Below are 106300 nucleotides of genomic sequence, written 5' to 3'. Positions count from 1 at the left end.
GTTGCAGTATCTCTACATTCATGTGATTAAAAATCAGGCCCTTGGCAACTGTCACGTATTTAGGGCGATTTTCTTAATAACGTTGCTGATGTCGTTTGCTTGGGTATCACCTGGAGGTCTCCCATCCAACCTAGCACTGATCAGACCTAATCCGGTTTAGCTTCTCATCCCAACCTGGGTTAGGCAAACGCTGCCATCTGTGCGGGGCTCCTTCTGGACTGGAGGCGTTTGCTATTTTGTTTTTATCCTGTTTAGGAATTGGAGCATCACCCTGTGGGTTTTGGGCAGGAGATCAGCCAGTTGAATGAACCCATCCATTTTTTTTCATTTTATTTTACAAAATAAACCAGCTCAATGGCTAAGTTCAGCCCTAAATTGAAATTTAAAAAATGAACAATTTCTGTCCCGGTCAGCTTAGACTTAACAGCTTTCAGACCCCGTTTATTCACTGCCTAATGGGAAAGCACACTATTTTTTCCATAGTGTGACCCAAGGCAGAGTAAAAAAATCTAACAATTCATCATCAATCATCATCATCATCCTGCAAACAGCTGTTTCACTAGCTGCGAAGTCCTCCTGGCTGCCCTCTAGCGGTCGCACCGCCCCGAATAGGCAAGTTCAGCACCAGGCTCCTACTGAGTCTGCGCCCGCGGCTCGCGCATGGTCAGAAGAGACGGCCCCTGGAGATCCCGGAACCAAATTTCCCGGCCGTGGTGGCGCCAGGGAATGTTTTGAAATTCACACGGTGCGTGGGAGGAGGGGGGAGGCAGGGGAGCCCCGGCCGTGGGGAAGACTGACGCGGTGCACCTGTGTGGGAGGGGGCGGGGGGGGGCTTCCTGCCGGAGACCCCGCCATAAACGGCTTGACCGGGGGATCCAGAACAGCGAAGGTGAGGAGAGAAGTTTAAGCGCGGATGGGAGACCACCAGGAAAGCCCTGGGCGGAAGGGGGGGTGGGGAGATGGGAACTCATCCTGGGTAGGGCAGTTGCGCCCCAGAGTCCGAGAAAGGGGAAGGAGGAAGGAAGGAAGGAAGGAAGGAAGGAAGGAAGGAAGGAAGGAAGGAAGGAGAAAAAGGGAAGAAGGAGAAGACGAAAGAAGGAGGAGAGAGGGAAGGAAGGAATGAGAAAGAGCGAGGAAGGAGGGAGAGGAAGGAGAAGATAAAAGGAGGAGGGAGGGAAGGAAGGGAAAATAGGAAGAAAGGAGAAAAAGGGAGGAAGGAGAAGATGAAAGGAGGAGGGAAGGGAAGGAAGGAAAGGGAAAGAGGAAGGAAGGAGGATGAAAGGAAGAGGGAGGGGAAGGAGGGAAGGAGAAAGGAAGGAGAAGAGGAAAGAGGGAAGAGGAAAGGAAAGAAGGGAAAAAAGGAAGGAAGGGGAAGGAGGGAGAAGATGAAAGGAAGGAAGGAGAAGATGAAAGGAGGAGGGAGGGGAAGGAAGGGGAAAGAGGAAGGAAGGAGAAGTTGAAAGAGGGAGGAGGAAAGGAAGGAAAGGGAAAGAGGAAGGAAGGAGCATAGGAAAATAGTGGAATGGAAGAAAGAAACGATAAAAGAAGAAAACAAAAGAAAGGAAAAGGAAAAAAAGAAAAGCATGAAAAATGAAAGGAGGAAGAATGGGAGGAAGAAAAAAGAATGAAAGAAAGGGTGGAAAGGAAGAAAAGGAAGGGAGGAAAATGGGAAAAGGAGGGAAAATGGAAGGAAGGGAGGAAAAGAAAGAAGCATGGGTGTCCTCCCCTTTCCAATTTCTCAGTCACCACTTGAATAGTTTGCTCTTTGTTTGTAAGTTGTTTCTCCCCTCCAACTTCTTCATTTCTACTTTGGGGCTCTTGATGTTCTCTGAACTTGGTTGTATCCACTTCACTCACTCTGCCCCGAAGATGCTCCTTAGCCTGGTAGTGAAACCTTTGCAGGAAAACAACCAGATTTGAAAAAATCCAAGAATCCAAAAATTCAACCTGCATATATTCCCTACTCTTGGACTTAACGCTTTCCTAGCTCCCTGTTCTGGCTTTTTCATCTTGCAGATTATTGCTTTGGCTAATATAAAATACACATATTGTACATTTGGGGTTTTGCTGGTAGCAATACTCTCAGGATACACAATGTGTTAAACCTTAAATTAAACTAAACTGGCTTATTTGTGATTCACTTCATTTTTTGAATCCAGCCAATTGTCTCAGCATGTTGTATGAATAAGTCTTCTGATGAGGACAAAAGACGGCCTATTAGCTTTAGTGTGTAATTTAGCAAATGTATTTTGTTAAATAGAAAAGAATGAATGAGCTGGAAGGGACCTTGGAGGTCTTCTAGTCCAGCCCCCTGCTCAGGCAGGAGAACCTATACTATTTTTGTCGAGGGAGTGGGAGGTGAGGGTTATGTGATTGTTTTATGGTTATGTGTTATAGTTACTTGGTTTTAGTGCTGCTGTGAGCTTGTATTAGAATAAATAAGGTTGGAAGGGACCTTGGAGGTCATCTAGTCCAACCCCTGCTTTAGCAGGAGACTTTATACCATTTCAAGACAAGTGGCTGTCCAGTCTCTTCTTAAAAACTTCCAGTGATGGGGCACCCACAATTTCTGGAGGCAAGCAGTTCCACTAGTTAATTGTTCTCACTCTTAGGAAGTTTCTTCTTAATTCCAGGTTGCTTCTCTCCTTGATTAGTTTCCATCCATTGTTTCTTGTCCTCCGATGCTTTGGAGAATAGCTTGCCCCCCCCTTTCTTTGTGGCAGCCCCTCAAATACTGGAATACTACTATCATGTCACCCTTAATTCTTCTTTTCTCTAGACTGGCCAAACCCAAATCCTGCAGTTATTCTTCATATGGTTTAGTCTCCAGGCCTCTGATCATCTTAGTTGCTCATTTCTGATGCATTTGTAGTTTTGTAAAGATTAATAGAATTGGAGTCTGCCTCCCCTTCAGAACTAGAATCTAAATTAGGATTCAGGAAGGGAAGTTCCTGAGAGACTAAGAGAAAATGATTGAAAGGAGGAAAGAAGGAAAAAGATTTACTAGTAGAATAGAATGAAATATGGTAAATATTGCCAATGGTATATAGCTAATATGATGATACTATTGATTGTGGATAACTAAGTGAAATGTTTACTATATAAAATTAAATTTGAGGATAAATGCTACTGATAGTAAAACAGAATAATAGATGGAAATGAAATGTTAAATTTGATTAACTTGGAGAGGCAAATAATGATGTTTATATATGAAGAGAAGTTAAAGTTAAGCTGGAAAATATGGAAAGAAAATAAGATGACTGAAACGTGATATGAAAATATGATGTAAAATGAACTATGCATAACAGAAGATGCAAAGAGGGAAAACCCAGACAATCCTTTGTTTATAAAAAAAAGTTAAAATACACCATATTGCCAAAAGTATTCGCTCACCCATCCACCCAGCTCAGTGAATTCCAGCGTGGAACTGTGATAGGATGCCACCTGTGCAACAAATCCAGTCGTGACATTTCCTCGCTCCTAAATATTCCACAGTCAACTGTCAGCTGTATTATAAGAATGTGGAAGTGTTTGGGAATGACAGCAACTCAGCCACGAAGTGATAGACCACGTAAACTCGTCCAACATCAGTGTGTGACCTCACAAATGCGCTTCTGGAAGAATGGTCAAAAATCCGCATAAACTCCTGAACCTTGTGGACAGCCTTCCCAGAAGAGTTGAAGCTGTTTTAGCTGCAAAGGGTGGATCAATGTCATATTGAACCCTATGGATTAGGAATGGGAAGTCACTTACAGTAAGTTCATATGCGAGGAAAGGCTGGTGAGCGAATACTTTTGGCAATATAGTGTATGTAACCCCCCAAAAACCTTTGGTTTTTTTTTTAAAAAAAGAACTAGAATCCAAATTACAGCATCCCAATAGATGGATATCCTATATTTGCCTCAATGCATGCTGAAAACCTTATTTTATTTCCTCTGCAGAGATTTTTCCCTTCTGCACTTGACGGCACTAAGAAAGGGCCACCATGCCAACTGTTGTGGTCATGGATGTGTCACTCTCCATGACCCGGCCGGTCTCCATCGAAGGCTCCGAAGAATATCAGCGGAAGCATTTAGCGGCCCATGGTCTGACCATGCTTTTTGAGCACATGGCTACCAACTACAAATTGGAGTTTACCGCCTTGATTGTGTTTTCATCTCTCTGGGAGCTGATGGTCCCCTTCACAAGAGACTACAACACTCTCCAGGTGCAGTAGAAAAGCAGCCATCCCAGCTTGTATTCAGTTGTCAGATGCTACATGTGTAAATTCAGACCATGTTTTTGTCCCTCTTTGCTGCTCTGGTGGATGGGCAGCTGTGTAAATTTGCTTTCTTAATAATAAAGTATAGGAACTGCCTTCATCACATTACATCAGCCCATCCCACCTGGTCAGGCAAGGGAGGTATGTTGCAGAGCCCATCAGCAAAATAATTTTGAGTGGTGGGTTCCAGGAAAAGAGCCTTCTCTGCCATTGCCCCCACCTTGTGGAACTTTCCGTTAAGGTGTAAAAAGCGAGCTCTGTGTCCTTGCTTGTGTTCTGACCTAAGCTTCCCAAAAGCACGAAGCGGACTCCTCGTCCCGATAAAACCCCTTTTATTCAAGTGAAAGGGAATTCCTCTCCAACAAAGTCCCAGCAAACAGTCTTTCAAGAGATTTCTCAACTACAGAGCTTTATCAGGCTTGGAGAGCGGCCAGGCCGATATCTTCCAAACTCTGCTGCAGCAATTACTTGGCAAGAGGTCAGGAACAGATCTTCACCCTAATGAACTGAACTAATTGTTTCCTGCAAACTTCCCTCCCCTTTATCTCCTCTTTATTCCCTATGGGAGGAGCATTCATCATCCACCTGTGGCTTTACTCCAGAGCCGACCCTTGGTTCTTAGCTGTTTCCTTTTCCTGGCAGCCCTGTGCATGTGCACATCAGGAACAGGCTCCAGCTGTTCTTCTGCCTCACTGATCTATGACTCCGAAGGCAGCTGATAACTGTCGGATGGCCCTGGCCCCCTCTCTGTTCTGCCTCTCTGAGCCCTCATCAGAGCCCTCCCCAGACTCCAGGACTGGCCCAGGTTCCTCCCCAACCTCCTCACTGTCCGAATCTGCCGCCAGCTCCACTGGCCACTGGGGGGGGGGGCACAACAGCTTGGGACATACAGCTAGGAATGCAGCCCTATGGTTGATTGGTGCCTGAAAGATTAGGGCACTAACAGCAGCCTTGTAATCAATTCTTAATATTCCATGCTTCTTTTAAATCTTACATATTCTTTTTTATGCTTTTAATCTTTTATTGTATGCTGCAGAGAGCCCCCCACTCGCAACAGGCAGTTCTTGACTCACAACTGTTTGTTTAGTGACCGAAACTGCAACAGCACTGAAAAAAGTGACTTACAATCTGTTTCTCTATTAACATTTTTATTGAGCTATAAAGTAGTATAAAATACAAAGTAAATAGAAAAGCAGGGGGGAGGGAAAAGAGAAAGGAGGAAAGATAAGAAAAGGGGGGGGGAGTAGCATTGACTTCCGACTCTCTCTCTCTCTGTTACAGTAAAATAAGGCATTAAGATCAAATCGCAACTTTTTGCTTTTTCGTAATAATATGAAGAAGCCATTTCTATAAAGATTTTCTGACTTTGGGTATTACCGATTAGGCTGATGGATCTGTATAGAAATGGCTTCTTCATATTATGAAAAGTGACTTAACCTCTGTGATCATGTGATCACCTTTTGCAACCTGACAAGAAAGTCAATGAGGAAGGCAGATTCACTCAACGCCCATGTTGCTTAGAACTGTAGTGATTCACTTAACAACGGTGGCCAGAAATCAGGCTGTAAAAATCAGGCAAAACCCGCGTAACCACTGTTTCGCTCAGCAACAGTAAAATTTTGAGTTCAATTGTGGCTGTAAGTTGAAGACTACCTGTCAACACGCTAGATAAATAAGTAAATTATTGTGCATTCTGACCTACAACTGATAAGTGTTTTTCTTTTTTTAAAAATCAGCTTAAATTAACCACGTGAATTTGGAAATCGAGTGTGAAGCCCCTCCTGCTTTAATGACTCTCATCCAGTAACTACCGTGTTTCCCCGAAAATAAGGCAGGGTGTTACTTTCTTTTGACCCCCGAAATAAGCACTTGGCCTTATTTTTGGGGAGATCTTATTATTTTTGAGGCGCAGGAAGTGGTGGCAAGCCTGGTCACCTCATGGCTGCTGCTGTGTTGCAGTATTTTCGGGGAGGGCTTATATTGGCGCATGCGCGCAAAAGCCCAATTGTGCTTATTATCTGGGGAGGTCTTATTTTCGGGAAAACAGGGAAATTCGGGGTAGAGTTGGGGCGACTGGATGGAGCTGAGCGTTTGCTAGCCGGATCCCAATCCTGATGCCATGTGGAGTTTGCAGCAGACTTTTTTTTTCTTTGCACCCAGGGAGAGAGAAGCACCTGACACTACCTAGGATTGAACTCAACCTTCCGAACGGGAGGTGATTAGCGTCACTGCTAGGCCACCACAACGCTTTGTTTAAGCCCAGCCCAATAAGTGTCCCCTTTGTTTCCCCAGGAAGCTTTGAGTAACATAGACGACTACGACAAAACCTGCTTGGAGTCGGCCCTGCTGGGCGTTTGCAGCATCGTGCAGCAGGAGTGGGGCGCTGCCATCCCTTGCCAGGTTGTCCTGGTCACCGACGGCAGCTTGGGCATTGGGAGGGGCTCCCTCCGCCACTCCCTGTCCACGCTCAGCCAGCGGAGTGAAAGCAACCGGTTCCCGCTGCCTTTCCCGTTTCCATCCAAGCTTTACGTCATGTGCATGGCGAACCTCGAAGAGGTGAGTGCCCTTTGAGGGCCAGGAGGGGATACAATTAGGCCAGTCCTCGGTTTGCATTGGCCTCAATGGTGATTTGGAAGGATACCAGGGTTTTTTGGGTGAACTGCGCCCCGCTCTTATCAGGCACATGGAGTGATAAAGCCGAAAGAGAAGTTAAATTGGGGTGAGGCAGGGGAAGGGAGGGAAGATCTGGTGGGCTATGCAGAGGTAGGTAACATAGGACTAGGATGGCAAACCTATGGCATGCGTGACACAGGTGGCATGCAGAGCCCTCTCTGCAAGCACGCCAGTTGCCGCCCCAGCCCAGCTCCACCACACATGCACGCACACCTCCCATTGGCCGGCTGGTCTTTAGGTCTCTGCCATGCATGCGCGAGGAGTGAGCCCCATGCGCCGGACACATGCATTACATTTTTGGGACCTTGCACAGTGTCCCCGTGTCTCGTTTTGGCTTCCAGGTTGGTGCAGGAGGCTTTCCAGGCCCAAAACGGGGGGCAGATGCAAGCCCCCCATGTGCCCCGTTTTGAGCCTGGAAAGCCTCCTGCACCAACCTGGAAGCTGAAAATGGGTGAGGGGAGGGGCACATGCGCTGGGGGGTGGGGGTGCAAGGGAGGATTGCATGTGCATTGCATTATGTATGTGGGCATGCACATGCGCTGTCACATGTGCATGTGTTTTGGTAGACGGCGACAAAAAGGTTAGCCATAGGAGATCTGTTACAAGTGTTGGAAGAAATATCCATTGGGTTCAATTCCAAGCCAGGAATAAGGCACTGGAGACGAAATGGTGGCTGATTGGAAAGATGGTTTAATGGTGAACACAACCACCAAGCACGTGTGATTCTGGTGCCGCTGACCACACGGAGTCGAGAGTGAGGGGTTCTTTATACCTTCTCTTGGCTGTTTTCAGGCTCCCATAGGGTCATGTAGGGGTTATATAGCTAGCTTGTATAGGTTGTCTGAGTTCCCAGGTTTGGTTGAGGTTTCTGAGGGTGATGCAATCAAGGGGTGTTGGGCAATTCCTATTGTGGCTGTGTTGGATCTTGGGTGGGGGTATTGAATTATGAATAGCACTGTCTATCTCTTTATCTCTTCTTAAGTGCTGGCATCTGCTAAGGGCTATTAAGGAAGGTGGGGGGCCGCTTTCTGTCTCCAAGAGCATATGTCTCCCTTTAGGGAAAAAGAATATTCTGCCTCTTTAATATTTCCTGAAATATTTCATTCTTCTGGGAGACGGGTGTGTGCTAACTTTCGACACAAGCAATTTATCAATTCAGAATTGTAATAAGCCTGAATTTGAGGTATGTGAGTTCAGCAATCTTTTGCTCAATTTTAACACTTTTTAAAACACAAATTTAACACTATTTTAAATTTCTTTTCCCCCCAAAATGGCTAGTTTATGATCTGCAATGTCCCGGGAGCGTGAAAGGTTATTTCTCTGCTATTATTTTGCCCTTGTTCCCTCCTCAAACCTGTGTCCATTAATTAGTTTGGGCAAAGTTTGGCCTGTTTGTCGTGCCAGTGAAATGGTCAGAGGCTAACGCATCCTCTAAATGCAAGGACACCGAGATACACACAGAGCTGAGCGGACAAATCAATAGCTATGTTTTCTTTGCTGATTATTGCAAGTTCCCTCCTGAGATTAAAAAAAAAACCCCAGTCTTTTGAAATATTTTTTCCATTGTCTGTAAAACTGTGTTTCCTTTCCATTTGAAGCTCCAGAGCTCCGATTCTCTAGACCACCTTGAACGGCTCATTGACTTAAATAATGGAGAGGGGCAGATTTTTACCATCGATGGGCCCCTTTGCTTGAAAAACGTACAGTCGATGTTTGGGTAAGCAATCGCGGTTCAGAATTAATTGGGTGAAACTGCCTTCAGTTATAGTCTGGGTTTCATCACGTTCCTTTGCGGGGGGGGGAGGGGAATTTAATTTAAATCAAGCCTATTTAAAACATGATTTAAATCACTAGCAAAAAAGGCTTGATTTAAATCAACTCAATTTAAATCATAATTTTTAAAGAGCAACTGTCGTCTCTGTCCCGCTGCGGCTCCTCCTCTGACTCGCTATTGGCTCACCCACAGTCCCATTCACTTTCATGGGATGGCAGGTGATGCGGCAGTGACACCACAAGGTGAGAGACATGGTGAGTGGATGCCCACTAACGGGCGCTGCCATGATGGATCTGAAATGGCAGGTTCTCTTTAAATGCAAGGACTCATTCTTGCTGGTAGTTAGAATCTTTAATATTGTTATTTGCATACAAAATGAAGGTTTCCTATTTAGCGTGGATGTCATCTCAGCTGGCAGAGCTTGGATTCATTGAATGAGTTTACCCAAAATGTAAATATTGCAGAATATACAGCCTCATAGCAATAGCAATAGCAGTTAGACTTATATACCGCTTCATAGGGCTTTCAGCCCTCTCTAAGCGGTTTACCGAGTCAGCATATCGCCCCCACAGTCTGGGTCCTCATTTCACCCACCTCGGAAGGATGGAAGGCTGAGTCAACCTTGAGCCGGTGAGATTAGAACCGCTGAACTGCAGATAACAGTCAGCTGAAGTGGCCTGCAATACTGCACCCTAACCACTGCGCCACCTTGGCTCATGCTACATAACCAAGCTCCATTTCATGCTGAATAAACTAAATTATTAATGTATCTCAAATAGAAAGCTATCTTTAGATAGATTTTTACTCCAAAAGCATTTTATTACAATACATTTGATTTAAAAAAAAATCTGATTTAAATTAAAAAATCCAATTTAAATTAAAAAAAAACTCTGATTCTTTTGATATATTTTTATAAAATCATCAATTTTTTATCCACCCTGGTTCCTTCAATCTGGTGCCCTCTAGATCTGGGTTTCTCAACCTTGACAACTTTATGACATGTGGACTTCAACTCCCAGGATTCCAGCATAGCTGGCTGGGGAATTCTGGGAGTTGAAGTCCACACATCTTAAAGTCGCCAAAGTTGACAAATATGATTCTATATGCATGCAGCTTCAACTTCTTGAACCCTAGAACAGGGGTCCCCAAACTTGGCAACTTTATGACATGTGGACTTCAATTCCCAGGATTCCAGCATAGCTGGCTGGAGAATTCTGGGTGTTGAAGTCCACAAGTCTTAAAGTTGCCAAGTTTGAAGACCTCTGCCCTAGACATATCTGGAAGATGTCAGATTGGCAAAAGCCAATGGGAGTGCGCACACAGGGGAGCAACAGTAACCGGAAGAACAGCTCCATGGCGTGCATGGGTGGAAGCGCTAGAAACCGGAAAAGCAGTTCCTGGCGCACATGCAAAACAGGTCTTCTGGTTTCTGATACACATGTGTGCCAAGACCAGCTGGCTGGGGTGCACACATGAGGGACTACTCTTCTGGTTTCTGGCCGGCGCGCATGTGTGCGCTGGAACCCAGAAGAGCAACAGGCAATGGCTGGCATGCCCGGAGAGATGGTTCTACGTGCCATCACAGGCCTATTCTATATATAATACTAAGCTACAATAGGATCTCTTGGCTTTTCACATGAAATTGTGTGCTGATGTTTTAAAAAAAACCACTTGTTTTGTTTGTGTAGCCAGATATTGTTGTTTTTTGTTTGTTTGTTTTTGTTTTGTTTATTGGATTTATATGCAGCCCTTCTCCCAAGGACTCAGGGTGGCGTACAACATTAAAAAAAAACATATTACAAAAGTTAAAAAATTTTTAGAGTATCCAAAAAACAAACCCAATTAAGATTAACAATAACATTTTTAAAAAATTGATTAAAATTAACAATAATCAGTGATTAATTTTATTTTGTTCAGGCCAGGCTGGCTTGCTGGAAAAGCCAACTTTTTAGGACGCATCAGAAGGACCGAAGGTCGGGGATTATGCGAAGCTCTGGGGGCAGCTCATTCCAGAGGGAAGGCGCTCCCATAGAGAAAACCCCCTGGGGGTCGCTAGCCGACACCTTGAGGAGGCCAACTCTGTGAGATCGCATTGGACAGTGGGAGGCTACCGGTGGCAGTAGGTGGTCTCGCAGGTATCCTGGGCCTAAACCATGGAGCGCTTTAAAGGTCATAATTAGTACCTTGAATCGCACCCGGAAGACAACTGGCAACCAGTGCAGGCCGCCTAAAAGGGGTGCAACATGGGAGCACCTAGGTGCCCCCATGATAACCCGCGTAGCCGTATTCTGGACCAGTTGAAGCCACCGGGTGCTCTTCAAGGGCAGCCCCATGTAGAGAGCGTTACAGTAGTCCAGGTGAGATTATATACATTTCTCTACAAGGCTTCTTCTCAAAGCAGAGTTGAGGAATTTGTAGAGCTCAAATAGTGCAAATTACACATTTCTGAGCAAGGCAAGGGAGGCAACAGGCTTAGATAAATTTAGGGCCCATTTCACAGTCAAGATCTAGGATACACACCGCATGATGTGGAAATCCTACAGCTTTTTCTTCGTAGCTTGAGCCCTTGCAGAGAAAGATGTAATAGAAACAACTCAAGATGTAATAGAAACAACTCAATCACTGATCTGCATTCACCTCCAACCCCTGAAATATAACTTGAACAGCTCTTCACATGTTGATTTGTGTCTGTGGATTTTTACTGATGATCATCTTTTGCCCTAGAAAGCTAATAGATGTGGCGTACACACCCTTCCATGCAGTGTTGAAATGTGGCCATTTGTCTTCAGATGTGCAAGCTTTTCCCAGGCCGGAGCCATTCGTTATAGATGAAGAAATCGACCCAATTCCTAAAACAATTAACACAGGTGAACATTTTCTTCTCTGCAATGAATTTGGCCCTTGTTCTCTTCTGATCTACTTTCTTCCTGTGCCTTAAAGTCCATAACATTTAACAATCAATAAATACCGTAAGTGTGTGAAAAAGTGCAGAGAAGAGCAACCAGGTTGATTAGGGAACTGGTTTTGAGCAGATACAGATTAACAGACTTGGAAGGGACCTCGTAGGTCATCTAGTCCAACACCACCACCACCCAAGCAGGAAACACTACACCATTTCTGACAGATGGCAGTCCAGTCTCTCCTTGAAAGCCTCCAGGGATGAAGCTCCCGCAACTTCTGAAGGCAACTTCTGTTCCATGGGTTGATGGTTCTCACCGACAGAAAATCTCTCTCCTTGATCAGTTTCCATCCATTAATCCTTGTCTGGCCTTCGGGTGCTTTGAAGAATAGTTTGACCCCACTCCCCTCTGTGGCAGCCCCTCAAATATTGGAAGATGCTATCATGTCTCCCCTGGTCCTTCTCTTCACTAGACTAGCCATGCCCAGTTCTCAGACCTGAAAGCATCTTTTTTTTTTTGTAGATCTGGAAATCGTTGGCTTTATTGACATAGCAGATATCGCTAGCCCGCCAGTCCTGTCAAGACACCTGGTGTTGCCTATCGCACTCAACAAAGGTGAGCGAACACACCTTCCCCCCATGCTGGCAGTTCCCCAGTTGGCAAGGACAAGGCAGGTTCCAATGGTTTTCTGTTCTCTTTCTGCCCAGAAGGAGACGAGATGGGTCCAGGGATCGCCGAGGATGTTGAAGATGAGAATTCAGCCAATCAGATCGCAGGAAAGATCCCCAACTTCTGTGTGCTGCTTCACGGGAGTCTGAAAGTGGAAGGAATGGTGGCAGTTGTTCAGTTGGGGTACGGAGGTTGGCCTCTGGGTGGGTGGTAGCAACATGGATGTAGCCACCAGGAAAATAGCTGTTGTTGCTCAGAAGGAAACACATATGTGTGTATCTACTGTGTTTCTAGACAGCATACTAAAAATCTGAGACATCAGCCTGCCAACAAAAGTGTATAGTCAAGGCGATGGTTTTTCCAGTTGCAATGTATGGTTGTGAAAGTTGGATCATAATGAAGGCTGAGAGCCAAAGAATGGAGGCTTTTGAACTCTGGTGCTGTAGAAGACTCCTGCGAGTCCCTTGGACTGCAAGGACATCCAACCGGTCAGTCCTAGAGGAGATCCACCCTGGCTGCTCTTTAGAAGGCCAGATCCTGAAGAGAAAACTCAAGTACTTTGGCCATTTAATGAGAAGGAAGGACTCGCTGGAGAAGAGGCTCATGCTGGGAACGATGGAGGGCAAAAGAAGAAGAAGGGGACGGCAGAGAAGGAGGTGGCTGAATGGAATCACTGAAGCAGTAGATATGAGCTTAAATGTACTCCAGAGGATGGTAGAGGACAGGAAGGCCTGGAGGAATGTTGTCCATGGAGTTGCGATGGATCGGACGTGACTTTGCAACTAAAAAGAAGACTGTGATTCCCCCGTGTTCATGGGTGGCGGTGCAAATTTGATTTAGGCAAATTACTTGTGCCCTGGAATTGAACATTTTAGGAAGTTTTGAGAGGTGAGATGAGCATCAGGCCAATGTCTCTCAACCTTGTCAGGTTTAAGAGGGGTGGACTTCAATTCCCAGAATTCCCCAGCCAGCTGGCTGGGGAATTCTGGGAATTGAAGTCCACTCCTCTTAAACATGATCAGGTTGAGAAAAACTGCAACAGGACATTATTGGATTTTCTTCCTGCTAGCAAAAGGAACTCTTTTTAGTTGTTGAGCACTGAAAAAAGTGACTTATGATCATTTTTCACACTTATACAACTGTTGCAGCACCCCTCCCTGGTCACGCGATCAAAATTCGAGTCCTTGGCAACTGACTCATATTTATGACTGTTGCAATGTCCCCAGTTCACGTGATCCCCTTTTGCGACCTCCTGGCCAGCAAAGTCAATGAGAAAGCCAGATTCACTTAACAACTGTGGTTACTAATTTATCAACTGTAGTGATTCATCATCACAGTGACAAGAAAGGTCGTAAAATGGGGGCAAAGCTCCCTTAGGAAGTTAACAGCCGGAAATTTTGGACTCGGTTATAGTAAGTTATTGACTTACTGTAGGTACCATATTTTTCAGAGTATAAGATGTACCTTCCCCCCCCCCCCCAAAAAAAATAGATGGTGAAAATCTGAGTGCATCTTATACACTGAATACAGCATTTTTGGCCTCCCAAAACCTCACCCCGCACAACCCATTTTTCGCAAAAATGGGATGCGCAGAGGGTTTGGGAGCTGTAGAGTGCTCCTGGGGGCTAGGGAGGGCAAAAATGAGTGAAAAGGGGCCCATTTTTCACATAAATGGGAGTGTTTTTGCCCTCCCCGGCCCCCAGGAGCACTCTACAGGCCTCCCAAATCCTCTGTGTGTCCATTTTTGCCCAAACCCCCCACATGTCACATTTTTGTCCTCCCTGGCCCCCAGGAGCACTTTGCAGGCCTCTCAAATTCTCTGCATGCTCATTTTTCACAAAAAAAAACGGGGCGTGCAGAGGGTTTGGGAGGCCTGCCGAGTGCTCCTGGGGGCCGGGGAGGGCAAAAACTTTTTTTTTTAATTTACCTCTTCAAAATCTTGGTGCGTTTTATACTCTGGTGTGTCTTATAGTGCAAAAAATACAGTACATGTTTTTTTTCTAAGCGACAACAGCTGTTTTCACTGTGATTCTCTGGTTCTTCCTTTCAGACCCGAATGGTACGGAATGCTCTATTCTCAAGCCGATAGCAAGAAAAAGTCCAACCTAATGATGTCTCTCTTTGAGCCAGGACTGGAGCCCCTTCCTTGGCTGGGCAAGATGGCCCAACTTGGTCCCATCTCAGGTACTGGCTGTGCTGGTTAAAACGGTGCCCCTCGTTCCCTCCCTGTGTGTAACTTCCATTCTGATACAGATGCCTTGCTGTGCCTTAGAAGGTGGCAGTTCTGTTCTTGGGTGTGTTTTATTCTCAGGAAGACATGACTTTCTATTGTGTGAGCAGTGAAATGCCTCTCGTAGGGTCTCTGGTTTGTGTTGGTGTCACACATCCTTCTGAATCCATTTCAGGGTCCCCTTTTGTGGAGTTTGTTGCTGTGCTTCTTGAAGCTTTGGGAAATGAAGATTAATATCAATAGCACTTAGACTTATATTGTCAGGGTTCCAAATAACATCCAAAAGTAAATCAGAGTCCAAGGCAAAGTTCCAATTTATTAAGAGAGTCATGTTGGCACATCTGGGAAAAACCGAATCTGAAAGCTTCCTGGTTTTCCCACTCAGTTGAAAGTTCAAGATCTTGCCCCCACACCCACAAGTCCATTCCATGGTCCAATCTCCCACTGCCATGCTGGCAGTTCCACCCATCCAGTTCCGGTCAGGTGCAGAGGTGCAAAGACAAAGGATGACCTTGGCTTTCTAGAAAGAATGTTGTTATGGCTGCATATCATCTAACTCCATACAATCCCCCCTCCCGTTTTCCCACAATAGAAAATGCATAGCAGAATAATGGAAAGTGTGGCAGGCCAAAGATCCACAAGATAAGATGGCTGCAGGCCTGACGAACAGTACTGTGCAAAAGTTTTAGGCAGGTGTGAAAAAATGCTGTAAACAAAGAATGCTTTCAGACATATAAATAATGATTTGTTTATTTTTGTCAATTTTCAAAATGCAAAGTGAGCGAACAAAAGAACAATCTAAATCAAATCAATATTTGGTATTACTATCTTTTGCCTTCAAACCAGTATCCATTCTCATAGGTATACTTGCCCAACGTCAGGGATTTTGCAGGATTATAGTCAGGTGTATGATCAACCAATTATACCAAACAGGTGCTAATGATCATCAATGTCACACATAGGTCACCCAGTCATGAACTGAAACAGAAACAGCTGTGTAGGATGCTTACAACTAGGTGAGGAACAGCCAAACACTGCTACCAAGGTGAGGTTGTGAAAGACAGTTTCATGTCATGGCAAGATTGACAGCAACAAGACACAAAGTAGTCATACTGCATCAACAAGGTCTCTCCCAGACAAAGATTTCAAAGCAGACTGGGGTTTCAAGATGTGCTGTTCAAACTCTTTTGAAGAAGCACAAAGAAACGGGCAACGTTGAGGATCGTAGACACAGTGGTCTGCCAAGGAAACTTAGTGCAGCAGATGAAAGACACATCAAGCTTATTACCCTTCAAAATTGGAAGATGTCCAGCAGTGCCATCAGCTCAGAACTGGCAGAAACCAGTGGGACCCAAGTACACCCATCTACTGTCCGGAGAAGTCTGGTCAGAAGTGGTCTTCATGGAAGAGTTGCAGTCAAAAAGCCATACCTCCGATGTGGGAACAAGGCCAAGTGACTAAAGTATGCATGAAAACATAGGAACTGGGCTGCAGAAAAATGGCAGCAGGTGCTCTGGACTGGTGAGTCAAAATGTGAAATATTTGGCTGTGGCAGAAGGCAGTTTGTTCGTCGAAGGGCTGGAGAGCGGTACATTAATGAGTGTCTGCAGGCAACAGTGAAGCATGGTGGAGGTTCCTTGAACATTTGGGACTGCATTTCTGCAAATGGAGTTGGAGATTTGGTCAGGATTAATGGTGTTCTCAATGCTGAGAAATACAGGCAGATACTTATTCATCATGCAGTACCATCAGGGAGGGCGTATGATTGGCCCCAAATTTATTCTGCAGCAGGACAACGACCCCAAACAATAGCAATAGCAGTAGACTTATATACCGCTTCATAGGGCTTTCAGCCCTCTCTAAGCGGTTTACAGAGTCAGCATATTGCCCCCAACAACAATCTGGGTCCTCATTTTACCCACCTCGGAAGGATGGAAGGCTGAGTCAACCCTGAGCCGGTGAGATTTGAACCGCTGAACTGCTGATCTAGCAGTCAGCTGAAGTAGCCTGCAGTGCTGCATTTAACCACCGCGCCACCTCGGCCAAAGTCATTAAGAACTATCTTCAGCGTCAAGAAGAACAAGAAGTACTGGAAGTGATGGCACGGCCCCCACAGAGCCCTGATCTCAACATCATCGAGTGTGTCTGGGATTACATGAAGAGGGAGAAGGATGTGAGAAAGCCTACATCCACAGAAGATCTGTGGTTAGTTCTCCAAGATGTTTGGAACAACCTGCCAGCCGAGTTCCTTCAAGTGTAGCTAGAAGAATTGATGCTGGTTTGAAGGCAAAGGGTGGTCACACCAAATATTGATTTGATTTAGATTGTTCTTTTGTTCGCTCACTTTGCTTTTTGAAAATTGACAGAAATAAACAATCATTATTTATATTTCTGAAAGCATTCTTTCAGAAATTTTTCACACCTGCCTACAACTTTTGCACAGTACTGTATAGACTGCTTCCCAGTGCTTCAGAGCCCTCTCTAAGTGGTTTTAGCCTCTTGCCCCCAACAATCTGGGTCCTCATTTTACCAACTTTGGCAGGGTAGAAGGCTGAGTAAACCTGGAGCCGGTCAGGATCGAATTGCTGGCAGCCAGCAGGGTTAGCCTGCAATGCTGCATTCTAACTACTGGGCCTCCATCGCAAGAGAAGAGAAAGGAAAAGGAATAGAACAGGTGTCAAACTGGCGGCCCATGGGCCAAATGCGCCACAGCCAGGCCACAACCACCCCAGCTCTGCGAAAGGAAAAAACGTTGCAATACATCACAGGACGGCAATGTGACACAGCGAGTTTGACACCTGTGGAATAGAATAACACAACACTTAAACTTATATACCGCTTCCCAGTGCTTTTACAGCCGAAAGAGGTTTACAAAGCCAGCTTCTTTCCCCCAACAATCTGGTTCCTCATTTTACCCACCTCGGAAGAATGAGTCAACCTTGAGCCAGTTAGGGTTGAACTGATGGCATCTGGCAGTCAGCAGATGTAGCCTGCAGTACTGCAGTTCAACCACTGCCCCAGCACAGCTCAGTGCTCAAAGGTTCAAGAATTCCTGTGATAAGTAAGCAAAACCTCATCCGGCCCTTTAGCCTAACCCAGGAGTCTCCAAACTTGGTAACTTTTAAGAACTCGTGGACTTCAACTCCCAGAATCCCCCAGCTTTCAGAAGTTTGCAAAGGAAAGGAAAGCTGCAGTCATCATCATGTCCTCTTCATGACGGCTTTGGTTAATAACCGAACTGCCGGTTCCAGTGGTGGTCACTAAACAAGGACTATCTGTACACATTTTTTTTCAGATGCGAAAGAGAACCCCTACGGGGAAGATGACAACAAGAGCCCCTTCCCTTTGCAGCCCAAGAACAAGCGAAGCTACGCTCAGAATGTCACAGTGTGGATTAAACCAAACGGCCTGCAGGTAAAGCCAGCGGGATCCAACTTTGCTCCCTGTGGGGAGAGAAATCTCCTTTACTAAAAAGATTAATCAGAAAGGCAGCCTTTCCCGAGAGATGGCCTCACTTTCCTGTTCTTTCGGGATGTGAGAAGCATTGTGCAACTTAAGGGCACTGTTGTGGCCTGTCAGCTGCCAGCAGCCAAATCAGAGGAGGGGGAGGAGGGAGGGAGTCAGGGTCAGAATCGGGGCAAATTTGGGAGCTCCGAGGGAGAAGAGGGAGGGGGAGCCTGGGCCGTCCATCAGCCCTCAGATGGAGAGTCAAGAGCCCCCAGGTCTGGAGGTGACTGATGAGGAAGAGGAGGAACAGCTGGGTCCAGTGCCTGATGTGCGGATGCATAGAAAGCAGAGGAGAGCAGTGGAAATCTATGGGCCGGTCCTTGGGACGGAAGAGCCACTGCTGCTAGCGAAGCCCCACCTGAGCTCGGGGGATAAAAGGCAGGGGGCAGAGATGAATAGGTGTGCCAGACAGCTGTTCATCTCCCTGCCGGCCAGACTTGTTAGCCTGTGGTGAGAGAGAAACTGTTTACCGGGGCTGCCAGCGCTCCTAATTAAAGGAATCTTTGAGTTCACTTCAGAGGGATTTTTGTGTTTGGGCAGCTGGGTCAGAACAAGCACTCTCTTCCTGTGGGCACCCAGCAGGACCAGCCTATCAGCGGTCTACAGCAGGGGGTCCCTATCCCTCGGGGCCAGTGAGCTGTTCAAAACCGGGCCACCCAAAGCAGCTGATAAGCCTGTGCATGTGAGGATCCTCCCTTGTGGAAACAACGGGCGAGCGCGTACCTACGCACTCCCATCTGCACAAGTGGCTGGCGTGTGCGCCCGTCGCACAGGTGGAGCTGCACATACGTGGACACCATTGTAGTCATAAGTTCAGGACTGCCAATAGTTTGCTTCAAATAACGTGCCTTTTACGGAAAGTAAACCATTTGGTACATGTGTGTGCCTCCTCTTTAGTCCTCTGTTGCACAAATTCATCCGCCACAAATTTCCAAATAACTCACGTTCACTTGTATAATGTGTCAGGTTTCAGGTTAGCCTTATTTAATTACAGCTCAACTTTACCCCTGTTCCTTCCCTCCCTTCAGTCTGTGTCATAAATCAGATTCCCCAATGAGGTGCTCCCCTCCCAAGCCTGCTGCAGTAATCTGAGATCCGACTATAGCCGAAAGTATGCGTGGAGTGCGCTCCCCCCCCCTTTCCTCCCTATGACAACTTTAGGAGTTGACATAATGCTCAGCATGTTGGATTGCAGGGTTTCTGTTCCCATTTGTCCAATATCATGGGTGGGTCTGTTTGCTATTCATGGGCGTGCAGGATGGAACTTCGGACAAAGACCAACCCTGTTGGTGCTTCTGAACAGCAGGGATGAAATGTTGAAAGTAGAGGCCTATTAAACGAGAATTCATCTCTTGCTTTTCCAATGGAGCAGAGCAAGGGAGGACGATCTCTTTAGCTTCCGTTGGCAGCTCTGCTTTGGCCAGGAGCCGGCCAAAGATTACTTTTGTGTCTTCTCCACTTTCCCACAGACGGATGTACAGAAGATACTCAGGAATGCAAGAAAACTCCCTGAGAAAACACTGACCTTCTATAAGGTGAGCGTTGGAAACAGAAGGCCAGTCAATGTGCAGCTATTATTCAACCGTCTCACATTTTCAGACAGGGTGCATGGAAACTGGGAAACACAGGGTGAATTGCTGAGGTGGCTTTGAAAAAGATTATGATGAAGCACAAGAGCCAGCGTCCAGCATGGACTCTGTGCCAGCTCTTAGTTAGTTTACTTTATTGTCATTGCACCTTGTGCAGCGAAATTAAATGCAATCATCAGTGTGCACTGACAGTTCGGGAATTGTGGTTGTTAAGGAATCGTGTGCAGTCATTAAGCACAACGTCAGGGGGTGGCTGGTTTCCTCATTGACTTGACTTATTGGAAGCCGGCAGTGAAAATCGCAAGGAGAGATGATGTGATTGTGGGAAGCTGTGACCATTGTAACTGTTGCCCCAGTCATGATCCTGTGACTGGGGGGGACACTGCGACAGCCACAACTTCAAGGACCGGCCATAAGTCTTCTTGTTGAGCACTGTTGTAACTTCAAATGGTTGCCGAACAAGAAGTCACTAAGGGAGGACTACTTGTATAGTCCAAAGCCCTTCCCTGTCTTTCATGGTTGGCAAAGCATCATGATACCCGTGGCAACAACAATTGGATCAACCACTTGGTGGGCACCGTAGTGCCCTGGGTTCTCTGGCTTGCTGGCAAAACCATGTCTGCTTTTTGAAAGAATGCTGGGGGGGGTAACCCCAAGGGGTTTTAAGGGTGCCTACCCCCCACAGTATTTGTTTCCAGAGAGTAAGTCATCTGAGTACCAAGTTTGGTTGAAGTAGCTCAAGGCAGTCCAGAGTTATGCTGGAACACAAACACACACACACACATTTATTTGCCACCCATCTCGTTTCAAAGCGACTCTAGGCGCCTTACCACAAAACTCTGGGAAGCTTACCATAAAAGACATTAAAAATCCTCACATAAATATGCCCAATAAAATCACAATCCAAACTTTAGCCGAGATTTTGTCGCCCAGATTTCCCACTTCCTTTTTCCAGAGTCCAAAATCATTTATGGGAGGGTGTGAGGGGAGAGATCCGAGAATCTTTCCTTCTGAGCCGGAGCGAGAATGCCGGAGAGGCGGTGGCTGATCTTCCTGCCCTTTTGGGCTTTTCCAGGAACTGAACCGCCTGCGGAAGGCCGCCTTAGCCTTCGGGTTCTTGGACCTGCTGAAAGGGGTGGCGGATATCCTGGAGAGAGAATGCACCCTCCTGCCTGACACGGCGCACCCCGACGCGGCCTTCCAGCTCACCCACGCGGCCCAGCAGCTCAAAATGGCGAGCTCCGGATCTTCCGAGTATGCAACTTACGACCATAACATCACACCGCTGCAGACGGACTTCTCTGGCAGTGGGACGGAGCGGATGTGAGCAGCTCCTGGGCAGAGACTCTCTGGACAATTCACGTTCTAGAACAGGGGTATCAAACTCCGTTTGATTGAGGGCTGCATCAGGGGTGTGGTTGACCTGAGGTGGGGTATCGGGGCGTGGCCGACTGGGTGGGCATGGCCAGCTTGACGCCACTCCCCAAACTGCTGGCATGTTTCATCTTTGGGTTGGGTAGACGGGGATGAAGCGACGCTGGCCGGTCCCTTAAATTTTCCAGATGGCCCGCGTGCCTTGTTTGACACCCCTGTTCTATAAAATGTCGAGACTGCTTTCCTCACCCAGATTGGGCTTTTATTAAACCTCCTCCCTTTGTATTTTGCTTTTCTTTCCATCATAAAAGTCCCGGGAGGGTGTTCCCATCTCTACAAGCAGCCCATCACAGATCAAAAACATGATGTTCTTCTCAGGCCTCTTTTGGGACCACTGAAGGGAATCAAATCAGAGGAAACTGAAGCAATAGGTTGCTTTTAAAATATGTGTACTTCCACTGGATATTAGGGTCCTGGTGAATGGATTGTGAACATCCCAGAGCATTAGCTTATGTAGGTCTGTGATGGCGAACCTATGGCACACGTCCCACAGGTGGCATGTAGAGCCCTCTGTGGACACGCGAGCCGTCGCCCCACCTCAGGTCCACTGCCTCCTGTTGGCCAGCTGTTTTTCAGATCTCTGCCACGTATGTGTGACGAGGCACATGTGGGAGAAGTGCATGCATGCGCGGGGCCATGAGGTACAGTGCGGCCCTCCCTGTGGTCCGTTTTTGCTCCCATGAGGCTGCAGGGAGGCCACCTAGGCACAAAGCATGTCATGGGGGGGAGGGGGTTGTGTGCAAAAGTGCGGGGAGCACAGAGGGGTCACGCACGTATGGACAAAGGCAGGGTGCATGGGAAGGATTGGTGCGCATTGCATTACGGGTGCCAGTGAGTGTGCATGTGCTTTCAGCACGCGATGACAAAAAGGTTAGCCATCATTGACCTAGTTCTGTGATGGTGAACCTGTGGAACGTGGAGCCATATTTGCTGGCGTGCAAGCAGTCAGCTCTGGCACCACCGGTTCTCTGGGCAGCCCCATAGGCATCACCATCTTGTTTGTCAGTTCTGCGCATCTGCAGAACAATTTTTATTGTACTGCACATGCGTGCATCTATCACAAGCAAACTGGCAGTTGTGGCTGCTGGAACCTACCCCTGCCTGTAACAATTGCTGGGCTGGACACACCGTGTCAACAGCCTCATTGTCCCCTCTCCGTGGCTTTTGGTGCACGCAGCCGAGATGGTTATCCAAGTCAGAAGCTGTCCTGGAGTTTACTGGTTAAGTTAAGCTGAAAAGCTGCTGGATGACTGCCTCTGCCAGCCTGGTCTTTGAATTGCACAGATGTTCACACGCAACCAGGTGAAGGAATGAAACCTCTCCCACACGGGCAATATAATAATTAAATATCGATCTACCTACTGCAAAGCCAGAGATGCAGAAACAAGAAAGGTGTTTTTAGAAGCATTTATTATTAGAAATAGGCCTTTGATTTGCCTTGTCCAAAACTTGCCAACACAGATTCGTAACAAAGTGCCTGCACTGTAAACTGTTAACCTCCCCAACTCTGAATACATTAACAGCCCCCTCTGCCAGGTACCCGGGGGGATGGGGGAACCCTGCTGAAGATTAAGAGAGGTGAAAAATGTTAAATGCCACCACCAAATGCTCTCGCTGCTGAGAAGGAAAATTAGCCCAGAACTTGGGGGATCCAAAACCCATTTTCCCCAATTGGAGAAACAACAAAAACTCCACATAGCCTTGAAAATCCAAAGCTTTTCAGATTGCCGTGAGTGACTCTCACCCAAAGAGATGCAGCTTCATCATCTTCCCTTAATATCCGAATGGCACCTTTCCTAGAATCTAGTACTGTAGATTCAGCATGTTGACATGGTGAGTATTCTTAAACCAGAAGCCAACATTTTCAAACCTACGAGGATTTGAATCAGCCCTGTCCTTATTACAAGAGGTCTCTGCTCCCTGGGGTTTTCCTGCAGAGGCCTGCTCTCATTTTAAATATGTCTGAGATTTTATTACTTGTGCGTCAGGAAGTTTACAGACGATAAAAAATCAAATACAAGAACGCCACTAGGAAGAAGCGGGCAATGAATTTGCCCCTCTAGATTTAGTCAATTTTGCTGTCTGGATGAGGAAAAAAAGTAAAATTGATCCTAACAAACCACTCGGTTCTTTTAAAGCCACAGGAAACTTACTGCTCAGTCTTAACTACGTTTCTAGGTTCTTTAGATCCTCTTCAAGTTGGTGTTTTGGAAATCTCTTTCTGCATCTCTCGAGCGGCAGAGTTTTTATGCTATTTCCCCCCCCCCCGGAAAGCAGCTTTCTTTTCACTAAAGGGTCTGGGTCTATTTCATAAGAAAGAGATTTTTAGCATGGACCCCGTTTAGCTTATCCGAGAAGGGAGTGAGGTGCAAAGGAAAATGTTAGCTGGACGGCTCTATTTTCTGGTGTCAGGCAAGGAAGACATGTGTCATTGCGACTACAAAATTGGTTTTTGGGTTAACAGGCAAAGAAAAGGGTTTGGAAGAGCCCAAAGCCCACCCCCTGCACCCATCTTCCAGGAAGATTAGAAAAAAAAGAGACTCCAATTAGTGCATTTTCCTCTTTTTGGGCCCAAGACGTCGCTGGCGTTGCTTGTACATGTGACGGAAAAGGATAAACGGTGCTGAAAGGAAAAATGGAGGAAGGATGAGTTTTTGTTCCCTAATAAAAACCAAGGAGCCATCCAGGCAGGGTTGCTTAACCTTGGGAACTTTAAGATGGGTGGACTTCAATTCCCAGAATTCCTCAGTTAACATGAGAAACCATGTTGGCAGTATTTCTCAACCTTGGGGACTTTAAGATGGGTGGACTTCAACTCCCAAACTGTCTGGCTGGGGAATTCTGGGAGTTGAAGTCCACCCATCTTAAAGTCCCCAAGGTTGAGAAATAGTGGACAATGAGGATAACAGATTTCCCCAAAGCTGCCACAGAAGAGAGACTCCTCTTGTTCACAACTAGTGGAGCAAGCCAATCTCCTTCCATGCTGCATCATGGCCTCAACTGATTTTCTATCTCCCATACTTGTATGAGCTCCATGCATGGCCATTGGTTGCTTGGCATCTTGGTTGTCTTCCTGACCAACAGAGGTCAGGAAAAGGAGGGCGGGAATTGTGTAGATCTCACCGCCAAAACTGTTCTGACCGAGGCTTCCCAAGAGCATGAAGGAAGCTCCTGGTCCTGACAAAAAACCCTTTTTATTAATTTGCTGTGAATTCCGCTCATTGACATCCAGCAAAGGCTTTCAGGGGAGGATTTACAGTCACAGGCCTCATTTGGCTTGGAGACCTGCCGGACGGATCTCTGCAAAACTTGGCAAGGAGCCTCGGAGAGTCACGAACCAATGAAGGGAACTAATTGTCTCCTGCAAACTCCGCTCCCCTTTCACTCCTCTTTTATTTCCTCTGGGAGGTGCCATTCATCCTCCACCTGTGGCCTTACTCCCAAGTCAACCCCTGTTCCTCAGCTGTTCCCTTCTTGTCTGGCCACTCTGCGCATGCGCACACTGGGAACAGGCTCCAGCTGTTCTTCTGCCTCACTGATGTCTGACTCTGAAGGCAGCTGATAACTGTCAGATGGCCCTGGCCCCCTCTCTGCCTCCGACACCGAGCCCTCATCAGAGCCTTCCCCAGACTCCAGGACTGGCCCATTTTCCTCCCCAACCTCCTCACTGTCTGAATCAGTTGCCAGCTCTGCTGGCGGCCACAATACTATCTGTCTACCTGTTCTATCTCCCTTGTCTATCTTCTGTCTATCCTATCTATCTACCTACCTACCTACTCTGTCTGCTCCCTGCCTGCATAATCCTGCGCTATAGATATTTTCTTCCTCTCCCTCCAGATGCTTTTGATAGAGAATACAAGATGGCTTACGATCGTCTCACCGCGAATCAGGTCAGAGGCGGAGGCGCTGTGACCCAGTCCCTTGATATTTCCAGGGCCAGATTTAAGCACCCTGCGGGCCGGACTCGGCTCGCGGCACTTGCGTTTGACTGCCCTGGTATAGAGGATACCCCTTTGCCCATTGAAAACTCACCTAAGAATAACAAGATGAGATGGAGCTGCAGAAAGACGGAAAACGGGACGGTGACTTTCAGCGGATAATTGAGGGTGAAGCTGAGTTTTCCGGTGCTGTTGAAGATAGGAATGGCCTGGATCACGGCGACAGCTAAAAGCAGAAAGGAAAGAGTTAAAAGGCCCTTTGGCGAAGAGCAAAGAACAACGGTAGAAGCCGAGCTAAGCTTCGGAGGCTTGACAAGGAGGAATAGATGCTGCAAAGTCAACATACACCCTCCAGAGAAAGCTGCCTCAGATAAGGCCAACTCAAATGCAACCTTCCAGTTTGGGCTAACTGCTCACCCTGGGATTTCTGAGTGGTCTCCCGCTCTGAGGGTCCATCATCCCAGCCTTCAGAGCCCAAACAAGGCAGACCAGGGGCTGCCAAGTCAAGACTTCCTTCATGATTTCAAAGTTTCAAATGGAACTTCCCAAGTTCGGTCAAACCCTGTGGGATTTTTGAGTGGTCTCCCACCCATCAACCCAGCTGTTTTGAGCTTCGAAGGCAGGGCAGGGGCTGCCAAGCCAACCTCTCCACAAGCTACAGCTAGTTCTTAACTTATGATTACGACTGGGACCAGAATTTCCACTGCTAATCAAGTTGCCTGTTAAGTGAACCATGACTGATGTTATGACCTTTCTTGCCAAGGCTAAATGAATCACTGCAGTTGTTAAGTGAATCCGATTTCCTCCTTTGACTGGGCTTGTTGGAAGCCAGCCGGGAAAGTTGCAAACAACAATAAAGTAAAACCTGGGATGCTCAAACCATCTTAAATACCAGCTGCCTGAATTCTCATCATGAGACCTTGAGGATGCTGCAACCATTGTAAGTCCCTTTTTTCATTGCTGTTGTAACTTTGAATGGCTGCTTAATGAATGTTTGTAAAGCAAGGACCACCTGCACTTGTATTTCAGGAGAGAGAGAGACAGAGACAGAGAGAGAGAGAGAGAGAGAGAGAGAGAGAGAGAGAGGAATAATACAAATAGTCCTCGACTTACAACCAAAATTTCTGTTGTCAAGTGAAACATGTTAAGTGAGTTTTGCCCCATTTTACGTGAAATGTCTTGCCACAGTTGTTAAGCGAATCAGTGCAGTGGATAAGTTAGTGAGCCGGTTGTTAAGTGAATCTGGTTTCCTCATTGACTTTGCTCGATAGAATGTCACAAAAAGGAATCATGTGACCCCAGGACACTGCGACCGTCATAAATATGAGGCAGTTGCCAAGCACCTGAATTTTGATCATGTGGGACCCTGGGAATGCTGCACTGATCATAAGTGTGAAAATAAGTCACTTTTTCCGGTCACTAAATGTCTCACCAGAGCAGTTTATTCATCCCTATTTCTCCCACGTACCTTCTGCCAACATTCCCAGTGGGTAGAGAGGCATCCATAGGCTGTATCGAAGCCAAGTAAGAATTTTCCATTCTATGTCGATACTGGAAAGCAAATAGTAGGGATACCTAGAAGGAAACCCACAAATATCGGTCATCTCTCATCACTTACCTGGTTGGTGCAAGGAAATGGAGTGGAGTAGCAACAACCACACCCTATATCTCATTGACCAGCACACTGAAAGTGTTAGATGTTCCTTAGTAAACTTCATGTGTATTTTATAAAGTAAAGGTAAAGTTTGCCCTCGTGCATATGTGCTCGTCGTTCCTGACTCTAGGGGGCGGTGCTCATCTCCATTTCAAAGCCGAAGAGCCAGCACTGTCCAAAGACGCCTCTGTGGTCATGTGGCCGGCAGGACTAAACGCCAAAGGTGCACGGAACACTGTTACCTTCCCACCAAAGGTGGATCCTATTTTTCTACTTGCATTTTTTATGTGCTTTTGAACTGCTAGGTTGACAGAAGCTGGGACAAGTAACAGGAGCTCACTCCATTACACTGTGCTAGGGATTCAAACCGCTGAACTGGGGACCTTTCTGATTGACAAGCTCAACATCTTAGCCTCTGAGCCTCCGTGTCCCTGTGTATTTTATCCAGGCCTTAAAAATCAAGATTAAAAGTGCAAATTAAAATAAAATGGTTAAGTTAAAGTTGCCCAGAAAAGTTTTGTAAGGGGTTTGGGGGACCCCAAGACGATAATGTAGAGATGGCAACAGGCAAGAATTCTGCAAAGGATTTCAGGAAGAATGGGGGGGGGGGGGTTCGCCCCAAATACCTGATGATCTCAATCGTGCTCCAGATGTAGAAGATGAAGAAGACGACTGCTTTGCTTTGCATTTCTTCCACACTTCCAAGAACTACAAACAGTATAAAATTCCTCCCAAAGATCTGGAAAGGGGTCGAAAGAGAGGTCAGGAGTGGGAGGAAGGTTTACCCCTTCCAAGATCAGATGCTTCAAATATACACTCCGAACAAGGAACAAACCTCAGTGGGATTCAGCCAAGCTTTTCGTAAGGCTGCTGTCCTCAGAAGTTGGAATGTCTAGGAATTCCCACTTATTTTTGAGATTGGGGAAGCAGATATATTCCTTTTCCCATCATGGAGGTGGGAAAGTTGTTGTGGGAATGGTGGAGAATTAGACCTGTGTTGCTAATTCATTCAGCTTCTGTCCCAGAAAAACTATACAGCATAGGATATAGACATAGACAAAACTAGCAGAATGGCAAAAGTGGCTTCAGGGTATAGAGAATAACAGGGTTAGAAGGGATCTTGGAGGTACAGATAACAGATTAACAGAGTTGGAAGGGACCTTGTAGGTCATCTAGTCCAACCCCCCACCCAAGCAGGAGACCCTACACCATTTCTGACAGATGGCAGTCCAGTCTTTTCTTGAAAGCCTCCAGTGATGAAGCTCCCACAACTTCCGAAGGCAACTTCTGTTCAATGGGTTGACTATTCTCACTGCCAGAAAATTCCTCCTTATTTCCAGGTTGAATCTCTCCTTGTTCAGTTTCCATCCATTATTCCTTGTCTGGCCTTCAGGTGCCTTGGAAAACAACTTGATCCCCTTCCTCTCAGTGGCAGCCCCTCAAATATTGGAAGACTGCTATCATGTCTCCCCTGGTCCTTCTCTTCACTAGGCTAGCCATGCCCAGTTCCTGCAACTGTTCATCATATGTTTTAGCCTCCAGCATGAAACTGATATATTATTGACCACAAGGAACTCTCTAGATAGAACAAGGTGTCCAACCTTGGTAATTTTAAAACTTTTGGACTTAGTCAGGCTGGCTGAGGAATTCTGGGAATTGAAGTCCACAGGTCTCAAAGTTTCCAAGGTTGGGCACCTCTGCTCTAGAAACAACTTTCCTTAGCTACCCATACCTGGGGCACTACTGTCAGTTACCATAGTCATTTTAGCTGGGGAACATGGGCTGAGAAGCCTGAGTCCCTTCTGGAAATAGGGCGGCATAGAAATATAATAATAAATTCAAGACACCAGCTCAGGAACCTTGGCAATGTTAAGCTGAGTGGACTGCCTCCCAGAATTTCCTAACCAGCCATACTGGCTGAAGAATTCTGAGAGTTGGAAGTCCACAAGTCTTAAAGTGGCTTAGGCTAGAGACTCCTGCTATTTCAAAAGACACGGGTTCTTTCTGGGACTCCCAAATATGCAGAAATACTTTTTTCCCAAAAAGTCAGATGGAAAATGATACCCTTCTACAAGCCCATCAGAAACAGTGCTGATTGATTCCTCAGCCAGCTTGTGTGAACCAGCTGGGAAAATCTGAGAGCTTGAATTCCATAGGTGCTGGCTGAGGAAATGACCAGGCTGAGAGAAGCATCAAATGTGTCGTCAGTCTCGAGTCCCTTTGTGCCCACATGAGAACTAAGTCCAGCCCTCTTTAAATTCCACTCACTCTTATCTACCACCAATTTGTTTTGACCATTAGTAGTTCAGATTCTTGTTAGTAGTTCAGATTCTTGTAGAGAGCATAAGTTTACAATAAATCTTTATATTCATTTGAACTGCCTGGGCCTCCTAATTTTCCCATGCTTGTCAGGAATTCTGGAAATCCACCCACCCTAAAATGGAACTAGAACTACCACCTCTTGGCGATTGGCCCAAAGTCACCCAACAGCTTTCCTGCCTAAGGCAGGATTAGAACTCACTACCTCTTTGTGATTCACCCAAAGTCACCCAGCTGGGTTTCATGCCTAAGGCAGGACTAGAACTCACACCGTCCAGATTTCCAGTCTGATATTTTAATCTTTGATTTCCTTTAATGAAGCATCAAAGGCAGGAAGCTTTTGGACAGCTTCAACAAGATAACAAAACTTTGCACATCATTAGATGCCCAAGACTCGCTCAAGAGAATTATTAACAACAGAATGATGTAGTATACAATCCTTTGCCATTTCTACTCTAAGACAGAAAGTATTAAAGAGATATATTGGTTGATCTCTTAAACTGACAAACTAAACTTTCAGCCAGCCCCATAAAAATGAGTTTTTACACTTTCCAAAGTGGTTTGCAAAAGTATTACCTGGATACAAACAGGAGCTAAAGGAGCTTTGATGAGGCCTATCAAGGTATTCACAATCTCCATCAAGGCCAACGTCTGGCAGAAGTACATCATGTCCGCACTCATGTGGAAAGTATCTGAGAAAGATTCTGCAAAAACATAAGATAGCTACCTGTAATTGGAGTGTGAAGGAAGGAGACCTACTAAATGCAAAGGAATCAGGAATAGATTTCAGACCGATTTTAGGCATCTTGCAAAAGATAACACTGCGGCACCAATTTCCATGGGTTGTGAAGCACCCGTTTCAAATGTTTTGCGCAACCTTATCCAGATAACATGGATTTCAGCTAACATGAAGTTAGAACTTTCCCAGAAACTCCAACTACAGAAGTTGGAACACGTGACCTGGTGCAGTTCAAACCACAGGCCTCGTAAGGCAACTCCCCCTTGAGCCCATTCTAGTTTCTTGGGCATGGAGACAAGGAGGGGAACCAAAACTGTGCCACTTGCCTTTCCCCAGCATGAACAGCCGGACGGTCATATTCACAAAGATCCAGGAAAATCCCAGGAACTGCACGAGGTTGTACATGAACAAATAGCCCCTCTTCAAGTGTCGGAAAGCTGCAAGGGGTTACAGAACCAAGTTAGCAAAGGATGAAGGGCAGACAACTTTGGATGGCCAACTGCGAAGTGGAGACACTTACGGTCTTTGGGGATTCTGTTCTTGAGACTGATTTTGTTTATCCGCTCTTCTTCCTAGACGTTAGAAAGAGAGAAAGAGACAGCATGAAAACTGGTACGTTCCCATCCAGAAGGGATTCAATCTCGCGGTTGATACATTATTTGTAAATAACTGGCTGCTCTTTGGTATGCCAAATGGATTGGGACACACGACTCAGAAAGCCTTAAAAGGTAAAGCTTCCCCTCGCACATATGTGCTATTCGTTCCTGACTCTAGGGGGCGGTGCTCATCTCCTTTTCAAAGCTGAAGAGCCAGCGCAGTTCAAAGACATCTCCATGGTCATGTGGCCGGCATGACTAAACGCCAAAGGGGCACGGAACGCTGTTACCTTCCCACCAAAGGTGGTTCCTATTTTTCTACTTACATTTTTACATGCTTTTGAACTGCTAGGTTGGCAGAAACTGGGACAAGTAACGGGAGCTCACTCCATTATGCAGCGCTAGGGATTCGAACCGCTGAACTGCTGACCTTTCGATCGACAAGCTCAGCGTCTTAGCCACTGAGCCACCGCATCCCTATTGTCCCAGAAAGCCTTACGGCAGGGCAAATGCAATGTAATGCATGATTTCATATGCCTGCCTTACCAAACCCAGCAGGGGGCATGATCCATCGTCTAGGTCAGGGGTCTCCAACCTTGGCAACTTTAAGCCTGGAGGACTTCAACTCCCAGAGCAAAGCTGGCTGGAGAATTCTGGGAGTTGAAGTCTTCCAGGCTTAAAGTTGCCAAGGTTGGAGACCATTGAGGGCTTGGAATTCAGTGATGGCGAACCTTTTCGGCACTGAGTGCTCAAACTGGAACATGCATTTATGTGAGCGCACACTGGAGAGCCAGAAACGCGAAGACCAGCTGGCCAGCCCACGCATGCCTGTTTTTTGGTGATTTTGGGGCTATTTTCAGGCCGTTTTTCGGGCTGTTTTTGCCCCAAATACAGCCCAGAAAATGGCCCCCAAAAATGGCCTGGTTTTTTGGGCCATTTTCAGTCTGTTTTCCAGCGCCTATGAATACCAGAAGAGCAGCCAGAGACAGTGCGCGTGCACATAGAAAATGCTGTGCGTGCCACCTCTGGCACCTGTGCCATAGGTTCGCCATCCCAGGCTTAGATTATTACCATCTATGATGCTTATGTGTCAGCTTCCCAGAATGTCATTATTTCTTTAACAATAGTTGGTCGAGTGTTTCTAATGTGGCTGGTACCAGTTGAGTCGTAACTGTTCTTAAACAGCAAAGCTTTGTTTAAAGTAATAGAATGCTGGCTGGGGAATTCTGGGAGTTGAAGTCCACACATCTTCAAGTTGCCAGTGGTTATGGAGCGCCCCTTTATTCCTCGGGGTCTCTAGTGGCATGGCCTCCTTCCCTGCCTTTCCCTTGTTGCTTTTTTCTTTCCTCGGAAGGGCTGGGATCGGGCAGAACCCTTCTCTGCTTTGGGTCTAGGGAGATTCTCAGTCCTCCAGGTTGTGCCTTTTCAAGAGGCCACTGGAATGTCTGCTTTTTCTTTGAAGATGTTTCGTTTCTCATCCAGGAAGCTTCTTCAGCTCTGACTGGATGGTGGGGATAGATGTCTACCTTCAGTCAGAGCTGGAGAAGCTTCTTGGATAAGAAGCGAAATGTCTTCAAAAGAAAAAAACAGAAAGTCCAGTTGCCTCCTGAAAAAAAAAACACTTTTGGGACAACCATGACCTGGATGATGGAGAATCCCCATAGACATTGGGGGGGGGGGGTCCTAGGTAGCAGGGCATTTTCTCCCCCCTGAAGAGAGATTGCCCTTATCCCTGTTGAGCTTCTAGAGCAGTGTTTCTCAACCTTGGCAACTTGAAGATGTCCGGACTTCAACTCCCAGAATTCCCCAGCCAGCATTTGCTGGCTGGGGAATTCTGGGAGTTGAAGTCCGGACATCTTCAAGTTGCCAAGGTTGAGAAACACTGTTCTAGAGGTCCTGAAGACCTGGTTAGGCCAATAGGCCTGAGGGAGTTGATTGACCTAACGAGGTAGGTTGGGTATTTTTAAGACCAAGACCATTGTTAAGATGATTTAAGGCAGGGCCCCCACAATCCACAGGCTGCAGCCCAGTACCGAGCCCTGGCCTGTTCAGAACTGGCCCGTGGAAAGGTTGGGCGAGGGTTCACGCAGGCTCCATTTGTGTGAGTAGTGGGTGCAAATGGAGCTGTGTGTAACTGCTCACCCCTCATGTGGAACCATCCTCTTTCCCCCCCCCGTCACGCTCCCCACCGGTCCACACAAAGCTGTAAAAGTTGGAGACCGTTGATTTAAGCCACGTGGAAGAATCCTTTGTTTGTTTAGTGACCATTGAAGGTTCCAACAGCATTCAAAAAAGGGAATTTGTGACCACTTTCACACTAACCACCATTGCAGCCTCTCCTTGGTCATGTGATCAAAATTCAGACATCTACCGTATTTTTCGGACTATAAGATGCACCAAGGTTTCAAAGAGGTAAGTCAGGAAAAAATGGTTTTTGCCCTTCCCGGCCCCCAGGAGCACTCCAGGTTTTTTGCCAAAATGGAGGCATTTCTCCCTTCCCCCAGCCTTGCTGAAGCCTGCAGAGTGCTTCTGGGGGGTGGGGGAAGGCAAAAACGCCCCCAGGAGCACTTTGCAGGCTTCGGGAGGCCAAAAATAGTTGTATTCGATGTATAAGATGCATCAACATTTCCACGCTCTTTTAGAGGGGAAAAAGGCGCGTCTTATACTCTGAAAAATACGGTATTTATGATAGTGACCGTGTCAAGAGGTCATCTGATCCCCTTTTGTGACCTTCTGCCAAGTCAATGGGGAAGCCAGATTCATTTAACAACCGTGTTACTAATTGAACAACTGCAGTGACCACTTAACAATTGTGGCAAGGAAGGTCATAAAAGGAGGCAAAACTCAGCTGAATGTTTCACTTAGCAGCAGAAATGTGGGCCTTAATTGTGGTTGTAGCCCGAGGACGATCTGTCCTTCTGTAGAGAGCCAAGGTGGCGCAGTGGTTAAATGCAGCACTGCAGGCTACTGCTAGATCAGCAGGTCAGCGGTTCAAATCTCACCGGCTCAGGGTTGACTCAGCCTTCCATCCTTCCGAGGTGGGTAAAATGAGGACCCAGATTGTTGGGGGCAATATGCTGACTCTCTGTAAACCGCTTAGAGAGGCCTGAAAGGCCTATGAAGCGGTATATAAGTCTACTGCTAAGAGAGAGCGAGAGAGAGAGAGAGAGAGAGAGAGAGAGAGAGAGAGATCACTTTTGCTCAATATAAAGTGGAAACTGGCAAATGTCCCAGGGTTGAGGCTGAGAGGCCCATTTACTTCTCCAAATGCCAAAGATTGAAGTACAAGGTGATAACAAGAGTTGACAAACGTTTTTCCAAGCCCTGAGCTCCCCTGGATGTCAGCCAAACATTTAAAAACAAAAAAGCAAAAACAATCTTGCAAGATTTTGGTGATTTGGCATCATCTCAACTGAGTACTAACTTGTCCAGAAATTTCAGAATTGTGAAATTTTACCAGAGCTTACACAAGAACCACAGGCATTGCACAAGATGGGTTAATTCTGAAAGAGTTGGGTTTCTTTCTTTTTTTTCATTCTACTTTTTAATCTAATGCAGATGCCAGCTAAGAGTTACCTGGGGGCAAATTCATCATGTTATATCTGATGGTTGCACTGGTTTTCAATTGCAAGACTTAAGAGACATAATCCAAAGCATTTTTTGTATACCTGGGCAGAGGGCCCCACTTAAGGACAGGGTTCCCCAACTATGGCGGTTTTTAAGATCCGTGGACTTCAATTCCCAGAACTCCGCATTTATTAGCATCATGACTTACGGCTGTACAGACATGCTCCATTATGGTCGTAAGTGAAGGACTACCTGCAGAATGCTTATTACAGCACGTGATGGGAGGGTTTAGACCAGTGGTGAAATCTAATTTTTTTTACTACCAGTTCTGTGGGCGTGGCTTGGTGGTGGTCATGTGACTATGTAGTCATGTGACTGGGGGATCAAAAGACAGAAATTCACTTTAACAATGTCTTGCTGGAGCAGGGTTGGACTAGATGACCTCCAGGTCCCTTTCAGCCCTGAATTATTCTCTGAAGCTGCGTCTAGTGCCAGGATTGTAGTCTTCCCTTCCTCTCCTTTTTCTCTCCCTCCCTTTCTCTTTCCTTCTCCCTTCTTTCTCTCTCTGTCTCTCTCTATTTCCTTCTTTCTTTCTCAGCACTCCCCGTTTTTGGTCTAGTAGGCCTCAGGGAAGCCTGCTTGGAGCAAAAATGGACCCCCACCCCCACCCACCCATTTTTGGCTGTGCAACGTGCAATCGAAGGTTTTGGATATTTTTTTACTTTTTTTTAGTATTTTTTACTACTGGTTTGGGCGAACCAGCCCGAACTGATAGATTTCACCCTGGTTTGGACAGACCCAACAGGTGGGCTCTGGGCTGAAAAACTCTTTGCTTAATGTCCACCAGAGGAGTCCTCTCTTCCCAACGTTCTTACCAATACAGCCATGTCAGCCACCTGCCCTCACCTTGGCCTTCAGTTCCAACTCGGCATCCGATTCGTCCAGCCATCGGTCAAAATCTGGAGCGAGGAACAGCGGCCGTTTCTCCTGCTTGGTCAGTCTCTCCCACCAGTGGCTCTCCTTCTTCTTCACCGTGATATTCAGCTGCCTCTGGGTCACTTTGCACACCGGCTGAAAGAGGAGGAGGGGGGAGAAAACAAACCCTCGTTTAAGGAAAAGGGGCTTCGGTGAGAATGCATGATAGAAAAAAAAAATAGGCATTAATATCTACCCTTTATTGTTCTGTCAGAATATTCCTCCTTATTTCCAGGTTGAATCTCTTCTTGTTCAGTTTCTATCCATTATTTCTTACCTGGCCTTCGGGTGCTTTGGAGAATAGCTTCACTCCCTCCTCTCTGTGGCAGCCCCTCAAATATTGGAAGACTGCTCTCCTGCCTCCCCTGGTCCTTCTCTTCCCTACACTAGTCATGCCCAGTTCCTGAAATTGTTCGTATGTTTTAATCTCCAGGCCTTTTGATCATCTTAAATAGATTTAGATTAACAGACTTGGAAGGGACCTTGTAGGTCATCTAGTCCAACCCCCAAGCAGGAGACCCTACACCATATTTGACAGATGGCAGTCCAATCTCTTCTCGAAAGCCTCCAGTGATGAAGTTCCCACAACTTCTGAAGGCAACTTCTGTTCCATTGGTTGATTGTTCTCACTGTCAGAAAATTTCTCCTTATTTCCAGGTTGAATCTCTCCTTGGTCAGTTTCGATCCATTTATTCCTTCTCTGGCCTTCAGGTGCTTTGAAAAATAGTTTGACTCTCTCCTCTCTTTGGCAGCCCCTCAAATATTTGAACACTGCTATCCTGTCTCCCCTGGTCCTTCTCTTCCCTAGACTAGCCAGGCCCAGTTCCTGCAACTGTTCATTGTATGTTTTAGCCTCCAGCATGAAACTGATATATTATTGATTGCAAGGAACTCTCTAGAACTGTGATGGCAAAACTACGGCACACAGTCCTCTCTGTGGGAACGTACACCATCACCAGCTGCTCTTCCGGGTTCCGTTGTGCGCATGTGTGCCATACAACTGGTCCGATGTACATGTGCACTGGCCAGTTGCTCTCTGTTGGGTTCTGGCATGTGCATGGAAGATGGCCAGCTAGTCTTCACAAAAAGACCAGCTGGCCGCGCACATGCTTATGCCGGAACATGAAAAAGAGCAGCTGGCTGGTGCACATGTGCGCAATGGAACCTGGAAGAGCAGCTGGCGATGGCACACATGCCATCATGGACCCTGGGAAGACACCAGCTCTGGAAGGCTGCTGCATGATCCAGAAATAACTTTCAAATCAAGATCTATAAAGCATTCTGGTTTTACCCAGGAACAAGTTAGTTCCTCATGAGACTGAGGTCAGGAAAAGAAACAGCTTCTCCAGAAGCAAGGTTATTCTGTGTCGGATGGGTTGTGTACACACACACACACACCAACAAGTCGCTGTTTTGGTGACTGGTCAGTTGAATTTAAAGGTGGTACAATTACCAAAAGTGTGCCTGATCAGGCTTTTTCCTGATTTTGTAAATTTTATTTATTACAATTGGGTTTGCCTTGTGTTCATTTCTAATTGAGCCAATCATTGGCCCGTATTTCCCAGGATTCTTAAATTTCACTCCAGACAGTTAGAAAAATAGAAATAGAGATAGAAAAATAGAAGAAATAGAAATGTAGAGTAGAGTAGAATAGAATAATCTCACAACAGAAATTGTTGGCTCATTTGGAGTCATAAGTTGAGGACTATCTGTACAAAGTAATATAAAGGAAGAAAAAAGAAAAAGAAATCACAGAAAAAGCAAGAAATGGAAGAAAATGTTGAAGAAAAACAGGGGGGAAAAAGATACAGCAAAGTGGCTTCCAATAGTCTTCACAGCTATAATAAATTCAAATATCTTTTAATCTCTCTCTCTCCATTAACTTACTCTTCTTTCTGCATCCTATCTGATCCTCAAAACCATAAATCATAATTATTATTTTTTTGACATTTTCATGCAAAAGGTCTTTAAGGAGTTTCCAGTCACCAATAACTGTAGATACTGCCTTTTTTCCTAATAAAAAGCCCATTTATTCATTGCAGCAAAACCTGCCAACTTCACTCTGCGTAGTGGGTGGTGCCAAATCTTTCCACCTCTGCACACCTAATAATCTCGCCATGTACTCTATGAGCCTCCTGCCCTTATTGCTGACCACACAATCCTGCCTACAATTTGCTGGGTCTGAAATGGATTTACTCAGTGGGCAAACTTCATAAGCCACATTCACGAGAGGCTGGAATGACCAGAATTTCTAGTCTGGGTGCAAATATGATTGAGCAATTCAGGGAAGCCAATTCTATCTGCAGGGCGGCTGGATCTCCACGCCTTCCAATGCAATTGTGGTTGTTATGTGTCCACCTGGCTTGTCCGCAAAGAACCAAAGCTTCTGAAATAAAACCTAGATCCAGTTCTACAGGCATAAGATCCCTGGAAAAACCAGTTGGGCTTTGCAGAGGAGATGTGATGTTTGATAAAGACTCTTGCTGCAACGTTCTATTACACAGGGGTTTCCAACCTTGGCCTCTTTAAGATGGGTGGACTTCAACTCCCAGAATTCCTCAGCCAGTCATGCTGTTCTGACCTAGGCTTCCCCAGCAGCACAAAGCCGAGTTCTCGTCCCAATAAACCCCTTTTATTTAATTGACAGTGAATTCCTCTCCAGCAAAGTCTTTCCTCTCCCACCATCTTTCAGGATAGTTAATTACCAACCTTTATCAGGCTTGGAGAGTGGCCAGGCCAATATCTTTCAGATGTTGCAATACTTGGCAAGAATGTAGGAATGAACTTATTGTCTCCTGCAAACTCCACTCCCCTTTCACTCCTCTTTTATTCCCTCTGGGAGGGGCCATTCATCATCCACCTGTGGCCTTACTTCCAAATCAACCCCTGTTCTTTAGCTGTTCCCTTCGTCATGCACACATTGGGAACAAGCTCCAGCTCTTCGTCTGCCTCACTGATGTCTGACTCTGAAGACAGCTGATAACTGCCAGACGACCCTGGCCTCCTCTCTGCCTCTGACACAGAGCCCTCATCAGAGCCTTCCCCAGACTCCAGGACTGGCCCATGTTCCTCTCCAACCTCCTCACTGTCTGAATCTGCTGCCAGCTCTGCTGGTGGGCCACAAACACATGCTGGCTGAAGAATTCTAAGAGTTGGAAGTTCACAAGTCTTCAAGTGGCCAAGGTTGGAGACCCTGAAATACGCAGAAATATATTTTTTTCCCAAAAAGGCAGATGCAAAATGTTACCTTCCTACAAGTCCATCAGGAACGGTGCTATGCATTACTGAATTTAGTTATTGCTGCTTTTTAAATGATTTGCTTGTATTAAATAACTTAGTGTTTATTAACTTCGGCAACATTTAAGATGGGTGGACTTCAACTCCCAGAATGCAGGCTGGCTAAGACATTCTGGGAGTTGAAGTCCACACATCTTAACGTTGCTCAGGTTGAGTAACAATGAACTGGCTGATACTTTGCACGCTGTATCAGATCAAAGAGGTTGAAGTTCGTTCTGGGCACACTCTGTGCTAATACGTAATTGTCCTCCTGCTATTGTTTAATTTGGCGAGTTAAAAACCAATCGACTTCATTCATTCAGCCTGCTTAGCATTAACACAAGGTGTATTTATGTAGGACAAGGGGCAAAAGGCTGGCTTAGCGTTTTCTGCTTTCATGCTTTTGGGGATCTCCAAAAAAACCACTCTTGATGTGTGAACTTGACCTTGTGAGTTGAGCCGGAGAGATGCATTTATAGGTCTATAGAAATCAAGTGACATGCCGGAAGTCCTCGAGTTACAACAGCTCAATAAGTGACCCTGGAAGTTACAAAGTCACTGAAAAAAGTGATTTATGACCATTTCCCAACCTTAGCACCACTGTAGCATCCCCATGGCCATATGATTTGCATTCAGATACTTGACAACTGACTCATATTTATGACGGTTGCAATACCCTGCACTACCCATACTGGTTGCAACAGGATCCGGAACCCACCACTGATATGATCCCTTTTTGCGCCCTTTTGACCAGCAAAGTCAATGGGGAAGCCAGATTCACTTAACGACCGGGTGACTAACTTAAGAAATGCAGTGATTCACTTATCAATTGAAAGGTTGTAAAACCTTATTAAGATAGGTTGTAAAATGGAGCAAAATTCACTTTAACATATTGTCTCGGTCAGCAACAGAAGTTGTGAGGACTACCTGTACAATTGAAAAGTAACTGAATTTATTTAACTGTGCTCTGACAATCCCAAAATAAAATCATGGGCACCTTTTCAAATACTGATATTTGTTTTTATTAGACAACAAGTACTGAACTCTTACCTGAGGATTTACTGGTTCCAGGAACTCAATCTGGAATGTGTAAATATTGTCTCCTTTGGCTCCATGGCCCTGGGCTAGAAAACCAAAAATATACATCCTATTTTTACCAATTCTAGAAAAGCAATTGTATAACTGTAGAGAATCGGATCCTTCTCTAATGAGACAGTTTGAGGCAGTTTCTAAGGAGGAAGTTTCTAAGGAGGCTTTCCAAATTAAATGTCAAAATGTCACATTTCTCTTGAAAAAGTGGGTGGCGGAACAGCAGCACAGAGAGGAGGAGGAACTCGGAGAAAAAAGCATAATTTTGAGATTGTTTTGGGAAATAATTGTTAATCATTCAGGCTTGAGCCCTGGCACGAATATAGACACAAGACAGAAAGCGGATCAATCAATTAAACAATCAATCAGAATAGAGCTAGAAGGGACTTTGGAGGTCTTCTAGTCCAACCCCTGCTCAAGTAGGAGACCCCGTACCATTCCAATCAATCAATCAGAATAGAACTGGAAGGGACCTTGGAGGTCTTCTAGTCCAACCCTTGCTCAAGCTGGAGACCTTGTAACATTTCAAATACTGTATTTCCCTGAAAATAAGACAGGGTCAAGTTCTTTTGACCCCTAAAATGAGCGCTTGGCCTTATTTTTTGGGATATCTTATTATTTTTGAGGTGCAGGAGGCGGTGAGTGTGGTCACCGCATGGCTGCTGCTGCATTGCAATATTTTTGGGGAGGGCTTATTTTCAGGGGAGGGTTTATTTTAGCGCATGCACTCAAAAGCCCGATTGGGCTTATTATCCAGGGAGGTCTTATTTGGGGGGGGGAAAGGGTGGGTGGCTGTCCAGCCTCGTCGTCAAAACCTCCAGTGATCAATCAATCAGAATAGAGTTGGAAGGGACCCTGGAGGTCTTCTAGTCCAGCCCCTTGCTCAAGCAGGAGACCCCCAAACCATTTCAGATTTCAAATTCTACAAAGTCAAATGGTTCTTTTTTCTTTCTTTCAATACTTTCAAAAGCTTTCCTTCGACAGCACAAGGGCCTCTGTGAAATGCGGGAGGGCAGGTTTTGCAAAAGAATTCAAAGGCACTTTTTTCCCACAGCAAATAAACATTTACATAACAGTCCCAGATGAAAGTGAGCTCCTCCTGTTCTTAAAATCCAACATCAAAAGGAGTTACGGTTATCTTAACGCTGATCAAAAAAAAACAGGCCAGGTATGAAAATTTTACGATCTTATTTAAATGAGGCCATAGACGGCATCTGCTTGAAAAATCCGGAACAAGGATGTTGGGAATAATACATTGTTTGTTCGGTGATTCCAATAACAGGTATTCCTCAATTTACGATGATTCATCGTTACAACGGTACTGAAAACAGGGACTCATGACCGATTTTTATGCAGCATCCTATGGTCACAGGGTCAAAATTCGGACGCTTGCCAACTGTCATGTGATCCCCTTTTGAGAGCCTTTGACAAGAAAAAGTCAACGGGAAAGACTTAACAACCATGTTACTAAGTTAACAATTGCAATTGCGGTGATTCTTGTAACAACGGTGACAAGAAAGATTGTAAAACGGGGCAAAATTCACTTAAGAACTGTCTCACCTTGCAACAGACATTTTGGCCTCCATTGAGGTTGTTAAGTCTATGACTATTTACATTATGCCAGTTTCCTTGGGGAACACATCCATTGTGTTGCATAAATTATCATACACGGATCAGGGCAGGGGTCTCCAACCTTGGCAACTTTAAGCCTAGCGGACTTCAATTCCCAGAAAGCTTTGCTGGCTGGGGAATTCTGGGAGTTGAAGTTTGCCAGGCTTAAAGTTGCCAAGGTTGGAGACCCCTGCATCAGGGGACATATTTTATGCATCCGGATTCAGTGAAATAGCAACCCAGAACAAGATAATCTTTGAGGGAAGTGCGAGAATTAAATCAGGATCAATAAATTTGTAGGCAGTTTGTTTATCTCTCCCTAGAAATGCAATCTTAAAATCCCAAGAATCTTAAATTGTCAAAATGAATCCTTGAGTGGTTTTGGAAACGCTAATTTTACCTTGAAAGGATCTGGGCTTGTAGCGTGACGAACTCCCTGGAAATTATTACTCCTGACGGTTTCTTTATAATGTATCGGTATAATTTATAACGCCTTTATACTTGTCATTTTATAAATTGAAATGCTTTTTTTCTCTGAAAGATATTTTTCTATGAGGAAATAGAGGAAATTGGTTTACCTTTAAAATGGAGCACATTGTCCGTAATAGTAATTTCAGGATCCTGGGGAAAAAAGGAATAAAGATGGTTACTTACCTTTCAATTACAGGAGGAGGAGGAAGAGGAGGAGGAGGAGGAGGAGGAGGAGGAGGAGGAGGTGGTGGTGGTGGAGACTGATGTGTCTTTGATGCTCTCTGAGCTTGCTTGTTTTCTTCCAGACATTTCATTATCCAACAAGGTAACATCTTCAGTGCAAAAGGGAGTGAGGAGTTGTGGAGAGGAGTAGGAGGAGGGAGGAGGGGAAGATATGAAGAGGAAGAGGAGGAGGAGGAGGAGGAGGAGGAGGAGGAGGAGGAGGAGGAGGAAGAAGAAGAAGAAGAAGAAGAAGAAGAAGAAGAAGAAGAAGAAGAAGAAGAAGAAGAAGAAGAAGAGGAGGAGGAGGAGGAGGAAGAGGAAGAAGAAGAAACCCTGAGCTGTCCTTGGTGCTCTCTTGAAGTTGCTTGTTTTCTTGCAGACGTTTCACGACCCAAACAAGGTAACATCATCAGTGCTAGTAAGGAGTGATGTTAATTCCAAGGTCAACATCAGTCCAACAATCCCATAAACAATATCCCAATCAAGAAACTGCCAAAAAGGCAACAGTAAACAGCCCAACCAAAGGGCTTCTAAAGACCCCACCAACACTGAACAGGCAAGGCACCAGAAGATAAACAGACAGCAAACCACACTCCTTGCCAGCACTGATGATGTTACCTAGTTTGGGTCATGAAACGTCTTCAAGAAAACAATCAAGCTCAGAGAGCATGAAGGATCTCTAATAATTTTATTCTTCTCTGGCTGGCATTCTCCTTTGCAGCCTCTTTCAGGCTATTTGGGACAAGAAAGCAACAAATCCTTTCATAGCTACAAGGCCGGATCTTACAGGAAAACGTGGGAGCAATTTTCCATGCGTTTTGGATTCCCACATACGTAGGTGTTTTTTTTTAAAGTACATTAAAAGAAAGAGTGGAAGGGAGGCGTTTCAGCCGTCTGCCCTGGCGGCTTCCCCTCCTCTGCAAAAACCTCTGAATCAAGGGTAGGGGTAGCTTTGCTCCCTTCCAGATCCCGCTTGCCAGGATCTTTGCAAGGCTCATCAAATAAGTGTGACCCAAAGAGGAGGGGATCCTCACTTACCGTCCTGCATGCATATGGTTTCCCCCATCTTCCCCTTCTCCTTTTTGGGCATTTCTCTCCCCCTCCCCTTTTCTAGCCAAACCTAAGCAGGCCCCACTGAAGCCTAGGAGGCTCCTGCACGGACCCCTAGAAAGACCCTGGGGGCAAAAGGTACATCCTCCCCCATTCCCCGCTTCTCTTTCATTCCCAGCCCACCCCCCAGGAAGCGTAGTCAGGTCCAGGGCGCCCAAAGGCATCATCAATGCCCCACCTGCCCTGCGGGGGATGCCATCCATGCAAAGCCCACCACCGTCCTTGCCCACAGCACCCCCTCCCACCCAGGAAGCTGCAGGGCAGTGCCAGCCCCAGGGCTTGGCATGCATTGGAAGGGGTGGGGTAGGGGCTGATGCATGCAGGGTACCAAATGGGGGTCCCCCTCCCTCCGGCCCCCTCCCCACGCGTGCTTTTCCCACGGGGCGCATTTGAGGGGAGGGGCAGGCGAGGCTGTTTCGGATGGCGGGTCTAGCCAAGCCCCCCCCCAAAAAAATCTCCCACTCGGGGGCAGCCCCCCTCCCTCCCCTTCCCCTCCCCAGGGTCACCTGCACGTCGCTCAGCTCCACGCGCAGGTAGAGCTCGGGATGCCGCTGCGCCCAGTGCACCTGCGGGGTCAAGCTCGCCATCGCGCCGGCCAGGCGGGAAGGAAGCAGCCGGGGAGGCGGCGCCAAAGGCGGGGAGGCGGCGGCGGCGCTGCGGGCCGGAGGAGGCGGAGGAAGGGAAGACGGGAGGCCGGGCAAGTCCCCCGCCCGGCGGCCGCCCCGCCGAGAGCGCCTCTCCTGCCGCGGCGGCCGCACTCCTCGCCCAGTAAGTGCCGCTGCAGCCGGGAGGCGCCGGGCCGGGGCAGGGCGGGGGGCTCCGGGGGGCGCTGCACGAGTCCGGCCGGGGGTCTCCTGGGCTGGCAGGCCACGGGCGGCGCTGCCAGGCTCGGGCACCCCAAGGCAGGGCGAGGGGCTTTTCTGGGGCGCTGACTAAGCCCGGCCGGGGGTCCTTCTGGGCAGCGATGCCAGGCTGGGGCACCTGGCAGGAGGGAAGGGAGGGCGAGGGGGTCTCCCGGGCAGCGGGGGTCTCCTGGGCAGCCCCGCTGGGCACTGGCAGGCCACGGGCCGCTGTCAGGTTGGGCACCCGAAGGCTGCCGGCGGGCGCTGACTCAGCCCCTGTAGGGCACCCCCTGGGCAGCAATGCTTGGGCAGGGCGAGGGGCTCCGCGAGGGTCGCTGGTGAAGCGCGGCCGGGGGTCGTTCTGGGCAGCTATGCCAGGCTTGGTTACCTGACTGGAGGGAAGGGAGGGCGAGGGGCTGTCGGGGGGGGGGCAGAAGGGGGCACTGACTAAACCCGGCTAGGGTTCCCTCCGGGCAGCGATGCCAATCTCAGGCACTCTGGCAAGAGGGAAGCCAGGCCAAGGGGCTTCTGGGCGGCATCGGGGGTCCACTGGACAAGCCTGGGCGGGGGTCCTTCTGGACAGCGCCGCTGGGCACTGACAGGCCACGGGGGGCGCTTCCAGGCTCGGGCACCCGAAGGCAAGGCGAGGGGCTGTCGGGGACATTGACTAAGCCCTGGTAGGGTTCCCCTTGGACAGTGGTGCCAGGCTTGGGCACCCGGCAGGAGGAAGGGCAGGGGCTCCGCGGGGGTCGCTGATGAAGGCCGGGCGGGGGTCTTCTGGGCAGCCCCGCTGGAAACCTGCAAGCCCCGGGAGCTCTGCCAGGCTCGGGTGCCCCAGCCAGACGGCGGGAAGGAGGGGGGGGGGGTCAGAGGGAGACCCCCGGGGTAGATTGCACCCCACTCCTCCCTTAAATAGCTCCAGGCGGAGACTCCCTCGGGCTACCCCCAGGGGCTTCCCCTGCAGCTGTGGGCACCGCTCTCAGTTTGGCCTTCCTCCGTGCCCGGCGGGGGCGGTGTGGGCAGGAGGGCGGCGGGGGGTGGGGAGGCGGCTCCGGGGCGAGGGGAGCGGAAGCAGCAGCCCCAGGCAGGGTCGGGAGGAAGCCGCAGCAGCAGCCGCAGCAGCCGCGGGCGAGGCCAGGCGAGGTAGTGCCCTTCGCAGCAGCCGAGCAGGCGGCTTCTCTGCTCCTCGCCCAGCGGTGGGGGTAGGGGGAGACCAGGGTCGGTGGGCGTGTGCCAGGCTGGATGGGGACGACCAGGCACCGACTTTGCAAGACACCTCCCCTCCGGAATTTATGGAGGGTATCCTCCCAGGCTGCCCCCATTGGTGGTTGCATGGCTGCTTCCAGCCATGCCAAGTTCTGGACAAGCTGGCATGGAGCTGCCAGTTCTGGGATCTCATCATAGACCCCTCTGGTGCAAGTCACTTATCCCCCAGCACGAAGGGGGCTCCCTCCAGGATCTCTAAAATTCCCTATCCACATGGGACCCAATCCTAATTCTAATCCTATGCATAATCTATGACATGGGGTGGCAGAGGGCATATAATAGCCCCTCCCTGTCAGTTTCCTGCCCCCCCCCCAGCCCTAAGGGGGCTCCCTCTAGGATCTCTACAATTCCCTATCCACATGGGACTCCATCCTAATCCTAACCCTATGCATAACCTATGGCATTGGGGGGGTGGAGGTGGCATAGGGCATATAATAGCCCCCCTGTTGGTTTCCTGCCCCCCCCCAGCCCTAAGGGGCTCCTGCAGGGGTCTCTAAAATTCCCTATCCACATGAGACCCCATCCTAACACTATATCTAATCCATGGGATGGGAGACATAGGGCATATCATAGCCCCCCTCGTCAGTTTCCTGCCCCCAGCACTAAGGGGATCCTGCAGGATCTCTTAAGATTCGCCACCCAGGTGCCCTTTCCATTTGGGGCATCAAACCTGAGCATGAAAAGTCACACCAGTGGTCTCATTTCCCCCCACCCCTCTCCCCTCTTTTCTGAACTACAGGTAATAAATAGTTCACTTAACGTCCACAATCAGGACCAGAATTGACTCCATAGTTAAGCGAGTTGCGCCCGATTTAACAACCTTTATTTCCAAGCTTCTTCAGAGAATCACTGCTGTTGTTAAGCTAATTGCGCAGTCATTAAGTGAATCTGAGTACTCCCATTGACTTTGCTTGTTGGAAGCCAGCTGGGAAGGTTATAGATGGTGATCATGTGACCTTGGGACACTGCATCCTTCACAAATACTGTGCCGATTCCCAAGTGCCCAAATTCTCATCATGTAACTATGCGGATGTTGGCACAATCATAAGTGCAAGATTTGGTCATAAGTCACTATTTTCAGTGCCATCATAACTTCAAACAGCCACTAAACAAATGGTTGTAAGCTGAGGATTACCCATATTAATTAAAATGCAATTTAAACATAGAAAATCTATGCTATGTTTGGTGAGATAATTTACCCCCAGGCCCTATTAAAAGGATACACAAACAGACCAGTTTATGACTTTGTTTGTGCTTATAGTTTAATGCATGTCGGTTTGGTCAACTCTCATTAAACTGTATTAAACTGTAACAAAAGCATTGAACTATGTAACTCAACAAAGCCATAAGTCAGTATCATCATTAATTCATAATTAGTTTAATTGTTCTCGTTGTTAGAAAATTTCTCCTAGAACTAAGGAGAAATTTCCTAACCGGAGGAACAATTAACCAGTGGAACGGCTTGCCACAAGAGGTTGTGGGTGCTCCATCACTGGAGCCTTTTAAGAAGAGATTGGACAGGCATTTGTCCTGAATGGTGTTGGGTCTCCTGCATGAGCAGGGGGTTGGACTAGAAGACCTCTGAGGTCCCTTCCAGCACATTCTATGTTCAGGTCTTTGAGGCCTGTGTTTCCACAAGGCTACCAACCTAAGCTAAGCCATTTTCTGGGGTTGCTTGCACAAGTTGTGGGAGCTTCATCACTGGAAGTTTTCAAGAAGAGTCTGGACTGCCATCTGTGTAGGGTCTCCTGCTTGGGTGGGGGGTTGGACTAGATGACCTACAAGGTCCCTTCCAACTCTTTTAATATGTTAAATCTATGGTACTCTCAACAAACCCAGTGGACTGCATTCAGACAATCAGAATGAATAGAGTAGAGTAGAGCGAGAGTAGAGTAGAACAGAACAGAACACAACAGAACAGAACAGAATTCTTTATAGGCCAAGTGTGATTGGACACACAAGGAATTTGTCTTTGGTGCCTATGCTCTCAGTGTACATAAAAAGACAAGATTCATCAAGAATCATAAGGTACAACACTTAATGATAGTCACAGGGTACAAATAAGCAATCAAGAAAAAATATCAATATAAATTGTAAGGATACAAGCAACGAAGTTACAGTTCTGCAGTCATAAGTGGGACTGCAGACCCATAAGTGGGTGATAGGAACGATGAGAAGACTAATAGTAATAGTAATGCAGCCTTAGTGAGTAGTTTGACAGTGGTGAGGGAATTATTTGTTTAGCAGAGTGATGGCGTTCAGGAAAAAACTTCTTGTGTCTAGTTGTCTTGGTGTTCAGTGCTGTATAGTGTTGTTTTGAGGGTAGGAGTTGAAACAATTTATGTCCAGGATGTGAGGGGTCTGTACAGGTCCTCAGTGGAAGGCAGGTTGGTAGCCATTGTTTTTTCTACAGAGCTAATTATCCATTGAAGTCTGTGTCTGTCTGGTTGGGTTGCAGAGCCAAACCAGACAGTTATGGAGGTGCAGATGACAGACTCAATAATTCCTCTGTAGAACAGAATCAGCAGCTCTTTGGGCAGTTTGAGTTTTCTGAGTTGGCGCAGAAAGAACATTCTTTGTTGTGCTTTTTTGATGACGTTTTTGATGTTAGGTGTCCATTCTAGGTCTTGAGATATGGTAGAACCTAGAAATGTGAAAAAATTGTAACATATCAAGTGAACACCAGCAGAGCATTGTTTAAAAAGTCAGCTTCTCCAGTTGGTTGGTTGTATTATGCCAATCCAGAAATAGTAGACAAAAAATTGGGCATCTCCTAAACTTAAAATAATATGGCGGTGCAAAGGATATCAATTATTAGGCCTTTTTGGGAACATCTTTAAAATGAAACAACATTTCATTTTAAACAAAACAATATTGGATAATTTTCATTGCTTTCTCTCTTTTTACGCATTTTTAAAACATTTAGCTATGTTTAAATTCTCCATGATTTATTTTCTACCACAATCCTTACTAACTCTGGAGATAAAATATACAACACAACAATTAAATATAGTAAAACACACTAAAACATGTAGGATCCAAGAAAAAATAAAGGCCCCAAATCATGGAATAGATGTTTTGACTTTTGATGTCTTGTAATCTGTTCCAAGACTTTCGCGTAGGCAGCATACCAATAGGTTTGCCATAAATCTATAAATATTTATAAATTATAAATTTGTTTGTACCCTGTGACTATCTTTAAGTGTTGTACCTTATGATTCTAGATGAATGTATCTTGTCTTTTTATGTGCACTGAGAACATATGAATCAAAGACAAATTCCTTGTGTATCCAATCACACTTGGTCAATAAAGAATTCTATCCTATCCTATCCTATCCTATCCTATCCTATCCTATCCTATTCCTTATTCTATTCTATTCCATTCTATTCCGTCCCGTCCCATCCTATCCCTTATTCTATACTATTCTACTCTATTCTATTCCATTCCATTCCATTCCACTTTTCTTTTTTCTATTCTATTCTATTCTATTATTATATTCTAAATAAGCATAAATACCAATTTGTTTGTTTGTTCTTCACCTGGGCCTGTAGAAAGGGAAAATGAAACCCTCAATTTATCACACTAGCTATCTTTTAATTTTTCCTTAATTGTAATTTATTCAATGGGTGTCAGCTGCCAAGAATTGATCAGAACAGTGACATACAGTAATAACAACAACAGCAACAACAACAACAACAACAACAAACTTAAAAATCGAAATTCAACGACTATGGCACAAACCAGCAGTGGTAATTCCAGTGGTAATTGGCACACTGGGCACTATTCCAAAAGCACTGGAATTACATTTAAACAGTTAGAAATTGACAAAATCACCATCAGTCAAATGCAAAAAGCCGCACTGCTTGGATCTGCACAGATATTACGAAAATACGTTACGCCGTCCTAGGCCCCTGGGTGGGGCCCAACTAGTAACCAATGCCAAATCCTGCTAAACAACTGGCCGCTGTGATACAATTGTATAATAATAATAACAACAACATTTTTAAATGTTCAGTTGATTGAGTTTCATATTTAATGAATAAAAGAGATGATGATGATGATGATGATGATCTTGTGATCATGATGATACAGATAGTCCTCAACTTACAACAGTTCATTTAGTGACCGTTCACAGTTACAATGGCACTGAAAAAAGTAACTTATGACCTTTTTCACAGTTATGACCTTAGAAGCACCTCCATGATCCAAATTAAGATACTTGGCAACTGGTTCATATTTATGACAGTTGCAGTGTCTTGAGTTCATGTGATCCCCTTTTGCGACCTCCTGACAAGCAAAGTCAATGGGGAAGCCGGATTCACTTAACAACCGTGTTATTAACTTGTCAGCTGCAGTGATTCGCTTCACAACCACGGTAAAATGGGGCAAAACTCGCCTAGCAAATGTCTCACTTAACGTGATGGCCCAGAGCAGGGCACAGAGATAACACAAACAGCTGGCAGTTCAAACCGGCCCTTTTAGTGCTCCAAATCTCCCCCAAACAAACCTCAAACAGCCTCTGGTCACAATTAGTCCAGCCCAGCGCTCTCTGCACCAAGGCTGCACGGCAATAAATCCCAACTTCATTTAGCAAAACAAGAATAAAGCAAGGAGTTCTGGGAGCAAACGATCCAGATAATCAATCCAGAATGCCACACAGGAATGCAAGGAGTTTTGGCAAGTTCACACAACACTCCAGGAACTCAGAGTTTGTTCCCGACAAATGCCCCTCCCCACAGCATCTCCCTAAGTCTCATACCCCAGGTGTGCCTGGTGAAGCTGGGCAGGGCGTTCTCCTCCAGAGTAGCCTGCTCAGTCTGCACTGATCACCCCTTCTCTGCACTCTCCTTGCCCTTGGATCAGGAGAGGGTGGTTCTTTCTCCTCGTCTAAGCTCTGTCTCTCCTCCCTGCCTTGCTAATTCTGAGCAGCCTTGCTTGGACTAACTCTGCCCTACCCCAGTTTCCTCCAAGGACAACGGAGCTGCCCTTTGACTCGCTGTCAGTTGTTCCAGCTCATCTTCCGCCACAGAGTCAGATTCCGACAGGGGCATAACACTTAACAATGGAAATTTTGGGCTCAATTTTGGTTGTACGTTGAGCACTACCAGTAATAGTAATAAGGATAGGTGGATAAAAATGCCAAATCCAGACTAAGCATCTGGCTGTGTGACAAAACATAATAATAAGCAGCTAAAGAATTGGTAGCTGTGATTTACATTGTTGTGAGCAGATAATATTGTGATGATACCTTTAATGTTATTTTAAAAAAATCTGCCTATCCCAGGTCCTTGGGAAGGTAGGTGGACAAAAATACCAAATCCAGTCTAACAACTGGCGGATTCTGACCAACCATAGTATTAAAACAGAGTGGTGCAGTGGCCTAGAGGTGGCGCTCTCACCTCACAATCAGGAGGTTGTGAGTTTGATCCTAGGTAGAGGCAGCTATTTCTCTCTCTGGACACGATGACAATATATCTGCTGAATATAACTCCGCTTTGGTGACAGGAAGGGCATCGGGCCAGTAAACAGCTCGGTTCAGTTGCCCAGACTCCCCCCCACAATGAATTATGGGGTCCTTAAAAGGAGGCAATAATAATACAAAGTGGACTTAATACCCCAGAGGGTTAGCCTGGAGCATGAGCACAATTCAGAAATGAAAGAAAGAGTGTTCAGTGGTTGTCAGAGTTCCCAGAAGATCCCTTGTCCATCACTGGACATCCTTTCTTGAACATCCCAAAGGAACCTACAATGCAGGGGGGCCCGTAGCTCACCTGCCATAAAACAGCTTTCCAATCATCTGAAGATGTTCCTCATCTTTTTGAGCGATGCTCCAGGTTTCCTCAACCTGAGTCGAAATGGAAGGAAGTGGTTGAAAGTTCCTGAAGGGAAACACGGGGTCAAGTAGGTAGCTTAGTAGAGGAGGGTTTTGATGAACTTTTTTTCCAGAGTCCAAGATGTGTGATGGCATCAGCCATGAAGACTGAGCAGCCCACTCTGGAAATCTTTGAGACGGCCGAGTGCAAGGAAAATGTGGCGGCCGGCGAGGAGACAGCCAAGCCGGAGCCATATTACGTGGAGAGACATTCATGGAGTCACCTGAAGAAGCTCCTGGCAGATACCAGGAAATATCACAGCTGCCTGATGGCCAAGGCACCCCATGACTTCACGTTTGTGAAGAGGAATGACCCGGAATGTCCTCATTCAGACCGGGTGTACTACCTGGGTGAGTTGACTCTCTCCAAAGGGGCAGGATCAGGTGTGAGATTCAACAGGTTCAGACTGGTTCAGGCTAACCGGATGCTAATTTTGTATCTGGTTCGCCGAACCAGTAGTTGGAAGGACTAGGTGTGAGATTCAACTAGTTCAGACTGGTTCAGGCTAACCGGATGCTAATTTTGTATCTGGTTCCCCTCTCAGTAGTCTCCACGCAGCCAGGTGGAGTGCAGGGCCCACACGGAGGCTCTGGGAGGGCGAAAAACAGGCCTCCTAGAAGTTACAAGTCCGGAAACGGGCCTATTTCCAGTCTCCGGAGGGCCTCCAGAGCCTGAGGAAGGCAGTTTTTGCCCTCCCGGAGGCTCAAACAAAACCTCTGGGTTTTGCCTGGGAAGGGCAAAAACACGCCCCACCCACCCCACCATGGTGCAGGAGGCCGAGTAGGCCATGCCCTCCATGGCCACGCCCAGCAACCAGGCAGAGAATCGGTTGCTAAAGGTTTCAATCCCACCCCGGGGCAGGATATTAGGCACTGACCTCTTTCAAGGCTATGTTGACTTGGCATAGTGTCTTCTCTAACAAAGAGAAGGACTAGAGTCTTCTACTATTTGAGGGGCTGTCAGAGAGAAGAGGGGCTCAGCCTATTCTCCAAAGCATCTGAGGGCAGGACAAGGAATAACAAATGGAAACTTACCAAAGAGAGATCCAACTTAGAAATAAGGAGAAATTTCCTGACAGTTAAGCTTCCAGAAGTTGTGGATGTGCCATCACTGGAGATTTTCAAGAAAATATTGTCTGGAGTGGTATAAGTTCTCCTGCTACAGCAGGGGGCTGGACTAGAAGACCTCTGGAGACCCTTCCAACCCTACTGTGTGAGCTACAAGCCGAATGGTGATAAATAGGACCTAAAGTAAAGAAAGAACATTTGTAAAAACATTATTTATGTGCCATAAAGGCCTAATGATTGCCTCCTATTATTTATTTATGCACTCATTTGCCATGGAATGGATAAGCCAGCCTATTCTGCTGTAGCGCAACAATAAACAGGCCCTACAGAAAGCAACAGTAAGCAAGATGAAAACAAAAACAATGACATGGTAGACCAGAACATCTGAAAAGAAAGACAATAACATCCATTTGAAAAAGTGATCATTGCTCAACCACAGAACATGCAATAACAATAGAGTCAAAAGGGACCTTGGAGGTCTTCTAGTCCAACGCCTGTTCAAGCAGGAAATCTTATACCCGTGATGGCGAACCTATGGCATGCGGAGCCATTTGTTAGGGCACGTGAGGCATTGCCCTATCAGCTCCAGCAGGTGTGCACGCTGGCCAGCTGACTTTGCCCTTCTTTTGAGGCCGGTTTTCGCCCTCTGGAGCCTTCAGGGAAGCCTCCTGAAGACTCCGGAGGGCGAAAAACGGCCCTATGGCCAAACCGGAAGTCACCATTCCCAAACTTCCAGTTTTGCTGTAGGGCCATTTTTTGCCCTCTGGAGGCTTCAGGGAAGCTCAGGGGGCAGGGGAGGGTGTTTCTGTCCTCCCCAGGCTCCTATAAAGCCTCTGGAGCCTGGGGTGTGTGTGAGAAAATCGCACCAAAAGCGTGGGGGAGTTCTGGTCTCACGCACATGCATACTTGGGTCACACATGTGCGCTGGGGTCGCACATGCATGTGCACTGGGGTCGCACATGCATGCCTGCTGGGGTTGCGCGCAATGCATGGGTATGGCACGCCTGTGCACGACCCCCCCCCCCTGTGATCCCCCTGCTTTTGGCCCGCGATCCAAAAAAGGTTAGCCATCACTGCGCTATCCCATTCTGGACAAATGTTTCTTCAGTTATCATTCTTTTGAAATAGTCACCATTCTGGCTTGGGGGGAAGAGCCAGATGTTGTGCGTTTGGTTTAAAAGAGCCACATAAATCAGTGTTCCAGTGGGCTGGTGCTGTGAGAAAGAAGATCCTGGATCCCACCAGGAAACCTGATTTAATTAAAGGGAAGCGGAGCGTGTGAGTGGAGCAGGTTCCTAGTTAATCTCGTAATGATGGTTTTAATAATTATTTTGCTGCTTTGTATCATCCACAGTTGATTGGTTTTTAGAGATCAAAAATTTAAATAATAATTGCCAAGAAAGTCAGAACAGAATTTAGAGCGATGTATGAAGGCTCTAGAAACAGGCCTTTTCAGTCCCTGCCCATTTTGTGGAATTGGGTGTCCCCACCACAAATTTAGTTAGTTAGTTATCAAACTTGTAGGCTGCCTAGTCCACCAAAGGCATCACTAGGCAGTTTCAAAGGCAGCTCTGTGCTCCCCATATCCACCTTTTGCTGGGTCTTTCCAAAGACCCACCATGCTGAGGGGCATCTGGTTTGGTTCCTCTTTTATTATCTTAAGAGTTGTTCTTGTTTCTCTTATGATGACTCTTGTGATATGACGAATTTGCATTTGGCTGTTCTGAATAGGTCTCTGGGTCTACATGGGATCATGGAACCATTAGCAAATAAATGCATTTATAAATCAACTGGTTAAGGCACTTGATGGATTTTAAGTCTGTATGACAGTTTCTGGTTAGGACTCTGGTAGTAAAAAGAAAAATTCAGTAGTTTTTTCTTTCTTTCTTTCTTTCTTTCTTTCTTTCTTTCTTTCTTTCTTTCTTTCTTTCTTTCTTTCTTTCTTTCTTTCTTATTAGCCATGTCCGGTGAAAACAGGGAAAACACCCTTTTTTATTCCGAAATCCCCAAAACGGTAAACAAGGCTGCCATTCTTATGCTGTCTTGGAAGCCTCTTATAGACCTCTTTCAGGTATGTTGTTTGGTTATTTCTTCCCTCTTTCATCCCTCATCTTTTTCCCCATCCTGAAAGTGAACTAGAGTTCCTGTCTGAATCCCTGGTACAGAGATGAGGGGTCAAAAAAGTCAAGATGGAGCCCAGGGCTTCAATCTCAGGGTTGCAGTCACAATCTTGACTTTTTCAACACTTCTTCTCGTCAGTGCCTCTGAAGCTGCACCAATCAATTGAAAGCATTGTCTAAAACGTTTGCTAGATACCTTGGGGGTTGGGACAATTCACCATAGCCAACTCACCAGGGCCAACTCACCAAGACCAACTCATCATGGCCAACTCATCAAGGCCAACTCACTACGGTCAACATACCACGGCTAAATCACCATGGTCAACTCACCATGGCCAACTCACCATGGCCAACTCATCAAGGCCAACTCACCAAGGCCAACTCATCATGGCCAACTCATCATGGCCAACTCACCATGGCCAATTCATCAAGGCCAACTCACCATGGCCAACTCACCAAGGCCAACTCATCATGGCCAACTCACCATGGCCAACTCATCATGGCCAACTCATCATGGCCAACTCACCATGGCCAACTCATCATGGCCAACTCACCATGGCCAATTCATCAAGGCCAACTCACTATGGCCAACACACCACGGCTAAATCATCATGGACAACTCACCATGGACAACACGCCATGGACAACATGCCATGGGCAACTCATCACAAACAACTCATGGCCAACTCGCTGCGGGACAACTCACTGTGGGGCAATGTAACAATTCTATTTAATTATTTAAAACAAAATAAAAATATTTTAATTTTTACCATTCACATTTTACTCTGTTCCTCCTTTTGCATCCTTTCTTTAATAATTCTATTCCACCATTTCTTTGATATTCGTGCAGTAACTCTTGTCCCCCAGCCAGTTGTCCTCTGGTGAAATAGCCATGGTGAGTTGTTCTGCCGCAAGTTGGCTGTGGCAAGTGGATCATGGTGAGTTGGCCATAGCGAATTCTCATATAGACCCATTGTCAAGGTTTCAAGTATTACATCCCATTCAATAAGAACTCAGAGGCAGCCATATTCCTCAAAGAACATTTTATTTGGGACGCATCAAATTGGCACAGACATGGTGGAAAACCGGCTCTTAAGTTTCTGCCGGTTTTACACCCAATTAAAAGTAAAACTTTGTCACTTTCCCACAGAGTCCCCAGTCACAGGGTCCAATCGGCCTACAATCCATTTGCCAGATGACCCCAGTCTCCACCTTTCTAACCCCTGCATCAATGTCCTTTGTTCCCAGGGGAAATAATTTTATTTAGGCTACAACACCCCAGCTAGCCCTACACCACCACTCCCTGGCCCCTTGGCTCCAGGCTGCGTCAGCCCTGAAGCAGTGAGGAGAGAAATCTCCCTTGAGAAAACTATAAAAAGAAAATGGCCACAGTTCGGCCAGCTTCAGGGTTACACCCATATCTTGATAGTGCTAACAGTTCTTCTTGCTTTCTGCTTTTTTCACTTATTAAACATGCAAAGTACTTTTTCCTAGGCTTTGTTTAATTTTAATCAATAGCTTTTTGCCTGAGTCATTTGAAAGGTTTGCTTTGGATCACCAGCTTCGATATTGGGGAGAAGCTTAACAGAATAACTGGATTGGAAGGGACCTTGGAGGTCTTCTAGTCCAGCCCCTTAATTATGAATTGCAGGGTTATTGTTGCTTTGAAGTAATTCAAATGAAGTTACGTACAGGAAGTCTTTGACCTATGATCACAATTGAGCCCAAAATGTATGTTGTTACGTGAGACATTTGTTAAGTGGGTTTTGCCACATTTTGCAATCTTTCTTGCCACGGTTGGTAAGTGAATGACAGCAGTTGTTAAGTTAGTAACACAGTTGTTAAGTGAATCTGGCTTCCCAGTTGACTTCTCTTGTCAGAAGGCCGTAAAAGGGGATCGCATGACCCTGGGACACTGCGACCGTCATAAATATGAGTCAGTCGCCAAGCATCTGAATTTTGATCACATGATCACAGGGATGCTGAAACGGTTGTACGTGTGAAAAACAGTAATAAGTCAGTTTTTCAGTGCCATAGTAATTTCAAACAGTCACTAAACCAGTGTTTCTCAACCTTGGCGACTTTAAGTCCTGTGGACTTCAATTCCCAGAATCCCCCAGCCAGCAGAATCCCCCAGCATGGCTGGGGGATTCTGGGAGTTGAAGTCCACAGGACGTAAAGTCACCAAGGTTGAGAAACACTGCACTAAACAGATGGTTATAAGTCAAGGACTATCTGTAATAAACAGTTTTAGTTTTGCCACACGTTCCTTCTGTCCGTGTCCTCTCTCATCAGGCCAGCCTGGATTATGGGATGTACTCGCGAGAGGAGGAGCTGCTGCGGGAGAGGAAACGCATCGGCACCATTGGGATCGCCTCCTACGATTATCACCGGGAAAGTGGCACCTTTTTATTCCAAGCTGGCAGTGGGATCTACCATGTCAAAGATGGCGGCCCAAATGGGTTTACGGTAAGTGTTGTGTGCCAGTTAGAACTGAACAGTGTAATTTGCTTTCTGGAGACGCAGGGAGGAGAAAATTGATCCTGCTGGATGGATAGGGAAGAGGATGAGAGGTTTGCTGCTGGATGGAAGTCCACCATAAATGTTGGAGAAGGGCCTGGGTCAGCGGAGGGATTCAATTTTTTTTACTATTGGTTATATATACCGATTCACAGTGCTTTATTCTAAACTCTCTCTAAGTGGTTTATAGAGTCAGCCTCTTGCCACCAACAATCTGGGTCCTCATTTTACCCACCTCTGAAGGATGGAAGGCTGAGTCAACCTTGAGCCTGGTGGGATTTGAACTGCTAAATTGCAGGAAGCCAGCAGTCAGCAGAAGTAGCCTGCACTACTGCACTCTGACCCTTTACTACCGTGGGCCAGTGGGCCCAGGGAGGCAAGTACGTGATTCAAAAGAATCCTTTCCACGTTCTTTTATCATTATAGCAACAACCTTTGCAGCCCAATCTGGTTGAGACCAGTTGCCCGAATATTCGGATGGATCCGAAGATTTGCCCCGCAGACGCCAACTGGACGGCCTTTATTCATAGCAACGATATCTGGATCTCCAACCTGGCAACCAAAGAAGAGCAGAGGTTAACCTTTGTACATAAAGGTGATGCTGGCTGATCTGTGGTTTGTTGAATGGTGGTTTATTGAATAAAGTAGAGTTGACTGGATGTGCAGAGATGAAAGATGTTTTGGATTAGCATAGTGGATGAACGAAACTCTCCCCACCAGATATCTGCAGAATTATTCATGGGAACCGATTAGACCCGTTATCACACCTATGGCACATGTGTCCAAAGTGGCACGCAGAGCCATGTCGCCTGGCATTCACGGTGTTGCCCATTCCTCTTCTGGATTTCTGGCATGCATGTGTGCACGACAGTCAGCTGGTCTTTGTGCGTGAGGCAATCCCGGAAACTGGAAGAGCTGGTTTTCCATTTTCCAGTGTGAACATGCATGCCGGGCAGCTGATTGTTGTGTTCGCATGCACTCCAGTGACTGGAAAACTAACTGGCTGGTGCACATGTGTGTGCCAGAAACCATTCATTTTCCGGCATTTCCCTGGGCAGCTCCTCTTCTGGGTTGCAGCCCTGATGAATGTGTGTGCACAAGTATGAAGCATGCGCACCAGTGGTGGGTTTCAAAATTTTTTAAAACCTCTTCTGTAGGTGTGGCCTGCTTTGTGGGAGTGGCTTGCCAGCCATGTGACTGGGTGGGAGTGGCTTGCCAGCCATGTGACTGGGTGGGCATGGCCAACTTGTAAAATGTGGTGAAACTCACTTAACAACGCTCTTGCTTAGCAACCAAAATGTTGGCTCAGAAACTCTGGCATTTGAAGCACACAAGTCTTAAAACTGTCAAATTACAAGAGCCTTGCACCCCTAACCCTTTAGAAAAAAAAACCTCAGGAGTGTTCAAACTTGACAGCTTTACGACTTGTGGACTTCAACTCCCAGAATTCTTCCTCCAGTCATGTTGGCTCAGGAACTCTGGCATTGAAGTGTGCAAGTCTTAAAGCTGTCAGGTTACAAGACCCTTGCACCCCTAACCCTTTAGAACCCCCCCCCCCAGGAGTGTTCAAACTTGACAGCTTTAAGACTTGTGGACTTCAACTCCCAGAATTCCTCCTCTCGCTCTTCATCTTGATGATGTGCAGACGGGCCGGGGGAGGGAGCTGGAACCGGTTCCAAACGGCACTGTAGATTTGTGGAACCTCTTCTATAGAAGAGGTTAGAACTGGCAGGAACCCACCCCTGATGCACACGCTCCCTTTTCAGCACTCAGTGCCGAAAAGGTTCACCATCACTGGATTAGACCAAACCATGGCTTATTTTCTGTACTGTGCCACCACGGCTCCTAATGGACATTTTGCAGCTTGCAACTGTCACTTATCTTCTTTCTTTTGCCTCTTATGTTGCTTGCACAGAACTTGCCAATGTTGAAGAGGATCCCAAGTCTGCTGGCGTCGCTACCTTTGTGCTACAGGAGGAGTTTGACAGATACACGGGCTACTGGTGGTGCCCGGCAGCTGAGCCAAGTAAGCAATCACGGTGGGCAGCTTAAGAAACTTCCTTAACTTCCCTGATGTCAGCCCTCCCCCCTTGGCCCATTAGAACAGAAAGGCCCTCGAACTCATGATTAGCAAAAGTGCACTTTACTCAAGCCAAGTTGGGTTGTCCCTTGGAAGGTGAACCATCAGACAGAATCAGAGGTCAGGCAGCTGTTGGGGAGAAGTCGAATACATTGGCCTTTCTCTGGTTTCTCTCTTGGTAGCTGTTGGAGGAGGAAAAATCCTTAGGATTCTGTACGAAGAAAACGACGAGTCGGAGGTGGAAGTTATTCACGTCACATCCCCCATGTTGGAAACCAGGAGGACAGATTCTTTTCGGTATCCCAAGACAGGTGAGTGAACCTGGTGGGACATTCCAGAAAGGGCCCAGTGATGCAGTGATGCCTTCAAGCAGTGTTTCTCAACCACTTCAAGATGTGTGGACTTCAACTCCCAGAATTCTCCAGCCAATTCTGTGTGGACTTCAACTCCCAAAATTCTCCAGCCAATTCTGTGTGCACTTCAACTCCCAGAATTCTCCAGCCAGTTATGTATGGACTTCAACTCCTAGAATTCTCCAGCCAGTTATATATGGTCTTCAACTCCCAGAATTCTCCAGCCAGTTATGTGTGGATTTCAACTCCTAGAATTCTCCAGCCAGTTATATATGGTCTTCAACTCCCAGAATTCTCCAGCCAGTTATGTATGGACTTCAACTCCCAGAATTCTCCAGCCAGTTATATATGGTCTTCAACTCCCAGAATTCTCCAGCCAGTTATGTGTGGACTGACTGGAGAATTCTGGGAGTTGAAGTCCATACATCTTGAAGTGGCTTGAGGTAAAGAAATACAACAGGGTCTGGGTACCAACTGACCTTCGAGAACAAACATAATCAGGAGCCTTTAATTCCTCTGTAACTCTTATTTTTCCCCCCTCTTATAGGCACCACAAATCCCAAAGTCACTTTCAAGTTATCTGAAATAACAATTGGATCTGATGGCAGAGTAAGCCTGCTCTGTTTTTTTATGTCTTGAATAAATGTCTATCATACAATAGTTAAATTCATTTTTTTTGTTACCAGTTCTGTGGGTGTGGCTTGGTGGGCGTGGCAGGGGAAGGATACTGCAAAATCCCCATTCCCTCCCCACTCTGGGCCCAGCCAGAGGTAGTACTTGCCCGTTCTCCAAACTACTCAAAATTTCCACTACCGGTTCTCCTGAACCTGTCAGAACTACTGGATTTCACTCCTGATGTGATGCCTTGTATTGTTTGAATTGTGGTGCATTGAATCAGCTGTAATGTCCAAAGTCACAAAACACCTCGCTACAAACCATAGTTTGGTTCCACAATGCACAAAGCCACAACGGGGTTGATTTGGCCTTCGCGCATCGAGTTGGGGGCTGATGACTTAGCATGAACAAGTCACTCTGGTTTCTAGGGAAATTAGTGGTGATTTCAAACCAGGCTTTAGTCAGGTGGTGTTATGGGACATGTCGAGTTGTGGGTTAATTTGAAAAACATGCCCAGCCACTTGGTCAGGTAATGGATGACAAAGAACACAGGATCAGGAAACTTTTGAAGATTTAAAAATTGGTTAGAGTGGGTGAGGCAGTCACGTCAAAGGGTTAGAAAAGTGTTTTTCAAACTTGGCAACTTGAAGATATCTGGACTTCAGCTCCCAGAATTCCCCAGCCAGTCCATATATTTTGCTGGCTGGGGAATTCTGAAGTCCAAAATCTTCAAGTTGCCGAGTTTGAAATGCATGTGTTATAGAAGGTCATTGCATCTGCATGTAAGACAAGAACTTCCCTGCCCTTCTTTCTCCTTTCCTTCTTTTTCCTTCCCTTCCTTCTTCTCTTCTTTCTCCTTCCTTTCTTTCTCCTTGCCTTCTCTATCTTCCTCCTTCCCTTCCTTCTTCCCTTCCATTCTTTCTCCTTCCCTTTCCTTCTCTTCCTTCCCTTCCTTTCTTTCTCCTTCCCTTCCCTTCTTTCTCCTTCCCTATCCTTTTTCCCCCTTCCCTTCTTTTTTCTTCCCTTCTTTCTCCTTCCCTTTCATTCTTTCTTCTTCCTTTCCCTTCCCTCCTCTTCTCTTTCTCCCTTCCTTCTAAGTGGTTCTTACATTATACCAAATTTAGGGTTTTAAACACTCAAGGTTTTCTGCGTTTCCTGTTTGAAAATAGCAGATTGTGCCACTATCTATGGCTGAGGAAACTCCAAGGAAAGCAGAAAAGTAGGATTAATGGGCTTTGTTACAGACCATTCCTGCCCTAAAGATTCAAAACAACATAATGGGAGCCAGTTAAGAGCAAGTTACAAACTATGAAACCTGCGAAGGTTCCTGGAAAGAGATTATGACCAAGTTCTATTATTTATCCAGAATTTATTTTTCATTTGTTTTTCATCCATGCCTCTTAATATATTTGGAGAAAGGTATTAGTAGTTTTTCTAATTGGTGTTTTCACCTCTTCCCCAAAGATTTTGGGTGCTGTTGACAAAGAACTGGTCCAACCCTTTGAAATCTTATTCGACGGAGTGGAATATATCGCCAGGGCAGGATGGACACGAGAGGGGAAATAGTACGTATTTTATATTTCCTCCATTTGCTCACCTTTGGACTGGCCTGTTCTGAGCCCTGGTGGTTCATAGCATCCTCGGGATGGAAAGGAGCCTAGAGGTCTTCTAGTCCACCCTTATACCCTGTGCAAGAATCCTCAGATCAGACCAGATCAGACCAGGCTGCCCAGTCTTTTCTTGAATACCTCCAGTGGCTTGGTGGGCATGGTGTGGCTTGGTGGGCATGGCAGGGGAAGGATACTGCAAAATCTCCATTCCCAGCCCACTCCAGGGGAAGGATACTGCAAAATCCCCATTCCCTCCCCACTCCAGGGGAAGGATACTGCAAAATCTCCATTCCCAGCCCACTCCAGGGGAAGGATACTGCAAAATCTCCATTCTCTCCCCACTCCAGGGGAAGGATACTGCAAAATCTCCATTCCCAGCCCACTCCAGGGGATGGTTACTGCAAAATCCCCATTCCCTCCCCACTCCAGGGGAAAGATACTGCAAAATCTCCATTCCCAGCCCACTCCAGGGGAAGGATACTGCAAAATCCCCATTCCCTCCCCACTCCAGGGGAAGGATACTGCAAAATCTCCATTCCCAGCCCACTCCAGGGGAAGGATACTGCAAAATCTCCATTCTCTCCCCACTCCAGGGGAAGGATACTGCAAAATCTCCATTCCCAGCCCACTCCAGGGGATGGTTACTGCAAAATCCCCATTCCCTCCCCACTCCAGGGGAAAGATACTGCAAAATCTCCATTCCCAGCCCACTCCAGGGGAAGGATACTGCAAAATCCCCATTCCCTCCCCACTCCAGGGGAAGGATACTGCAAAATCTCCATTCCCAGCCCACTCCAGGGGAAGGATACTGCAAAATCCCCATTCCCTCCCCACTCTGGAGCCAGCCAAAGATGGCATTTGCCAGTTCTCCGAACTACTCAAAATTTCCGCTATCAGTTCTCCAGAACCTGTCAGAACCTGCTGGATTTCACTCCTGGGTAAAACATCAAGTAATATTGTAATAGTGGTAGCCCCTTCTGGATTTCTGATTCGCCCTCCTTTCTGCTTAGTGCCTGGGCCATCCTGCTTGATCGTTCTCAAACTCGGCTGCAGATTGCTTTGCTTCCCCCAGCCTTATTTATCCCCGTGGAAGAGGATGCTATGGAAAGACAGAAATTAATTGATGCTGTGCCTGACTCCGTTACCCCCTTGATCGTTTATGAAGAGACAACAGATATCTGGATAAACGTAAGCATGTATTCCTTCAGGGGAGGCCTGCTGAAGTTTTCTATCTTTGGATGGATTGTTGGGACATCATGGGTACAGAGAGATAGAAGGGAAAACAATCAGTTAATGAAGTTTGATAAGAAAGCTTTTTCAATCAACAGGAAGAGTTGGTTGGCTTTGGCAGAGGCTAGGAGCTGAACAGCAATAACAATAGCACTTAGACTTATATACCGCTTCATAGTGCTTTACAGCCCTCTCTAAGCGGTTTACAGAGTCAGCCTCTTGCCCCCAACAATCTGAGTCCTCATTTTACCCACCTGGGAAGGATGGAAGGCTGAGTCAACCTTGAATCTGGTGAGATTTGAACTGCCAAATTGCAGTCAGCAGAAGTAGCCTGCAGTACTGCACTCTAACCACTGTACCACTGTGGCTCATGAATGTGGCACTGACAGAAATCAAAGGGACTTTTGAAAGTGTACGTTGTTAGTCAAGTCATGTAGAGAGAGCTACTTTAGTTTAGTGATGAAAGTACCAGGCTAAAAACTGGGAGATTGTGAGTTCTAGTCCCACTTTAGGGATGAAAGCCAGCAGGGTGACTTTGGGCCAATCACCAGGAGACAGTGACAACTACAGTTGTAAGTAAAGACGATTTCCTTTACCAACACTTAGCAATAGACACAGGATATTAAATAAGCAATCAAATCATACTAGGAAACGAAATAAAACAATATAAATCATAAAGATATTGTTTTATTTAGTTTCCTAGTATGATTTGATTGCTTACATTAGTATTCTATATCACAAAGTGTTGTATCTTATGATTCTTGACGAATGCATTTTTAAAAAAACGTACACTGGGAGCATATGCACCAAAGACAGATTCCTTGTGTGTCCACTCACAATTGGCCAATAAAGAAGTCTATTCTATTTTATAAAGGAGATTTCCTTTATCAGTTTACCAATAAAATCATACTAGGAAAACTAAATAAAACAATATAAATCGTAAAGATAATCTATAACCTTCTTGCTTGTATCGTTACGATTTACATTGTTTTATTTAGTTTCCTAGTATGATTTGATTGCTTATTTAGTATCCTGTGTCTATTGCTAAGTGTTGTATCTTATGATTCTTGATGAATGTTTTCCCCCCCCCTTTTTATGTACACTGAGAGCATAGGCACCAAAGCCAAATTCCCTGTGTGTCCAATCACACTTGGCCAATAAAGAATTCTATTCTGTTCTGTTCTAATTCTATTCTTTTCCTTATTCTATTCTTACTCTATTCTATTTTATTCCATTCCATTCCCTATATTTTCTGTTCTATTCTATTCCATTCCATTCTAATTCTATTCTAACTCTCTTCTATTCCTTATTCTATTCTTATTCTATTCCATTCCATTCTAATTCTATTCTATTCTATTCCTATTCTAATTCTCTTCTCTTCTATTCCATTTCATTCCATTGTATTCTATAAAGCAGATTTCCTTTACCAGTTTGAACTCACCCTCCCAATTTTCCTAATCTTCGTCTTGACTTGCCGCTTTTCCTTATTTCCGCAGATCCATGATATCTTCCATGTTTTTCCTCAAACTCACGAGGATGTGATAGAATTCATCTTCGCCTCCGAGTGCAAAACAGGATTCCGACATCTGTACAAAATCTCCACCGTTTTGAAAGAGAGCAAATACAGACGATCCTCGGGGGGACTTCCAACTCCAAGTAACCCCCTATTTTGCTTCTGTGTCTTAATAAACGGAAGAAGTTAGGTGTGCAGGCAGAAGGTCTCACAATACAGGTAGTCCTCGACTTACAGCCATTTGTTTACTAACCATTTAAAGTTACAGCGGCACTGAAAAAAGTGAGTTATGTCACATGGTGACCTGCTTAACGGCTGCAATAACTTACAACCAAAATTCTGGGCTCAATGGTGGTTGTTAAATGAGGACTACCTGTAAGGCAGCAAGACTATACAGGTGTAAAGTGGAGGCCTGCCTCTTTTCTGAAGGTGGAGCAATTTCCTTCGATGCCCTCTCTGTCTAACTGCCAAATCTTTTATTGGCATAAGAAGTACCGTATTTTTTGGAGTATAAGACGCACCTTTTTGCCTCAAAAAAGAGGCTGAATATCTGGGTGCGTCTTATGCATCGAATACAGCATTTTTTGCCTACCGAAGCCCTTCACCAAAATGGACGTGCAGAGCCTTTAGGAGGCTTTCAGAGAGCTCCTGGGGGCTGGGGAAGGCAGAAATGAGCAAACAATGGGGCATTTTTTGCCCCCCCCTCCAGCAGCACTCTATCAGCCTCTATAAAGTATGCATGCAATTTTTTTGACAAAAAACTGGCCCGTTTTCATGAAAAACGGGCCATTTTGGGGAGGTTTGCAGAGTGCAAAAACTTTCTCCCCCCTTTTGGAAAGCTCTTTAACTGATTGATGAGAATTATATTGATCAAGTGCTGTGCCAACAGAAACAAAGTCTTCGGTGCTGCAGATTGTCAGTTATTTCCTTCTCCAGCACATGGATAAATACACCTGGAAACATCTACCTACCTACCTACCTACCTTCTCTCTCTCCTTCTCTCTCTCTCTCTCTCTCTCTCTCTCTCTCTCTCTCTCTCTCTCTCCCTCCCTCCCTCCCTCCCTCTCTACTGTATTTCTCTTTCTTTCTCTCCCTCTCTATCCCTCTATCTACCTACTTACTTTTTTTTAAAAAATTGCCTCTTCAAAACCTTGGTGCATCTTATACTCCGAAAAATACGGTAACTTGCACGGTGCCCAAAGACGCTTGTTTTCAAGAAACAAGTGGACTTTCTGGTTTTTCTTTGAAGACGTTTCGCTTCTCATCCAAGAAGCTTCTTCAGGTCTGACTGGATGGTGGGGAATGGAAGGATTTATACTCCTTGCAGACAGCTAGTCATTTGCATCCTTTTGGAGAATCGTTGAGGCCACTTAGAAATTTGTCTGTGTCTTTGAGGTCACTTGAGTAGTACAAATGGGTATGGAAACTTCTTGGCTGCAGAATGTTTTCTGCCCTGTGTCCCTTCCCTATTAAAAACAGGTAAAAGGTTAGTGGGGAATGGAAGGATTTATACTCCTTGCAGACAGCTGGTCATTTGCATCATTTTAGAGAGTCGTTGGGGTCACCTGGAGATTTACCTTTGTCCTCAGGGTCACCTGAGTGGGGCAAATGGGTGTGGAGCCTTCTTGGAACTGCTGAAAGGACTGTGTTGTAGATTGGAGATAGATGATGCCGTATCTCTCCCCCTCTGTTGAGAGAGGGCTGTTCAGTCTTAATTTAGATTTTAGATTTAGATTTTAGATTTTATTGTCATTTATAGGCCGCCCTTTTCCCTGAAGGGACTCAGGGCGGCTTACAATTCGTGGGAAAGGAGTGCAAGACAAAACATGAAATAATATGTGAATAAAATAAAACAATAAAACACAACATTCATTCAACATGGCCTCCTTGACCCTTCTTCCATACTTTTGAAAGAGTGCTAACAACCAGGTGACCACAAGGAATGTAAAGCCTTCCTTCCTCACCATCCAGTAGAACGGAAGAAGCTTCTTGGATGAGAAGTGAATCAAAGAAAAAACAGAAAGTCCATTTGCCTCTTGAAAATGCACCTTTGGGGCAACCACAACCTGAATGACTGAGAATCTCCATAGACATTTGCATGGTGTTCCAATTTCTTGCGTGCCTCTTCTACGTTCAGAAATGATGTCGCTCGGTTGAGCTGGGGAAGAGAAACAATGGACTCCCGTAACTTTGATCTCCTTGTAGGCGACTTCTTATGTCATGTCAAAGAAGAGGTGCCCCTCACCAGCGGAGAATGGGAAGTGCTTGGCCGGCACGGCTCAAACGTAAGCTGGTTTTGTCTCCCTTTTTTTCAGTTGATGAACTTTTGAAACTTTTTGTTGGTTTATCACAATATAAAATACAAAGAGAAATTCAAAAAAAGTAAGAGAAAACTAGGAAAGGGGCTGGGAGGAAAAACTGGGGTAAAGACGGAAGGAGAAAGGCACCGACTTCCGACTCTCTTTAGCACAGTAGAAGATTTGAATTGAATTTGAATTTCCTTTATTTGTATGCCGCCCTTTTCCCTGGGGGGACTCAGGGCGGCTCACAATTCAAAAAGGGAGGGGGGGAAAGACAAACAGTATTCCAATATGGAAACAATACAACATATTAAAAGAGAGAACAACAGTCACACAATTCGGGTGGGGTTGGAATCTTAACCCCAGGCCAGCCGGGACAGCCAGATCTTCAAAGCGGCGCAGAAGGATTGGAGGGTAGTGAGGGTCCGAATCTCCACGGGGAGTTCGTTCCAGAGGGTCGGAGCAGCCACCGAGAAGGCTCTCCTCCGGGTAGTTGCCAGTTTGCACTGGCTAGTAGATGGAATTCGGAGAAGGCCTAAACGATGCGATCGTATCGGTCTAGTGGAGGTAATTGGCAGTAGGCGGTCTCTCAAATACCCAGGCCCACTACCATGAAGGGCTTTATAGGTGATAAGTAGCACCTTGAAGCGCACCCGGAGATCGACAGGCAGCCAGTGCAGCTCGCGGAGGATAGGTGTAACGTGGGTGAAGCGAGGTGCACCCACAATCGCTCGCGCGGCCGCATTCTGGACTAGCTGAAGTCGCCGAATGCTTTTCAAGGGCAGCCCCATGTAGAGCACATTGCAGTATTCCAGCCTAGAGGTCACAAGGGCACGAGTGACTGTTGTGAGGGCCTCCCGGTTCAGGTCATTGCATCTACCAGGCGAACCTGGGCAAATGCCCCCCTGGTCACAGCTGACAAATGATGTTCGAAGGTCAGCTGTGGGTCCAGGAGGACTCCCAAGTTGCGAACCCTGTCTGAGGGGCGTATAATTTGACCCCCCAGCCTGAGAGATGGAACACTTGGCCAATTCGCGGGAGGGAAACACAGCAGCCACTCGGTCTTTTCACATTACAACAGCAACTTTTTACTTTTACACAACAGTCATTTCTTTAACAATAAATCTACCTAATCAGCAAAAGCAAAGGTTCATTTTTTTTTCATTGCAAGCATAACATCGAGAAGCAATTTCAAAATAGAAACAACCTTAGATATCTTCTCTTCTTTGGATAAAAGAACCAATTTGACCATCTCTGCTTCTCTTTGTTGTGGGGAATAATATATGCTTCTGTTAACTCATTAATTTTTATTGTAATTCATATTAAGAGAATCCTCTCCATAATCCAAGTAATAGATATCACACTGCGTATGCTCACGCTGGAAAATGGAAGATCAGCTCTTTCGGTTTCCAGCAATGCCTCTCGCACAAAAATCAGCAGATTGTCTTGTGCTCATGCACGCCAAAACCAGGAAGAGGAATGGGAGACACAGCACGTGCCAGGCGTCATGGCTCCCTGTGCCACTTCGGGCACACGTGCCATCGGTTCGCCATCACGGGTATAGGGTCTCCTGTTTGAGGAGGAAGATTGGACTAGAAGATCTCCAAAGTCCCTTCTAACTCTATTATTCCTTCCTTCCCTTCCTCCTTTCCTTCCCCATTCCTCCCATTCCTTTCTTCCTTCCCCATTCCTCCCCTTCCTCCCCTCTTCCCTTCCTTCCTTCTTTTCCCCTTCCTCTCCTTCCTTCCCTATTCCTTCCTTCCCCATTCCTCCCCTTCCTTCCTTCCCCATTCCTGCTATTTCTTCCTTCCACATTCCTCCCCTTCCTTCCTTCCTTCCCTCCCTCCTTCCCTCCGTCCCTCCTTCAATCCATCAATCCATCACTCTACAGCTGAACTCAAGGATACTAATTTCCACACAGCGTTTTAATAGGTCATCTAGTCCAACCCCCTGCTCAAGCAGGAGACTCTATACCATTTCAGAGAAAAAAGGCTTCGCAGAGTCATGCGGAGGATATTCTAGCACGAGGTAATTCTGCCTTCACTTCCTGGTCAGGCAGTAAAGCTACAACTGAAGTGGCTTCATGGGTATCCTGGATGGTAGAAAAGTGGCTCACGTTTGTTTTGTGCTTTTGTTTTTTTTAATCAGATCCGAGTGGATGAAGTTAACAAACTGGTATATTTTGAAGGTACAAGAGATTCTCCCTTGGAACACCACTTATACGTCGTTAGCTATGAGAACCCTGGAGAAATTCAGCAGCTGACCGAACATGGTTTCTCACATGCTTCCTATGTTAGTCAGGTACATTATTCTGTATTTGTATTTGTATTTATTAGTTTGTCAAACATGTATAAGATAGTAGTTATAAATATAAACATGGACATGAATGAAAGAAACGAATACAAATAAATGGGGACAGTAGGACAGCGACAGTAGGCACACTGGTGCGCTTATGCACGCCCCCTTTACGGACTTCTTAGGAATGGGGTGAGGTCCACAGTAGACAGTTGAAGGTTGAAGCTGTGGGGGTTTGAGGCTATAACAATGGAGTCAGGTAGAGCATTCCAGGCATTGACCTCTCTGTTGCTGAAGTCGTATTTTCTGCAATCATTTTCTGCAATTTTGTATGCCCTAGTTTGCAGTACAATGTTACTGGAGAAGAAGCTTCGCAAAATTAGGTTAATAACGCCTAATGCCTTTTTGGCAATGCTGTTACTACGGTGGGCTCTGGGGCTTCTAAACTAATCTATCTAATCTATCATGCCATGATGAAAAGGGCCAGTCTACAAGGGAACCTGGTTATCTTCTTGAGAAGGTCCTATCCTGACCATAAATTTGGTACAGTCTTCGACTCATTTAGTGACCATTTGAAGACAACAGCATTGAAAAAAGTAATTTATGGCCATTTTTCACACTTACAACCATTGTAGCATCCCCGTGGTCACATGATCCGAATTCAGACACTTGGCAACTGGAATGTACTTTATGACGGTTGCAGAGTCTCAACAACTGCAGTGATTCGCTTAACAACTTTGGCACAAAAGGTCATAAAATGGGGCAGAATTCACCTAACAACTGTCTTGCTTAGCAACACAAAAGTTGGACTCAATTGTGGTCATAAATCGAGGACTACCTGTAGAAGAGAAAAAGATATTCTTTTAGCTTAGCCAAATGTGTGAACTTAGCTATTGTGAGTCTACGGTGTTTGGTGTGCCAAGTCAGATCCCGGAGCATGATGTTCAGATTCAGTCTGGAGTTGGATTGATATATCCCACTTTGTGGAAATAAACAAAATCTAGTAATCCTGCTAGAAATCCTTCAAAACCTTCTCCCAGAGGAGAGCAACAGAAACAGACCATGAAATAGGTATGTAGGGTGTCTAACAATGCTTCGAGCTCTAGGCACATAGAGCTTATAAGCAGCATCCTGTATAATAGGAAGCAAGCTTCCTATAATCTTCTCGGCTGTCCTCACCACTCTCTGTAGGGACTTTCTATCTGAGGCACTGGAGCCACCAAACCAAACAGGGATGCAGTTTGTTAAGACGTTCTGTCGGGCCTCTGTAAAAAGTAGCCAGGAGAAAGATGTGCTCTCCTCATCCGATGCAGGAAACACAGATGCTAGTTTGCATGATAGCTTTGCAAGAAGTTAGATTTGGTCTTTAACAATCTTCCCCAATTTGCTGGCATCTCTATTTGCGTTGGGAACTGGAATTCCTTTCCTTTGAAGCCAGTAGTGGGATATCTAAGCCAGTGTTTCTTAGCCTGGGCAACTTGAAAATGTTTGGACTTCAACTCCCAGAATTCTTCAGCCAGCTTTCTGGGAGTCAGAAACCCTTACATCTGAGACTGTCCACTTTACTGCTCGTCATTCTCTTCTTTTCTTCCCTTCCACCTTTCCCAGCTTTTTGGAGCCTTTTCTAGAGAGTTGGCTGGGTCTTCTCACATGTCCATGCTGGCTGGGGAATTCTGGGAGATGAAGTCAAGACATCTTCCAGTTGCCACGGTTGAGAAACACTGTCCTTCGTGAGAGAGCAAATCTCCAATGCTCCAATATTGGAGATTTGCTCTGTCATGAAGAAACAGCGGTCCACCTGTAGCAGAGTTGGCCTTGTCCTTGAGGAAAAGTGAAGAAGGAACTGGAATGCAAGCCAACATTGGTTTAGGGGTCTGGTATAATTTCTGTTTGGTTTGGTTTGGTTTTATTAACATTTATAGGCCGCCCTTTTCCCTAAGGGGACTCAGGGCGGCTCACAAAAAACCAGGGAAGGGAAAATACAACGTTAAGATTACAACATATAATAAAATAGCAAACAACATGCATACATCATTCGGGCGGGGTAGGAATCCTTATCCCCAGGCCTGACGGGCGAGCCAGTTCTTCAAGGCTGTGCGGAAGGCCGGGACGGTGGAGAGGGTACGAATCTCCACGGGGAGCTCGTTCCAAAGGGTCGGGGCTACTGCTGAGAAGGCCCTCCTCCTTGTAGTTGCCAGCCGACACTGGCTGGCCGATGGGATGCGGAGGAGGCCTAGTCTGTGTGATCTTATAGGTCGTAGGGAGGTAATTGGCAGAAGGCGGTCTCTCAAGTATCCAGATCCACTGCCATGTAGGGCTTTATGGGTGATTAGTAGCACCTTGAAGCGCATCCGGAGATCGACAGGTAGCCAGCGCAGCTCGCGGAGGATAGGTGTAATGCGGGTGAATCGGGGTGCACCCGCAATCACTCGCGCGGCTGCGTTCTGCACTAGCTGAAGTCGCCGGATGCTCCTCAAGGGCAGCCCCATGTAGAGCACATTGCAGTATTCCAGCCTAGAGGTCACAAGGGCCCGAGTGACTGTTGTGAGAGCCTCCCGATTCAGGTAGGGTCGCAACTGGCGCACCAGGCGTACCTGGGCGAATGCCCCCCTGGTCACAGCCGTTAAATGGTGGTCGAATGACAGCTGTGGGTCCAGGAGGACTCCCAAGTTGCGGACCCTCTCTGAGGGGTGTAAAATTTGACCCCCCAGCCTGAGTGTTGGAATATTGGCCAAATCTTTGGGAGGAAAACACAACAGCCACTCGGTCTTTTCTGGGTTGAGCACAAGCTTGTTAACCCTCATCCAGTCCATGACGGCCTCAAGACCCCGGCACATCACGTCAACCGCTTCATTGATTTGGCACGGGGCGGACAGATACAATTGAGTATCGTCCGCGTATTGATGGTATCTAATCCCGTGCCTACGGATGATCTCTCCCAGCGGTTTCATGTAGATGTTAAATAGTAGGGGGGACAAGACCGAACCCTGCGGCACCCCATAGTTTAGGGGCCTTGGGGACGATCTCTGCCCTCCCACTAACACCGACTGCGACCTGTCCGAGAGGTAGGAGGAGAACCACCGTAACACGGTGCCTCCCACTCCCACCTCCCGCAGTCGTCGCAGAAGGATACCATGGTCGATGGTATCGAAAGCCGCCGAGAGGTCAAGGAGGACCAGGATGGAGGAATGTCCTTCATCTCTGGCTCTCCAAAGATCATCCACCAATGCGACCAAAGCGGTTTCTGTGCTGTAACCGGGCCTGAAGCCCGACTGGAAGGGGTCTAGGTAGTTTGCTTCCTCCAAGGACCGCTGGAGCTGGAAGGCCACCACCTTCTCAACAACCTTCCCCAGGAAGGGAAGGTTGGAGACAGGACGATAGCTGTTGAGAACAGCTGGATCCAAGGTTGGTTTCTTCAGGAGGGGTCTCACCACCGCCGCTTTCAGCCTCGTGTCACCTCACTGCAGTTAGTAACCAGCCATGAAGGACACGGATCCAGAACACAGGTGGAGGTACTTACAGCTCTCATGGCCTTGTCCACATCCCCGGGGGTAACGTCCTGAAACTCAACCCAGTGTTGTTCTACTTGATCCCTCTGCGCCTCGGCTGGAACTGCGGGGGTGGAGTCCAAGTCCGACCGAAACCGAGCAATTTTGTCCGCTAAGAATTGGGCATACTCTTCAGCTCTGCCCTGCAAGGGTTCCCCCGCCTCCCTTTTGTTCAATAGGGAGCGGGTTATCCTGAACAGGGCGGCTGGACGGGACTCAGCGGATGCTATCAGGGTGGCTATATGCGATCTTTTTGCTGCCCTAAGTGCCTTGGTGTACTCCCTGGTGCAGGTGGTTACCATTGCTCGGTTCGATTCGGACTTATCGGACCTCCAACGGTGCTCTAGGCATCTCCTCCGGCGCTTCATCTCCCGGAGTTCCTCGGTAAACCAAGGGGGTCTCCGGGATCCGCCGCCTCGGAGGAGCCGCAGTGGCGCAATCCGGTCGAGGGCCTCCGACGCTGCCGAGTGCCACGCAGCGGCCAGAGTCTCCACCGGACTGTGGGCGAAAGTGTCAGGAATAACCCCAAGCTCTGTCTGGAACCTTGAAGGTTCCATAAGACGCCTGGGGCGGAACCACCTGGTCGGTTCCTCCTCCCTACAGTGGGGGTTTGGCCTCCGGAAGTCGAGCCTCAGTAGGCAATGGTCTGACCACGACAGGGGTATGATGTCACTCCCCCTCAGACCAAGATCACACATCCACTGCTCCGAGAGAAATACGAGGTCAAGCATGTGTCCCGCTGAATGGGTTGGGCCTCGAATTACTTGGGTCAAGCCCATGGCTGTCATGGAAGCCATGAACTCCTGCGCCCCATCAGAGTTTTCACCGAGCGACGGCAAATTAAAGTCCCCCAGGACCATCAACCTAGGGAACTCAATTGCCAGCTCGGCTACCGACTCGAGGAGCGAGGGGAGGGCTGCTGCAACGCTGTTGGGAGGCAGGTACGTTAGCAGCAGACCCACTTGACCCTTGAGGTCCAACTTTAACAGCAAAGACTCACACCCGACAATCTCCGGAGCAGGGACCCTACGAGGAACTAACGACTCCCGGATAACAGCGGCCACACCCCCACCCCTTCCCTGAGCCCTCGGCTGATGCAGCACCTGAAATCCTTCTGGGCACAGCTCTACAAGGGGGACTCCTCCCTCTGGGCCCAGCCAGGTCTCAGTAATACATGCCAGGTCTGCCCTCTCGTCTTCAATTAAGTCCCGGACGAGAGGAGCTTTATGTACGACAGACCTGGCATTTAGCGACAACAGCCTGAGACCAGGGTCCTGACTACTTGCGCCATCTGGTCTTGGAGTGGGACTCGTAGGGCCGGAAGGAGGGATCTCTGTAATGTAGCGAACCCTCCTTCCCCGGTAATGGCCTGCCCTAAAGTCCCCGCCGTATCTGCCTCTCCCTGTTACGACCGCAATACCCCGACCCTCTCCCGTGTCTCTGGTCCCCTCACCCACCCCCGTGGCCCCCGCAACTCCCGGCAGGTCCTCCGAATCACGCATACTCATGCACTCTCCCAAACAATCCCCACGTAAAAAGTTAAAAACACAAAATTACAACAATATAATCATAAAAAGTGGGACATCCATTCATCTCAAGCATACCTCATGCATAACCCATACAAAGAAAGAAGAAAAAGATGAAAGAAAAGAAAGAAATTATGGGTTGCGCAAAGAGTTAATTAATTTAAAGTGCGAATAGTTCTGGGAAGGTCCAAAAGAGTCCAAGATGGTTAAGGAATAGGAATGGAGAGGGCCTTCTATATATTGTAGGTACCCCCACTCGTCCAGTAGTGGTGCTATCTGTGGTAGCAGGTCCAAGGCGGCATCAGACCACATTGGCCTTGGCAGATGAAAATGCAGATAAAGGGACAGATGAAAATATAGTCCAAAAAGTCCAAAGGCCGCATTCCAAGAGGAGTCTAATCTCAGCCAGCAGAAGACCCTGCGATGGCAACAGCCCGATGGAGGGGCGAATGTCCCGACAGGGGAGGCCAAGCCGAGGGGAGAGGAATGGGGTTGCAATAGCGGCAGATAAAGACCGCCTCCCATTCTTTCCCAGTGATGTCTCAGGCTAACCGCCTTCTCCCTGGGGGGATAGATAATCCAATACAATCCACAGCAACCAAAAGCACAGACGAGGCAAAGAGTAACAAAGAGGGGGGGGGATTCTCTCAGCCAGCAGGAGGAGGAGAGTCAAGGCTCTCTCAAGTCAGCCAGGTCACAACGAACCCCAAACAGTACTCCAAACAGAAGTTATCCAGCGTCTCTAGCCGAGGTGGGTCGCGACGCCTTCCAAGCGGCCCCTGGGCAGTGTTTTTAAACACCTCTCCAACTCAGCTGGGCCGCGGCGTCTTCCGGGCACCCCCGAACGGCGTTTGGCGTCGGCGCTCTTCGCAAAGGCAAAAGGCAGCCTCGGAGAGCAAAATCTCTCCTGTCCGCTGCCAGCAAGCCTCCGACAATCGTTCGTGCCCTGATCTTCTCTCCAGCCTCCAAGCGGCGCCCGGGCGGTGTTTTCAATGCCTTTCCAATCAGCTGGGCCGCGGCGTCCAAATCAGCTGGGCCGCGGCGTCTTCCGGGCGCCTCCGAGCGGCGCCGGCGTTTTTTTCGTAAAGGCAGCCCTGGAGAGCAAAGTCTCTCCAATCTGCTGCCAGCACCAGACCCTCCGAGAAATCGCCCGTGCCCTGATCTCTCTCCAGCACGATTTCTGGGGGCGAAATCTCCTTCTTTTAGCTATTTTTCCCGTGTAGACGCCGGAGCGAAGAACTCGGCAGCCATGTTCCTTCGCACATGCCCTGTGCACTGCACTGTTTCTCTTTGCAGGACTGCGACATGGTGATATGTAAATTCAGTAACCAGAAATGCCCCCACCAAGTCTCCCTCTACAAGCTGACTGGAATGGAAGAGGGAATTGGTCAAAGGGCCAAGGAATTCTGGGCCACCATTTTGCATTCTTCAGGTGAGCAATTTTCTCTTGGAGGCCGGGAATGTTTCTGAACTAGGAGGGAATGTTCAGGGTGCTGTGGGGCTTGCAATGCTTGGAGGCATTCTGGTTTTATGAGGGAGGGAGAGTTTCAGGCCTGCAGCCATCTTTTCTTTTGGGTCTTTGGCCTGCCACACTTTCTTTTTTTTATTGAATTTTTTAAAAAAAAAACCTTTTACAAATGTTTACTTCCCTCCCCCTCCCCTCCCCACCCAAACCCCACCCCTCCCAACCTTCCCTCCCCCGGCTTCCCAGAACCAATACAGGGTATAAATCTTTAACAAAAATATTCTAAAGTAAACCTAAAAGTAAAAAATTAATATCCTCTATCATTTGAGCTTTAACTCCTCTTTGTTAGGCTAACTCTAAACAGATTATGTCATTCCCTGTTGCCTCAGTCATAAGCTATCTGGAATTTCTTAGTCCCATATTTATTTTGAGTATAGTCAATCCATCTTCTCCACTCCAATTTATATCTCTCATTTGAGTGGTCCTTAAGATATGCTGATATTTTAGCCATCTCTGCTAAGTTTGTTACTTTTAATGTCCATTCTTGAATAGTAGGCAAATCATCCTTCTTCCAGTATTATGCCACCAGCAGTCTTGCTGCAGTTATTAAATGCAAAATCAAGTTAGTCTCTATAACTGTACAATCAGTAATTATACCTAACAAAAATAACTGAGGGGTAAACTTTATCCTTTTTTAAAGAACATTTTGCATAATCCACCATATTTTTAACTAAAAATGATTTAACCTTTTTACAAGCCCACCATATATGATAGTATGTAGCATCAGCCCAATCACATCTCCAGCATTTAGGTTGTGCCTGCCACACTTTCTATTATTCTACTATGCATTTTCTATTGTGGGAAAATGGGAGGGAGGATTGTATGGAGTTAGATGCCATGTAGCCATAACAAAATTCTTTCCAGAAAGCCAAGGTCATCCTTTGTCTTTGCACCTCTACATCTGACCAGAATTGGATGGGTGGAAGCTGCCAGCATGGCAGTGGAAGATTGGACCATGTGATGGGCTTGTGGGTGTGCGGAAAGATATTGAACTTTCAACTGGGTGGGGAAACCCAGGAAGCTTTCAGATTCGTGTTTTCCCAGATGTGCCAACATGGCTCTCTTAAAAAATTGGAACTTTGAACAATACTTTGCCTTGGACTCTGATTTACTATTGGATGCTATTTGGAATCCTGAGTAAAAAAAAATTGAGAGGAAGGGAGGGGGAAGGAAAGAAGGAAGGAAGGAAGGAAGGAAGGAAGGAAGGAAGGAAGGAAGGAAGGAAGGAAGGAAGGAAGGAAGGAAGGAAGCAAGGAAAAAAATTATTTTGTGCTAGAAGACAGAAACTTCTGGCTTCTATTGTGGGAAATTGGGTGCTTGAAAAAGGGGGAATGGAAGGGGAAGGAAAGGAAAGGGAAAAGGAAAGGAAGTGTGGGAAGGAAAGGGAAGGGAGAAAGAAAAGAAGGAAGGAAGGAAAAGTAGGAAAGAAGAAATTCATTTTTTAGTGGAAAACAAATCCGGATCTTCTGAAACTGCAGAAATGGGCATTGAGACCTAATTCTCTCTCTCTCTCTCTCCCTCCCTCCCTCTCTCTCTCTCTCCTATTTCTCTGCAGGATCTCTCCCAGATTACATCCCACCAGAAATCTTCTCTTTTGAGAGCTCCTCGGGGTTTGTGCTTTATGGGATGATGTACAAGCCCCATGATTTACAACCTGGGAAGAAATACCCCACGGTGCTTTTCATCTATGGGGGCCCACAGGTGAGTCTTCATTTTTGTATTTCAGCCACATTTTGGGGTGGGAGGGAATCAATGAAAATCTGCACTTGAGTAGATCTGATTGCTGGTGCCCAGAAGGAGCTCAGTTTGGGAATTGCAGAAATGGTCTGTATTTGCCAAAAATGTTTATGTCCCATAAATGATTCTGTATTTTAGAATTGAGAACTGTACTTGAAAGGGCAAATGGAAACCACTAGAGTACAGGAAATCCTTGACCATAATTGAGCCCAAAATTTATGTTGTTCAGCAGGACAGTTGTTAAGTGAGTTTTGCCCCATTTTATGACCTTCCTTGCCACTGTTGTTAAATGAATCATTGCAGTGGCTAAGTCAGTAACACAGTTGCTAAGTGAATCTGGCTTCCCTGTTGACTTTGCTTGTCAGAAGTTCGCCAAAAGGGATCGCGTGTTCCTGGGATGCTGAAACTGTCGTAAGTACATGCCAGTTGCCAAGCCTCCAAATTTTGATCATGAGACGATGGAGATGCTGCAATGGTTGTAAGTGTGAAAAATGGTCATATTTTTGAATGCCACTGTAACTTCGCATGGCCACTAAACAAAAAGTTGTACCTCTTACAAGACTACCTGTGACAGAAATCATAATCATGATAAGATGACGGAGATCATCATCTTATTTACTTAAGTTCCCTGCAACTAAATTTACAGATGCCACTTTGGACAGAAATGAAGGATAGCAAAAGATGCCAAGCTGAGCACATATAGATGGGGGAAACTGTGTTTGGTTTATTTTTTACATCAATGAATAGGATAAGATGGGATGGGATGGGTTGGAATAGAATAGAATAGAATAGAATAGAATAACAAAATAATAATAATAGGATAGGATAGGATAGGATAGGATAGGATAGGATAGGATAGGATAGGATAGGATAGGATAGGATAGGATAGGATAGGATAGGATAGGATAGGATAGGATAGGATAGGATAGGAAAGGAAAGGAAAGGATGGGACAGAACAGAATATAGAATGGAACGGAACGGAACAGAACAGAACAGAATAGAATAACAAAATAACAATAGGATAGGATAGGAAGGGACGGGCAGAACAGAATATAGAATAGAACAGAATAGAATAATACAATTAAGGATAGGATAGAATAGAATAGAATAGAATAGAATAACAATAGGATAGGAAGGGATGGGACAGAATAGAATAATACAATTAAGGATAGAATAGAATAGAATAGAATAGAATAGAATAGAATAGAATAGAATAGAATAGAATAGCAAAATAACAATAGGCTAGGAACGGACGGGGCAGAACAGAATATAGAATAGAATAGAATAGAATAGAATAGAATAGAATAGAATAGAATAGAATAGCAAAATAACAATAGGATAGGAAGGGACGGGGCAGAACAGAATATAGAATAGAATAGAATAGAATAGAATAGAATAATACAATTAAGGATACAGTAGCCTAGAATAGAATAGAATAGAATAGAATAGAATAGAATAGAATAGAACAATACAATTTAGAATAGAATAGAATAGAATAGAATTACAAAATAACAATAGGATAGGATGGGATGAGATGGGACGGGACAGAATAGAACAGAACAGAACAGAATATAGCATAGTATAGCATAGCATAGCATAGCATAGCATAGCATAGCATAGCATAGCATAGCATAGCTGGAAGGGACCTTGGAGATCTTCTAGTCCAACCCCCTGCTTAAGCAGGAAATCCTACACCACTTCAGACAAATGGTTCTCCAATCTCTTCTTGAAAACGTCCAGTGTTGGAGCATTCACAACTTCTGGAGGCAAGTTGTTCCACTCCTTGATTAGTTTCCATCCATTGCTTCTTCTCCTGCCTTCAGGTTCTTTGGAGAATAGCTTGACACCCACTTCTTTGTGAAATGGGCTACTATCCATTTCAGGAAGAAAAAAACCTTCTGTTTGGGCATTAACTGTGGATTTACTCAGCATGTTGTGATTTACACAAATATTTGAATATTTCCTAGGTTCTTGGCTAGAATCTGAATGTCCAAAAAATATCAGCCCAAGATGTGATTATTTGTGTCTTTTATTGTTCCTTGATGAATAAGAACAACATCAACAAGGATGATGATGCTTTGATGCCTCCTTCCAGGTGCAGCTTGTAAACAACCGCTTTAAAGGGGTCAAATATTTCCGACTGAACACCCTGGCTTCCCTGGGCTACGTGGTCGTGGTGCTGGACAACCGAGGTTCCTGCCACCGGGGCCTGGCCTTCGAAGGCGCCTTCAAATATAAGATGGTAAATTGCCTCACGAATGGAGATATCAAATGCTGAAAAGGACCAACGGCCCTTTCATAGGTCTTTTTTCTCATTTTGGGTCTCCTCTGGACCAGCAGCCACCAACTGGTGGTTCGTGGACCACTGGTGGTCCGTGGGAAAATTTTGGTGGTCCGCAGAAAAATTATTTGCGTTTTTTATATTGCACTAAATCAGGGGTCCTCAAACTACGGCCCCCGGGCCGGATATGTGCAATGAACGCTTGTGTTGCTGCAGAAAGTCTCCCCCTACATGCTGTGCATGTTCATGCTGGAAAATGGAAAAAATGGTCTTTTTGTGCGGGTCGGAGGGGAGCAGAAATTCTGACTTGTGGTCTGCTTTGGCCTCCTGGTGAGGTGCTTTGGGTGAAGGCTGGAGAGAAGTGTTGTTGATGTCAAAGAGCCGGAGGGCCTTGTTCCAGTGGGACTGCATCAGGGCCTGGAACTGGCTGACCATCTCATCCCGCTGAGCCTCCAGGCCCCGATACCTGGCCTTGCACTCCCACAGGTCTTCCCTCTGCTTGGAAAGCCTATGCTTGTAGTCCTCAGTGAGGTGCTTCTGCTGAGCCTCCTTCTTAGTCAGATCCAATTTGAACTGAGCTGTTTTGCCAACTCTTTCTCCCGGTGGCTGCTTAGCTCCAACAACTGCTTCCTAAGGAGCCCGGGCAGGCAGGCGAGGAGTGGCAAATAGAGCTGGCAAGGCGCCCCTCGATGTGAGTGACACAGAATTGACCATGCCTGCCCAGTCACATGACCACCTAGCCACGCCTACCCAGCCGGTCTATAGGCAGATCATATTAGTGGTCTGCGGCATTTAAAAGTATGAATTTAGTGGCCTCTGAGGTCCAAAAGGTTGGTGACCCCCTGCTCTGGACCAGGCTTGGCAACATTGAGATGCTGGTTGGGGAATTCTGGGAGTTGAAGTCCTACCTATTCTTTGTTTTTCTGTTCTCATTCCCAGTTGGGGGAGAGGAGAGTCCTGAAAAGGGACGGTAAACATGAATAACAGTGAATAAACATACAAGCCAGAGGGAAGTTCTTTTTAGCTGGGAATGTGAAAAGGGTTTACAGTTTATTAGGATTTGTATGCCGCCCACTCTCGAGAGACTCAGGGTGGCTTACAGATAAAGGGAGGAAGAGGGAACATATAAAAATTAAAAAGAACAGACATTAAAATTTCACAACATTCATATAGCTTAGAATGGGGCTGGATAAATCAACAGCCCCAGGCCTGCCGGAACAGCCAGGTCTTAATCGCTTTGCGGAAGGGCGGAAGAGTAGTAAGAGTCCGGATCTCCACGGGGAGATCGTTCCATAGGGCTGGAGGAGCTACAGAGAAGGCCCTCCCCCAGGGAGTCGCCAGCCGACATTGACCGGCAGATGGAATCCGGAGGAGGCCTAGTTTGTGGGATCTTATGGGTCTCTAGGAGGTAAATGGCAGGAGGCGGTCTCTCAGGTAGCCAGGTCCTAAACCATGTAGGGCTTTAAAAGTAACGACTAGCACCTAGAAACGTGTCCGGAGACCAATGGGGAGCCAGTGCAGCTCGCGAAGGATAGGTGTAATGTGCCTAGGTACACTCACTATCGCTCGCGCGGCTGCATTCTGGACTAACTGAAGTCTTTGAACACTTTTCAAGGGCAGCCCCATGTAGAGCGCAGGCAGCTTGAGTTCAGTATCCTTTCTGTACTTGAGTAAGGACACCGGCCTCGTTCTGAACGCAGGCCAAGAAGTTTTCAGATGTGAGCACAGCACAAAACATTGTCGGCTGTCCCTTACATTATTAGGGCTCGCTGCCTTAGAAGAGTGACGAAAATCCTCAGGGACGACTCTCACCCTGGTCAGCCCTTCTTTACCCTCCTGCCATCGGGAAGGAGATACAGAAGCATAGGCAGCTGCACAAACAGGCTGAAGAACAGTTTTTATCCGTACTTTGTCAGTCTTCTGAATGAAACACAACTCTACAACAACATAGTACGACTGGCTTGCAGGACTGGCGTGGCGTGAAATAAGTTCGAATGGTGCAATAGACTGGGGGTTTGTTAGTAGGATTCAGGGGACAAGAGATTTTTTGTCTTTCACTGTGGGTTGTCTTGTGTTGGGAAGGGGGGTGATTGTGTACGAAGGGGGGATCTCATTGTACACACTTCTTGTTTGAATAATAACTTTGAATTGAACAAATTCCTCTCCTGGGTGTTGACTTCATAATACAATTCTGAAAGAACCCGATGTAGCCCTGGAAGACTTCCACTTTTTCAAAAGAATAAATTTCAGCCAGACTGATTACATCACAGGGAAGAAAACAAGTAAAGCCCAGAATTTAGTTCTTGTTCCCTTTTTACCGGGCAGTGGTGATAAAACTCATGTTCAAAGCACACAAGAGGCCGTTGAAGTAAGCAGCCAAATCTCATTGGTGGAGGCAAAAAGGAACAAGAGGTTAGAAGTCCACTTCTGCCATATAGGTAATCCTCAACCTCAACAATTTTTTAAAATATATATTTTTATTGTTTTTACATTTAAAACAGTGCAGCACCACGAAGTTGAAGTGACCATACAATCACATTATATACAAATAATCTCATCCAGTAACTGCTAGCCTACTTAATACATTATCTATCCTTCTATCCAATCACATTATTTACAGTTTGTTCCAGTCTTGTCACCTTGTCTTATACCAGTAATAGAATCTGTTCCAGACTTCAAAATATTCCGATTCCCCTTTATTTTTTAGTTCAATTGTGAGCCTATCTGCTTTCGCCCAGATCTCCCACCATTTGTCCCAACCATGATTGAATCATTTTCCAGTATGTTTTTGCCTCATTGCATGTCCACCACATATGATAAAAAGTCCCTGATGTTTTTTTTTTGCACTTCCAACAATTTGGGGCCAAATTTTTAAACGTTTTGGAGAGGAATGGGGGAAGATGCCATCTGTAGAACATCTTATACAGATTTTCTTTATAAACCATGGCCATTGTTAGTTGTTAACCACCACAATTTTTGAGGACTGGGTGTTTGTTAGTAGGATTCACTGGGCTAGGGATTTTCTGTCTTTCTCTGTGAGTTGTATTGTGTTGGGTTATATGTTGTGCATGAAGGGAGGCTCGGCCAATCTCATAGTACACATGTTGTGTTCTGACAATAAAGATTTGAATTATGAGGGAGAGATCCAACCTAGAACTAAGGGGAAACATCCTGACAGTGGGAACAATTAAATAATGGAACAGCTTGCCTTCAGAATTAGCAGTCTTCCAATATTTGAGAGTCTGCCACAGAGAGGAGGGAGGCCAAACTATTCTCCAAAGCACCCGAAGGCCAGACAAGGAATAATGGATGGAAACTGGTCAAGGAGAGATTCAACCTAGAAATAAGGAGGAATTTTCTGACAGTGAGAACAATCAACCCGTGGAACAGAAGTTGCCTTCAGACGTAATGGGAACTTCATCACTGGAAGCTTTCAAGGAAAAGACTGAGCTGCCATCTGTCAGAAATGGTGTAGGGTCTGCTTGGGGTGTGTGTGGACTAGATGACCTACAAGGTCCCTTCCAACTCTGTTATTCTATTCTATATTTAAATGTTGTTGATGAGCCATTGCTGGAGGGTTTTAAGAAGAGCCAGGACAGCTATTTGCCCAGAGTAGTATAGGGTCTCCTGTTTGAGCAGGGAGTTGGACTAGATTCACAGTGGTCTCCAACCTTGGCAACTTTAAGACTTGTGGACTTTAACTCCCAGAGTTCCTCAGCCAGCAAAGCTGGCTGAGGAACTCTGGGAGTTGAAGTCCACAGGTCTTAAAGTTGCCAAGGTTGGAGACCACTGGACTAGAAGACCGCCAAGGTCCCTTCTAACTCTGTTATTCCCTAATTTACATACTTGATATATACGTGATATTTCCCCCCCCTGCCTATTTTTTCCCCCTTCCAACAGGGACAAATTGAAATTGGCGACCAAGTGGAAGGCTTACAGTATTTGGCTTCCCAATACGAGTTCATCGATTTAGACCGGGTTGGCATTCATGGTTGGTCCTACGGTGGATTTCTTTCCCTGATGGCCTTGCTGCAGAGGCCAGAGATCTTCAAGGTTGGTTCCCCTGGCACGGCCCATTCCCTTCCTCTGGGCACGGGGGATGCGGAAGTGTAGAAGGCCCAGGGGGTGACATGATAGGTCCGTGATGGCAAACCTATGGCAAGGGTGCCACAGGTGGCACGCAAAGCCCTCTCTGCAGGCATGCAAGCCATCGCCCCAGTTCAGCCCCACCATGCATTCGTGCGTGCCTCCCGCCGGCCAGCTGATTTTCAGGTCTCTGCCACGCATGCGAGAGACACGCTACATGCACAGGGGGGCGGGGGGTCATGCGGGAGCGCAGGGGAGGTGCGTCATGCCCCCCCATTTTTGGTCCCACGAGGCTTCAGGGAGGCCTGCTATGCCCAAAACGGGTCATGAGAGTCGCGCGGGGGAGTCACACGTGCATGAGCAGGGGGCCGAGCACACGGTGTTGTACGTGCATTGCATTATGGGCTTTTGGCACGCAAGGACAAAAAGTTTAGGCATCACTGTGAGAGGTTTTCCAGTATTTGAGGAGCTGCCCTAGAGAAGAGGGGGGGGGGTCAACCTATTTTCCAAAGTACCCGAGTGCGAGAGAAGAGAGAATGGGTAGGGTTAGGCTTTGCTCTAGTCGAGACAATTCTTCCAAATGCTTGCAGCCAACTTGACTTTTCTTTGGGCAGGTGGCAGTTGCTGGTGCTCCCGTCACTTTGTGGCTTTTCTACGACACGGGTTACACCGAGCGTTACATGGGAGACCCAGACAATAACGAACGGGGCTATTGCTTGGGCTCCGTAGCTATGCAGGCAGAGAAATTCCCTTCACAGTAAGTCTACGTGATATTCAAAGAAAGAATAAATAATGTTTATTCTTATTATTATTCTTTTTTTTCTTTTTTGTTTTCTTTTTTGTTTTGTTTTTTCTTCCCTGCCTTGTCTTTTGTTCTTTTTGTCTTTTTTCCCCCCCACTGATGTGGGCATGTATTGTTTAAGATTATTATTTTTATTAATATTTTTAAATAATAATTACAGTCAAATGAAAATGGATATATGATGATGGTGAAATGTATGAATATTTGAGTTAAAATGCTCGAGTTAACATGAGTTATGTTTGTTGACTGTGGAGGAGATGCACAAAAGTTTATTTGTGACCGACTGACACACTTTCTATAGCATGTAAAGAAAGATGTTGTATTTGTTTTAAATTAAAAATTAAAATTAAAATTTTTTTTAATAAAAAGAAATAATGTTTTTATATAAAAGAAGGAAACATATCTCTAATACAGGTAGTCTTCAACTTACAACAGTTCATTTAGGGGACCATTCAAAGTTACAACAGCACTGAAAAAAAGTGACTTATGACCCCTTTTCACACTTATGACCATTGCAGCAATCCCATGGTCGCATGATCCAAATTCAGATGCTTGGCAAGTGGTTCATATTGATGATGGTCACAGTGTCCCAGAGTCATCTGATCCACTTTTGCGACTGTCTGACAATGGGGAACTTAACAAATGTGTTGCTAACTTAAGAACTATAATGATTCACCTAACAACTGTGGCAAGAAAGATCGTAAAATGAAGCAAGGCTGACCTAACAAATGTTTCACTTAACAACATAAATGTTGGGCTCAGTTGTCATAAGTCGAGGACTACCTGTAATAAGGTGGGGATTTTTCAGTGACAGTTTTGACAAATGATTAATCTGAGTATGTCTTAGAACCTAGAGCACAAATATAGGTGCTCTGAGCGAGGAAATTATTGGGAAGAAAACCTGTTCTAGTATTGTTGCTGGATTTAACTTTTTGCTTTTCATCCCAGTTGATCTCTTTGACTGATTTTTGTTTGTTCTTTGGGTCATTAGGTGAGTTTATAAAATACTGCATTCCTAGATGTGGGGGGAAAATCTGCATGAAATATACGGTAATAATTAATTTCTGTGAAGCCACTGGATTGTACTTCTAATTACATTTTCCCTGGTTGTTTTTTTTGTCGGTTTCTTCAGGCCCAACCGATTATTGCTACTGCATGGATTCCTGGATGAAAATGTTCATTTTGCACATACTAGTATTTTGCTGAGCTTCCTGGTCAGGGCTGGGAAACCCTACGACCTCCAGGTAGGTAGCCAAGAAATTTGTGCAGCTCTAAGATGCAAGGGTTAAAATGCAGTTGGGGCTGGATTGGGCTGGATGGCTTGGAGGGGGCAAGGCTGAGGCAGGATCAGGACTATGGAGAGCTCCTGGCTGACTCTCAAGGGAGATGTTATTCTTCCACCCCTGATAAAAGGAATCAGCCAGGTCAACCCCTTTCCTCCTGGCTTCAACAGCCTGCAGCTCTTTCAGACCCCCAGAATCTTGTAGAACTGGGAAATTAGAAAAGGAACTGTGGTTGAATGAAGGTGTTGATTTACCACTGTTTCTCAGCATCTGTTTGAAGTTGCGACCTACCGTATTTTTTGGAGTATGACGCACATTTTTTCCTCAAAAAGAGGGTGAAAATCTGGGTGCGACTTATACATCGAATACAGCATTTTTTTGCCTCCTGAAACTCCACCCCCTTTGCAAAAATGGCCATGCGTAGCTTTTAGGAGGCTTCCAGAGTGCTCCTGGGGGCTGGGGAGAGCAGAAAGGAGCAAAAAGTGGGCCATTGTTTGCTCATTTTTGCCCCTTCAGGCCCCAGGAGCAGTCAATAAGCCTCCTGGACAAAAAAATGGACCTGTTTTTGCGAAAAATGGGCCATTTATGGGAGGTCTGCAGAATGCAAAAACTTTTTTAATTTGCCTCTTCAAAATCTTGGTGCGTCATACTCTGAAAAATACGGTACCTGGAACAAGGGAGTTACAAGCCAATCCTGATGGCTCCTTCCTCACAGTCACATGACCACTCTTATGATGTCCCTCAGGGGTGAGGTGACCAAACTTCAGGTACTAGACAACATATCCCATTTGCAGCGTTCCTTGGTCACGGCTTCTCTTAGCTCTAGGTCAGTGGTTCCCAAACCTGGCAACTTTAAGACTTGTGGACTTCAACTCCCAGAATTCTCCAAAGCTCTGCTGGCTGGAGAATTCTGTGAGTTGAAGTCCACAAGTCTTAAAGTTGCCAAGTTTGAGAACCACTGCTCTAGGTCTATGATGGCGAACTTCACGGAGCTTTTTCTGCAGGCAGACGAGCCGTCGCTCAGCTCAGCTCCACCGTGCTTGCACGCGCGCCTCCTGCCAGCCAGCTGATTGTCAGGTCTCTGCCGCACATGTGGGAGACATATGCGCATGCACAGGAGAGGGGGGGGGTCCCACGTGCATGCAAAGGGAAGAGCATGGGATGGTGCAGCGCACCCCCTGCAGCCGATTTTGGGTCCCAAGAGGCATCAGGGAGGCTTGCTAGGGCCAAAAAGGGGCACGGGGGGGTCGTGCGCTGCATGCGTGATGGGAGCAGGAGGGTGTCGTAGGGGGCTCACACATGCACAGCGGGGTGTCGCGCGGGGTGATGTCACGCAAGCATTGCATTATGGGTGTGGGCACACAAGTGTGTGTTGTCACATGGGTGTGCACACTTTTGGAGTGAGAGGACAAAAAGCATAGCCATCGCTGCTCTAGGTGGAAAGAAACAGTCTAGATTTTCTTGAGGTGCTCATACGAGAGTGAACACCTGGTGCCCTCATCCCCAGAGATCCCGAGGATTGCACCCCAGCCTTCTGCATCCCAGTCACAGCTGGATTTCTTTCGCTTTCTATCTTCCTCCCCCAGATTTATCCGCAGGAGCGGCACAGTATACGGGTCCCTGAATCTGGAGAACACTACGAACTTCACCTCTTGTACTACCTCCAGGAGAATCTGGGATCGCACATGGCCGCGCTGAAGGCGATGCCCTGAGCCCCTGAACCCCAGGACTTCTCGGCATGACGCATCCACAGCTGTTTAACCAAACAGGAGTGCTTGAATGGTGCCTTCCTTCCTGGTGCCTGCTTCTAACCGAGAGAGAAATCTATTCCCGCTGCCCAGCTTGATTGATGATCCTCTTCCTTTTTCAAGATCCCCTCCTCCCTGCCCCCCCCCCCCCCGGTGCCATACAGGAGATGACTGTACAGCAAATGAATAATTTTAAATGTAAATAATAAAACGGATAAACCGTACAGTCTTTTGGAATCTGGGCTTCCTCCCTAACCAGAGGGATGTTGGTTACAGAACAATAGCAGTAGCCCTTAGACCAGGGACGTGCAGTCACTAGAAGCAGGGGGGCGTGGCCTCACCAGTCATGAGGAAAAGGAAAGAATTTTAAAGAATTTTTTTAAAATAATTAAAGTCAAGGTAGTTGCTACCAGATTCTAAGTCACAGTGACTTGGAACAGTGCTTAGTGTTAACTATAGGAGGAGGCCAGAGAACTAGGGGCCTCTTTTGCATAAGGAATTTTTCATCTTTTAAGAGTTAACCAAGGGTTAAAAAGCAAAGAATTCCTTATGCAAATGAGGCACGTGTTCTCTCGCCTCCTGTAGAGGGCATTTTTAGAGGCTTTTTAGAGTTCTCTGGGAGCAACTAGCTCAGTCTGACTCAGAGCTCTGGCATTTCATGAGGGCAGAGTTGAAATCCTCTCTGAAACAGCTGGAAAAGGTGCGTGTGTGGGGAGGGGGAAGGAATTCAAAAAGTTTGATTGTATACAGAACCCACGTTGCCTTTTCAAACACAAACACACACACACACACACACACACACATACACACAGCTGGATAAATGTATATAAGCCCAGCTTCACTGAAAAGGCAACGTGATTCACCTGCAATCAAAGGCTCCAATCGGAAGGCAGCAGGGGAAGGGGGGGTATGGCAGAGGAGGTGCTTTCAAGCCTTTGGAAAATATATCCAATCCAACTTCTGTGTTTGTGTTTGAGAGTGAGTGAGTGAGAGAGGGATCCAAGTTCTCTGTGTGCGTGTGTCTGTTTGAGAGAGGGGGGAGGGAGGGAGAGAGGGAGGAAGGAGGGGGGGAGAAGAAAAAGAATGGGAAAACTTATTTTGCAAGGGAAAAAATGCTGTCGCTTTAAATTGGAACTGAGTATGCCTGGCTGTGGAATTCTGGGAGTTAAAGTCCACAAGTCTAAAAAGCTGCCTCACCAGCCATAAAACTCACCACACGACACTGCCTTAGACTTATATACTGCTTTACAGTGCTTTACAGCCCTCTCCAAGCAGTTTACAGAGTCAGCCTCTGACCCCCAACAATTGGGGTTCTCGTTTAACCAATTTCCGAATGATTAAAGGTTGAGACAACCTTGAGACGGTCAGGATCGAACTGCTGGCAGTGGGCAGAGTCAGTGTGCAATACTGCATTCTGATAGATGATATAGATGACAGATAGATAGATAGATAGATAGATAGATAGATAGATAGATAGATAGATAGATAGATAGATGATACATAGATAGAGAGAGACAGAGACAGAGAGATAAGAGATTGAGAAATTGAGATTTATTAGATTTATATGCCGCCCTTTACCCAAGGACTCAGGGCGGCATACAACAATTAAAAGAAACACATAATATAAAAGTTAAAAAAAATTAAATGGAATATCCCAAATCCAATTAAAATTGACAATACATTTTTTTAAAAAAAATCAAATTAAAATTAACAGTGATCAATACTTTATTTGGTTTTGTTCAGGCCAGGCCGGCTTGCTGGAAAAGCCAACTTTTTAGGGTGTGTCGGAAGAACCAGAGGTCGGGGATTATACGAAGCTCCGGGGGCAGCTCATTCCAGAGGGAAGGCGCTCCCACAGAGAAGGCTCTCCCCCTGGGGGTCACTAGCCGACACTGTCTGACCAACGGCACCCTGAGGAGGCCAACTCTGTGGGATCGCACTGGATGATGGGAGGCTACCAGTGGCAGTAGGTGGTCTCACAGATACCCTGTGCCATGGAGCGCTTTAAAGGTCATAATTAGTACTTTGAATCGCACCCGGAAGACAACCGGCAACCAGTGCAGGCCGCCTAAAAGGGGTGTAACATGGGAGTACCTAGGTGCCCCCATGATAACCTGCGCAGCCACATTCTGGACCAGTTGAAGCTTCCGGGTGCTCTTCAAGGGCATGTAGCGAGCATTACAGTAGTCCAGGCGAGAGAGGACGAGGGCATGAGTGACTGTGTACAGAGCATCCCGATCCAGGAAGGGGCGCAACTGACGTACCAGGCGAACCTGGTAAAAGGCCCCCCTGGTCACAGCCATCAGGTGTTCTTCTAAACTAAGCCGCATATCCAGGAGGACGCCCAGATTGTGGACCCTTTCTGAGGGGGCTAAAATTTCTCCCTCTATCATCAAAGATGGAACAAGATGCACAAATCGGGATGACGGAAACCACAGCCACTCCGTCTTGGAGGGATTGAGCTTGAGCCTGTTCCTCCCCATCCAGATCCGCACAGCCTCCAGGCATCGGGACATCACGTCGAGGGCATCGTTTGTGTGGTCTGGGGTAGAGATGAAAAGTTGGGTATCATCAGCATATTGATGATATCGTACCCCAAAACCACGGATGATCTCACCCAGTGGTTTCATATATATGTTGAAGAGGAGGGGCGAGAGAACCGACCCCTGGGACACCCCACAAGTGACATGCCTCAGGGTCAATCCTTGCCCTCCAGTCAACACAAACTGCGACCGATCCGACAGGTAGGAGGAGAACCACCATAAAACAGTGCCCCCCACTCCCAACCCCCTGAATCGTCGCAGTAGGATACCATGGTCAATGGTATCGAAAGCTGCTGAGAGGTCTAATAGCACCAGGACAGAGGAGCAGCCCCTGTCCCGGGCCCGCCAAAGATCATCGACCAAAGATCATCGACCAAAGATCGCGACCAATGCCGTCTCTGTGCTGTATCCAGGCCTGAAACCCGACTGAAACGGATCCAGGTAGACAGCTTCATCCAGGGATTGGGGAAGCTGACGTGCTACCGCATTCTCAACAACCTTCGCTACAAAGCGAAGGTTGGAGACTGAATGATAGTTGGCTAAAGAAGCTGGGTCCAGGGAAGGCTTTTTAAGGAGGGGCCTCATCACCGCCTCCTTCAAGGCGGTGGGAAAGAACCCCTCTCTCAAAGAAGCGTTGGTAATCGCCTGGAGCCAGCTTTGAGTCACCTCCCGGGCAGCCGAGACTAACCAAGAGGGACACGGGTCCAGCACACAAGTGGCAGCACTGAGTCTCCCCATAATCCTGTCCATGCCCTCGGGGGTCAAACTCATCCCAGATGGGCTCCACAAGATTCATCCCTGTCGACTCGCCCGAATCTACCCAGTCAGAGTCTAAGCCTGTCTGGATCTGAGAGATTTTATCCTGCAGATACTGAACAAATTCTTCAGCCCTACCCTGCAAGGGGTCTTTCCCAGCTCCTTGGTTAAGTAAGGAGCGGGTCACCCTAAACAGGGTGGCTGGGCAGTTATCTGCAGATGCAATAAGAGCGGAAAAATGTTGCCGTTTTGCCGCTTTTATCGCCACTAAGTAGGATTTAATATGAATTCTTACTAGTGTTCGATCAGATTCGGACCGGCTGGCCCTCCAACCACTCTCTAGGCGTCTTTTCCGGCGTTTCATCTCCTGAAGCTCCTCGGTAAACCAGGGGGCGACCCGGGATCGACACCGGGTCAGAGGCCACAAAGGCACAACACGATCCAAAGCCCCAGTGGCCGCCCTATCCGAGGCTTCCACTAGGGCTTCGGTCGAGTTGTGAGCAAGGGATTCAGGAAAAGTCCCAAGCTCCATCAGGAACCTTTCAGGGTCCATCAGGCGCCTGGAGCAGAACCATCTAGTTGGTTCCACCTCCCTGCGGTGAGGGGTAGCAGTATGGAAGTCAAGCCTGATGAGGAAATGATCCGACCATGACAAGGGTTGGATAGAAATATCCCCTAAATCTAGATCATTCATCCACTGTCCAGAGACAAAAATCAGGTGAAGCGTGCATCCCCCATTATGGGTGGGGTCTTGAATTAACTGAGTTAGGTCCATAGCCGTCATGGAAGCCATGAACTCCCGAGCTGACTCAGATGTCTCGCCAATGGAAGGCAGATTGAAATCCCCCAGGATCATGAGCCTGGGGAAATCAACCGCCAATCCAGCTAACATATTCAGCAGCTCCGGCAGGGCCGATGAAACGTAGCAGGGAGACAGGTACGTAACAAAAAGGCCCACCTGAACTCCAAGGCTCCATTTCACAAAAAGGGACTCACACCCGCCTATCTGAGGCACAGTGACCTCCTGAGGTCTGAGACTTTCCCTAAAAACCACCGCCACCCCCCCGTCCCTGTCCTGGGCTCTCAGCTGGTGAAATGCCCGGAAGCCTGGTGGGCATAATTCACTAAGGGGAACACCCCCCTCATGGCCCAACCAGGTCTCCGTAATGCATGCCATGTCAGCTCTACCCTCTTGTATGAGGTCGTAAATGAGGGGAGCCTTATGTACCACGGACCTGACATTAAGCGACACCAGCCGGAGACCAGGGTCCTGTAATCCCGAGCACCCAGGGGTGTGAGAAGGGTGATGAGGGTCGGAACGTGCAATTGCTCTTAAACAGCGGACCCGCATCCCCCGAACATAATTTGGCCCTCGGCCCCCACCATATCTGGCTTGATGTCTCCCCCAGAATCCCAACCCTTCCCAGGACTCCCGACCCGCACCCATTAGTTCGTTCTGGCCTGTGCTATAAGACATAGAAAGCAATAGCACTAAGACTTATATGCCTCGCCAGCTGTCACCCATTGCTCTTCCGAGTTCCGGTGCACACATGCCTGCCAGCCAGCTGGTCTTCATGCGCACCAGAAACCGGAAAACCAGGTGACTGGCACACATGTGCACACTGGAAACTGGAAGCTCATCTGCTCTTCTGGCCCTCATGTGTGTGCGCGCCAGGGAGTTGCTCTTCCAGTTTTTGGCACTCCCCCCACGTGTACCTGCACGCTCCCATTTTGGCACTCGGTGCTAAAAAAGTTTTCCCAAAACTGCTCTACACCATTTCTGACAAATGGCAGTCCAATCTCGTCTTGAAATCCTCCCGTGATGAAGCTCCATGTATCCTAATTGAAAGCCACTTTCAAATGAGATTGTATAACAAATAAACGTGGCCAGTACTTGTTCCTTTTATTGTCCCGTTGTCAGTGCAGCTAGTATTACAATTAGTCATATCAAGGAGCTTTTACACACAGTGAAAATGAGATAATCTTAAGTACACACACTGATGCTTACTCTGTGGCTGAAATCTACCCAAGGTCAACACAGACATCCGATCGGAGTTCTCGTATCAGTTAAGTCACTTCTCCCACTAATTCAGAAGCAGATTGGCTGAAATTATGATGGAGCAGCTGACTTACAGCAAAGAGCTTTTGGGGTTTTTCAAAAATTATGGGAGAAGTACAGGTAGTCCTTGACTTACAGCCACAATTGAGCCCAAAATTTATGCTGTTGAGTGAGACATTTGTTAAATGAATTTTGCTCCATTTTGCAACCTACCTTCCCACAGTTGGTAAAGTGATCCACTGCAGTTGATAAGTTAGTAACCTGGTTGTTAAGTGAATCCGGCTTCCCCATTGACTTTGCTTGTCAGAAGGTTGTAAAAGGGGGGAATCATGTGACTTTGGGACACAGCAATGGTCATAACTATGAACCATTTGCCAAGCGTCTGAATTTTGATCATGTGACCATGGGGATGCTACAGTGGTCATAAGTGTGAAAAATGGTCATAAGTCATTTTTTCAGTGTCGTTGTAACTTTAAACAGTCACTAAATGAACTGTGGTAAGTTGAGGGCTCTCTGTATTATGACACTCTAAAAGATGGTCTACAGCAAATCAGGAAATCAGAAACATCTTTTCTACTAATGCTTCTGATTTGCAAAAGTTTTCAGACATTATACATTAACCTTAACAAAACACAAGGGGACATTTCATTTAAACAACAAGAAACTTTATGAAGAGTCCAGATTGTATTTCCTGAGAGAGCACATTAAGACGAAGTATAACTAAAGGCTTACACTAAAGGGAATGTTCCACTCCGTTGTACAATTTGGTTTTATAAGATTTATTACTTCCAAAATAGTTTTGGAATGGAGCACAACTTCTTTTCGGTATCTGGAACGATTTACAAGGTGCTCTGGATCTTAACATATAAGGCAGTCCCTGACATGTGACCATAATTGGAATTGGAATCTACTCTATATGTAAGCGGTGTGGTCATCTAGAAGCTATAGCTAGATTGGAATAAGAATGTAACTCTTGATTCTCATTGGAGAGATACTGTAGGGAGGAAGTCTCTACAGATTCTCCGTCATCCAAGGTCCTGTTTGTCCCAAAGGTGATTTTTCAGGCGGCAACTGGACTTTCTCATTTTTCTTTAGCTTCTCATCCAAGAGGCTTCTCCAGCTCTGACAGGATGGTGGGGAATGGAAGGATTTACACTCCTTGCAGACAGCTGGTCATTTGCATCCTTTTAGAGGGTCCTTGAAGCACTTGAAGGTTTCTCTGTGTCCTCAGGATCACCTGAATGGTGCAAAGGGTTCCTGTAGTCTGCATTTTTCCCCCTGAAAATCCATTCCTAACTCCCACACCACTCATAGGGTCTTCATCCCAAACTGTGTAGCTAAAAGTCTGTAGAGATTCTCCGTCATACAAGTCATGGTTGTCCCAAAGGTGTTTTTTTTCAGGAGGCAACTGGGCTTTATTATTTTTTTCTTTCAAGATGCTTCGCTTCTCATCCAAGAAGCTTCTTCAGCTCTGACAGGATAGTGGGGAATGGAGGGAAGATTTAAATTTGCTGAAAAGTGAATCTCATCCCACGGGTTGGGTAATCTTTTGCTGTGCATTTCGATGGGCTTCTGCTTCTGTTATTCCCGATTCTCTTCTCTTGGTAGCTTCATATGTTTCTCACATCCACATGATTTTGTGAACCAATACAAGATGGTTGAAATGTGCACAAAAGTATCAAACTATGTTCTCACTGAGAGCATGTCTGTCTTACAGGCTCAAAAAGTACTTGGCACTGTCCAGGAGAGGGCTCCCTTGTATATCAAATGGCCAGCATTCAGCATTTGAAGTTCACTTGCAAAGTTGTTGGTCTCCACAACTTTAAGCTGAGTGGACTTCAACTCCCAGAATTCCATGTGGGAAATTTCTGGGGAATCCTGGGAGTTGAAGTCCAAATACCTTTAAAGCAGCCAAAATTGAGAAACACAGGTTTGAACTGTAGGGTTGACAGCCAGATGAAAACCTTGAAGAACCATTAGATGCAAAGATAGGGATTATATATAAGGATTATGGGAGACATGATAGCAGTGTTCCAATATTTGAGGGGCTGCCACAAAGATGAGAGGGTTATCCTATGTTTCAAAGCACCAGAAGCCAAGAAAAGAAACGACGGATGGAAACTAATCAAGGAAAAAGCAACCTGGAATTAAGGAGAAACTTCCCAACATTGAGGACAATTAACCAGTGGAAAAGCTTGTCTTCAGAAGTTGTGGGTGCTTCATCACTGGATGTTTTTAAAAAGAGACTGGACAGCCATTTGTCTGAAATGGTATAGGGCCTCCTGCTTGACCAGGGGGTTAGACTAGAAAACCTCCAAGGTCCCTTCCAACTCTTATTCTATAATATAATCATCCTAATTCTTGTAGTAACAGTATTGGAAGCTTTATATAGTTCCTAATAAACTGAACGGTTTTGTCCAGACAGCTTCTAAGAATCAGACAAGATTGAAGGGAAAGGGGGGGGGGAAACAACCTTATAGCCACTTTCTTAAAGATTCACAATCTAGATCTCTGTTTCTCAATCAATTTGAAGATGTGTGGACTTCAAGTCCCAGAATTCCCCGGTCAGCATTCTGGAAGACAGGAGCTACTACACCTGAGTCCCTCCACCTGGTCATCCTCTTCTTCCTTCTACCTTTTCCAGCGCTAGAGCCTTTCCCAGAGTTCTGGGTCTTTGCATAATGTGTCCAAAGTTAGATAATTTGAGCCAGGTCAATTGTGTTCCATTGGGCATGCATGCTGAATTGTTTGATGATCCATTTGTTTGTTTTCCTGGCTTTCCCTAGTCTTCCCCCGTCTTCCCCAATATCAAAATTCAAAGAAATCAATATTCTTCCTGTCTTACTTCTTGGTCTTGGATCAACCCAGGAACCTCAAAATGTAGCAACTTTAAGATTTGTAGACTTCAATTCTCAGATTTCCCCAGCCAGCCATGCTGGCTGGCTAGGGAATTCTGGGAATTGAAGTCCACAAATCTTAAAGGTGTCACATTTGAAGGCCCCTGGATTAACACATAGCAATCGTGAATCTGATAATTTTTCTAAAGAAAAAAATGCTCAGTGTTTCTGTAGCCTATCATGTGACACAGCTGACATTTTTCTCAGGTTGCGTATTCGAACTTCCTAAAAATATTTCGTTCGCACCATTCTCATGTTCTAAATGGAGTGGTGCGGTGGCCTAGAGGTGGAGTTCTCGCCTCAGAATCAGAAGGCTGTGAGTTTGATCCTAGATAGAGGCAGCTATTTCTCACTCTGGGCACATAGAGAATATATCTCCTGAACAAAAAATCCTCATTGGCGACAGGAAGGGCATCCGGCCATTAAAACACTCTGCTACTTTCATTCAGTTGCCCAGACTCCACCCCACAAGGGATTGTGGAGTCTTTAAAAGGAGGTGATTCTCATGTTCTAAATTTTTTAAAAAAATTATTCATATGATTTAGTCATTCTTTTATTGATCGTTTCTTACTTTCAGTCTGTGAAATGATACAAAAAGTCCACTTTGCACAATCTACAGTATAGTGAATTACTTTGACTTGACACTATAGATATAATTCATTCCTTTTCCTGTCTAATCCAGGATTAGGAGAAATAAATACTCAGGCAACGCCAGGTTATCAGCTATATTTACTAAAAAGGTTTGCATTAAGAATGCATTCCAGAGGCCCTCCAGTAACCCCCAGTTAACTTGTTGGTTGAATGAAATGAAAATAATTTTCAAGTTCTGTGAACTTGGAAAAAACCCACTTACTACTATCAGTTCTGTGCTAACATTTCACCCCAGCACAGAAGAAATGTGTGAGACATTTCAGTTTTGTTTACAGATGGTGCATAAATTATATCCAGACAGAATCGCTTTGACCACCAGCAGCAAAAACCTTTAAAGGGCAGCCTGTAAAATGGAATGGAAATTGGCAGCCTTGTTAGGAATTGTTTTGCTCTCTGCAGCCCACGGCTACGTCTTTTCCTAGCTGAATGCTATTAAGACATATCTGAATATGAACTCCACAGTAAAGACTGGAAGGATCTTTATCTAACAAGGCGTTCCTACCACCCTTTGCAGCAGTAATAATGGAGCTGACAATAAACTATTCTTCTAAATACTTTATATTTATTTTCTAAGACTCATTTTGCCACTGCCAAAGAGTAGTTCTTGATTGGATCAGATGTAAGATCAATTTCCAGATTTATTTTCTTTCTTTTTCTTTCTTTCTTCCTTCCTTACTTCCTTTCCTTTTCTTTCTTTCTTTTCTTTCCTTTCCTTCCTTCCCTTTCTTTCCTTCTTTCCTTTTCTTTCTTCTTCTTTCTTTCTTTCCCTTCTTTCTTTCTTTCCTCCTCTCTTTCTTTTCTTCCTTTTCTTTCTTTTTCTTTCTTTCCTTCCCTTTCTTTTGTTCCTTCCTTCTCTTTCTTTCCTTCCTTTTCTTTCTTCCTTTTCTTCCTTCTCTTTCTTTCCTTCCTCCCTTCCTTTTCTTTCTTTCCTTTCTCTCTCTCTCTTTTTCCTTCCTTCCCCTTTCTTTCTTTCTCTTTCTTTCTTTTTATTTATTCCTTGCTTTTATTAGTTTTACAAATAACTTAAGGCAACCAATATATTCGAGAGAACTTCCTCCTCCTTGTTTCCCCACAACGACAATCCTGTGAGGTGGGTTGGGCTGAGACAGTGTGATTGGCTCAAGGTCACCCAGCTGACTTTCCTGCCTAAGGAAGGACTAGAACTCACCAACTCCAGCTGATTGGCTCAAAGTCAACCAACTGGCGTTCATGGTTAAGGGCGGGACATGAAATGGTCTCTTGTTTTCTAGCCTGGTCTTTAACTACTGAACCAAAACTATGAAATTCACACTAAAGGATTGTCTGCTCACTTTCATCCTTTCCTCTCAACATTCAGATGCAAGAAAGGACCCCAGAATTCCTGTTTTTTTATTTTATTTTAATTGAAAAGACATGTCAGGATAATATTTAAATATAAAGCAAAGCCAATGAGAAGTTAATAGTAAATCTTAACACACAAGGTAGTAACTATAACAATAATATAAGTAGTAGTAGTAGTAAGGTAGTATGGTTTGGTAGTATGACCAAAAAGAGTAAAGAAAAAGAGCTTTAAGTAAATTTCCACTTACATTAGCCAATTTACAGTTGCCCCCTTACTATAGTCATATATAGTAATACTAACAATTATTGACATTCGTAAACTTATTTTCCCTCTCATTTCTACCTCTTGTCTCTATCCATTCATAAAATTTATTCCGATAATATTTCGAGTCTTCTTTATCTTTAATTTTTAAGGTTAATCTATCCATTTTGGCACAATCCCAATTTTTCCTAATTATATCCTCATCGGATGGATAAAATGAGCACAAATGTAAACTTAGTTGAGATCATATTTGCAGCCACAAAGGTCAACCTATTTCATCCAAGAAATGCCTGCAAACCACCCTCCATTTCTGGCAATAGTTCCAAGAATGTTGTCTCTCATAGAACACATAAGGAATATTTTATAATGAGCAATTAATTTTCTTCTGCAAGATGGGGGATGTACATTTTCCCCAAGTCCTTGCAAAAAAACCCAAATAGCCCAGTGAGACAAACACTACAGTTGTGTTAGGTCAGCTTGTGATACAGCATATAAACTCTGCAACTGAAAAGTTTATACTTGCCACGAAATGTAATATTAGCTCAGATGGCAGATGGGCTCCGTGATGTACAAAGACCCCAACTGTAAAACGTGAGGCTGCTATATCAGCTTCATTACAGTCCTATTTTGAGGGCAGCGTTAGCCATTTCTTATTAAATGGGATACTCTGGATGTATTAAGTGAAATGTGCTAATTGTCCTTGCTTGGATCTTTCAGTTACTAAATTAACCCATGACCTTTTAGTGAAAATATGGAGCAACAGATGGAAGCTCTTACATGAAACAGTCCTAAAGACCAGGCTCCAACACAGTGTTCATTTCGTGCTGATTTACAAGCTAAAGATGACAACCAAGTTATGCTTTGCACACAGAGAATAAAATAACATCACATAATAACAGAGTTGGAAGGGACCTTGGATGTCTTCTAGTCCAACCCCTTGCTCAAGCAGGAGATCCTATACTATTCCAGACAAATCAAACATCCACACTTGCCTATCCCAAGTCCTTGGGAAAGACTCTATAGATGGATAAAAATGGCAAATCCAGTCTAAACATCTGGCTGACTGTGTGAACAATCATAACAATATTTATCTATCACCTGTCTGGCATCTATCAATAATCTATCATCTATCTTAAATAAAAAAGATATTATCTATCTAATTTATCATCTACCTCTGTCTGTCTGTTTATCTCTCTCTCCTATCTATCTATCATCTATCTATCTATCTATCTATCTATCTATCTATCTATCTATCTATCTATCTATCTATCTATCTATCTATCTATCTATCATCTATCATCTATCATCTATCTAATTTAATCAAATGGCTGTCCACTCTCTTCTTAAAAATCTCCAGTGATGGAGCACCACAACTTCCAGAAGCAAGTTGTTCCACTATTTGTTCTTATTGTCAAAAAAATTATCCTTCGTTCTAGGTTGGATCCCTCTTTGAATAATTTCTAACTGTTTCTTCATATACTGTCCTCAAGAGCTTTGAAGAATAGGTCAACCCCCTCCGCTTTGTGACAATTCCTCAAATACTGAAAGTCTGCTATCATGTCACCCCTAGTCCTTCTTTTTATTAACCAGACATACCTAATTCCTGCAAGCGTATCTTTCTTATGTTTTAGCCTCCAGTCCCCTAATCCCCTTTCTTGCTCTTCTCTGCACTCTTTCTCAACCTCTTTTTTATAGAGCTGTCAGTGGTGAGTTTCAAATTTCTTTAGAACCTCTTCTGTAGGTGTGGCCTGCATTGTGGGAGTGGCTTGCCGGCCATGTGATTGGGTGGGAGTGGCTTGCCAGCCATGTGACTGGGTGGAAGTGGCTTGCAAGCCATGTGACTGGGTTGGCGTGGCCAACTTGTAAAATGTGGTGAAACTCACTTAACAACGCTCTTGCTTAGCAACCAAAATGTTGGCTCAGAAACTCTTGCATTTGAAACACAAAAGTCTTAAAGCTGCCAAGTTACAAGACCCTTGTACCCTTAAACCTTTAGAACCCCCCTCCCCGGAGTGTTCAAACTTGACAGCTTTAAGACTTGTGGACTTCAACTCCCAGAATTCTTCCTCTCTCTCTTCATCATGATGACGTGCAGACGTGGGGGTGGGGAGGGAGCTGGAACCGGTTCCAAACGGCACTGTAGATTTGTGGAACCTCTTCTACAGAAGAGGTTAGAACTGGCAGGAACCCACCCCTGAGTGCGGTGACCAAAACTGGATGCAGTATTCTAGGTGTGATCTTAATATAATATCATGGGCTACGAAAGCTTTGGGGTTGAAGGATTTCCATCTTAGACTATAGAGCAGAGGTTTCAAACTCAAGGCCCGCGGGCCGGATCCAGCCCACAGGATGTTTAGATCTAGCTGGCAGGGCCACCCTGGAAACAACACAAAATTGTCTGCTAAAACGTCTTGCCTGCTAATGGCTACTAACCGCTTCAAACTCGATTGCAGAAAATACGACTTCAGCAACAGAGTAGTCAACGCCTCTGTTGTTACCGCCTCAAACCCCCACAGCTTCAACCTTAAATTGTCTATTGCGGACCTCGCTCCACTCTTAAAGAGGTCCATAAGGGGGGGTCGTACATAAGCGCACTAGCGTGTCTACCGTCCCTGTCTCACTGTCCCCATTTATCTGTATTTACTTCCTTTGTTCATGTTTATGTTCATACCTATACTTGTTACCTTGTACATGTTCGACAAATAAAGAAACAAAAAAACAAATAAATAAAGGACTGGCCCAGGGTGCCTCTGCCAGCAAAAACGGAGCTCAGGAGGGCCATTGCTTTTTCACTGGCAGACGGCTGCAGGAAGCCGTCGCAGCTGAAAATTGAGCCTCAACAAGTGACGTCGAGCTGGCCCTGCCCATCCCCAGCCAGCCTCCCCCCCCCCAGGTCAAACACAACCTTGATGCGGCCCTCAATGAAATTGACATCCCTGGTATAGAGTCATCCTGGCTGCAGAAAAGGGACGAGATTGCTGTTAGAGATGCAAATATCTTGGCATGCAAAATATTTGAGTAGTTAAAAAACTCCACCTATGCCTGGCAGGACTGGGTGAAAAACATCTTTATGGAGATAAATTACATTCAGAGAGAGTTGCTTGGTGAGCAGTTCAATAAAATGAAGCAAGTGAGGTAGTACCCCGAATTCCCAGAAGTGATGTGGCTGGAAACATTTCAGGCACTTTGTTGAGAAGAGCAACCAAGATGACTAGGGGACTGGAGGCTAAAACATAGGAAGAACGGTCGCAGGAAGTGGGCAGGTCTAGTATAATGAAACGAAGGACTAGGGGAGACATGATAGCAGTCTTCCAATTTCTCAGAGGCTGCCACAAAGAAGAGAGAGTCAGGCTATTCTCCAAGGCATCTGAAAGCAGGACAAGAAGCAATGGGTGGAAACTAACCAAGGAGAGAAGCAACTTAGAACTAAAGAGAAATTTCCTGACAGTTAGAACAATTAATCAGTGGAACAACTTGTAAATGCTCCAACACTGGAAGTTTTTAAGAAGATGTTGGATAACCATTCGTCTGAAGTGACGTAGGGTTTCCTTTCTAGGCAGGGGGTTGGACTAGAAGACCTAGAAGACTTTCTTTTTCTTATTCTATTCTATTCTATTTCATTGTTTCACTTCAAAATTCCTCTTCCCGATGTTAGAAAAAGTATTTAGCATTTAGTGCTTCGGGTGTTCTTAAAACACATCCAAAAACCAGTTAAATCTCTCATCATTCATTGAGTCCCATGAGAAATATTTTTCTTTAACAAAGCAATTATATGTATGCCTGCTTAAAAAAACAGAAGATCCAGGAAAACTCAATACAGGTAGTCCTTGATTTACAATCATTCATTGAGTGACCGTTTGAAGGTATAACATCACCGAAAAAAGTAACTTATGACCGTTGCAGAAGATCCCCAAGGTCACGAGTTCAAAATTCAAATGTTTGGCACCTGGTTCATATTTATGACAGTCACAGTGTCCCGGGGTCACAGGAGCACTTTTTACAATTTTGTGACAAGCAAAAATCAATGGGGAAGCCAGATTCACTTAACAACCAGGTTACTAACTTACAACTGCAGTCAAAGGTGGTATTCAACCGGTTCAGATTGGATCGGCTGAACCGGTAGCGGAAATCGCAGGTGGCTCCACCCAGCCGCGCCCGGCTCTTCGGTATCCCATTTGGGCCCTTTTTTCGCCAAAAGCACATGCGCGGAAAGATCTTAGCAACTGTGGCAAGAAAGGTCATAAAGTGAGGCAAAACTAACATAACAATTGTTTCCCTTAGCAACAGAAATTTGGGGCTCAACTGTGGTCATTAAAGTCGAAGGCTCCTTGTACTTGGGAGTCAGCTGCAAAGCTAAATTTGTGCAAGACACTACCCTTCCAGTGATATATTTGAAGCCTGCCCTTATCCAGTCGTTCAAAAATGTTCCCTCGCATTGCTTCTCACACAAAAACGGAGGGCGGAATTTGCAGGGCAGTTTGCCTAAAGCAGAGTAAACTTGCTTGCTTGGGAAGCCTTTTAAAGTATTGAGTTGTCTGTGCAGCAGCCCTCTTGTCAAAAGTTTATTCTTCTGGAGCTGCATGTCTATTTTTATATTCTTCTCCTTGGTTCCCATGCTAAAAACTTTGCAAAATAAGTTATGCCTATTTCTGCTTTTTAAGGGTAAAAATTTTGGATGGCACAATAGGAAAAGAGACATGATTCCTTGAGTGCATTAAAATTGTCCTTCCTTTTTAAAAATTATTATAATTAGCTGATAACCCGCCGTTGCCTGGGTATTTATTTATAGGGGGAGAATGTCTGGACCAAACATAATTTCTAATGTTGGATTTTCCCCCTTACCAGAGGGAGACCCCTTGTGGAGTACTGGGAAGCTGTTATCATGGCAACTCCACTGCGCTGCACAGTAGAATCCATTTTATGGCAGTAGGGTAGAAGTCATTTTAAGGCACAACAGGCTGTATCTTAACAGAAAACACACCCCGAGGGCTGTTATATCTATCTATCTATCTATCTATCTATCTATCTATCTATCTATCTATCTATCTATCTATCTATCTATCTATCTATCTATCTATCTATCTATCTATCTATCTATCTAGTAGTAGTAGTAGTAGTAGTAGTAGTAGTAGTAGTAGTAGTACTGTTTTAAAAAAATATTTTTAAAAGCTTTTTAAGTGCATTGCATATTAAACTTGTCCTTTCTTTTCTTTTTTAAATAATGTACTGGTTTTTTTAAGCAGATGGAAATTGAAGGGAACTGAACTGCTTTGAGAGAAGCAGGAAAGTTCATTTTGACTTTGGTGGCTAGGCTTGTACAGCCCAGAGACTTAGCCGACTTAAGTTTATCTAAAAGCTTTTCTGTGAGTCTTGTAAACCTACTTAATCGAATTGAATTAGCTATGACTAAGCAAACGTTGACTATCAGGTTATACAAGGAGAACCACATTCATTCCTCCTTTACATGAGTTATGCCATGGTTTTTGACCATAATTGATTGATTAAAGCATCCCTGAGTGGCTTCACATAGGATAACTCTTATGGTTGCAAAGTTAATGGTAGAATTTGTGATTGTTCACAGCAAAAAATTTAATAGTTCACACATAGAATAGAATAACAGAGTTGGAAGGGACTTTGGAGGTCTTCTAGTCCAACCCCCTGCTTAGGCAGGAAATCCTACACCACTTCAGACAAATGGTTATTCAATCTCTTCTTAAAAACTTCCAGTGTTGGAGCACCCACAACTTCTGGAGGCAAGTTGTTCCACTGATTAATTGTTGTAACTGTCATGAAATTTCTCCTTAGTTCTAAGTTGCTTCTCTCCTTGATTAGTTTCCATCCATTGCTTCTTGTACTGCCCTCAGTTGCTTTGGAGAATGAATCTTTTCTGATAGGATTCACTTTGGATATTAGAACCCTTCCCAATATACATATAGTCCTCAGCCTATCGCCACAGTTGAGCTCCAAGCAAGATGCTTGTTCTTTGGGTTTAGACTCATTGTACAATTCTTGCCCCACTTGTTAATGGATCACTGCAGTTGTTAAGTGAATAATTTGGCCATTAAGAGAACCTGGTTTCCCCCATTGACTTTGCTTGTTGGAAGCCAGCTGGGAATGGTGATCATGTGACCTTGGGATATTGCAACTGTCATAGCAATAGCACTTAGACTTATATACCGCTTTAACAGTGCTTTACAGCCCTAAGCGGTTTAGAGTCAGCATATAAGTACATGCCAGTTGCCAAGCATCCAAATTTGGATCACATTACCATGGGGATGCTGCACAGGTCGTAAATGTGAACGCTGGCCTAAGTCATTGCTGTCGTAACTTCAAACAAAAGGTTGAGGACTACCTGTATGGATTACAATGCTCATAGGTAATTGATCAAATCCACAAAAGAAACTTCTTTTAATGTTGCAATGTAGGACATAATTAGAAGAACGGTTGCAGGAACTGGGCCTGGCTAGTCTAGTGAAGAGAAGAACCAGGGGAGACAGGATAGCAGTCTTCCAATATCTGAGGGGCTGCCACAGAGAGAAAGGGGTCAAGCTATTTTCCAAAAGGCCAGACAAGGAATAATGGATGGAAACTGACCAAGGAGAGACTCAACCTGGAAATAAGGAGGAATTTTCTGACAGTGAGAACAACCAACCCGTGGAAGTTGTGGGAGCTTCATCACTGGAGGCTTTCAAAAAGAGACTGGACTGCCATTTGTCGGAAATGGTGTAGGCTCTCTTGCTTGGGCGGGGGGTTGGACTAGATGACCCACAATGCCCCTTCCAATTCGATTAATCTGTTAACTTTGTGATTTGTGGAAGCATAAAAGCAGCAGAGACCAAGAAGGTTTTTTGACAACTAGCTCTACAGTTGTCCTTGTCAATTAAAGGTACATGTTCTTGAATAAGAGTGACAGGCGACTTATGTCACAAAACCACTGTACGAAATACATATGAGTCATGGTCCTGAAATCAATCCAAGATTACCAGCTTGTACAGTAATAGATAGTTTTGAATTTTCCCTTTCTCCAACAGTGGCACCGGACCTCTAATTCTGGCCTGGTGACATTTGAAGAGTCCCTCTGCAGCTTTATACTTGATAGTGTTATCCCACTTACCAAAAGTTGAGATGTAAACAATCATAGGCAAAATGTACCAATTATCCAATTTGCTAAAAACACAGCAGTATATTCACGGAACTATATAGGTAGGCCTCGACATACGACAGTTCATTTAGTGACAATATAACCAATTTTCACACTGTTGCAGCATCCCCTTGGTCACGTGATCAAAATCCACACGCCTGGCACCTGACTCATATTTATGACGGTGGCAGTGTCCTGGCGTCCTGTGATCCCCTTTTGCGACCTTCTGGCAAGCAAAGTCAATACAGGAAGCCCGATTCACTTAACAACATGTTACTAACCTTTCAGCTGTGGTGATTCAGTTAACAACGGTGGCAAGACAAGTTGTAAGGTGGGGCAAAATTCAATACTTTGGATCTTTAGGTAGTGCTCGATTTACAACAGTTCATTTAATGTCAGTTTAAAGTTACAATGGCCTCAGAAAAACAGACTTACGACCTGTACTCACGCTAAGACTGTTGCACCACTCTCATAATCATGTGACCGCAATTTGGGCACATGGCAATTGGATAAAATTTGTGACCATTGCAGCATCCTGCTGTACATGATTGCAATTGGTTATCTTTTTTTGGGGGGGGCAATTTCCAGCAAAAAAAAAAACCCATGGGGGAAACTGGATTATTTTAACAACGGGTGATTTGCTTAACAACTGCTGTAAAAATTGTAGTAAAATCAGGTCTAATTGAATTTACGGCTGCCATGACCTAAAATGGAATTCCATTTTAAAATTTTAAAATCTTCCTTTCTTCTTAGTTTGGATCCACTGGAAGCAAGGGAGTGGGCTTCAACTACAGTGATTGGATTCAGCTGCAAAACCTGAGGTTGGTACTACCTGTGTACGGTTCTGTAGCTGAATCCCATCACTATAGATGAAATCCACTCCATTGCTCCCAGTGGATCCAAACTAAGAAGTAAGATTTTAAAATTTTTAAATGGAATTCCATTTTAGGTCATGGCAGCTATAAGTTGAATTAGATCTGATTTTACTACATTTTTTACAGCAGTTGTTAAGATTTGAAAATTATTTCTGGGAAGTTTTCTTGTTCCACAGCAGAATAGAATAGAATGGAATGGAATGGAATGAGACGGGGACTGGTGGGACTGGAACGGAATAGGAATAGAATGGAATAGAATAAGGCATAGAATTGGGAAGAGAATTAGGAATAGAATAAAATAATAGAATTAGGAATAGAATAGAATTGGGAATAGAATTGGGAATAGAATAGAATAGAATAAGGCATAGAATTGGAAAGAGAATAGAATAGAATAAGGCATAGAATTGGGAAGAGAATTAGGAATAGAATAAAATAATAGAATTAGGAATAGAATAAAATAATAGAATTAGGAATAGAATAGAATTGGGCATAGAATTGGGTATAGAATAGAATAGAATAGAATAAGGCATAGAATTGGGAATAGAATGAAATAGAATTAGGCATAGAATTGGGAAGAGAATAAGGAATAGAATAATAGAATTAGGAATAGAATTAGGAATAGAATTAGGAATAGAATTAGGAATAGAATTAGGAATAGAATTAGGAATAGAATTAGGAATAGAATTGGGAATAGAATAGAATAGAATAGAATAGAACAGAAAGAGGAATAGAGCTGGAAGGAACTTTGGAGGTCTTCTAGTCCAGCCCCCTGCTCAAGCAGAATGTATATCATTTCAGAGAAGTGACTGTCCAATCTCTTTTTAAAAACCTCCAGTGATGAAACTTCTGGTTGCAAGCTGTTCCATCAGTTAATTGTCCTCACTGTTAGGAAATTTCTTCTTAATTTTAGGTTGCTTCTCTTTTTAATTAGTTTCCAATCATTGTTTCTTGTCCTGCCTTCTGGTACTTTG

At 45.7% G+C, this 106300-nt stretch overlaps 3 protein-coding genes across 4 annotated transcripts; 2 read left to right on the top strand and 1 right to left on the bottom strand.

The window, feature by feature from the left end:
• Positions 1-769: 769 nt before the first annotated feature.
• Positions 770-21262, top strand: INTS14 (integrator complex subunit 14). Of its 2 annotated transcripts, none has more exons than XM_087704375.1 (11): positions 770-889; positions 3942-4207; positions 6554-6817; positions 8533-8651; positions 11433-11575; positions 12131-12223; positions 12319-12460; positions 14328-14461; positions 17803-17921; positions 19484-19549; positions 20679-21262. In XM_087704375.1, exons 2-11 carry the CDS (start codon positions 3986-3988, stop codon positions 20928-20930), a joined length of 1554 nt encoding a protein of 517 aa, XP_087560501.1. In that variant the 5' UTR covers positions 770-889; positions 3942-3985; the 3' UTR covers positions 20931-21262. The 2 variants fall into 2 exon arrangements, with proteins under 2 accessions (XP_087560501.1, XP_087560500.1); XM_087704374.1 differs by having other exon boundaries at positions 12316-12460.
• A 1168-nt stretch (positions 21263-22430) lies between these two features.
• HACD3 (3-hydroxyacyl-CoA dehydratase 3) lies at positions 22431-43245 on the bottom strand. The gene is made up of 11 exons (XM_014065185.2): positions 43111-43245; positions 41380-41422; positions 39152-39225; positions 34757-34921; positions 30208-30259; positions 30014-30124; positions 29525-29652; positions 27256-27368; positions 26444-26550; positions 25070-25201; positions 22431-23660 (listed from the first exon to the last, which is right to left on the bottom strand). Exons 1-11 carry the CDS (start codon positions 43189-43191, stop codon positions 23584-23586), a joined length of 1083 nt encoding a protein of 360 aa, XP_013920660.2. The 5' UTR covers positions 43192-43245; the 3' UTR covers positions 22431-23583.
• A 35-nt stretch (positions 43246-43280) lies between these two features.
• DPP8 (dipeptidyl peptidase 8) lies at positions 43281-87049 on the top strand. Its single transcript, XM_087704373.1, has 20 exons — positions 43281-43372; positions 50660-50936; positions 53612-53724; positions 56069-56242; positions 56720-56888; positions 58209-58319; positions 58556-58684; positions 59274-59335; positions 60806-60906; positions 61962-62139; positions 63678-63837; positions 65900-65979; positions 68143-68295; positions 74660-74795; positions 76444-76589; positions 78721-78867; positions 82807-82959; positions 83607-83749; positions 84927-85038; positions 86664-87049. Exons 2-20 carry the CDS (start codon positions 50675-50677, stop codon positions 86787-86789), a joined length of 2655 nt encoding a protein of 884 aa, XP_087560499.1. The 5' UTR covers positions 43281-43372; positions 50660-50674; the 3' UTR covers positions 86790-87049.
• Positions 87050-106300: the final 19251 nt, after the last annotated feature.

Source organism: Thamnophis sirtalis, unplaced genomic scaffold (genome assembly GCF_051295495.1).
Source record: "Thamnophis sirtalis isolate CommonGarterSnake01/CBP01778 unplaced genomic scaffold, rThaSir2_p1.2 scaffold_2, whole genome shotgun sequence".
Taxonomy (NCBI): domain Eukaryota; kingdom Metazoa; phylum Chordata; class Lepidosauria; order Squamata; family Natricidae; genus Thamnophis; species Thamnophis sirtalis.
This window is presented reverse-complemented; position numbering and strand designations above follow the sequence as displayed.

Coding starts and splice junctions, on each gene's coding strand:
- INTS14 (XM_087704374.1), top strand. CDS start 3,986: ATGCCAACTGTTGTGGTCATGGATGTGTCACTCTCCATGACCCGGCCG. Junction 4,208..6,553: donor GAGACTACAACACTCTCCAG/GTGCAGTAGAAA, acceptor TTGTTTCCCCAG/GAAGCTTTGAGTAACATAGA. Junction 19,550..20,678: donor AAACACTGACCTTCTATAAG/GTGAGCGTTGGA, acceptor GGGCTTTTCCAG/GAACTGAACCGCCTGCGGAA.
- HACD3 (XM_014065185.2), bottom strand. CDS start 43,191: ATGGCGAGCTTGACCCCGCAGGTGCACTGGGCGCAGCGGCATCCCGAG. Junction 30,125..30,207: donor GAACAGAATCCCCAAAGACC/GTAAGTGTCTCC, acceptor AACCCCTTGCAG/CTTTCCGACACTTGAAGAGG. Junction 23,661..25,069: donor TCTCATCTTGTTATTCTTAG/GTGAGTTTTCAA, acceptor TTTTCCTTTCAG/CACCGTTTATCCTTTTCCGT.
- DPP8 (XM_087704373.1), top strand. CDS start 50,675: ATGGCATCAGCCATGAAGACTGAGCAGCCCACTCTGGAAATCTTTGAG. Junction 56,243..56,719: donor GCGGCCCAAATGGGTTTACG/GTAAGTGTTGTG, acceptor TTATCATTATAG/CAACAACCTTTGCAGCCCAA. Junction 58,320..58,555: donor GTGCCCGGCAGCTGAGCCAA/GTAAGCAATCAC, acceptor CTCTCTTGGTAG/CTGTTGGAGGAGGAAAAATC.